At 44.4% G+C, this 144,179-nt stretch overlaps 1 protein-coding gene and 1 long non-coding RNA gene across 2 annotated transcripts; both read right to left on the bottom strand.

The window, feature by feature from the left end:
- Positions 1-19,677: 19,677 nt before the first annotated feature.
- LOC142818317 (uncharacterized) lies at positions 19,678-28,745 on the bottom strand. Its single transcript, XR_012895759.2, has 3 exons — positions 28,456-28,745; positions 20,506-20,589; positions 19,678-20,165 (listed from the first exon to the last, which is right to left on the bottom strand). It is a non-coding gene; the product is annotated as an uncharacterized LOC142818317 (long non-coding RNA).
- A 31,197-nt stretch (positions 28,746-59,942) lies between these two features.
- LOC102444523 (tropomodulin-2) lies at positions 59,943-126,328 on the bottom strand. Its single transcript, XM_006118509.5, has 10 exons — positions 126,175-126,328; positions 105,641-105,835; positions 101,641-101,797; positions 81,347-81,469; positions 79,428-79,514; positions 75,453-75,583; positions 73,506-73,613; positions 67,287-67,430; positions 66,929-67,073; positions 59,943-64,718 (listed from the first exon to the last, which is right to left on the bottom strand). Exons 2-10 carry the CDS (start codon positions 105,764-105,766, stop codon positions 64,684-64,686), a joined length of 1,056 nt encoding a protein of 351 aa, XP_006118571.3. The 5' UTR covers positions 105,767-105,835; positions 126,175-126,328; the 3' UTR covers positions 59,943-64,683.
- Between the last annotated feature and the right edge of the window lie 17,851 nt (positions 126,329-144,179).

The raw sequence follows: 144,179 nt of genomic DNA, 5'->3' as shown, positions 1-144,179 counted from the left end.
TCTTTAAATCTGTAGCAGGAAGTCTTCTGGAAGTGGGGCTTAGGCAGATGTTTTACCGTGAAAGCACAGAGTTATTACAATATGTCTGTGATTCTTCACCCTTGTAACATAACAAACACAATGTGGCATTTTTGCTACTAACTTCAAAAGGAGGAGTAAGATTGGCCCTCATTTGGGTTTTTATACACTTCTCTGACATGGGAGCAATGGATTCACAATTTGTTAAATATGTACAGTACTATAATCAGCATTACAACAAAAAATCTGCCCAATGCACAGCATGCTTCACTCCTAGAACGCTGAGAATGTAGTCTTGTATATTGCCTTTCAGGCATCTCTTGCCTGCTTAATTATCTCTCACACAGAACTTGAAGGCTAGATCCAGCCCCAAATTATCTTGGCTTTCACTGGTGTACAATCAGGTGCAGGGATCCTAAGGCAGAAACTTGTTCACAGCCGAGGTAGCAGTCAGAATGGTGTTGACCAGTATGGGAGTGTACTGATTCAAATAGGCTGATTTACTGATGGGGCTCCAAGTGTCTAGTTGAACATTATTGTCAAATATATCTGTGAATTCACATAAATATATTATCTGGAGAAATCAAATGCATCAGTAGACACCAAAAATATGTAGTGTTTTAAATAAATCACAATTATTGGTCCAGATCTCAGTATCTGATCCAGAAATATTCCACATAAGTCAAAACAGGCGTGTCAAAAGTGACTTGAAGTGACCTTGCACCACATGCTAATCCTCAAGCTGTATGTATGAGTCAAATCTTCAGGCACGAGTTAGAGGAATTTAAAAGCTGCTCTGCTAATGGGCACCAGTGATAATGAAAGGGAGGCCATAGGAGTCACTACAGCAACTAATTGTGAGGAAGTTTCCTGTAACTAAATAAGCTAGTATTAGGACAATTATTGAGCAATGGAGCAACACAAAGGGCCAAATGACACAGCCTGATTGAAGAGAACACTTGTTTCATTTATCTGCAGTCATACAATGTATTTTGTAGTTTGGGGAAACATGAGGCTTTCTCTGTGTTGTTCAACAGAGGCTACGTCTAGACTGCAAGCCTCTTTCGAAAAAGAGCGTCTAGACTACAACCAGTATTTTCAAAAAAGAAAGCCGCTTTTTCGAAAAAGAACACCCAGGCAGTCTGGATGCTCTCTTTCGAAAAAGCACAGTTTGCATTACATAGCGCCTTTTTTTGAAAGAGCACTTCCTTGTAAAACGAAGTTTTCCACGGATGAAAAAACTGCTGCGTTTTTTCGATTTACTTTTGAAAGAACGTGGCAGCAGTCTAGATGCAGGGGAAGTTTTTTCAAAAAAAGGCCACTTTTTTTCGAAAAAACCCTGTAGATTAGACACTCCCTGAATGTGTCAACCAAACAAAGAGATGGCAAGAAATTAGCTGTCATTTCCTGCACTGTCTTTACTATGCACTTACTTTCCCACTAAATTCAGCCTGACTAGAATTTCTGCAGATCAGCCACATCCCACTTTAAAAGGAGCATTTACTAAAAATACCTACTGTGTATGCAACCCCACATCTCTAATCTCAACTTTTTACTTCTCTTGGGCTGTTCAGTGGCTATTACTGTACACACTTATGGACACTTGCCTGGAGACAGAATTACTCTTACACTGACTGTTTCAGCTGAAGAAGCTTTCAGCAAGAGTCAGTCAAAATGGATACATTCTTTAATATTGCTCATACCATGAGCTGAATATTCAGTATGAATCAATGTTAAAAAGGGGTTTGACAGGTAAAAGCAAATATTCAGTTGTCTTAAGAAGCTTTATTTATAGGCTAGGTAAATGCAGTATTCTTTTAAAATCACCTGTCCCACATGGGAGTAACATCATCTGTTACATTAGTACAAAGATGTAGAAAATATTTTAGGGTTGAAAGATTTGTTTTAGTAATAAACCTTTTGAAGACTATGTATGACCTCCTCTTTGTGGATGTGTCACACACGATTTTGCATGCACAGTCTGCAAAGAAAGACTATTGTTTGTTACTCTAAAATGATTGCCCTGCCTGTTCTTCCATTAATTTTGCTATTGGCTTCAGGTACAAAGCAAAATAGATTATACTGTTTTTCACTTTTAGTGGGTATTTTCAGAAATGCACAAAGGAAAATTTCCATCCATGTTATCTCCTTAGGGACATTTGTATCTATGATGTGGCAATGATATTTGATCTGACTAGTTCTCACCTCCTCTGCAGTAGAAGGTGAATGCATAGGAAAACAGGTAATTACAGAAAACAATATTTGAATTAGAGATGTTCACTAAACAACTTTTGCTGTAATAAGTATATTTATAGAAGCTAAAAATACAGTTTAAAATATAATAGGTACTTTAATCATGAGGTTGTATTTAAATACAGACTAAAAGGAAAAAGGGTATGTGTTGTTAGCAACGATCATACTACAATTTACTGCAAACTATAGAAAATGCAGTATATAATGTTGCAATGGGCTGATTGCTGTGTGGAAATATCAGCTTGCCTGTGTTTTTTGGTTTAAGAATGCAAAAGAAGGAAGGCTCTGATGAACAGGAAGTGGTTGGGGGGTGAGGAGAGGCTCTGGGCAAAGGAGTGTGGTGTGTGTGTAGTCGGATGGGTGGAGGAGCTAAAGCCCACCTTCCCGCCTGAGATTCCTACTAGGGCTGCTTGTTCTTCCTCTTCCTGTCCCTTACTTTCACTGCAGTCAGAATGCATTAGAAATATGTGAGAGCTTAACTAAATTCAGATTTGAATTCAAAACATTACAGAATATCCTCGCATCTGTGAAAATGAAAAGAATGGCATTATGGGGCCGTGGGCTAATTGCATGAATAAGGTTTTACAAGCTAAACTTTCATGTAAGCACAAAGGTAACACAAATCCTACAAATTGTTCTAGATCAGTATTTTCCAAATAGTGCTCTGTGGAACCCCAGGGTTCCATGAAGTGAAAGTAAGGGTTCTGCAAGAACGCAATCACTCCCCGCCCCTCCCAAGCTGATCTTAGGGATGGGCAAGCCGAGCGGTTGCCCGGGGCCACCATTTCTAAGGGGACACTGGCCGCCGCAGTCTTAGGAGCTGGCGGGGGGTGGGAGGTGGGGTTGTTGGGTTTGTTTGGGGGTTTTTTGCTTGACAGTTTTTCCACTTTTTTTTTTTTTTGGTCAACACGTTTCCCTCAGCAGTTTTTTTTAAAGGGTTCCATGTCCAAATAAAGTTAGGAAACACTGCTCTAGCTAATACCTGGTAACTGCAACACAACAGCACTTTCTCTTTTATTACAATGTCCAGAATGTGCTAGGTGTTTCCCATAGCAAGAGGGCATACCTGTTCTAAAGAGTTTTCTCAAATAGTTCAGGGCAGAGTTAATTACATGTGCAATTCACCAGGGCACCCATGAATGTATAGGTGTGTAGAATATGAAGCATGGGAGGAAAGGAAGTAGCCTTCTGCAAAGTCTACTCTTTGTGGAAGCAGGCTCTTTGCTGGCCAGGCCTCTCACGCGTATAGCCATCCAAGCAAAAAGTCAACTTCCCCTTGATGAAAACCCTTACACTACGTAACTTAAAGATCAGCGACGAACAGGAACCAAAACCAGACCTGAAAAGTTCATGTAAAGTTCGTGCTGGTTGTGCTGACTGTGCCATGCCCGATAAGGCAGAAAAGGAAAAACAGGAAACCATCTCACCCCCTTACTCCTGTCACTTAACAGACAGGGTCGGCTAGCCTATCAAAAAAGTGCACAAAAGCTCTCTCTATAAAACAGCTACCCGTCCTATATCAAATTGAGGAATTCCGAAAAACATTGGATGGCGGAATATGAGCCAGGTCCGAGGACTGATCACCCGAGGGCCACCTCCCGCTCACCGAACCAAACGAGTTCCTGTAGAGCGTAACATATACCAAACATAACGTATACCAAACATAACAACCAAATATGTTGCTGTTGTTGTTGTAGTTTGTGTGTCTGTTAAATGTAAGTATTGTTATCTGAAATTGTTTAGAGGTATTGTTAAGTAGTAGTGTTAAAAGTTTTAGATAAATGATTAGTCTTATAAGTAAGACTGATGTAAATGTAATCGTTAATAATCCCTGGTCCCTTGTTAACAACTACTGGGATTTAGAGAAACCTCAAGGAATTTTCTTCACTGTATTGCATTTTGCTTATTGGTCATTCTAATAATTATTTGGTGCCTACGTATGTAAGAAATTGATAAAATCATAATTTATACGTAGAAGCCCTTTAATAAAAGTTTAAAAGATATTTGGTAATAGTTTGCCTGTTTCTGCGCCTCCCTGGGACTAGCCACATTTCCGAACCTTTTACTTTAAACCACATGGCGTCATGAACAGGATGTGGTTTATGTCCCTGGAGATGTAGAAAAGGCAACCAGTCTATGGAAGACTTGTTTCAGCATATTGTCTTCCACCAACTTAAATCAAACCAAAGCCCCCCAATTTAGTTCAAAAGCTTAACTTAACCATTGGGACTGGTTCAGAAGCAAAAGTCTGGCAGGTACAGGTAACCACAAAGGGTTTGGGATGCTTGTTGCTCAGAGCCCCGCATCTGTCCTTCTACCCCGTAAATGAAAGTGAAGGACCAGAGTTAATAAAAGCTGGGGGCAATGAAAATAACCCCAATCCACCTGAAAATATTTTAAGCTCTATTGAGAAAATACTAAAGAAAGTAGGACACCCCTCAAAACCTACTGACTTTAGACCAAAAACCCCCTTTGGCACTGCTGGACATGGTATTTTAGTCCATACGCTAGATGAATTGCTGGAGAATAGAAAACAAAAAAAGATAGTTCCTGATACTTACCAATTAGAGAAGGTAATTGGGACACTTTGGCATGCTTTAAAACAAACCTTGGATAGATTGGGAAATGGTGAGGCGGCGTTGCGGACGGCAGTTGTAGCATCAGCCTCAGACCTGCAAAAACACTCTGAGGTGGCACTGCGGGCTGCGGCTGCAGCATCAGCCTCAGACCCACAAAACCCTGCTGAGGTACCATTGCGTACAATGGCTGTAATGCTAGCCTTGAGTTCGTTAGAGAACCCAGAACACCGAGACTATCAGAGTGACCTAGCACTCCAAGGAAAACATTTTCCCGTGCCATATCAGTGGGAGGCGGTAATGGAGGCAGATAGTGCAGTACCTTCAACACCCCCAGCAGACCCTCCAATTTTAGAAAGCCTACCCATTTCTGTTGTTAAAACAACTCTTAATACCATGACTGGGCAGACTAATCAACAGACAGTACTCCGCTCCTTACTTGTAAAAGAATTGAAGAGACCCATACGCTTTTATTGGACACGGGGGCACAAATCTCTATTATTACTAAAGACGTCCCCTACACCAAGTTAAGGTCAAAAGTTTGGGTCCAAGGCTTACACCAAGCACAGCAATCTGAATTGGTGTTAATTACCATTCACCACCACAGGCATAATTACAAAATAAAAGCCCTGCTTGAAAAAAAAATCTAATTTAAATAGTTAGCTATTAACACTTTTGTTAAATTTGCTAAATAAGAAATAAGGAATTCTACTGAAACCTAATCAGTTAAATGAATAAAAGGAGAATAAAATCTATGCATTGTAAATTTATAAATGTGCTTTGTAAATTTCAAACACATTAATTTGGTTTTGTTTAAATAATGCCCTTTCTACTTTATACCAGATTCAAATATCTAGTGCAGGACTTCTAGCATTTAACCCTTAAAGTACCTCAATGTTTTATAAGATTCAAAATCTTGTTACAAGCCAAATTGTAGCTAATATTTGGAATGGATTCTAAATTTCTTATTTTTAGGTAACAAATCAGACTCAGACCCAATGTGTTTTTGCTGTGTGCTTTAAAAGCGGAACTTAAAAGTAGAAAGAATCAAATTTCACTATGTCCCTTTTCAAGGCTGAGTCTCTGAATTGTTTGTAACTTTGGATCTAAAAGCAAGCCAAAAAGTTATGTTTAAATGCATGCCTCGCTGTTATAGAAGAAGTCTACTATTCAAAGATTTAAAAAGGAGGAGAGGGTATGTCTACACTACCCCGCTAGTTCGAACTAGCGGGGTAATGTATGCATACCGAACTTGCTAATGAAGCCCGGGATTTGAATTTCCCGGGCTTCATTAGCATAAAGCCGGCGCCGCCATTTTTAAAAGCCGGCTAATGCGAACCCCGTGCCGCGCGGCTACACGCGGCACGGGCTAGATAGTTCGAACTAGCTAGCTATTCCGAACTATCTGTACGCCTCGTGGAATAGCTAGCTAGTTCGAACTATCTAGCCCGTGCCGCGTGTAGCTGCGCGGCACGGGATTCGCACTAGCCGGCTTTTAAAAATGGCGGCGCCGGCTTTATGCTAATGAAGCCCGGGAAATTCAAATCCCGGGCTTCATTAGCAAGTTCGGTATGCATACATTACCCCGCTAGTTCGAACTAGCGGGGTAGTGTAGACATACCCTAACCTTCTAAAGTAAATCGCTATCCAAATAAAAGGCATAGTATATAACCAGATATTCATAAGCACCTACTTGTAAGAGATTTAATGTCAATATTACTGTTTAATATAGGAATAAATTTAGTGTTAATAGATAACCCTATGATATATATATATGTTTCTCTTCCATTAAAAGGAAAACTTTTGGGGTTTACTGAAATGGTAATTGGCAAATACTTAGTAATAAGTAAAGGAAAATCACTATAACAGTAAAGTTTCTAAGTTGCCACCGATGAATAGTGTGAAGCTTTACACATTAAAGGCAACAGAATAAATTAAGACAAACTCTAAATTAGGGTTGTCCCTGTTTCAGGAGTGCAGGCCTCCTGGTCAATACTGTTTCTATCACCGGCAAGGATGTTACCCAGTACAGTGAATTAAAGAAGACAGACACCAAATTAGGTCAATAAGTGTATTAAAGGATAATTAACAATAAAAGGGAGAACGAGGAAATACATAATCAATTAATATTAGAAAATGGCATCCATAAAATTCAAAACCTTAGAAAACAGGAAACAGTATAATACAGTACAGGAACCAACCAAACCTAGACCCAAATTGTCCCAGGTAAGAAGAAAAAGAATGATAGAAAGACCCCAGACACATAGGAAGTTTACTTTACAATGTCGCTGCATTGATATGCAAAGGACAGCATGAAGCCTGGGACCTCAACCTTAGAGCTCATTGGAAGCTCACCAGGAGGAACAGCAGGGAGATCCCCACGGAGAAATCTGGTGATGATGTCAGATCATATCTGCTCTTCACTAAAGCGCTGTTGGGATTCCTCAGTGCTTATGACCAGAGTCACCTGAGAGTCTCATTGTCCTGGTCTCTTCTCTCCCTCTGTGATGGCATGGAGAGACTGATTGTCTGTCTCAGATGGAATGAAGACCAACTTGGAGAGAGACTTTACTTCTGATTGGCAGGTGCAGAGCTTTTATCAGTTCAGTGCTGTGAAAGTTCACAGGATTGACAGCTCTGTTGTGCACAAATTCTGAGGTAAAATGTACTTGTGGCGGGAAAATCCGGTTGCAACCGCATTGATTTAGCTGACCCCTGCTGCGATCCTCAAGCACCTTTCAAAATGGAATCTTATACATACAAATGGAATCTTACAAATATTATCACATAACAAAATTGAGTTTTAAATCACCCACAACACCTGTATGTTGAATTCTAGGAGCCAAATCCTCATCTCAGCTACACAACTGTGTTGATTTCAGTGGAGTCCCTCCTGATACATAGGGGAATAAGGAAGGTGAGAATCTGTTCCAATGAATGTATATTGGACTGTAAGTAGAGTGACCAGATGTCCCATTTTTAAAGGAACATAATTAAGTCCCCCTGCAGGTGTCCCTACTTTTAAAAAAATGGGCAAATTGTTCTGTATTTTCTGTCTCTCCTCCCATCAGTACTGGTGGGTCCTGCTGCTGGCCACATCCTTGCTCACCAGCTTCTCACCCAACAGCAGTAAGTGGGTATAGTGGCTTATGATGGGGTTGGGAGTGCACGGCTGGTGGCTGGGTGTTGTATCATGCAAGCAAAGTGTCATGTTATTAGATTTTAAAGATCATTGCTGCACCCATGGGGGGGATGTTTGCCCCAAAAGTCTGTACAAAGGGGGCCATGTGAGATGTCAAATGAAAGCTTATGTTTTACTGATTTTATGTATGTTACTCATGTACTTGTGTGATATCTATATGTGGAGTTATAAATATGTACTCTGTGTTGATGCTGGAAGAGTCTCTGTCTGAGATAGAGCAATGTGCCAGGAGCCAGGAATCTTTAGTCAGTACTATGCTAATTAGCAAGGCTCTCAGAGGCGCAATTACATACCTGAGGAATGTGTCTGGAACCTGCAAACCAGCCAGAATCATGATTGTTGACTTGGAACATTTGGATAGGTCACTGGGCCATGTGACCTGCTCCAGCTTGGAAGAGACCAAGCATGGATATAAAATGCCATGAGGCAGACTCCATCTTGTCTCCAATTCTGCTCCTGATCCCAGATGCAGCCTTGTGAGGGACAGAGAGCCGGGAAGAATCGTGGACCCATCCAGACATAGGACGTACACCAGGTACTTTTAAGATAGCAGTTTATAATCCCTCTGCTAAGAGCCTGTATCGAGAACTTGATGATTCAATGCATGTAATGTATTCTCCTTAAATAACCTTACTCTCATGCTTTTCTTTCTTTTATTAATAAACTTTTAGATTTCAGATTCTAAAGGATTGGCTGAGCGTGATCTTGTGGGTAAGATCCAGAGTGTAAATTGATTGGGAATTGTGGCTGGTTCTTTGGGACCAGAAAGACCCGTTTGGGGAAGGTGAGATTGGGTTCTATAACCCTCACCTGTGTTGTATACCCGGGGCTGATTGTGGCCAGGGAGAGCTGGTGTGTCTAGCGGTTTTGCTCGGTGTGACCAGTTTGTGACCTGTTTGGGAAGGTCGCTGATCAGGGGCTATAAGGAGTCCTGAGTTTGAGCAATTCGCCCTGAGCGGACACCCTCAGCGGTGCCCAGCCCCAGCCCGATCCGTCACACAAGGTACTAACAAACTTCAACAGGAGTTTATTTAACAAAAGTGAAACCTCTTTACAAAGCTGCTGCATCCCTCGGTAGCTCTTACTCAGCCCCAGCTAATCTTCTCTTCCCCTCCTTCCTGTTTCCTGTTCTTCCAGACTCCCAACAGCCAATGCTCCCAGTTCTAATAATTACAAGCAGCATCTAAAACACCACATTCCCTCCTCTCTTAAGCAACGCTCTCAATTATAAAATAAACATTGTTGTTCTAACCACCGCAACAAGCCACTGTACTGTTGGCAGAAATATTACACTGAAAACACTGTAAATACTACATAACATAGTCTCTAGTCCAGACAGGTGGTCGTCTGGGTCTGACAGATCATCTCTCAAACCTCGTTTCTAGTGCAATGCCTTGTTGTGTTGGTACTACGGTGAAGTAATTCAACACAGACTGGGTGTTGGCATCATCTCCTCTTGGTGCATTGGCAGGTGCAATATAAGAAGCATTCCATACACGCCCATCAGAAAGTCGATAGGTGTAAGGTCCCCTCTTCTCAATGATTTTAAGAGGAGATGTGAATTTATGGTCCGCCTTACATAGAATTCCAGGTTTTCTTACTCTAACAGAGGAACCACACTCAAACTTCGGTACCTTAGCACCCCACCATTTGTCTGTGAAAGCCTTATACTTTTCTTGGTTCTGTTCAACTGTTTTTCTCACATCATCCTCTTTTGGTGCGTCAGGTCTCGGTTTTAACAATACAGCAATGTTCAGTTTAGTATTTATCTGTTTTCCATGCAGTAACTGTGTGTCAGCCGACGGTCAGGGCTCCCTATATCTGTCCCTTAAGACCGGCTGAAGTTCTTTTAAATTGTGCTTGGTTCTGTTACAACAACTGAAGGAGTCAGGTTAAAGCTTAAACAGTTACAGGTTTATTGAGGAAGCTTATAAATCATATGGTTGCAATGGCTATTGTTCTATTTCTTAACTACTAGCAAAATATAGATCTTAAAAATGGTTACAAAGAAGATAAAGATAGAAAAATAGAAATAATGGTACCAAGTAACAGCTTACGCTTTCTATGTGTACACTTAAGACAGAGGACCACATCCAGGTACAATTTTTACCCCCTTCTGTGCCTCTCGACTCCAGCATGTCAGGCCAGGGCCGGTCCCTCAATTCCTAGGAAAGACGAAAATACGAGGTGGGCGTCCCCATAGAACCTCGGGAGGTCAAACACCTAACCCGACCAGCAGGTAGAGGGTAGAATGACACTCAAAGTGAGTGTGTGCTGGACCTATTTTTATACTCATGAGGTCACGTATTTCTCTTTCTTGTCTGTCATGCCAAATGGGGCTGGTCTGTCTTTTATGAGACCAGTTCTTACAAGGGAGTTGTGAACTTAATTTACACTTGTAAGAGCGATAACTAAATTGGAATTACTGGGGATTCTTTTCTCAGTGGGAAATTCCTCTCCCAGGGACTGTGTGTGTGTTCAAATCAACATGGGTGCCAGCCGAGGCGGTTCTCGCAGCCTCGAGGCCAGCTTATTGACTTAATCCAGGGGTGCCCAAACTTTTTTCCAAGAGGGCCAGATTTGATGAAGTGAACAAGCGTGAGGGCCGACCATTTTGCCTGACATTCTTTGAACCATTAAAATTAAATGCAAATTAACTATTTTATGCAAAGTTTATTGCAAACGGCATACTTTTCATTTCGTCACATGGATGACAAATCTAAACAGGTGTTAAATCACTCTGCCTTTCATATTTGAAGGCCTGATGAAAAAAAAATCCAGGAAGCTGAAATAAATGTCAGGAACATTGTAAAGTACATTACATATTATTGGTAATAAAGGTTGTCTGTCAACTTTTAAGTTAAAAAAATATGAACAGGAACATAACACCAAGTATACATGTTGTCCAAATATATTTATAACTGATTTAGACCAACTGACATTAACTGAGATTTTACAATGTATTCATCTCAATACATATGGATTCGTTGGGGGCCATAAAAGATAGATATTGCCAAATTACCTGTGGGGCCGTATTAAACCAGAACACGGGCCGCAATTGGCCCGCAGGCCGGACTTTGGACATGCCTGACTTAATCGCTCTCTCTCCACATATCTGTTTTCAGTTCCTCAGGATCAGATGAGCCAGCATAGACTATGCTGATATTATTGCTCCTTCTCTGTCCTGTATGCTTCAGGAAGGAAAATAAGATGGATGATATGGGGGGTTAGTCTGTCTGGCTACACTGTGTGGGTGATCTTTGTGTTGTGGCATGTTGTCTAGCCCTGTATGTTTGCAAGAAATCAGTAGTGAAAGTTTAGCCGCAATTGCCCTTCCAGTTTAGCCGTCTGCAAACATTCTTTCAAGCTTCTGTTAAACCTTTCGATTTCCCCATTGGCTTGAGGGTAATACAGGGATGATCTTTTATGTAAAATGTTCCTTTCTGCTAGAAAAGTTTCAAATTCCAGGGAAGTAAATTGACTACCATTATCCAAAATAAGTTATTTGGGGTTACCTTCCCTGCTAAAAACTATAGAGAGGAACTTAATTACCGTAGCAGAAGAGATTTGTGATGTAAATGCTACTTCAGGCCATTTACTGAAATAACCTATTAAAGTGATGGCATGACAGTCAATTGGAGAAGTATCAAAAAGTCCTACAATGTCAACTGCAACTTTTTCCAATGCAGAATCAGGAAGAGAAACAGGCTGTAATGGTGGGATACATGTCACTGCTGTCTTATCATGCATTTGGCAAGTGACACGGGATTTTATTATTGCTTTTATGATTTGCGCTCTCACTTTAAATTAGCGGAGTCACCACCCCTCGCACCACCCCTCTATAATCACCCCGAGTCCCCTCGCCTCTGGGCGGGGAGTAGGGGACCCGGGCCCGCCCTCACCTCCGAGTCCCAGCCCAGGGCCCTAAGGAAGGGGAGATAGCGTTCTCTCCGCTTCCTGTGGTCAGTGGGGACGCCACCCGAAACGCACTAACCTATGGGCTAGAAGCCCTGCCCTGAGCTCCTTCCTACTCAGTTCCTTAAATTCACCAACTAGCGTGTCACAGCCCGAACACGCCTTCTGCCGGACCCTTCTCCATGGTTACACCCAGTCCCTCTCCCTCCTTTCCCCTGACTGGGGTTTGGCCAGTTTTAAACTTGGCGACCCCGGGGTAGCTCCTTCCCCCAGGCATGCCCATATCCTCTCCCTGACCCCCGCCCCTTGCTCCAGGAGGCGGGGCCTCTCGTGGGGACTTACAGTATCTGTGGCACTCGCGCCGCCATCTGGCAGCGGTGCCATTTTCCCGGCGGCTTCTCCCTCCGGCGGGATGTCCCGGGCTGCGTCTACAACTCCCGTGGCCCTGGCACCGCTGCCCGTGGCACACACCTGCCCCTGGCATACCCCGGGTGCGTCGGCGCCCCCTGGCTCACCTCGCCATGCAGAGCTGCAGGGCTGGGAGTGCGGAGTCTGCTGACTCCGTCACAGAGTCCATCCCTGGCCACCAATACAGAATGTTTGGTTCTGAGGATTCCTTGATGAGTATCGTGTGCCAGGTGTATGAGTTTTGACTGTAATTCTTCTGGCACAAGTAGCCGGTGTGTCCCTCGTAGCACACAGCCATCAAGCAAAGAAAGTTCATCCCGAACTCTAAAGTAAGGCAGAAAAACTGGGTCAAGATTTTTAGGGTTACTGGGCCATCTCTTTGTCAGAAATTCCCGAAGCTTTTGTTGAATTGGACATGCTAAACAAGCAGCTTGGAATTGCTCTCTTGTAACTGCAGTAAGAGCGCTTGTAATAAGTGCAACTACTTCATCCTCTTCCTCCAGTGAACCATCTGGTTAAAAACAAAGGCAGGCGAGAAAGGCAAACAGCTATCACATTTTGGTTTCCAGGCTTATATTCCAGTTCATAATTGAAAGAGAGTAATCTTGCAGACCATCTAGCAATACAATGTCCTGCTCTTCCCAGTCCTTTCCTGGTTAGCAATGTTGTCAAAGGGCTGTGGTCTGCGTGCAACTTGAATGTGTAGCCCTAGCCCCCTCCATTTTTTAATAGCCCAGGGTATGTCTACACTACAAAGTTAATTCGAACTAACAGACGTTAGTTCGAATTAACTTTGATAGGCGCTACACATACAAACTGCTAGTTTGAACTTAATTTGAACTAGCGGTGCGCTTAATTCGAACTAGGTAAACCTCATTTTACGAGGACTAACTGCTAGTTCGAATTAGCTAGTTCGAATTAAGGGCTGTGTAGCCACTTAATTCGACCTAGTGGGAGGCTAGCCCTTCCCAGCTTTCCCTGGTGGCCACTCTGGGCACCACCAGGGAAACTCGTCTGCCCCCCCTCCCGGCCCCGGAGCCCTTAAAGGGGCACGGGCTGGCTACGGTGCCTGCGCCAGGTGCAAGCCTGCCAGCACCCAGTCAGCAGACCCTGCACCTGGCACGGCTCGAGCCAGCCACCCGCTGCCACCCAGCCCTCCCCCTCTTCCCAGGACCAGGCTGGTGGCTCCCGGGAGCCTGCCCGGGTCTGCAAGAGGCGGGCACCCGCCTGGTCTAGTGCAGAGATCGTGGACCTCATCCACGACCTCCGCACTAGGCACAGGAAAGTGGCCGTCTAGGGCAGGAGAGCTGCCAGCCTGGCCACTCAGGAGCAGGTTTGCATGAAAATCAAGGTGGTCCACTGAGACCCCCGACCCTGAGCCCTGAGCCCTGAGCTTACAATGGCCGTCCTGGGTCAGACCAAAGGTCCATCTAGCCCAGTAGCCTGTCTGCCGACAGCGGCCAACACTAGGGACCCTGGAGGGGATGGACTGAAGACAATGACCAAGCCATTTGTCTCATGCCATCCATCTCCAGCCTTCCACAAACAGAGGCCAGGGACACCATTTCTACCCCCTGGCTAATAGCACTCCATGGACCCAACCTCCATGACTTTATCTAACTTCTCTTTAAACTCTGTTCTAGTTCTAGCCTTCACAGCCTCCTGCAGCAAGGAGTTCCACAGGTTGACTCTTTGCTTTGTGAAGAAGAACTTTCTGTTATTAGTTTGAAGCCTGCTACCCATTCATTTCATTTGGTGTCCTCTAGTCCTTCTATTATGGGAACTAATGAATAACTTTACTTTATGCACCCTCTCCACACCACTCATGCTTTTATAGACCTCTATCATATCCCCCCTCAGTCTCCTCTTTTCTAAGCTGAAAAGTCCCAGTCTCTTTAGCCTCTCTTTATATGGGACCTGTTCCCAACCCCTGATCATTTTAGTTGCCTTCCCCTCTCCCACCTCCTTTTCCCAGTCTCCCCGAGTTTTTTTCAATAAAGAGAGTTTCTATTTTTGAACACACGTGTCCTTTATTTTGTACATCAGGAAGGGGGGCTAGGGAGGGGTAAGTGGAAGGAGGTGAAGGAGGAATGGGGTACGAGCCCCCGATGGGGAGGACTGGGGTGGCTCTGCGGGCTTCTCGGGGTGGAAGCTCTCCTGAAGCCCCTTGATTGACCCCCCCCCCCCCCGCAGATGGCAGCCTGTGGCAAGTGCAGCTGGGCTGATGGCCAAGTGCTATGATGTGCTGAGTGTGGGCACTCAGGGCACTCCAAGCCAGGACTGCTTTGCAAGCGGGGAACCCCTGAGAACTGTCTGTCCGGGGTGGGGGTCGGGTCCCTTTAAGCACAGCCCTCGGCTAGCCTGAGGCAGCAGCTCCACACTCTAAGTCCTAATCTGATGCCCTGCCGGCACTGCTTCTGGCCATCCTTAACCTCAGTTCAGGGTCCACTCAGTGTGGACATGCTAGTTCGAATTAGCAAAACGCTAATTCGAACTAATTTTTTAGTCTAGATGCACTAGTTCGAATTAGCTTAGTTCGAATTAACTAATTCGAATTAAGTTAGTTCGAATTAGCGCTATAGTGTAGACATACCCCCAGACACAATCAAGTGCTTCTTTTTCAACTGTAGAATATTTTCTCTCAGCATCACTAAGTGTCCTTGAAGAAAATGGAACAGTCCTCTCCGTGTTGTCCTCATGAAGCTGTGTGAGGACAGCCTCAAGTCCATAATCAGAAGCATCAGTAGTCACAATTGTGGGCAATGCAGGGTTGAATAGTGCAAGTACTGGACTATATACAATCAAGTCCTTCACAGTTTCCAAACAAGCTTGTGCATCTGGTGTCTACACCAAGGTTGAACTTCTCCATAGTAATTCTCATAATGGTTCAATGACAGAAGCATAATTGAGAATAAATTTTGCATACCAAGAGGTAAGACCCAAGAAGGAACTTAAGGTTTGCAAATCTGTTGGAGGAGGAGCCTTTGAAATGGCTATGATATGATCTGGATCAGGTTTTTAATCCAGCCGGTGAAATTGTATGCCCCAGAAAGGAAAGTTCTGTTTGTCTAAATTTGTATTAAGACAAGGAGCTTGAGGCCTGCTGTGCTGATGCAGTTTAGTATAGACTACAGGTTATTCTCATGGTCCTCAGAAGTATTTCCAAACACAATAATATCATCCAGATAGTACTGAACTCCATGTTGATTCTTCAGGATCAATGAGATTATTTTTGGAAGGCACTTGGGGCATTTGCAAGACAGTATGGAACACGTTTAAAAAGAAATAGTCCCTTGTGTAATAAATGCTGTGAGGTCTCTGCTGTCTTCATGCAACATAACCTGGTGGTATGTGCTCTGCAAATCAAGAGTAGAAACCATCTTTGCTCCACAGAGTTCTGCAAATACTTCTTGTATGTAAAGCAGTGGGTGGCTGTCAATCACAATAGCTTTATTTGGCTCCCTTAAGTCCACACAAAGGTGAATGCCTCCATCCTTCTTGTGTGTCACTACTATGGGTGAAACTCATTCCGAGGAGTCAATCTCTTCAATAATGTCCTTTGAACAAGTTTTTTAAGTTCCTCTGAAACAGCTTCCCTGACTGAAAATGGTAAGCACCGTAACTTCTGTCGTACAGGCATCACATTATGTCTCATTTTAACTTTGTGCACAAACCCATAAGCACAGCCAAGTTTCTCCTCAACCTGGTCTTGGGTCCCAGCTGAAACTGGTGTGTGTACTGCAAGGATGCTTTGCCAAGGATGATCAATTCGTCCATTAACTACCCTGAGGTTAAAAGCAGCATATAACTCTATGCCAAGGTGTGCCTTTATGGACAATGTAGAACTCTGCAGTTACACAGCAATCACCAAAAATCACCATTGCTGGCAAGCAGCCATGTACTGAAATTTGGTTTTTCAAATAGCACACCAAGTGAAGTTTGGGTTCAGTAAGAGGCACATCTTTAAAGTAATGCAAATAGATGGAATCAGGTAGTATAGATACTGCTGAGCCAGTGTCCAACATTAGCTGAACAAGATGTGATTTGCTTGAAGATGTGGCAGAAACATTTACAGTGCACCTTATCTGTTCTGAAATATGTGCAGTAGTGACTTTGTCCACACTCAGCACAGTAACATCTGGTATTGTAACTGCATGCACCTGTTGATTGGACTGGCTATTGTGGCATACCTTAGCAAAATGCCCAATCTTTTTGCAGTGATTGCACTGAGCTACTTTTGCAGGACATCGTGTGTAGCTTGCGAGGTGTTGTGGGGATCCACAGTGAAAGCACACTTTTGCTGTGCTTTGAATTTGCTGATTCTGTGGTTTTTCATTAGCTTTCTCCTTGTAATTGTTTGTCTGTGGAGATACTGGACTTTTCTGCAAAGAAGTCACAGTCTGGACTGGGTCTCCTGTATCCATGCTCATTATTTTGGCTTCTGCTATAGCTGACTCAATCTGGGTAGCAATGGTTATTGCTTTTTCCAATGTAAGTTGTGGTTCTAGAAGCAAGAGTTATCTTACACGAAGCATGGTTGTTTCGTCAATGAGCTAGTTTCTAATCATCTCATCTGCCATATTCCCAATCTCACAAGTTACAATCAGACTCCTCAGAGAAGCAATATACTGCATTTTAGTCTCCCCTGGTTTCTGCTCATGTTGGCAAAATCTGTAATGATTAGCTACTACATTCACTTTTGGCACAAAAAAGTTCTTTGATGCAGTGAGTGCAGTCTCATATTTATCGTCTGCAAGGGGCAAAGTGTAAAATATACACTGTCCTTCTGCTCCAAGGCAGTGGATTAACAGAGCATGTTTTCTTACTTCAGATATCTCTGTAGCACTGATTGCAAGCAGATAAGTCTCAAACATATGAATACAGGCAGTAAAAGCAATTGGAGGCTCACCTGGGCTTTGCAGACAGGGCCGGACCGAGCCATTCCGGCACCCCTGGCAGACAGGTTAATTGCGCCCTGGGTTGGGGGAGGTCACATGCGCGGCCCCGCCCCCACGGGAGAGGGCATGCATAGCTGGAGGTGGCAGGATGCACATACCTGGCATGGCCCAGCCCAGCTACCGCCCTGGCACACAGCCTGGGGCAGGCCGAGCCTGGCCATGCAAAGGCCCCGTGGCCACGGGGGGAAGGCGCTCCTGGCCGCCGCTGTGGGGGTGGCCGCTGGGAGCTGTTGCAGCCCACGATCTGGGAGCCAGGCGCACGGTGCCTGATGGCAGCTGTAAGGGGCGCTGCACGCTGCACGCCCCTTACAGCTGCCATCAGGTGCCCCCCATGGGTTGGCAGCTGCCCGGCTAACCCATGCCTTAATCCTGCCCTGTTTGCAGAAAGGTTGCAGGTGGGTTCAGAGGCAGAAGATCCATCCTCATTACCAAAATGTAGTATCATGCAAGCAAGGTACTAACAAACTTCAACAGGAGTTTATTTAACAAAATGAAACCTCTTTACAAAGCTGCTGCATCCCTCCGTAGCTCTCACTCAGCTCCGGCTAATCTTCTCCCCCCCTCCTTCCTGTTTCCTGTTCTTCTGACTCCCAACAGCCAATGCTCCCAGGTCTAATAATTACCAGAAGCATCTAAATCACCACACTGGGAACAGCTACAGCATACTGGGCCCACAGTTTCCACTGCTGGTCCATCAGTGCAGTCCCTGCTGCGGTGCCTCCTCTTTGCCAGCAGGCCCCCTTCATCCACTGTGCCATTTCCAGCCAGCACTGGCTACTTTCTACAGTGGCTGGTACGGGCCAAAAGTGCCCAGTCACACATCACCTCTACTGCCCACTGATTAGCCTCCTCACTAGCCTCCTCCCTGCTGTGCCCATTCACCCCACAGCCCTGCCGCTCCTCTATATCCCTTCTGGTGCCCTGCTCCTGGCATTGTGAAGAGAACTAACCCCCAGTTGGATCACTTAGCTCACCAACACATGGGCTCACAGGTTTCTTCCTTCCCCCACTGCCGCTGGCTGGGCTGGGACCCAGAGAAAGTTCAAGACCCTACGACCCAGGTCACTGGCCAGAAGGAACCAAGATGTGCATGTGCCAAAACCTCATACGGTGCTGGCATAGGGAAAATTCTCTGCCCCTCAGCTAAGCTCTGCAGTGGCAGGGAGGAAGCTATTTCCAGCCTGTTTGTACCCCAACCCTGCAGGCTCCACAGCAGCACCCCCAGGCAAAGGCATATTATCCTCTTCACACATTGCTCCTGCCTTAGGTCCTGCCCCTAGGGAGAGCAAGGCTGCTTTGTCTCCTGTGCACCATCCCCTGCTGAGCCATCTCTGTGGCCAAGTTCACTGAAGCCCCAGCAGATAGATTCTCTGAGAGCTGGAGAACAAGGCATCCTGGATTGAACTAGTGACCTCCAGGGCCAGCCAGATACACTCCCTATCTCCCCCCTGCTTCTCCCCACTGTTGTAGAAGGAGTTTCTGCCTTCATTCCCTCCATTTCTTAGCAGCTTCTTACTATCAGATTTCTCTCTCTGCTGTTGCTGGCTGTATTCTTCCATTCCCCTGTGGGGCTAGCTCTGACCCCACAGACTAGCAGGGCTTTCTATGGTGGGTGGAGTATCCTTAGTGCCTAGGGAAGGGGGTTGATTCTAAATGGAGTAGGGAGAGAAGGAGAGAGACAAACTCATCCTCCAGCTGGGGCCAATCTCAGAGGATTTGGCAAGTTTCAGCAGAGCTCCCATTACCCAATAGGGGACAGTCTCAGATGGGAGGGGAATCACTTCTTCAGATGTCCTGTTGCCTGGCTTCTTTCAGTGTCACTTTTCTATTGAGTTCCTTTCCCCAGCTGGGTTTCCTTACCTCTGGTGTAGCAGCTGGTAAATCCCCTCCCTGGCCAACCAGCTGTGTTCCTTGGCTGGGTCACTGATGGACAGTTGTAAGGAATCCACCAGCTCCCTGGCATGGAGAACTCTGCTGAATTCTAAGGGAGGGACAGGGGGCTCTATCAGCATTCTGCTGTCAGATTTCAATCTCCCTGGGCTAGGAATCTTTCTCCTCCAAGTCCCTCTGCTGGAGACACTGGGGAAAAGGAGTTACAACTAGACCCTCAGTTCCTGAGCGCCACGTCCCAACTGATCCTGGAGCAAAGGGATGTGGGCAGGGCCCACCATGAGGACTTGCACCCCCAACTGCTCCTGGCGGACAAGAAGACACCCAAGGCCAGGCATGAACCTGGCTGGAGAAGATGTTGGAAGATAGCCCCCTTAAAATCCCAGGATCCCCACTAAACCAGAAGAAGATGAATGTGACTCAAGTCTACCTCATTCCCTGCTCTGCCTCTGCCTCTGCCTCTGCCTCTGCCTTCCCAAGGGCAACACTCCCAACCAACAGTCCTGGCAGCTGTAGGTCCTGCGGCCTGTCAGAGCCAGTCTGCCTATGCCTGGCCTCAGGAAGTTTACGTCAAGTTCCAGGAGGGTGATGGTGAATCAGAACGGGACTTTGCCTTGCGTCTCTCCTGGGACACTCTGGACCTGATGCAGAAGTTGACACACTGTGTGGGAAGGCAGGTCAGGATCAATAGACCAGTGTTCGTGCTGTGCAAATGGTCCCACTCCCATTCCTGGGCCTGAGAAATAGTTTCCAGGGTGGAACATCCGATTCATTGATCATGGTGCTTGAGAATGGTGTCACAATCTGTCTCAGCCTATAGAGAAAGACAATGTACAGCATCTGGGTTGGTCCCATTCTTCCTGAACTCCTGATTTAAGCCCTTGGTCAGAGGATTGGAGTGACTGTGAGGTGAATTCTCCATCCCTTCCCTCCTGAATCTTGATGCTGTTAGGAAAGAAGTAGGAGTCTGTTACTCTTCCATGAGCATAATCTCCTGGGTCTCATAGCATGAGTAGGGAAGGTAGGGCAAGGATGGGGAATTTGAGGCTCTCACTGCCAAAGCCAGACAAGGCCCAGACTTGAAGATCCATGTCCTTTCCCTGCCCCTAAAAGAGGAGGGGTCCATAATAGCATTGCCCTGACTGCCCAGACTAAGGATGGCCCAATGAAGTGTAGGTTGGGAGGAAAGAATTTAAACTGGTTTTCCAGTTTCTCCTTTCCAGTCCCCCGTCCCCCCCCCAGTGCTAAGGGGAAACTGTCTCCTGCCCCTCCTGACTGTGCTCACCTCCAAGATGTCTGTGCCTGGGGCCTCTGTCAGCAGGTTCCCCAGCCTGGCATGCTTCAGGTCAGACAATATCTTGTGCAGTGCCTGCAAAGGAAGGGGCAGCCATGAGTCACAGTTGGGAAACTGTGAAAACTTCACCTCCCTATCAATAGCCCCCTGGTTGGCCAATCAGCATGGAGACTGGGAGGTGTCAGCGGAGGTCCGAAGGGGTGGCAGGTCACCACCAGAGGGAATCAGTCTCAGAGAAATTCCAGCTCCACCTCTTTGTGAAGGCCTCCCACAAAGTTATAAAAGGCAGGCAGTCTCTGAGGTTGCTCCTGCCTTACACCTCTGTTCTGCCTAGCTGACGTCAGGATCTCTTTGTGAGGACACCACCTCCCCACTACTATCCCCCCAATAGGCTGAGGTCCTGCAACTGGCTTTTGTGATGTCACTGACGCACACACCCCTCCTATGTAAGGCTGGTGTCCTGCCTCAAGCCCACTCTTGGGACACACTGACTGATCAGAAATACAGTCATTATTCAGGAAGTATTTAAGAAAAACAGGCACATTAGAGAGAATCAGGAACTGTGCAGAGATAATAATTGCAGAGAGGCAGCACAATCAAATACATGATTGCTTGTGATTTACTTTTTTGGTCTTAAAAGAGAACAAAAAGACCTGAGTCTCCCCTGTCAATAGCCACCTGCTCGGCCAATCAGCATTGAAAGCTCGGAGGTAAAAGGGAGTCAGCAGAAGTCCAGAATGATGTTCCTGGTCACCATCAGAGGGGATCAGTCTCTGGGCATTCTTCTAGTCCCATCTTTTTGTGAGGACCTCCCACAGGATATGTCCACATTGCAGGGGTTTTCCGAAAATACTACACTTATGTCCACACCGCAATTACATTATTTCGACAGAAAGTCAAAAGAACACGGGGGGGAGGGGTTTCCGACAGCGGTAAACCTCTTTCTACAAGGAAAGAGCTCTTTCGGAAAAAGGCATGTGTGGATGCGGAAGTGGGGTTTTTTTTTTTTCAAAAGAAGAGGCCTCCAGGAAATAACACAGGTGCCCTAGTGGCCACTCCATCCAGACTAATTGCAACTCTAGAGTTCCTGTCTCCTGCCAGCTCTTAAAGCTGCAGGCACCCTGGACAAGCCTTGTGCCTTGCCTCCATGAGGAGGGCTCTGATAGTGGACTTCCCCATGCCAAACTGGTTGCCCACCTACTGGTAGCTGTCAGGGGTGGTGAGATTCCAGACAGGAATGGCGACCTGCTTTTCCAGGAGGATGGCAGGCCACAGGTAGGTGTTGCGTCATCAGAGGGCAGGGGCGAGCCAGGCACACTGCTCCAAAAAGGTGGCCTTCTGCATGCAGAAGTTTTGGAGCCGCTGCTGGTCATCCCACCGCGCCATGGCCAGCTAGTCCCACCAGTCGGAACTGGTGTCCAGCCTCCAAAACCGTCTTGCCACTGTGGGGTGTGGTTGCAAGTTTTTTGCACCCACACACAGGGAGAGAGTCTCAAGGATGAGCTCAGTGTCAAGCTTGTGCAGGGCCATGAAGGCAGCCTGCACAAACTGCTGCAGAAACTGCAGCATGGCCATGTGGGACCATCACATGCTCAGAGGCAGCTCCAGGACCATAGCAAGAAGAATGCTGTGGTCTCCTGAAGTAGGGCAACCAGCGCACGCACTACTAAAGCTTTGCTGGCCCTCGGAGAGGTAGGCAAGCACGCAGCAGAAGCAGAGAAATGGCTGTCCAGGGGAGTCCCTTTAAGCATGTGTCTTAGTTAATCTTAGGCAACAGCACTTGGAAGCAATTGCTGACCTAATGCCCTATCTGAACTGGTTCTGGGTGGCCTTATATACGAGATAGTGTCCACATTGATTGGACGCTATCTTTCAAAAAAACATCAGTTTTTTAATGTGCTTTTGCTGTGTGGACGCTCTCTTTCGAAAGAAGTTTTTCTGGAAGATCTCTTCTGGAAAAGCTTATTCCGAAAGAAGCCTGCAGTCTGGACATAGCCACCATGACAGTAACCCTACCTTCTCCCGTTACTTACTTACTTATACACACACACGCACGCACGCACGCACACACACACACACACACTCCCTCTCCCCTACCCTCTTGGTGGAGGCAGGCAGAAACAGAAAAGGGAGGAAAGAAGCAAGAGAAGGAGAGAGGGAGGGAAGGAGGAAAAGGACAAACTCGCAATGTGCTCAGTGATTCTACAAGACAAAACCCTGGGTGGGAAACCAAATTACCTTAACCTAGTAATTTCTATGCCTGGAATACAGCTACCACCAGATGGATCAGACTGAACAGGTTCCAAACCTCTCTGAGACTTCAGTCACCCAGTTTGGAAGGCCAAGGGAAAAAACAAACTCTTTTTATTATTTCCAAAATCATTAGAGCATCCCATCTGACCCCCCGCATGGCCAGCCTTTCTGTATTTCCTAGTAGCTAAGTTCTGAACCAAGCACACATCAGAAAGGCATTTAGTCAATGCTCTAATGGTCCCTTGCACCTTCCTGGCCCTTATTGCAAGGCCTGCAACGTGGCAGGTATCAAGCTGGGAGCCTCTGTTTCTAACTTTCTCTTTGCTTGCCTAGCACTATAGTATCAATGGTGCCACTCTTCACTGGGACTTGATCCTGCACTCTCACTAATTAGGACCAAAAAGCCTCTCCCTGCAGGGCAGCTCTTCATATACAAGGCTGCCCCAGCAAGCTGCCCTCTGATAGGCTTCTTAAAAGCCTTTCCCTAATTGGCCAGGGCCTATGCAGGCTCCCCAGCCTGGTTTCACTCCTTCCCAGATGGTGTGGGGCTGACATGTTTCAAAGTCTTGTGTTGTAACATGCACAGATGGAGTCTCAGATAACCATTCCAGTGCAATGTCAGTATACTCAGTACATTTCCACACCAATGGTCTGGTTCCCAGAATCCTCCAGCAATTCAGATGTATCAAGCCATATCCATATCACACTCAGGTTCATTGCATTCATTCCTATCAGCCACAATAATTCACAATAATTTGGCACCTTCCTCCCAAGGTTGTGTTCCACAGAAAATGTAAACCTGCACAGAGGTTTATTTTCAGTGAAAGTAACCTCCTCTGACCTCATTGCAGTTTTCATTTAGAAAGAGTAATAAATGTAATAAATGTGGCTGCAATTGGATATTCAATAGGGCCTCCATTAAAATTTAAATGTGAAATAAACATAACAGAGGCAGCTGTGTCCTGGGGAACAGCCTATGTAACCGGGGTGGTGTGGGAGAGGCACGAAGGCTCACATGCCCCCCAAACTCCATGGGGTCAAGATACAAGAGGCCGGCAACCACCAGGCAGAGCCTGGTTTGTCCAACCGCCCTCAGCCCTGTGCTTTTGGGGGTCCAGTGGAACTTAGGGGACTAGCAGGGGGCTGACACCAGCAATAAGGGTTGCCCTCTCCCCACACTCACTAGTGGCAGCAGGAAGTGGAACAACCTGGCCCCAGTCCACTCTACTAGCTCTCAGCTGCATTGCTCCATTTCCTGCCGCTGGTGAGTGGGAGGGAGGGGCGATCAGTGTTCGGCTACGGGTGGCACAGGGAGGAGTCACATGAGGAGCAGTCACATGACCGATGCCCCCCTTGTGTCCCTCCCCAGCAATGACCACTGCCATGTAAAATAGCCAGAAGGAAAGAAATTTGGAATAGATTTCCCTCGTCATCCCATTTCTTCTGTACTGTATCTGAAGAGGGCTATTTTCAGCTTAACATTTTTGATGGCAAAATATCTCAACTGACAATGTGGCGAGCAGATGACTCGCTACCAGAACTGTTTTTATTTTTCCAAGGGAGAATATAATAGAATGACATTTCATGTATTAACTTTTTCTGGGTTGGTGTTTCTGAAGTGCCATGATGCACCTTATTTGCTAAAGATGCTCCAGTCAGTTCTGCCATGAGCCAGTGGGCTAAGTGGAAACCTGTCTAATTAAATGGAAAAATCCCACACAGGAATAGACAATGCTGGTCTTTCTTCCTGTTTTGTTTTGGTTTGTTTTTTTCCACTACATGGAGATAATATTTAAATACAAATTCTTAAAAGCAGAGTCCTGGGTATGATGCTTATGAGCAAGTTATATTAGTTTTAATTTGCTAAAAAAATTATATTTATGCTGCCAGACAGAGGTACTTACATGGTCCCTATTATGCCTCACAGTCTTTAACATATTAGCACCACCACTGTGAGGCGAGGCAGGGCTGCAAAGCCCATTTTACAAATGGAGAATTGAAGGACTAAGGGTATGTCTACACTACAAGGTTAGTTCGAACTAATGGACGTTAGTTCGAACTAACTTTCATAGGCACTACACTAGTGCTCCGTTAGTTCAAATTTAATTTGAACTAACGGAGCGCTTAGTTCGAACTAGGTAATCCTCATTCCACGAGGATTAAGCCTAGTTCGAATTTACTAGTTCGAATTAAGGGCTGTGTAGACCCTTAATTTGAACTAGTGGGAGGCTAGACCTTCCCAGCTTGCCCTGGTGGCCACTCTGGCCAACACCAGGCAAACTCTATGCCCCCCTCCCGGCCCCGGAGCCCTTAAAGGGCCACGGGCTGGCTACACAGTTCGTGCCAGTTGCAAGGCTGCCAGCACCCGTGCCAGCACACCCAGCAGCTGACACCCATGAGCCAGCCACCCGATGACACCCAGCCCTCCCCCTCTTCCCGGGACCAGCCTGGCGGCTCCCAGGAGCCTGCCCGGGGCCGCAAGAGGCGGGCGCCCGCGTGGTCTAGTGCGGAGATTGTGGACCTCATCAAGGTTTGGGGGGAAGCCTCCAATGTCCACGATCTCCGCACTAGCCACCGGAACGCGGCAGTCTACAGCTGCATGGCTGCGAGCCTGGCCACCAGGGGCCACCAGCGCAGCCGGGAGCAGGTGCACTGGAAAATCAAGGACCTGCGGCAGTCCTACTACCGGGCCTGCCTGCCAGGGGCTGACCCAGAGGCGTGCCCCCACTTCCAGGCTCTGGACCGCCTCCTGGGGGCTCATGCCATCCCTGCCCCCCAGGACGTGATAGACCCCGGGGCAGAGGGACCGCTCCAAGAGATGGAGGAAGAGGAGGAGGGCTCTGAGAGCCAGGAGCCTGCTGGCAGCCTGCCCAGGACCCGGGACCTCCGAGGCACCCCACAGAGCCGCTCGCCTGTGTCGTCCGAGGCCGGGGAGGCGTCCACTTGTGAGTACCATCATGCTCCCTGTGATGGGACAAGCCCGCACCCCGCGGGGACAGCCCCCCAGGAGGCGCTGTGGGGCGGGAGGCCAGGCAGCTACCGGCGTTGTCCCGGTTGCTCAGCAGCCGCGCAGGCTGCCCCCAGCCCCAGCGCGCTGGGAGACGTCAGTGGGAACGCGCCGTGGCGCCGGCCGCGTTGCCAGGGCAATGGCCCGACGTCTGGGCGGAGCGGCGGGGACGCCGAGATGCACTGGCGCCGGGACGTCAGCGCCAGATTTAAAAGGCCGGAGCTGGGAGCAGGACTGGGGCGAACGCACCAGGAAGGAGGCGGGCGGCCCGCCAAGGAGTCGGCGGACCCGCCCACGGCAGTTCCTCCGAGCAAGCCCCGAGCGGGGATGGTGAGTCACCCGGTTGCGGGAAGGGAAGGAAGTGGCCCAGGGCAGAGTCCGGCGAGACTGGTGGGCTGACGAGTTAAGGGGGTACACTCCGTCAGCCGGGGCGGGTCGAGCCAAACCCGCACCCTTAGGGCCCTGGGCTGGGGCCCGTGAGAGTGGGTGGGCCCGGGCCCCCCTTCCCCTCCCGTCGTGCCTGGGAGAGGGAAACCGAAGATAAAGTAGGATAAAAGAGGGTATGTCTACACTACCCCGCTAGTTCGAACTAGCGGGGTAATGTATGCATACCGAACTTGCTAATGAAGCCCGGGATTTGAATTTCCCGGGCTTCATTAGCATAAAGCCGGCGCCGCCATTTTTAAAAGCCGGCTAGTGCGAACCCCGTGCCATGCGGCTACACGCGGCACGGGCTAGATAGTTCGAACTACGTAGCCATTCCGAACTATCTGTACTATCTGTTCCAAGTTTTTCGGTGCTTTGCCCCCGCACCAGTGATCCTAGTCTTTCTGGGTATGTCTACACTACCCCGCTAGTTCCACGAGGCGTACAGCTAGTTCAGATTAGGAAGCCTAATCCGAACTAGCTTGTCCGTGCCGCGTGTAGCCGCGCGGCACGGGGTCCGAACTAGCCGGCATTTAAAAATGGCGCCGGCCGGCTTTATGCAAATGAAGCCCGGAAAATTCAAATCCCGGGCTTCATTTGCAACTCCGTATGACTACATTCCCCCCCTAGTTTGAACTAGGGGGGTAGTGTAGACATACCCTAACTGCCTATCTGGCTTTGTGACCCAAAGCAAAAAGGAGAGCATGAAGAAAAGTATCTGCCTATCTGGTCCTGAATAGCTGCTTCAGAAGTGATCAGATTTTAGGGGATACTTTGCCTTGCCTAGTGTGATTGTGTGCTTAAAAGGAAAATGGTAAACCTAATAAGCAATTTGATAGCATCAATGAATGAGGAAAGTCTCCTAATGAACAACTGCTGCAGGGTGCTGGTAGAAGAAGCAGGGCAAGGAAATTCCAACCTGATGCTCAGAAGAGTGGTGCAGGCATTCCCACAGAATAATTATTTGCCAGAGTTGAAGAGAAGGGTTACAATAGAATAAAAGGCTTCTGATTGGTGCAACTTCATTCATGTGCAGCAAGCCACAAATAGATGAACTTCATCCCCCATACTCTAGGCTGGAACTATAACTGGCTACCATGCTTTGGTCTCTCCAACTAATCAATTATCACTGTCTCATCCAGATTCTTTCTCATGCTCCAAACTCAGGAGTTTCTTGATATTTTAAGGAATTTCTGATCTATTGTTCAGCCAATTGGGAGCCAGATCCAGGTTCTTGAAGGTCATTCCAGCACCACAGGTCAGTTTAAGTAAACTTAATGCATGTAATTCTTTTAACTTCATTTTGTGCTAAGTTTTATTGACAGCTTTACATCACTTTGACCAATGCACAGGTTATCCTTTACCACTTCACATCTTGGCATATGAAATGCTTTTGAAAATGCTAACGACATTTAACCTCCATCCCTCAACTTCTAGGTTTTAAAACAGGACCTCCAACAACACATCACTTTCAAAGAGCAATGACTGCCCCTTAGTTGACTTTCAAAGTACCCCCTTTTTTTAAAACATCCAAAACTGGTCCTCCAAGGCCTACAGGTGAGAAGCCTGAAAATATACATGAAACCAGTCAACAGAAGAAATATAACCTAAGACTTCAGGCTCCTAATCCCATGTACTAACTACTGAGAGATACTTACCCTCCCCAACACCTCTGCCATGACACTGTTCTTCTCCCTACTTTCCCTTGCCATTTTCTGCCATGGTCTTCTAGTCTCGTCCTTTAATTTTTCATTCACTTCCTTTTTTCCCTTGTGTGAGGGGTGAGGGGTGCGATCACCCCCTCTCAGACCGAGAGGGGGGTTCTGCGGACCCTCTTGTCCTCCTCCTATCCCTTGTTGTACCCCGGGTCCCTGCTATGGGCCCGGGCCCTTGGGTGCGATCACCCGCTCCCGGCTGAAAGGGGGGGTCAGCGAACCCTGAAATAGTCACCCGTCCCTACGGGATGAGGCCGAAGCCCCCAGTCTAAGTCCTCCCCAGTACGGGGTCCCAATTCGCACTTTCCTTTTTGGTGTGGTTGTTAGGAGCTGGACGCTTCTCTTGGAGAGGGAGGGGGACCCGGTCCCACCCTCTCTTTGGGTCCTAAGCGTTGGGGCTTGCTAGCGCCCCGGCACGCTGGAAGGGGGGTCACTCCCTCCATAACCCGTCCACCCATGGTCGCCAAAAGCACCCTGCCCCGGGCTCCTTCCCCCATTCTCGCATCTCTGGGGGTCGCTGCCCCACCCTCCAGAACCTACCCTGGCTCAGTAGCTCGGATCCTGGGTCATCCAGGCGAAGTCTCCGGGAAGAGCTCCCTTGGCAGGGTCCGCTCCCGGCTCGGTCGCTCCCTCCTGGTCCAACGCGGCAGCGGTGATGGCTGCCCCGGTGGTCCCGGGGCCGAGGCCAGGCCGATTGCCGGCCTGGGTAGTGCTCGGGGTCTGTCCTGGGTTGGGGGCCGCTCCTCTGCTGCTGCGAGGAGGCTGCCCCTGACCTCGCTGGCGGCAAGTCCTTTTAAAACGGCCCGCCGTGCCGGCCGCTGCCCGGGGCCCCTCCCCTTCCGGCAGCGTGCCGACGTCTGCCCCCACCGTGCGTCCGCCTCGCTCCCCTCTGCCCCCGCCCTGCGGAGCCTCAATGGAGGGGCCAACGCTCCCCTGCTGGCGTAGGCGCGGCGGCAGCGTGCGGTCCCGCCAGGTCCTCTGGCTTGCGCTGGGGTAATGCCGGGGGGCTTGGGACTGGCCGCCGGCTCCCTGCGGGTGGTGGCTCCTGCCGTCCTCTCCCCGGACCAGTGACAGCCCGTCACACCTTGCCTTCATTTACCTGCGTAATAGGCACTAGCCATGGTTCTGAGCTCATGTACACTAGTTTAAGTCAGGTAGCTCCAGTGACATTATTGCGTGTGAAAGGGCATAAGAACAGAATCGGGGCCATTGGTTACAAGAATCTTAGAGTCACTTGGCCTCCAATTTGCTTCCCCAATGTATCCTTTAAAACAAACAATCAAAAGCAAACAATGTTCTTAATGTTCAAACTCTGAGTTTTTCTTTCACCTGTCTACTCATGTCCTGCAGGTCTGAGCCTGCTAATTTTCCATCAGCTGCTTGCCTCCCTGAAAAGGAGTTAATGGATCACAGGAGACTTTGCTTTCTTCAGTCACAGTGATGACATTTAATAGGCTATATAACTGCTCCTGTAGGTTAGCTTCCAGTAAGACATGAAAAAAGACTTAGCACCTGAAACCAGAAGAGGATTCTTTTTAGAGAGGGATGCTTTTGCCACCTGGCATGTATGCCTATTATAAGGGGCCATCATTTTGCATGGGAGACAGTGGGTATTTTAATGAAGCATTTGTGTATATATATGGGTTTATTTATTCCACATGCTCTTTTAGCCACATAAGCTAATTACAAGTGGGTGATGGTCTCCCTTTGGTTCTAATAGGTGGAATTATCCATTGCCTTGTAGCCACATACCTCTGTGCAAAGTAGGCATAAAATCTCTTTGATCTGGTATTGCTTTATCCCTAGTTTGCACAGGTGAAAATGTTGGTGCTAAATGAAAGGCGGTAGGGAATTAAGATCTATTGTATTTCGTGGTGTTATTGGAGATGGGAGAATGGGGAGGGGACATTGTATGTTGGGAGTTTTGGGGTGCTATTTCTTACCCTTCTAAGGTGCTTTGCCCTCTTTGTTTCTTCCTATTCTCCATTTAGAAATGCTCTTTCCATAAAGAAGCATCTCTTTAAACACCCTTCTAACTTGCAAACAAACTCTCAAAGGATGAGAGCAGAATCCCTTTAGCAATCCAATGTCTTCCTCCCTCCTTTTGTCCCTTTACAATTTCAGACTTACTGGAATACTGGCCCCACCGGGTGCCTCAGGAGCAGCTAATTCATCCCAGATGCTTCCTCGCTAGAATCTCTATTTACTTTTCCAAAGCATTTCTCAGCTACAATTTCTGTGCACGGCTGTTGCCCCAGGACTCAGCCAAAGGATCAATATTCTTATTGAGTGTTGTCTGGAAATCCTCTCTTAGTGTATTGAGGTTCTTATGTTACTGCTAAGCTGGAGCCATCTGTACCCGTCCAGGATATGCAGTAATTAATCAGAAGTTTCCACATAATGTTGCAAGTCGGTTTGTGCCTTTATAACACAGCAGCTTTAATTTCCTTTGCAGCAACAGTTTGGAATGGATGGGTCTTTCGTTTTTATTAAAGGTTATAGAATCAAGATTCCAGTTCTATTTTAACACCTACATCAATTGTAGATTTAATCTGCTGCTTTATTTATTTGGGGGCAGTTTTTAGTCTTGATTTTGAAAAAATTAGTTTGAAGAGTATTATTTATATGAGCTTTTCCCACAGAAACATGCAATGTGTATATGTGACGCTCTCTGTGAGCATTTGCGATGAAATATAAATGTCAAATGTTACTGATAAAATTAACTTCTCATTAAGATGGCTCTCTGAAGGCAACAAGTACAGTATCACTACTTCAGAAATGGTTATTGCTTGTTCCTAATTAGTGGAGGCGCCTTAAACCAAAGTCCTGAGACAAGATGGTGATGTACAGAAAATATGACCTGCATTGCTCATTTCAACATGGCATGATATTTACGCAAAAGTAACTAGATTCCTGAAATTCTGTCCAAACTTAGAATTAACAGGGGATAGATTCTCTTGGTTGCTGTCTCTATCTCAGCTATTCTAAATCAGGGACAGAAAAAGGAAATGCCCAGAAAGTTAGGGTTGCAAGTACACTGTTGAGATTTTGCAGTTTGATTCTGTTGACTTTGTTTGACTTAGTAATATTAAAGTATGCAATGGTGTAGCTGTGTTGGTCCCAGGCTATTAGGGTACGTCTACACTGCATCCCTAGTTCGGACTAGGGATGCAAATGGAGATGACCGAAGTAGTTAATGAAGCGGGGATTTAAATATCGCGCTCTTCATTAACATGATCTCGCCGGCGCGCTATTTCGAATCACAGCTGATTCGAACCCGGAAGTGCGCGCCGGGACGCGTTAGTTCGGACTAAAGTCCAACTAATGTTACTCCTCAAAAAAACCTCCTGTGTTTCTTCAGGAGGTGGGTGCTATAAAACTCAGCTTTACTCTCTGCTGTATGAGCTGCTGCTCAGCCAATCAGGCCATGGCAACAGTTTTCGCGCTATAGAGAAGTGTTTGATCTTGCTTATTTAAGAAGTGCTGCATGTAGGGAGTTGGCTGCCATTGCCACCCTTCCTGAAGAAGACAGTGAAGAGGCTCCTGGCAGCTTATTTTTCAGTCAGCAAATTCTACACTATGAAGCAGACCTGAACTTCTCAAACATTTAGGGATGCTTGTATCCTGAGCTCTGGTTGAGCCCAGCTCTTTAGGATATGTCTACACAGCACAGCTAATTTGAAATAAACTATTCCAAAATAGTTATTCCAAAATAGCTTATTCCTAAATAGCACGTCTACACTGCAGGGAAGCCTCAAAATTAGTCCAAGGCAGGCTTCCCTAATATAGACATGCTATCTCGATTTAGAGCCTCAGGAGACACTGGGGAGGAATAACTTAGAATGGCCTTGGTGAGGGGCTATTTTGAAATAGCAGCAGTGGAGCGTCTCTACACACACCTTGTTTCGAAATAGCTATTTCAGAATAGGCGTTATTCCTCACAGAATGAGGATTACAGATTTCGGAATAAGCCATCTGTTATATCAAAACTATTCAAAATTATTCCAAAATAATGGAATTGCTATGTAGATGTTTTCATTGTTATTTCAAAATAATTCTAGTTATCTCGAAATAACAGTGCTGTGTAGACGCACCCTCAGAGCTTAGTGAATTATTTGAGCAAAAATAAGCCAATAATAGTGATTTACACAGAAGGTGAATTGAGCTAAAGCTGTCAGACTAGGAACCCAATGATCAAATTAAAATATTTTGATAAACTTAATTACTGTTACCGTGATGAAATGGAGAAAAAGACTGCTTAACTGCATTAAAATTGAGTTTATTCATGTTAAATCACAAACTTCATGAGCTGCCTCTGCTAATGGTAAGCCTTAAATGTGGTAATACAGGAAATGTGCCCAGGCAGGCAAGAGTACAGCAAATGAAGCAACAAGCAGCCCCGAACTGTAGAATATACAGTTCCATAGGGTAGTAAACAACATTGTGACATGGGAGTAATAACAACCCCTGCAAGGCACAGTCAGTCATTAAAAATCTGAGTTTCCAGTCCCTGTGACGAAGGGATATAAAATTATCACCTGGGGCTTCTGAGAAAAGATTAAGGCCTCAAGGAAAGGAACAATAAACTAGATCAGTCTGTGGGTGGACTGAATAGTGAAAACAATAACTTCAAAGTACAGACAAGGGGAACGCTAGACTCTGAAGTAAAACAGAAAGGCTTTTGATTGTACAAAGGAAAAGGTTAATAATTCAATGAAAGGAATAGAGAGGCCAGCTCTAATACACATGACTGGTTAACATGGTATTGCTCAGGATTGCGGCTTCATTTTAAGGTTTTCTAGAGATCTTACTGCATTAAGCTGTTTCACAGCAGTAGGGTGAGGAGATGGTGATGCCAGAAGAGGTTGTTGACTGGTAAGGCTTGTGTCAAATTGCTGCTTACAGTTGTTGACAGGCAATTCCCTTGAATTTCAAACTCCACTATATATTCATAGTGTTGTTACTCCCTGGCATCTTGTGTCCCTAAAAGGATGTTTTAGAAGGGAGACAAATACAGCACATGAATATGAGCATGAATGCTGATTCTGGGATGTTTGCTAAAAGTCTGTCCTCTTTTCACCCCTTTCCTTGTTGAAATCCTCTGTACCCTCTTTTTTGCCTTTAATTTCCACAAAGTCCAGCATTCATCTGTTCTTGCATGGTGTATCTGCAAATGATATTAACAAGACATGGCAGCTTTAAAAAAAAAAAACAACAACACTGCCCCACTATGCCTGCTCTATTGTTTGGCACCAGGGCTACGTCTACACTGGCCCCTTTTCCGGAAGGGGCATGTAAATTTCACGAGTCGTCGTAGGGAAATCCGCGGGGGATTTAAATATCCCCCGCGGCATTTAAATAAAAATGTCCGCCGCTTTTTTCCGGCTTTTAAAAAAGCCGGAAAAGAGCGTCTAGACTGGCCCCGATCCTCCGGAAAAAGTGCCCTTTTCCGGAGGCTCTTATTCTTGAAGTAAGAATAAGAGCCTCCGGAAAAGGGCACTTTTTCCGGAGGATCGGGGCCAGTCTAGACGCTCTTTTCTGGCTTTTTTAAAAGCCGGAAAAAAGCGGCGGACATTTTTATTTAAATGCCGCGGGGGATATTTAAATCCCCCGCGGATTTCCCTACGACGACTCGTGAAATTTACATGCCCCTTCCGGAAAAGGGGCCAGTGTAGACGTAGCCCAGGAGTTTGTTTATTCTAGAGATAAACTCCATTGCTGGTGGGAATCTGCCAGAATAGAAGAATTACAGAACAAACTGCCACAATTGGGCAACTCACCTGAAGGGAGTTGTCCACAAGGACTAGTTCATTACTGTGGTGTCTGGCTAGCTAGCTCTCAGTGGCTGAAAAGTTATTTTCATTTGTTTCCAAAGTAATGAGGCCACGAGAAGAATTAATTGACAGAATCCAAACCCACCTTATGCAAACTGCAGTGCTGTCGATTGTCAAAACAGATACTCTGTAATCTGCTTCATGTCTTAACTCCCGTTTAGGCAATTCTTGCAGGTTGTTTTGAATTAAGTTTCTTAAGCCCATGCCACATGAATAGGTTTGTGCGATTGAAAAGGTGTTTCTCAGAATTTATTTTCTGCTGTTGCCTGATTCATTGACCTAGCAGGTTCATGTCATGTAGCAGGAAGCAATCATTAAACTCATTAGCATTTAGTGTCAAACATGAGTTTATTGTATTTATCTTGGCAACACTGCTAAAAAAGATAAAACACCTTCTTTAACTGGCAATTCCAGAGAACTTTTCTTCATCAAAAAGTGCAGTAACCCATTAATCCTGGCAGTTCCCCAAATTTACCTACTGGGAGAGATTCCTTCCCCCTGACCTGAGGGGAGAAGACTGGGGGGCAGTATCCAGAGCTCTAGCCTGAGGGGAGGGGGCTAAGGCAAGGGATATCTGGAGCCCTAGCCTGAGGGGAGATGCAGGCAGAAGAGTGCACAGGAAAGAGAGACATGAGATCACAAGTACACAAAGCTTCTGACCTGGGAAGAGAATACGTATTTGCTTATATATTATTTTTAGAATGCTCTTGCACATGCGTGCACGTGCACCCTCCTTTCATTGCTCAGTGGCTATAGGTGTGAAGTATAATGTATGTTTGGGTGGTGCTGGATATAGGTCAGGTGAAGGAGCTGAGCTTCTCTAGTGGGTCATCATTCTCTCCCCACCAACATTAGGTAAGAATCCCACCCTTGGATGATCCTAGCGCCAGCAGCCCACCCCCTCTGTGTCTCTCCCTTTTTGAAGAGGCCCTTGCGGCATTGCTTTTTGATATTAGTGATCAGGGTGTGATATTGTGCCCTGAGAACTTAACTTCCTTTGGCCAGACTTGTGGAGCACACGCATGCGCACACCCCCACATGCACTCTCTGCAGTAAAGGAGCATGCAGCGTGTAGCTCAGGAAGGGCATGCTGAGTTGGGCCTTACACTGAAGAGATACTACTGCCCAAGACAGTATAATCCTGTCTCCAGAGCTGTGGCCAGAGAAGGTTCCCGGCAATGGGATTCCAATGGAGCCAAGAAGCCAGGGAGCTGGGGGAAGAGAGAGCTCAGCTGTTGCAGAATCACAGGATCCCTGTATGATTGGTCCTGGCCTTCCACAGATCCTGGAGGATCTGCCACATTTAGGCATGTTCCCTGTGTGAACTTTGCACTGCAGTGTGAGGGGTTTGCTTCAAGGAGATCCTAGCAACATCTTCTTCCTCTTGACTTTGATATTTGGGCTACATTAGACAGGCAGGGTTGTTAGACATGATGATATGGAAGCCATAAATTGAAGGCTAAAATACAGAGAATGTAGTGGCCTCCTTAAATCTTAAAAGGGGCCCATTTCCCATGTGCTGTGATCAGTCAGTTACTGCTCTAACAGCACCTATTGCACATGTGTTCATTTCTTCCATTACAAGTAAAGGTCTACCCAATCAGTGGATTTCTGCAAAAGGCTCACATATCCAATCAATAGTAATTTAAGAGTTTAACACTGAATGCAAAGTAATCAAGAAGGAAGGATGTTTTAAAAGCAGGGGTTTATATATAAATGACCTTTCAAGCTTTAAAGTAAATTTTGTTCTTGTGAGCCAACCAAGCAAGATCAGAGGAGACATACATTCAATAATCGAATTTAAAATCACCAAGAACCTGTTTCCAAGATCATCATCATCATCATCATCATCACAGAAGGCTAAAAGTGCTGCAAGGACAAAATAATGTCCTCATCAGACCCATTTTATAAAGTTGTTTTTCCCTCATGGAAACCAACTGCACTTAATAATTTCTATAAATGTTTATAAAAATGATTCTGAGAGCTTGGGATTACACACTGCAGTGAAAGTGCAAAAGGCATAGGAGGCCAGGCAAACAGTTACCAGGAGTAGTTTTGATACTCAGGCTGTGAATTTAAAATAACTTAAATAAGAAATTGCATACTACACTTGTACTCTATACTTTGAGTGAGAAAAAGCATAGATTTTAAATTGAAGACTTATTTCTTACTCAATAAGTAAAGTAAAACTTTGTGTAGGAAACAGAATTGTGCACTGCAGACAAGCCACATAAATTGTACAAGAAGATAGCACTTTACAAGAAGAAGTAACATTTATTGAAATGTTTAATCATTCTTTAAATTATAATTGTTCTTTTAATACTGTTACAGAAAAAAAACAAATAACAGTAATTACTGGGACTGGTTTATGAAGGGACCTTTACAATCCATAGTGATCTCTGTTTTGCAAACTAACATAGCTACCCCTCGGAGTCTTTTCACAGCTATGAAGTTTAAGTATAAATGAAAAAATTGTCTTCAGTACTAGTTATTTTGCAAAAACTTTACATCCTTCTGTCTAGATATAACAGCATCAGATTAAAGAACATACTAATTTCCACTTCTGGGTTTTATTTTAGCATCTTTAGAAAAAATGCATGTCATTTAAAGACAGGATTTTTCCCAATCCACCTGCCAGGGCATTGAAAAACAGAAAATATTCATTTTTTTTATTTGGAAACTTACAACATTTTTATTGCCTCTCTCTTAAAAACACAAATAATGCATTCTGACATAACTAGAGTACATCAAGACTGGCATAAAATCAGATTTCTTTTTTAAGGAGACTATTTTCTCCAAACATTGTTGCAACCTCCTCCATGTATTTTTTACAATAGCAGTGGTTTGATCTAGAAGGCTGCGTCTAGACTGGCATGATTTTGCGCAAATACTTTTAACGGAAACGTTTTTCCGTTAAAAGTATTTGCGCAAGAGAGCATCTATACTGGCATGTGCCTTTGCGCAAAAGCATCCGTGCCAGTGTAGACGCTCTCTTGCACAAGAAAGCTCTGATGGCCTGTGATGGGGTGGACAGGGGGTAGCCCAGGCTCAGCTGGCGGAGAAAGCCCCACCCCTCCGGCCCTGCTGGGCATGCTCCCAGCAGAGGCTGGGTATAAAAGCAGAGGGAGCCCTGCAGCCAGGGGGACAGCAGGAGGAGGGACCAGGCCGGGCCGGGCTGGGCTGGGCCGGTGTTTCTGCAGCAGCTGAGACCAGAGTTGCCACTCGTACCTGACCCGGAGACAGAACAAGCAGCTGCCGACCCAGAGAGGCAGGAACGCGCCCGCAACCCCGGCAGGTACGGACGTGGAGGCGAATGGGCCCCAGGGGAACCGGGGCGCGGTAGGAAGCAGCCCAGGGCAAAGGACTCAAAGCCTGGCTCGGTGCGTATTGGCCGGATTCCCCGCCGAGCAGGCAAGAGCCATAGGCCCTGCCTAAAGGGCCCTGGGCTGGGACCTGGTGGAGAGGGGGGGGCCCGGGTCCCCCTACCACCCATTTTCCCTGCCCTGGATAATCAACCCTGGGCCAGGAGAGGCTTCTCGGAGTGGCTAGGCCTCTAATGCCGTATGTACCCTGATAGAGGGGCATGAACTTTATGTGGAACTGTTAATGCCATACTCTGGTAGAGGAGCATGAACTTTACAGTGACACTGGTATGGTCGTATTTACCCTGATAGAGGCACAGCCCACGCCAGGGGCGTACCCCATGACATGGCCATTTTAGCCATTGGGCTTTCTTGCGCAAAAAATTAACGTTGCTGTCTACACTGGCCCTCTAGCACAAGAATACTTGCTCAAGAGGGCTTATCCCTGAGCGGGAGCGTCAGAGTAATTGCACAAGGACCACTGATTTTGTACATTACAAAGTCAATGTTCTTGCGCAAATACTCGCGGCCAGTGTAGACAGGTGGCAACATTTTGTGCAAAAGCAGTTACTTTTGTACAAAATCATGCCAGTCTAGATGCAGCCGAAGGGTTCTTGCTGTAATGACAAAGGTATCAAACATAAAGCGAGGATGGTCATGTATGTAAGGCATTGGACTCAGACTCGGGAACCTGGCATGCATTTCCTGGCTCCACGAGGCGTACAGCTAGTTCGGATAGGAAGCCTAATCCGAACTAGCTAGTCCGTGCTGCGTGTAACCGTGCGGCACAGAGTCCGAACTAGCCGGCATTTAAAAATGGCGCCGGTCGGCTTCATGCAAATGAAGCCCGGGAAATTCAAATCCCGGGCTTCATTTGCAACTCCGTATGACTACATTACCCCCGCTAGTTTGAACTAGGGGGTAGTGTAGACATACCCTCTCTGCTTCAGTTACCCCATGTATAAAATGGAAATAATGATACTGCCTTTCTTTCACCCTTTGTCTTCCTTCTATATTACTATGTGTTTATATAATACCCAGTACTCTCCCACACCTATTTCAGCTGGGGCCTGAAGGCACTCCTTATGTACAAATACTGTTCACAAACATCTATCCTTGCCTTTGTAGCTATGGGCTTTGAATTGACCCAAGCAATTATCTGAGCTATTGAGCACCATCTGGCAGCTGTTGCAGTGCAGACTCATCTCCTTAAAAGCGTTGTTACAGATCATACCTACCTTTGCTGCTGAAACATTTTTCATTTAACAGCATTGCAGATCTTGAGATTTTTATAGTCCAAACCTCTTCAAGACCGTTTTTTGGATACCCATCCGAGGAAGAACGTATCATTACTCTCCCTTGTTTGGTCTGTCTCCCTGATTCCATTCTTGTAACAGTACATAATATCTCTGCATCAGTAACTCCTTCCCCATTGGTATAAAGAGGGAAACTTCCCATATTAAATGTTAATCTTTGCAAGCAAAAGCCAATGCAATGTGTTTACCTGTCATGACTTTGGGATTTTAAAGATAAAGTCTCCTGGGATTAAACACTAGAAAAGCAATTGAATATAGTCTCCCAAGAAGTGAGACTAAAATGTATTTTTATTTAATGGACATAATCAGCCACTTTTGTATCTTTGTCACCTATCTAATAGCATTCATTACACAAATACCATAGTGGTAAACACATTAGTCACATTAGTTTAAGAATGTGATTATCCTGTTTACAAACCTCCATGCTTAAAATTTCACAGTAACTTCTCCTATGTTAAAAAAACAAACCACCAACCTTTTAGATGCACTAAAGGTACATAAGGATTCATTTTAAGGTGATGCTTATTATGTTGAGGTACATAATGGCTAGTATATCTGTTATTTCTCTGATACCTTTGTGGTGTACTGCAGCAATTTCCTCCTACCTCGGCATTTCATGTTTTGTCATAAACCTAGCTTTTGACTCACCTATGCTACGAAATATGCTTTAATAAAATTCTTTTTGCTGGTGTGAACCAAATGAAGAACAAAAGTTTAGCTTCTGATCCTGTTTATTCTTGTGCAACTTCAGAGTAATTCAAGCCAACAGCATTACTTGTGATTTATACTGGTGTCACTGGGATCAGAATCGGTTTCGAATTTTTTTGACTTAAGCAAATAGGGTTTTTTTTCTTCAGCAAGTCCATTTCACTTGTCTAATGTGAATGCAGTGGAAGTGGCATGCTCAGCCCATAGGATGAAGAAAGATAGAGCATTTCTAGTCATCCCTTCTGGTAGCTTTAAGAAATGGCACTGCTCAGCTCTGGAAGGAGACTCATGCAGCTCTTCTTGGTGCAAGAGAAGGCCTAGGGGGAACCAAAAGAGTAAGAAAGGTGGGGGAAGGATCCTGGATGGTACGCTATGTTGTAGTCCAGGATTGGTAATTACCACAACTGAGAGAGAACCCTCTCCTGCAAAGCACTGAGTGCTCTTAATCAAATTGATTTCAATGGGAGTTGAAGGAGTGAAGAATGTTTCTTTCTTGCAACCTTTGAACTCTCAAACCTAAGAATAAAGTCTTGGAAGCCAAATAACTGTGCTGCTGTTCCTGTTGAATCATGTTGCTCCTCTGCTAGCTGACAATCACTTGTCTATTCACAACAAACTTTTCCTTTATGGCTGTGTCTACACTGGGCCACTTATTCCGGAAAATCAGCCGCTTTTCCGGAATAAGCTGCGAGCTGTCTACACTGGCCCTTAAATTTCTGGAAAAGCAACGATGCTCTACTGTACAAAATCAGCCGCTATTCCGGAAAAACTATTCTGCTCCCGCTCGGGCATAAGTCCTTATTCCGGAACACTGTTCCGGAAAAGGGCCATGTAGACAGCCCAGTAGTCTTTTCCGGAAAAAAGCCCCGATCGCAAAAATGGCGATCGGGGCTCTTTTCCGGAAAAGCGCGTCTACATTGGCCACAGACGCTTTTCCGGAAAAAGGGCTTTTCCGGAAAAGCAGCCTGCCAATGTAGATGCTCCTTTTCCGGAAAAACTGAAAATGGAATAGTATTCCATTTTAAGCGGTTCCGGAAATTCATACCAGTGTAGACACAGCCTATATGTGTATTTCAGGAGCATAAGGGGAAAATGGAAGACAGTGAGAGCATCTCTAGCCATCTTTTCTTGCATGTCTCAGGACATAGAAGAATGAGACCATGACACATTTAGCAGTCATGCCTTTTTTAATAGGGTATTATGCATGTTTCAAGGCATGGCAGACTTTATGCTTTAAGTAAAGGAAAATTTAAGATGAGAGGCTGTGACAGGGTGGACTAGGCCCTGAAGCCCCCTTCTGGAAGCTTGTGGTCTTGCCATGCCCAGCCCCAAGAATAAAGAGCAGAGAAGTCCTCCAGGTGGGCTAGAGTGGCTGCAGCAGAAGCAGCCAATCAGGGCCCAGCAAGCAAATATAAAGAAGCTGCTGGGCTAGAACCTATCAGTTCCTCTTTAGAGCTCAAAAGAGGCAGATGGATGGACTGACCAGACCTTGAACAGGCCAGTTTGGAGAGTGGATTTCAGACCCAGCTGAAGCCCAGGGCTGGCAGCTGAAAACTGGGCCTGGTGGGTAGGAAGAGTTGCAGAACCCTGGATGGGTTCCTGAGGCAAGGCCCTGAGGTGAGGGCAAGGACTGTGCAGATCCATGGGAAAGCAGCCCAGGGAGTGAGTAGCAGTGAAACCTTAAGGACTGGCACTCAACAAGCAACTGTTATTTACAAGGTCCCTGATTTGGGACCCAGAGGAGTGGGTGGGCTCGAGTCACCCATAATCTCTAGTAGTTCTTCAAAGGGGCAGGAAGAAGTCTGGTCCTAGGCAATATAGAAGAAAGGGCATCTGGGTTACCATCCACTCCCAGAGCCAGGAAAAGGAGGCAGAACTAGTTTATGTCCTCAGAGTGGGAGCTTGACAGTGAGTGAGCCCTGTACAGAGGCATATACCAAAGTGGATCACTTTTTTTTTTTAATCAAAGTGTTTCATTGTCCTGTCTCTCTTGGAGGTGGCTTGTGTACCCTAATTACTACCTGTTTAACCCATGTCTCCGGGAGCTCAGCACAAACTGATAATCTGTTTCCCTTGAGCTGCTAACTGCATATCCTCATTTTTGAAGAGGGACTCTTCTGTGGCTAAGTGCATATCTTCTCCCCTGGCTGCTGCTTCTCTCCTCCCTGGAATGCTCTGGCACCCTCTAATCTTGCTTTCATCTTGAGACCCAAGAGGTGTTTTCATAGCACCTATTATAACCAGCATTTCCTTTCTTATAGTTTTTTCCACTTAATTATTCCAAGCATGAAGGACCGAGTCCACAGTATTAGTTTTCCTACTTGCCTGTTTGATTCACATTTTGCATTTCCATTGAGGGAGATTTCAAACCCTATTCAGCCAAAGATCCCTTTCCCACTGCTCCTTCCACCTGAACACATTCCGGCTGTGTCTAGATTGGCCAGTTTTTCCGGAAAATCAGCTGCTTTTCCAGAAAAACTTGCCAGCTGTCTACACTGGCCGCTTGAATTTCCGCAAAAGCACTGACTTCCCACTGTCTGAAATCAGTGCTTCTTTCAGAAATACTATTCTGCTCCCGTTCAGGCAAAAGTCCCTTTTGCACAAAGCTTTTGCGCAAAAGGGTCAGTGTAGACAGTTCAGATTTGTTTTCTGCAAAAAAAGCCCCGATCTCGAAAATGGCGATTGGGGCTTTTTTGTGGAAAAGCGCGTCTAGATTGGCTCGGACACTTTTCCGCAAAAAGTGCTTTTGCGGAAAAGCGTCCGTGCCAATCTAGACGCTCTGTTCCGAAAATGCTTTTAACGGAAAACTTTTCCGTTAAAAGCATTTCCGGAAAATCATGCCAATCTAGATGCAGCCTCCTTGTTTACATAATCCCAAGGGTTAGTGCATTAGGTGATACAGAGTTGTCATTAAACTGATGGCCCAGAACACAAGAATGATGATCATCTCACAGTAATGGGACTCCCTGCAGTATATTCCACTCCCTCCCACAACCAAAAAAGTCTCCTTTTCATGCAATAATTAGCTAGGCTGTTGTGTGTTGCCAGACAAAACTAAGGGATGCATGGGAGACCACAGGGCTTATTATATGTGGCTGAACACAAAATAGCACAGTTAAAAGTAAAGTTCTCAGAAAACAACAGATGTCTTGTATACAATAATTGTGAAATGATGCTGGGTTTTAAACCTCTGGGAATGTAGCATGTGAAGCCGTGGTGCCCACGCTATAGCAAACCAGCCAAATAGCCACTTACAGCTAGTGGCTAGCGTGTTGGACACCATGGCTACGTCTAGACTGGCCTGATTTTCCGCAAATGCTTTTAACGTAAAAGATTTTCCATTAAAAGCATTTGTGGAAAAGAGCGTCTAGATTGGTACGGACACTTTTGCGCAAAAGCACTTTTTTGCGGAAAAGCATCCATGCCAATCTAGACGCGGTTTTGCACAAGAAAGCCTCGATCACCATTTTCGCCATCGGGGCTTTTTTGCATGAAACGGTTCTCAGCTGTCTACACTGGCCCTCTTGCGTAAAAGCATTTGTGCAAGAGGGCTTTTTCCCCGAATGGGAGAGTCATTGTATTTGCGGAAGAACGCTGACAATCTTACATTAGATCGTCAGTGTTCTTGCGCAAATTCAAAGCGGCCAGTGTAGACAGCTGGCAAGTTTTTCTGCAAAAGCAGCCACTTTTGCAGAAAAGCTTGCCAGTCTAGATGCAGCCCATGGATGTAAAGTAAACCATTGTGGAAAGGTCCTTACAGAGCTTAAATTTTTCTAGCATCAAACTCAACTATCTTCTCTTTCTGGCTACACCCACACCCCAGCCAGCTACTCTCTGGCTCCTCCCCCTCACTTTCCCTCTGGCTGCCTTATCTAGCCCTCTGGCTAAAGAGGCCCACAGCTGCTTCCATTAGCCCTTCAGGCCTGGGCTTGCTCAGCTGGCTGTAATTGGCCTTTTTAGCCAGGCTATAGTGGCAGAGTTCTGGCTTAACCAGGAGTCTGTCACATTCTGCTCTCAGCTGTGAGTGCCCAGCTCCCACTGATCAACCTGGATGTTACAGGTGCATGTCCGAGCTCCCTGAGTTTCTACAATAGTCTGTTTCTTGTCAGCAGTCAGTGTCTTCGGAAATGCTTTCTATTTCAAAAAGAACATAACGCCATTTTGTTTGTCATTAGTCACAAAACTCTCTACCAGTATGTGCCACCGCCAAAAGGAAAATGGTATAATGAGGGGACATCCAATTAAGGGTCTGATCGTACAAAATCTTGAGCACCTTTGTCTCTTGTAAGTGACAATGAGCCCTCAGCATCTCCCAGGATCATGCTGAATCTTTAACTGTGTGCAAATTGCACTTCATCTCTAGTTTCCCCAGATGTAAATTAAATCCCAGTTGAAGAAGCGCTGTCTTGGGCTGAATTGACTCTGAAGAACCCAAACTATTACAGCAATTGAAAGGACAGGGGGTTCTATATATTTCACCCAGGCTAGTGGGTAAATGCAAACTTTCCAAAGTTGCACAGAACTGGGATTTTTTCCCAGCTGTTGAGTGTGCTCTTGAATGAAGGACAGCTGAGTGACTGGCAGGAGTGCTGATTCAGAAGGGTTGACACAAATCATCTTGTGCCCTGAGATGTCCCTGCCCTCATTAGTGATAACGGAACCATGTGCTACCATCAGAGGGCAGAGTTTGGATCTTAAAAGTGGCTGGGGACAGATGAGGTGAAACTAGTCATGCAGATCTTGAGTGTTGATGGAAACATTCCTGGGGCAAGGGTGTTGGTTTTTTTAAGAGGAATAAAGGATCTTCCGGAAAAGGCTTTATTTTCCGAAAGATCTCCGTCTAGATTGGCGCTTTTTTCCGGCAAAGCTCCGAGCCGGAAAAAAGCGGCAGCCCTGTTTATGCAAATGAAGCGGGGGGGATTTAAATCCCCGCTTCATTAGCAATTGCGATATTTCTAATTTGCATCCCTTTTATGGAAAAGGGGCTGTCTAGACTGCATCCTGCTGAGTAGACATGCCCTAAGATGCCGTAGGACTCCTTGGGTTTTTTTGCAGATACAGACTAACACTGCTACTGCTCTGTGACTAGGTATCATAATGCAGTTTTCTCCAGGCCATAATGCCATCTGCATTCCATAATTTTTTGTGCCTCACTTCAAAAATCCCTATAAACTTGTGCATGCCTTCTGCTCTCTGTGTCAGAAGCCAGGATCCTGCACAGCTCTGCATAATTGTGATGAGTATTGTGGGCCCAAAGTGTCCGATCCTGCAATATTTACAGAGCTGTCAGAGGAACCGCAGGGAATATGACGATTCCTTAGAAGCTAGATCGCTATAGGCAGGGCTCGACAAATCGGTGAATCTACTCACCCATGGCGAGTAGATTTCAGCTGGTTGCCCTGTTCACCGGTGGCACGCACATGTGCAATGCGGGTCTGGTATATGCACAGTGCGGGGCTGGCAAGTAGATTTCACCGTGGTTTGTCAAGCCCTGGCTATAGGACATTAGAAACAATTCAGAGTTGTTGGCGGCATTCACAGAACAGCTGCAGATGATGTAGCACCAATTCTGGGCCTGAGAAACAAGCTTTGACTGGTGGGATTGTATCATAATGTAGGTTTGGGATGACAAGCAGTGACTGCAGAATTTTCAGATGTGCAAGGATCTGTGTGCTGAGCTTGCTCCAGCCTTCCAGCACAGTGACACCCACATGAGGAGTGAGTGGCAGTTACTCTGTGGAAACTTTCAACACCCAATAGCTGCCAATCTGTTTGGAATCTATTTGGAGTCAGGAAATCCGATGTAAAGGTTGTTGTGATGCAAATGCACAGGCCCAGTTGTTAGGTGTGCTCAAGAGTTGTGAGGTAAGCACTCCAAGCCAGGCAGCCAGGAAATGGAATTTCAGAAAAGTGCGAGTCTTTAAAGGGGAGGGGCGTGTACGTGGCTGTAGGACAGCAGAGTTCAGAACGCTGACCAGAGTGGCCAATGTGCAGCCTTCTGTGACATCTCCTGGAGGCCGCTAAAGATGATGTAAGTAACACAACATCTGCACTGGCCCTGCGTTGACCTAACTATGCAGCGCTAAGTCATGTAGTGGGTCAGTTACATTGTCAGGAGCAAAATTTTAGTGGAGGCATTTACAGAGTTAGGTCAATGCAAGGCAGCTTCACTCTGTAGTGTACCCCAGGCCCAATGTGTGCCCTTGCACAGAATTTGCACAGTGCTTCATTCCCAGCCATCCATACTCACAGCTCCCTCACTGGTGACTTGTCATGATGGGCCAACTGCAGCATGAAGGGCTGAGAAGATTGTCCCATCCGGATCCGTGTGTGGAGGGAAAACACCAACTCTAGATCTCTTCCTGTCTGTGTAGATGTCTCGTTGATGTCAGCCATTCCCTATTCTGCAGAGGGCTCTCCATGAGGTCTAGTGTCTGTGAGAAGAGAGGGGAGAGGACAAAGTGACTGCGGGAGGGACAGCATTGAACACTCATTCACCCCGTCCACTTGGCAGGGGCTCTGCTCTGGGCCGGCAGCTGTGCTTACAGCGGCATGGAGGATGCCTCCACGCTCAGCCCTGCATTTAAAGAGGGTTCTAGAAGCCGTGACTCACAGGGGAGCCCTTTAACTGGGGTGATGGTTAGACCTGGTCTCATCTGGAAAGGCTGTCCCCTGCTCAGTGCCTCTCCTCAAGCCCCAGGGCCTGCCCTCCATGGGCTATGAGGACTGGCTCGGTTGTACTGATTGTTGGCTGGCTTGTTTGACATCCGCACAAGGCTTTGCTTGTACTCTGAATGAGAGGAAAATATTAAGAAAATGGAGGGAGAGGAATCCATACGTTAATTAAAAGCTCCGAAATCTGAATAATACAAAGGTACCAAGTTAAAAGCTCTGTTGTCATGACAACGTCGCCCCCAGATGCTCTTGGATGAGTCACGCTCCCTTTCCTGTTCTGCTTATGTTGAAAAGCTGCTTGCATATGTATGTGAGGGGAGCTAATCTCCCAGCTCAACCATCTACTGTGAGCCCAGGCTTTACTGAACCGGAGGGAAGGGAAGAGGAAATATGTCTGAGACCAGCAATATTTATACTGGCAACAAATGGAAGGCTGGTAACTGAATTTAGTCTGACAAGGTAGGGCACCAGGAAACACAACCTACTGGTGAGAACAGGGAATGGGGTTTCAGAGTGCTGGCTTGTAATCACAGATTTCTCTCAATGACTAATTGTGCAAATATAAGCAAATTATTAATCTGCTCTGTGCCTCAGTTTCCCCAACTGTACTGTGGGAAAGGTATGACACTTTGTGTAGCAGTTTTCAACAAGGTGCGAAGCATTTGCATTTCCTAATGATTTCTGAATGCCCAGTGGAATCAAATTTGTGACCCATTTTGTGCATGTAATCGGATTGACTGTCAGTCGCACACACAAGAGGGAGTACAATGGAGAGTCGCGTCCTTTTCTAGGGCATTTTAAAAATTGTGTTGATCTTACAAGGATATGGGCCTCATTAGAGGCCATATGCAAGGATCAATGACCAACTGGATTTGGTGACTTCCATCCATTCCTCCAAACTAGTTCTTAATCCCCAGAAAATGCACTCAGTTGTTATGGCTTTATTCAATACCTGGACTTGATACAGGACAGGTGAGAGGGAATATATCCAGCCTACGATGTTCACTTTATTTGTTGCACCTGCTAGAAAATGGCAGGCTGAGTTTAACCCATTTTCAGTCCAATCACTCCTCCCTCCCCTTTGTTAATTCATAATGACACCTTCTGTAATCTGCCCTGACTGCTGCTTTGTCCTGCAAATGTACAACCAGCCCCTCACTGACCAAATACCACTCCTAGGTGCCCTGAGGAATAATTTCTTGAGAGCCCCGAGAGCTGTAGATTGCTTGGTGGCAGGCTGGCCGCTAACACCAGCACATGTTTCAAGGCTGGTTCTTCTTCTCTCAGGCTTTCTGTTCACTAATGGGTACATCTACACTGTGGCGCTATCTCGGGATACTGCTGGTATCCCAAGATAGCTATTCTGCATCTTGACAGCATGACCCCTTATTTCAAAATATCTTTTGAAAGAATACAAAAGTGACGAGGAGTCCTGTGGCACCTTATAGACTAACTGAAGTGTAGGAGCATAAGCTTTCGTGGGCAAAGACCCACTTCGTCAGATGCATGTAGTGGAAATTTCCAGAGGCAGGAATAAATATGCAGGCCAGGATCAGGCTGGAGATGACGAGGTGGATCCAATCAAGGAGGATGAGGCCCACTTCTAGCAGCTGATCTGGAGGTGTGAATTCCAAGAGAGCAGAAGCTGCTTTTGTAGTTAGCAAGCCATTCACAGTCTTTGTTTAATCCAGAGTTGATTGTGTCAAACTTAAAGATGAACTGTAGCTCAGCAGTTTCTCTTTGAAGTCTGGTCCTGAAGTTTTTTTGCTGCAGGATGGCTACTTTTAGATCTGCAATTGTGTGTCCAGGAAGATTGAAGTGTTCCCCTACAGGTTTTTGTATGTTGCCATTCCTAATATCAGATTTGTGTCCATTGATTCTTTTACGTAGGGACTGTCCTGTTTGGCCGATGTATATAGCAGTGGGGCATTGTTGGCACATGATGGCATATATTACGTTGGTGGATGTGCAGGAGAATGTACCAGTGACAGTATGGCTGATCTGGTTAGGTCCTGTGATGGTGTTGCTGGTGTATATATGTGGGCAGAGTTGGCACCGAGGTTTGTTGCAAGGATTGGTTCCTGAGTTCGAGTTATTATGGTGCGGTGTGTAGTTGCTGGTGAGAATATGCTTCAGGTTGGCGGGTTGACTGTGGGCAAGGACTGGCCTACCTCCCAAGGCCTGTGAAAGCGAGGGATCATTGTCCAGGATGGGTTGTAGATCACTAATGATGCGTTGGAGAGGTTTTAGCTGGGGACTGTAGGTGATGGCCAGTGGTGTTCTGTTGGTTTCTTTCTTGGGCTTGTCCCGTAGCAGGAGGCTTCTGGGTACACGTCTGGCTCTGTCGATCTGTCTCCTCACTTCCTCGTGTGGGTATCGCAGTTTACAGAATGCTTGTTGAAGATCTTGTAGGTGTAGGTCTCTGTCTGAGGGGTTGGAGCATATGCGGTTGTACCTCAGTGCTTGGCTGTAAACAATGGATCGTGTAGTGTGTCCGGGATGAAAACTGGAGGCATGCAGGTAAGTATAGCGGTCGGTAGGTTTTCGGTATAGGGTGGTATTGATATGACCGTCACTTATTTTGAAAGAATGGGCACGCTATTCTGATGTCCCTGTAAACCTCTTTCCACAAGGATTAAGGGACATTTTGGAATAGCGGTTTATTTTGAAATGTGGCACTGTGTAGATAGCTTATTTCGTAATTTGGCGCTATTTCAAAAAACACTTGAAATGAGCTATGCAATTTGCATAGCTCAAATTGTGTAGCTTATTTCGAGCTAAGGGTGCAGTGTAGATGCACCCTAAATGTGCTGAGCTGGTTCCTTCCCGGTTTCCCTTTCTAGTCAGGCAACAGTAATTAATGCGAGGTGATAGTGAAACACCTAGGGGATTCCATGTACATGCTCCCCACCTATGATAACGCAAGGAGGTTGCCACCACTTATCCAGAGACAATGAATAACAGAGAACAAGCAGCAAATTGGTGCTCAGTAAGATTTCCTATGGCAGTTAATGAATTGGTAAGAGACTGATAGTCACATGCATCCCGGTAACAGGAAATCCATGTAGGCTGCTCTGCTCTAGCAGCAGGATGGGTTTATTTTAAATCCTTAAGAAGAGTTGCAATAGGCCAAGGCATTATTAGCTCCCACAGTGCTGGGCCCTGATCCAATGCCCTTTGTAATCAAAGGAAAGGCTCTCACGGACTTCAGTGAGCATTAGATCATCATCCACCAGCACTGCAGGTTTGGAGGGGAAATTCCATCTCCCCCAAACTCTGCTGAGTGCTTAGGGTGAGACTTTTACCCTCAGGGTCCCATCTAGCAGTTAAACCTGATTTGGACAGAAAATTCCCTTTGGCTTCAGTGGGAGATTTGCTCAGTTTAGGATGGCAGGATCAGCCTGTCCAGAGTCCAACTTTTCTTGCAAATTCATTAGCAGGTTGAGCTCTCCCTTACCAACGTCCAGTGAGGGAATTTTTAAACATGCTGAAAACAGGAACAGTTAGTCAACAAAACCTAAGTGAGAAGGATACAGTCAGCATGGCTATGGCCCAAATGGTCAGAACTGCAGACACTTACAAATCCAGATCCATGCATACGCAGTTACAGCAAGGGGTTGGATAATGGTTGTAATTATGTATGCAAAGCATTTCTTAGATGGATCCGCTGTTGATTTTGAATGGCAGCTAACTGGATGTTTGCATATGCAGCTGCAGTGATTGTGTGCACCAAATCAGGGACTGAGTGGTTTTGTAAATTGTCATCCTATGATTGCAAATTTTGGGCCTAATCCCATCTTCCTTGGACGCTTTAAACTCTGAGGCCTCAATACGGGCAAAGCACTATGCACTGAAGTGGGAGTTTAACGTTAAGCTCATGTATGCTCCTCCTGAACTCAATGAGACTGTCTGATGTTCATACCGGGCATGTGCAAGATTCTCTCCCATTCACTTTAAGGGGGTGCAGGATTATGCACTCTAATTCTTGACAAAGGGCAATGTTTGCATTACACAGCAATTAAAACAACTTTCACTGACTTACTCATTTAATGGAGTGAGAGATGCAAAAGAATGAGACTCCCATGTTGTTAGAGAAAACCTATGATTTTTCATGTGAACACCCACCCAAATTGCAGTACACTGTGCAAACATCTGCTTAGAGACTAAGCACAATTATGCAGTTTCCATAATAACTGTCAAACTGTGTTTAAGACTATGGCTAGAACATATGGATGCCAATATATGATGACATTTGAATGAAAACATATCACCATTTTGGTTTTCATTAACCTGCACAGAAATAATCTTTCAAAAGATGTACCCTCCCTGTCTTTGATATGAACATAGGAAGAGTCACATGCAGCCTGGTAACAGGAAATCCATGCACGCTGTTCTAGCAGCAGGAAGGGTTTATCATAAACCATTAAGAAAAGGTACAGGAAGCCAGGGCACTGTAATGGGGAGGGACAGGTAGCATAACCTTTCATCACTTCTCTTTCTAGATGTGTGCCAGACGTTGGGTACTTTTATCTGACTTGCTGATGCACATCAGACTTTCTTTCGCCTGTATGAGTCACTGCATCAATTCTTCCCCATTAGTGCAGATTTGTGGTGCAAACATTACTTGGGGGAGGGTGGAGGGAGTTCACGGCTGCGTAACTGGCTACAGTTCCCTTGACTTCATTTGGAGTGCTGCTTACGTACACCAGAATGCAATCTGGCCCAGAGTCTCCTCTAGCGGAGGTGCTGTGTCACTCGAAATGCAGCATGATAGACCAAAGGATCAGAAGGAGAGCTTATGACAGTTACCTCAGTTTCACTTCCCAATACATCCTGCAGCTTCATCCAACAGGGGCAGACAACAGTAACTGCTGAGTAGATTGTTTAGAAGGTGATTATTTTTGAGAGGATCCCCCTTGTTTTCTAAAGTTTGGGCCATTCTTAGTCCAATGCACTATACTCTGGATAGTATGAATCTAAAGAAATGTGGGGTTTTTTGTTGGTTTTGTTTTGTTTTCCCTCTGCAGCAAATTAGAACACATTCAGTACAGTAATGTATTAAAGTGCTAGTATGCCCCCTAGCGGACAAAGGTAGACACCAACAGTCTGTCACATGACAGGAGGAAATACATACAGGGCAGGTTCCTGCAGATGTCTGTCATCTCTCTGTCCAGCAGTGGGGCGGTTTAGCAATGTGATTGAAATGCCCATTAGTGTTTATTGGAAATCTAATAAATATGTGAAATGAGCCCCTCTGTGTGCAAACATTGGGTGTGTGGACTAGCAGGAAACACTAACATAGGCCCACTGAATATGAACCACTCAGCCATTTCCTGGCTCTGTAGCCTTATCTGGCAGCTCTGAATGCTGGCTCAAGTACTCTGCACAGAAGGGACCATGATGGAGTTAAAGGCAGATCCCTTCACAGCTTTGTTCATTTACACAGCACACACTGGTACAGCTTGATGCTCACTCTATAGTGCATATGAGAGGGGTCCAAAGCCCGAAGTGACATACATGAAAGATTTAATTTGCACTATTTGAATTGTAGCTTTCAGATTCTACATCATTCAATCTCGCTTTCAATGCCAACTGAAATCAGCAAAGACCAGGCAGGCAAACAATCTGTGAAATTGCTCAAGCCTACTGGCCTTTACTTGCTCACCAAAGTGAGTCTCTTTAACGTCAGACTCGATAAAATCAGGCAGCTGGCTCTAGGAAGCAGCCAGACCCTCATTAAGGGAGTCCCCCATCATGCTGCTTTTGTTCATGCTCATCTGATTTACAAGAATGGACAAGCATAGCATGAATATTTAAAGCATTTCATCGTGGTTTGCAGCCTTCCGAGCAAAACTCTGTTTTAAAAACACTCAGGCAGGAATGAGACAGAGGTGGGGGGTTGGTTGTGTTTTCCCCTGCAGCGGCAAACCCCAGTCTTCTGTTTCATTTGTACCTAGAGGATGTTCATCAGTTCCTAAATGGATGTCTGGAAGAAGAAAGCCTGTTACAAGGGAGATTTACTGGTTCTATGCGGAGATACTGGCACCTAGTGGAATTTTGTTAATTAAAAATACAAATATCAGAATATTTATGGAAATGTTACATTCCTTTCCCTCCCTCCCCCAGAATCAGTAAGAGATGACTGAGCTACTTTTTGGACACCGGCCTTCAGAAGAGTTGGCAGCAACTCATCCCTGGGCACAGACCATGGTGCCTTGCATGCATACATACAGAGTAATTGAGACATGGAGAGACAAAGAAATTGACCAGCGCTACTTTAAATATCAGAGAAGACTTGGCAGAGTCACATCCCTGCCTCTGGTACGTTGGATACAAGCCACACTGAATGTTCTCATGTCAATACAGATTGATACAATTTTTGGCTTTTTTGCTCATTAGACAAAAATACAAAGCAGGGAGCTCTTCCTGCTATGCATGGCAGCAAAGGCAGGTGAAGGTTCATAGGTTGCTGCATTCTTACTGCCCTGAATTTCACTCACATGAGAAGGATCCTGTACCCTTTGCAGAGCCAAAACTCCCACTTGATTTTACTTTGATCTGTGGTTGGACCCCATATGGGACAGAGCATAGAGTCTACAGGAATGAAGGCAAAGCAATCAAGACACATGCTCAGAAAGATTATGTGGAAATGGCTTCACGTCCCCCCTCCCCCCACTTTAAGGTGAAGAATTGTCAGCTGTTTTTACATTACTCTTTTTGATGTTTGAAAAGCCAGCAGAGCAGAATGCAAAGCCAACTCTTAAAATAGGAACTCAAATTGAGAGCATGAGCTGGAATAACCTGTGGCTTTAGTCTTGTAGCCCATTCACAGCCAAAACTCCCACTGACTTCAACAAGCTGGCAGGACTGGACCGAGCCATTCCAGCGCCCTGGGCAGACAGGTTAATTGTGCCCCGGGTTGTGGGAGAGTGCCTGGCGCGTGGGGGACGGCGCACGGAGTTGGTGGCAGCAGGACCAACTGGCGCGCAGCGTGGGACCGAGCCTGGCTGTCCAGGGCCCCACGGCCGCGGGGCAAAGGGTGCTGCTGCCCGGCGCTGCAGGGGTTAATGCAGCCCCTGCCCCGGGCGGCCACTGCAGGGTGGCCGCTAGGAGCTGCTGCAACCCACAATCCAGCCGGGCTCGCGGCGCCCCTTACAGCTGCCATACAGCACCCATAGGTTGGCACCCGGGCAGCTGCCTGGCTAGCCCATGCCTCAATCCGGCCCTGCAAGTGAGGCTGTGGGGTGAAAAAGATGCAGGACAAAGCACCACCCTCCCCAGAGCCCTTTGCTTTGTGTGAAAGAGCCAAAGGCAGAGAGCAATAATCTTCTGACTTTTATAACTTCTTACCCCAAAATCTCAAAGCATATCTCACCAATTTCTTCTCACAACTCATTCTCCATGGCATGGGCTGCTGCAGTATGGAACCAGCTGTTGCATTAGCTCTGTTTTTTTCTGTGATTAACAAGTGCCCCTCTTGGAATCATCAATTCTTCCGTCTGGTTCTCTGCAGAGAAGCGACGGAGGAACGCCCGAATGACACAGCAGCTGTGCTGAGATGACCGAGAACCGGGGAGATGGCAGTGAAAGTAGGGCAGGGAGTAAAGGCGGAAATTAGGTCAATGAATATTTTTTTCAGGCTCATCTCCTCACAGCCTGTATCTGGGCACTTGTTAATGGTCAAGGTTAATGCTGGTCAAGGTTAATGGGTCAAGCCCCAGTAAAAGGGTGATGCTAATGGCGCAGAAGCTTGGGGATGGAGTGTGCCCTTGCGCTCCTACAGGCCGTCAGTGTTTTCCATGCTTCTGTCAGAGCACAGCCCCGCATATCTCATGCCCTGGGAGCTGGGAATCCTGAGCTGGGGCATGCACTACATCGGAGAGCAGGGCTGGCCCCGGGACATCTGCAAGGACTCCTAAGCCCAACTGGCCCAGTCTGAAAGGAGGGTTACTCAGAACAGAGAGAGGAGATCACATGACAAAGAAATAAATGGTTAGTGACCCCTCTAGGAGGACTGCCAAAACTCAAGCCAGGTGGGTCCATTTGAGTCTAGTTAAAGTGACTGGGAAAAAGCTTGTGTTTCTAGAGCACCTTGCCACTTCCTTCTCACCCATTCAGCCAGCATGGGGACAACTGCAATTTCCCACTTTCCCCCTCCCTCCTAGGAGGTTCCTAACACCCCATTCAACCCTTTCATCTTCTCCACAAAGTTTGTGGTTGCTGCCACTCCAAGCCCCTGAACTGTGACCACTGAGGCAGCACCAAGGAGTCTGAGAACTGGGCTCGCATGCTCCAACAGCCGTAGTGAGCTGAACAAGTTGAACCTCTCTAGTCCAGCACTCTCTGGTCCAGCAACATCCGTGGTCCAACATGATGTTAGTTAGCCAGATGTCCACTCCGCCTGGGTGTGGCCAAGTTTCCTGTGGTCCCACCAAGTTGGTTTACAGCCACCAGTCCTGGCTCCCAGCGCTCTGTGCTGTTATTTAGCTCTAATATACCCCTAAATGTCTAAGAGCCCAGTAAGCAGTGGAAGTGTAAGTAATGCTGCTAGACACTGTTGACTTCCCAGGGTTCAGCACTGGTCAGGTCCCGAGGGTGCTGGACAAGAGAGGTTCAACCCGCATAACCCCAGCCTGGGGTTCATGTGGGGCTGAGAATGCTCTCTGGGCTGGCTCCTTGGTGGCCTGTCCTCCTTTCTCTTCCCTCACACACCAGACACTCTTATACCAGTGTCTACTCACCCTAGCTCCAGACAGAGCTCGTAACTGGGATACAGCCCAGGCTGTTCGCAGGAATTTCTGTGGTGGGTGCTTTTTTTTTTGTCAACATGGACCACCATTTTTTTTAAATGTAAAGGAGTTCAAAATAGTCATGTGATGAGTGTGTATGAGAGAGGTTAATGAGAAATTTGAGTGGAAACAGTGATTAGTAAAATGATTTTGTGATGACATACCGAAAACGTAGACAATAATAATGGTTTTATAGAAATTACCTTCTAGCAGAATCAGCCTGTTTGGCTGGGCTGCAGCTGCGGCAGCCCAGCCTGAGCCATGGGAGGGGCTGGTGACTGTCCTGCTCCTGCCACAGCAGCAGCGCCCCAGCCCTGGCCTTGTTCCTGGGGGGGAGTGGAAATCAGCCTCAACCTTCCCCCAGCTGGCTGGAGCATGGGGGAGGGAGGCTTGGGCAGTGCACAGATCCTGCCTTCCCACAGCCAGCTGGAGCACATTTACTTGGGGGACTATGGCAGGTACTTTCACACCCTTTGCAACCCCCCCCCCCCCCCCCCCGTGTATGGGCCTGCAGCCTGAGTGCGATGTGATGAATGGGAAAGCTAGGAGCAGCGCAGCCTTGTCATTAAAGTAAGCCATGGATCATTAGATAAGACATTGTCAGGATGTGATGGGGCAGCCAGTCACAGCCCAGGGAAGCTGGTGAAGGCTGCCCAGGGCTGTCAGGAGTGGGGCAGGCTGTGCTTCGGCACTAGGGCAGCCACTCCCAGCTTCCCCAGGGCTGCAGCTGGCACCAGCTGAAGATGGGGCAGTGGAGTGGATCCGCCAGTGACCTAATAGATAAGGCATCAGTCTCCAGAGCCTGTGGTTATGGGGGCGAGGATTCCTGTGGTTATGGGTTAGAGTCCGGTTCCCTTCTGCTCCCCTTGGGAGCTGCTGGCCATCCACCCCCAGCTTCCCCAGAGCTGGAGCTGATGCCAGAGGGAGGAGTGTCACCAGCTTTCCCAGGGCTGGAGGGGGCAGGGCAAGTAGCTTTCTGTGGAGCTGTTCTCAGTCACTAGGTGGCCTGCCTGTGCTGGAGCTGGGCTGCAGTGAAGACCAGCCCCCTGAGCAGGCAGCCGCCTAGTGACTGAGGTTTCCCCAGGGCTGCAGCTGAAGGTAGGCTGGATAAGGGGGGGAGGGTCCTCCAGTGGCCTAATGGATAAGGCTGGGGTTGGCAATCTCTTCAAACCAAAGAGCCAAACTACATCAAAATTCAGAACAAGTGGTCAACAAAGAGCTGTATCAGAATGCCCATTTGCATTACTGAAAATAGACAACTTAATATCATTAATAATTGACACAGCAATACCATTGTACTCACTCACTTTATTTAATGGGACTTCTGCTGCTGGTAGGGGTGCAGTTTGTGGGTATGGGGGTGCAGGAGGTACAGGGTTGGGATATATGAGGAGCTCAGAGCAGGGGGTTGGGGTGCATGGGAGGTGCAGGAGGCAGGGCAGGGAGCTGGGGGTAGGAAGTAGAGTATGTGGGGGGGGGGGGCATGGGACTGTAATACCTTACCTGGCCGAGGCTGAGCTACTGCACCTGGGCAGCAGTGGCTGGACAAAGGGCTGGGTAAGGATTGCCACAGCCGGATCATGGCCTCCCCTCCTAACCATGCCACAGCAGGAGGGGGACCACTCCTAGTCCTTCCTGTGGCCAGACAGGGGCCAGACTGTGGAGGCCTGCCCCGGAGTAGGGCCAGGGACAAGATGCTGCGGCTAGATGGGGGCTGGTCCCTGACTGGGGCCTTGTTGGTCAGGCTGCTGTGGGCAGGCTGTTACAGCAGTTGCTGGGCCACAGGGTCTGCCTCAGGAGCATGGTGGCTAGAGACAGACCGTGGCTGTCAGATGGGGGCTGGAGTCAGGCCACTGCAGCCAGATGTAGGGGGCTGGAGTCAGGCCACTGCAGCCAGATGTAGGCATCTGCCATCGCCAGCACGTCTCACTATCCCAGCTTGGTGCATGCATGCTTCCCCTACAGCGTGCTCTCAGCTGGCCCTTTAAATGAGCAGAGTCCCCCAGCTGGCTCTTGCCAGAGTGCAGCTGGTTCTTACCGGGGTGCACTGCCTGACTTCCACCTCTGGTTAACAGCGAAATAGAAAAAAAAGACCATCCTGGCATGAGTAATTCCGTATCTTTGCAATTTGTAATTCATTTTTCATTTTAATTTAAAAAGTTGTGTGTATTTTGGGAATGACCAAAGGGCCATATTTGGTTCCATGCTGAGCCATATTTGGCTGGAGAGCCATAGGTTGCTGACCCCTGTGTTAGAACATTGTCTCCAGGAGGAGAAGCCCTGGAGGCACTGCTCTCATAGTGAGAGGGGAAACAGATTGAGAGAACGGACTGGACTCACAGACTCTACAGCAGGCACCGGGATGAGCCTCTCTTAGAAGTGTTCCCCAGAAGGGATTGTGATTGCACAAGGAGTGTGACTTGGCTGGAGGGCTGAGTAGCAGCAAGGCTTTTAAAACTGAGGCTGTGCAGGAACCTGCACTTGGCCAAACAGAGCCACTTGCCTAAGTGCCTCCGATACACTGGTACTCCGGTTAAGAGATGGGGAATAAAGGGTGGGGGGTAACTGGTGAGAATAGAGGGAAGTAAATAGTGGTGTTCCCCAGAGGTCTGTACTGGGACCAGTGCTGTTCAGCACAGCCATAAACAATCTGGGGGAAAAGGATCAACAGTGAATTGGCAAAATTTGTGTAGGTGATACATTTGGATACATTTTGTAAGTCCAAAGCAGACTGCAAGAGTTACAAAGAGATTTCACAGAACAGGGTGACTGGGCAACAATATGGCAGAAGGAATTCAATGTTGATAAATGCAAAATAATGTATATAGCAAAATATAATCCCAAATATACATACAAAATTATAGGGTCTAAATTAGTTGAACCCATCAAAAAAGAGCTTTTGGAATCATTGTTGATAGTTGTCTGAAAATATCTGCTCCATATCTAGCAACAATAAAAAAACCCTATAGAACTCATTAGGGAAAGGACAGATAATAAGACAGAAAATACATTACCGCTATATAAATCCATGCTAACCTATATATCAAATACTGTGAACAGACTTGGTCACTTCAACTCAAAATATATATTGGCTTTGGGAAAGATGCAGAGAAGGGAAACAGAAATTATTAAGAGTACTGAACACACTGCATGTGAGAAGATCGTAAAAAGACGAGGACGTTCAGGGCATGTCTACACTAGGAAATTATTTTGAAATAACTCCCAAAATAACTAGTTTGAAATAGCATGCCCGCACTACAGGGAAGCCTAGAAATTAGAATGAGGCAGGTTCCCTTAATGTGGACACCCTACCTTTATTTAGAACCCCAGGAAGCACTGGGGAGTAATAACTTTGAATTACTCTGGGGAGTATTTATTTCGAAATAGCAGCAGTGAAGCGTCCACACTATTGCTATTTCCAAATAACTATTTTGAAATAAGTGTTTTTCCTCATGAAAAGCAGGAGTTATTATTTCAAAATAACCAGCCCATTGTTTTGAAATAATGGGCTTGGTAGTGTGGATGCTCTGCTTGTTATTTCAAAATAAAGGGAGTTATTTTGAATTAACTCCCTAGTTTGGTAAAGAGATAATTAAGGGGAGAGGTCTATGAAATCATGAATGAGATGAAAAAACTGAATAGGGAAGTGTTATTTACTCCTTCAAATAACACAATAGTTGGATTTGCCTCTTCATTTTATACCCTAGCTGTACTGGCTGCCTGCCTGCAAGGGCTGCACTCCATTTGCAATAAGAGGGCAGACCACAGCTGCCCTCGTTGTATACCAGTAACTCTAGCCCATCATCCTACTACTACTGGTGGTTGAACTGAGGGAGGATCAGTGAATGTTTTGTTACTAACATCATGTGGGGAAAGTTGCTGACCCTGCTATGATAGGAACACGAAAAGGCTTGCTTCAGCTAGTTTTAGTTTTAAAAAATGACTTATTTAGTCCAGAAATTGAGTAAAATCTGTGGCTGGAAGTTTGAGCCCAAACAGTTGGAAAGTGTATTTAAGATTTTTTTTTTCCTATTGAAAATATCTGTAGCACGTTCTGCTCTGATTCCATCAGAGCTATTTCACTGCTCTAGGTCATTCCTGGAACAGGTTCCTTGAATGTGGAACTTGCTTCCACTTCACTCTGCCTGATGTGATAGTCTTCCAGGCATGCTGCATGCCTCACTGGGCTTGGAGGAAGACATTGGCAGGGAGGCTGGCAGGTTTTTTGGGTTAGTTCTTGTAGGAGCATGCAGTCCTTGGATCTCTCTTGTCCAGCACTCTCAGGACCTGACTGGTGCTGAACCACGGGAGATCAATATTGTCTAGCAGCATTACCAACACTTCCACTGCTTACTGGGCTCTTAGAAGACACTTAGGGGTAAATTAGAGCTAAATAACGGCACAGTCCTTTATATGGTATTGTGTATTTTAAGTTACAGGGTAGATGCCTAAGGCTAGATTTACATAGTCACATTTTTGCCAAAAGATGCAGACTAATGTCTGGTGAGATTTAGAGAAGCTCCTGACCAGATAAAGTACCTAACTTCCATTGCCCAAAGAGCACTGAATGAAGATCTGCAGAGGTCTGTACACACTGGAAAACACCAATATCAATTAATAGGGACAAATGCTACCACTGAAAGATCACAGTGAGGAGTCATAGGCAAATGTATTCCAACCCAGAGCCTGTTTTGCAGGCTCTCCATAAGAGGAGCTGGAAAGGAATATTCCAAGGTGAAGTGTGGCATATGTTTTTGATGCAAGCTGCCTGATTTGGCAATAGCAATCGTGAGCTTACAACCACACATGCACATGAGCAATAGGCTGCTACTGACAGGACTGAACCCCATATAATTGCTGTGAATACAAAGGGCTATCTGATGTATTAAAAATATTCTGCTGTCGTCACAGTCCAGTGACCAGTGAGAGGCTCTATTGCTAACCTAATAATTAGATTGATCTTGCAGGGGGTAACAGAGCTGCTGCTTCATTTTTAGAAAGTTCTCTTTGATCATTCTGTTCGATGAGCTTTCATTCCTGCTGAAACGTGTTAGGAACCTTCTATCACTGACAAATCTGCAGAGTCCAACAAAATCTGCAATGAAAGCAACTGAGATTTGCTTTAAAATCCCAAAGCCACGAATGTGAATTGGATTTGAGATCTTGCACAATATTACAATGTGGAAAATATATCCAGGGCCAAACTGAGTTCACAAAGCCTTCTAAAAATCTAGCCACATTTTAACGGAGATGAAATCTCATCCCAGCAGCTTATTATAAATTGCACTTCTTTCTTTGAACCGATATTTACCACTGACCTACATAAACCTACTATTATAATTTACTAGTTAGTTACAAATTATTGGGATCATAAAAGCAGAATATTGACGCTGAGGCCATAGAAACCATTAGGTGTGTTTATACAAAAGGCTAAGAGTTACTGGTATACAAGAGCCCCAGTTTTTTCCTGCTTCCTCTGTTTTTTGTCATATTCTTAATCTGGGAGCCATGTCACCTTAAACTCAGTATCTCATATTTTGACCTTGAAGTAGCTCTGGGGTAACATTTTCAAAAGCGCTAGCTGGCTAAGCAGCCTTTGGCCCATTTTTTAAAGTGCCCGAGGCACTTTTAATAGGTATTTAGGTGCTTAAAAATGCAGATATGCCCCAGTAGGATTTTCAAGAGATCTATGTGCCTAATTCTCATTGAAGTTCTGTTACTTGAGAGACAGAATCTCAAGAGCAAGTGAGAGCCATGAGTGCAAGGGGGAGGAAAGTTGCTTAATTCAGTGTCTAACTGTGACAATTCATTGACAGCTTCTTAGCACAGCTGCAAGTAAACACAGAAAGTCAATTTCCTTAGGAAGGTTTATTTATAAAAGCCAAGAGGTTTGGGAGTCACTGCTACATATTCCGGTTGATTCCCATTCCCCTGTGCGCTGTGCACATGCAATTATTTATATTCCAGATCAAACATTTTCTTCTAGCGTGTAACACATACATTTTACATTCCGTAGCGCACTCTACAACGCACACATGTTAGACTACGCATATGTTCATCTTTTCCATGGACAATGGTATAAAAAACACAAACAAACCCAAACTACAGCATGAGCAGCAATGTGCAAATGAGCCCTGCTACTCCCGGTCATTAGTTTTTGTTTAGAAAGGGGGCCTCTATGCCCAGGTGACAGAGCTACCTGATTGGGACTAGGACATCTGCTTAGAATTGTACTTTAAAAATGACTTAGTCAAATATTAACCTCACTCAGATTAGTAGAGGGGATGTTAAGTGGTCAACTGCTTCTAGATTAAGGTTAATATTTAGACCTGTTTCCTTCGGGGACCACCTCTAACTGCACTAGATTCGATATAACTATGGGAACTAGAGATGGTTTGTCACTATGCTTACTTTAAAATGCTTAAGGCTAGATCATGGCCAGCCCTCCTGTGGATGTGCAGGAAGGGGAGGTCCCCTCATGACTCCTGGGCAGTCACTTGTCACCACTTGTGCTTTCCTGAGGCCAACAATTGCAGGCCCTGTGCTTTCCTGAGGCCAACAGTTGTTCCCTGCAAGCATCTCCTGGAGTGCAAACAAGAGACAAGAAGGGGAAGAAGGGAGGTTCAGCTCTGACTGTGAACTGGCAGGTCAGAGAAGGGATGTCACACACTGGAAAGCTCCAGTGTACACAGTACCTCCCTGATACCTTTCCTCCTCTCCCCACCCAGTGTTATGTGTCTCCAGGCCACCCCCAGCATGGGCCTGGGCCTAACTATGCCATCTGGCTCTTAAAAGGAGAAACTCTCAAATGCCTAAGAGTTCTACCCTTCAAAAACAGATATCTGTGCATGGTGCCCACAGCCATGGGGGATAAAGGGAAGGCAAGACAACCAGCACTTCCATTCCCAGAGCCCAGCCTGGGAGTGGAATGTTACAAATGGTGGCTGACATGAATGTAGACACATCCCACAGGCTCTGCTCAAATAGATACAGGTTGCCATGCTACCATTACACCCCAAAGCAGCCGTACCAATCCACACGTTATAGAGCTGTTGCATGCAAATACAGTTTCATTTAGACTTTGAATGGAGGCTTAGACCCTTGTTTGTTCTGAACCAGACCCCATCAAAAACAACTGATTAAAACAACCCACAAACAGCCAGATGCCCTTGGGAACCCTCTGCTCTCCTCCCCCATTTCTCTCCCACCCCAAAGAAAATGGGAATAGAGATGAGATTGGAGTCAGAAGTCCAAAAGGATTTTTTTGGGCTGAAGACTGTCCATATCAGAAATCTTTGACTATGGGAATAAAGATACTTGAATCAAATTTCTTCCCACATACAGGCAGGGCCAGCCTTACCCATATGCAGAATGTGCAGCTGCATAATGCACCAGAAAATCTGGGGGAGCACTATGTCTTAATGTCCACCTACCTGCCTCTTTCTATCCCTGTTCTGTGACTCTACTTCCTCCCAAGAAGATCTAGTTAACTTACAAGTGAAAAAGCCTGCCAGATCTATCGGCAGCACATTGAACCGGTGAAAGAGCCAATGAAGTGGTAATGAAGCCATTTAACGGGCATGTGACAACTCCAAGTATACGCTGTCAGTTTCTGACTTTACAGTGTTAGTTGACAGGACCTTAGGTTACAATTTGCTTTAAAACTATTCCATTAGTGTGTTTCTGAAGATTATAAAATCACAGCTCTATAAAAATCGTCATTTGCCCCCCCTTTGGCTGTCGTTGGGGAGAGAAGCACCAGTTTAATAGTACTGCGTAGGGCCCCATACATCCTAAGGACATTCCTGCATACAGGACCTCATGGTGCAAACCCAAAATCATGAGCGAGTAGTTGTGACATAGGAAAGTAGCCCCATTGCCCCAGTGGGTGATCACATAAGAGTTTGCATGATCAGAACCAGGTGACAGAATTCGGTCTCCCTTTCTATTGGACTAGGTGGGTCGATGTCCATTCTCATGGCAAATCCTGCCTGGTAATGCTACAAAGTCCTTTCATAGCCTTGCACTGGAGAAGGGAGAGGGTCTTGAAAGCCCCTCAGAACCGTAGACTCTTCGGGGAAGTTGGTTTCACAATGCTTGGATACCATTCTTAGACTCGGATTCAGCAAAGCATTCATGCTTATTTGGAAGTCCATAGGACTGAAGCATGTACTTAAGTGCCTTATATAACCAGGGCTGGAATGCAGAGATCCAGTCCTCCCCCACTGCACCCCTGAGGAGTACAGCCCACTTTACAAAAGGCATAGATGGCATAGAGGATGAATTTATACTGCCTGAAGCAGCACTGACTCACAGGAAGATTTCTGTTAAGGAATCTGCCAGGTTCAGAGGTGAATATTTCCCAAACCTCCTGCTGGCTCCCCTGGCTCCAGCCCCTCCTGATTTACAGACCCCAGCCAAAGTCTTCTGTGGGCTCAGAGATGCCAGAGTGCCGTTTATTCCATTTCCATACTCCCCAATCCAGAACTTGTTTGCCAGCACAAATGATGGGGAGTGCATAGGCCAGAAAGAGGGTAGAGAAGCTGATGCCACATGGAAACCACAGGTTGTTGGCGCCAGTTAAAGACTGTTCGCTTTCAGAAAGAGTTAGTACAGCTCCGCTAGTGAACAGCATTCCTCCTTAATTCTTGCATTTCGTTTCAAGATGATCAAAGTGACCCCCTGCGTATTTAACAGACTCAGATGTTGGCAGAGACAATATGGCTAGAAGTTAACCTCTAATACTACAGAACTATATACAATACAATGAAATTATAGCACAAATATAAATGCTTCACACAATCTTTTGACAATACCCCACTGACTTGTTTGGATGCTGTTGCATGTTGGGCTTAACTGTTGTCGCCCAAGTTATCTTCCATGTGTTCAGCACAATATACAAAATTCCAGGTTAATGCCCACTGCTGCAAAGCATTGGAACATGTGCTTAAGTCCACTCTTATTCAGCAATGTGCTCTAACACAGTTGCTAAAGTCCCATTGGACTCAGGCTCACGCTCACGCCCTTTGTTTAACAGGGAAGAGTATCGAATCAGATGCTAAAAATGTAAACGAGGTGATAAGTTCATGTTACTCTTCTGATTATCAGACTATGGGTAGAACTGCTGCTGCCTTAGATTAAATACTTTATTCACTCTTTATCTAAAAGGTCCTGAGAACAATTCTGTAATGTATACTAATTAATGCACACAAATACCAGAAATTAAAAAAAAATCAACAGTGTGGTTTGAAGCAAAATGAGCAAGGCTCAGTGTACTGGCTTCCATTAATGAGATTTATAGCTGCAAACCTTGCATTATGGTGTGTGGGGTTTTTTTTTTTTTTTAAATCCTCAATGGATCAGAGAAACAACAAAGTGACATTAAGGTATTCTAGGTTTGGCAACACTCATATTTTTACTTTACATCATGGAATAAGAATACACATGTCAGTGTAATATCGATGACGTGATCAGCCTAATTTAAACACATGTAAACAATAGGCTTTGACAATACTTACAAAGACCTGTATCTGGACACACACAGGCATCAGCGAGGAATCTGTACAAGTGTAGAGTTCCAAATGCACAGATCTGAATTCAGGACTGGGGCCGAAGGGTGTGATCCCGCAAACCAGTATTGGCATAAGTCATCCCTACTCATCTGAGCAGCCAATTGACTTCAGTGGAACTACTCATGCAAGTGAGGGTTATTCACATGCTTAAGGCATTGCAGGACAGGGTGGTGAAGCCCCATTACATCAATGTAAAACAGTCGTTTCAACAGAGTTAAAAAAAAAGTACTTGAAAAGATTCAATGTATTCCAGCTGATGCTTACTAAGACATATTTTATCCCTAGGTTGTGGATATCAACTTCATATATTCCAATAACACAATCCTATTATCATAAACATCAAACTAAATATGAACGTTAAAAACAATTTTAATGGTTAAAGGAAACAGTAACGGAAATGAGCAATCTTCTTTACAATGATTTTCCAGTGTCGTTCCTTCTAACCAGTGGATGTTGGGAGAGTGCTGTTGTGTTGGCTGCCTTCAATACCTCTTCGCATCCTCCTAAGCATGCTACTGTCGGTCTCCTTCCACTCGCTTTTTACGAACTATGCCAGTAAAATCAAAAACCATCTCTCAACATTAACTTATTAAGAACTCAAGCACACTTCTCAATGTGAGACCATTTGGGACTAGCAAACTGGTTATTTGTACTTTCCTTCTGAAGAACCTAGTCAAGGGAAATGCATAGTACACTCAACTCTCACCAAAACCAGTGGGAAGGATGGCCCATCAGTATCTTCTAGGTGGTACAGGATTATGTCTAGAGATTTCACAGATTCATAGAGTTTAACATTAAAAGAGACTTATATCATCTAGTCTAAGTGAATATAAAATCACAGGCCACAGAATTTGACCCATTTATCCCTGTATTGAGCTCAGAAACTTGAGTTTGAATAGCATATATCTTCCAAAAAAGCATCCAGTCTTGATATGAAAATTTTAAGCAATGGAGACTCTATCATTCCCCTGGTATTTTGTTCCAATGGTTAAATTTAGATTATCATCGTGGCTTGTATAATGTGTTTTTGAAGACTGTATTGCTCCAACTAAATTAATAGATACTGGTACTGTGGGCTGAGTGTGAGTGCTAGATAATTCTCGTTGGATTCATTTAAGTGTGAGATAGCTGGCTACTGATTTTTGGCTGCAATAGTTTCTTTTAGGGGCTAATGAAATAAGTAAAAATTCTGTTGTATGAGAACACTGCATGAAAATATGCATGAGTAAGTCTTTTGATGTCTTTGAGGGATGCATATCTACATGAAAGAATCAGACTTTTTATAATACACTTTTACATGTTACTATTACTAACCACAAGAAAAATATTCCAAAAAGGAAACCTAAAAGGAAACATGTTAGTCTCAGCATAGCTCTGTGGATAGCACAGGCCATTGGATAACACAGTAAACCTTAATAAACCCACAGATCTGCACTAAAAATGGATTATTTGGGAGGGATGAAATTTAATGAATCACAGATCAATGACATTCTACTATTGTGCCCAGTGCAGGGTTACTCTGAGTGATGTCTTCGTCTCTGTAACTCAATGGAGAAGTCCCCTAGCAGCACCATGGCACTCAGCAATGCACTGTAAGAGGACTTGCAAAGTTCTAACTGGACGATGGTGCTTGTCCTCCTTGCCATCCACAGCATTAGCTATTCCATAACCCTGTCCAGTTTGCACTGAACCATTAGCCCAGATTAAAGCTGTTCATGCTAGGTAAGGTTTGGTGTTACCAAACTGCACTGGGATGCCATGTCTGTGATACTGAGTTTCTGAAATACAGAACAAAACAGGCAGAGCTGAACAAAATACTGCTCGCTGCAGTGTGCCAGTAATGACAGTGTCTGTCTACAAGCTTCCTTGCATGGAAACAGTAAAGCTCTTGGCAAACAGACTGTATTGTCCCACAGCTGGCAATACAAGTGCCTGCCATTTTGTCTCTGCTTCCAATATTTTGCTTATCCAGATATGGTTTTATGAAGTATTCTAGTGTGCTACAGAGTGGCTACGTCTAGACTGGCATGATTTTCCGCAAATGCTTTTTACGGAAAAGTTTTCCATTAAAAGCATTTGCGGAAAAGAGCATCTAGATTGGCACGGACACTTTTCCGCAAAAGCACTTTTTGCAGAAAAGCGTCCATGCCAATCTAGACGCGCTTTTGCGCAAAAAAGCCCCGATCGCCATTTTCGCGGTCAGGGCTTTTTTGCACAAAACAAATCTGAGCTTTTGCCCGAATGGGAGCAGCATAGTATTTCCGCAAGAAGCACTGATTTCTTACATGAGATCATCAGTGTTCTTGCAGAAATTCAAGCGGCCAGTGTAGACAGCTGGCAAGTTTTTCCGCAAAAGTAGCTGCTTTTGCGGAAAAACTTGCCAGTCTAGACACAGCCAGTATGTTACAATTTGCCAATGCAAATCAGAAAAACTGACTAGATGCAAACAAGAGAAGGCAAAATTCTAGAGCAATTGTCTAAGTGATAAGGATGAGAGATTTAACCAGCTTTTATCCTTCTGGGACAACAGAATTTCAGAAATTAAAGTCTATCATGGGAGTGCAACAGCATGTTTAAGTTTTGCTAAAAATAAAGCATCTGCCCTAAAGCATGGTGTTTGCCTGAGACAGGATGCAGTAAAAACTGATTAGGGACCTCAGGATCTGGCACTATTTGATTATGTTTTGCCTACAAAATGTATAAGAAGAGCAGGGCTTGACCTGCACGAAACATTGATGAATGTCTATAGCATCTTACCTAAATCATTATTTTTAGTGATAGCTGCTGCTACCCTGGTTCTTGGCCCTTGCTTTGTGAACTGGTATCCAAATTTGAGAATCTTGGAGTTCTCCTCCAGCATCTGTGCAATCTCCATCTCTACAGCGGTCCCCAGCTGCTGCCTCTGTTGGATGACACACAGTAAGAGGAAAAGGAAACATCCACTCAGAAACAGAGAGACAAGTGGTTACATTCAGCAATGTGCTACATTGCTTCAATCCACAGGTTTCAGCCCTGCTTCTCTGACAGATCCCAAACCTACAATATTATAGAAGAACATATGGAACCTACCTAGAAACCAAACAAAGCAGACACCAGCTTACTGCCCGCTCCTTACCTGGTTGTCAATTTTGATCTCCGTCAGGGTTTCATTCTCTTTCAGTGCATCAATCAGTGCCAGAATGCCAGCCCCAGTGATGAAATTGGATTCTATATTTAGACTCTTCAGGGTCTTGTTCACTTTTAACATATCTGCAAAAGCCTGAAGAGACAGGGAAGAAGTTACAAATTTGAAACTCTGAAAGCTTCAGATAACACCAAGAACCTAAACTGTAGTTAATACCTAGAGAAGCACTCCAAACAGTCATGGAGGAAGAGCATAGTCCTAGAAGAGAACAGGTTAGAACGCCAATGGGCATGGTAACAGGAGACATCCTTTTCTCTACTGGGCATGCTCTAGGTGCTCTGGTATAAAAGCTAGCAGCTCAGCTCAGTTGGGATCAACCACTGGGGAGGGAGGATTTGCCCTAATGGCTCCAGCTGAGGATCAGCTGAAACCCGAGCCTGTGGAGGCCAGAGATATTGTAGCCCAAACAGATGCTGAGGTAACTAGTAAGTCTCCACTGCGCCAGGAGTCATGGGGGACAGTGCAGGCACAGAGGCCCTGACCGCAGCAACCAGGACTATGGGTACATCTACACTAGCCCCCTACATCGGTCTAGGGAGGCTAATGAGGGCGACCGGAATTGCAAATCAAGCCTGGGATTTAAATATCCCGTGCTTGATTTGCATGTTCCCAGCCGGTCGCCATTTTAGAAATTGACTAGCCCGAAGTAACTGCCCACGTCTACACACAGCAGTGAAATGGGATTCCGGAATAAAGCCCCTACATCAAATTAGGTGGTATTCCTCGTGGAATGAGGTTTACCACCTAATTCGATTTAGGGGCTTTATTCCGGAATCCCGTTTCATTGCCGCGTGTAGACGCGGGCAGTTACTTCGGGCTAGTCAATTTCTAAAATGGCGACCGGCCGGGAACATGCAAATCAAGCACGGGATATTTAAATCTCGGGCTTGATTTTTCAATTCCAGTCGCTTTCATTAGCCTCCCTAGATCGATCTAGGGGGTTAGTGTAGACGTACCCAAAGGTAGGAAGCAGCCCAGAGGAATGAGAGAGAGCTTTGGTTCACTAACCAGGCCACTGAGTCAGTGTGTTTTGTTTGGCATCCCCCTTGCCTCCCACTGACTCAGTGGCCTATGCCCATGCCTCTTCCAAGGCCCTGAGCTGGGGTCATGTGTAGTAGAAGGGGCTGGACGGCCAGGGCTGCCATGTCCTCCTTCCTGTGTGTGGCAGCCCCCTTCCCAACTGACTTTGACCACTAGACTTCACTGCTTTGCTGAGAAGAGAAAAACTACAGACTTTGGACGTTAGGCGTAACTGACCTGTTTTCTTGGAACAAATGTACTGATTGTGGTTACTGGGCATCGCAAGATCAAATCAATATCTTAGATACCTATATACAAATGCAAGAAGTATGGGTAATAAGCAGGAAGAACTGGAATTGCTAACCAATAAATACAACTATGATATCATTGGTATTACAGAAACCTGGTGGGATGGGACGCACGATTGGAATGTTGGTATGGAAGGGTACGGCTTGCTCAGGAAGGACAGACAGGGAAAAAAGGGAGGAGGGGTTGCCTTGTATATTAAAAATGTACACACTTGGACTGAAGTGGAGATGAACGTAGGAGATAGCTGTGTAGAGAGTCTCTGGGTTAAGCTAAAATGGGTAAAAAACGAGGGTGATATCATGCTAGGAGTCTACTACAAGCCACCTAGCCAGGTGGAAGAAGTGGATGAGGCCTTTTTTAAACAATTAACAAAACTATCCAAAGCCCAAGATTTGGTGGTAATGGGGGACTTCAACTATCCAGACATATGTTGGGAAACTAACACAGCGGGGCACAGGCTATCCAATAAGTTTCTGGACTGCATTGGAGACAACTTTCTGTTTCAGAAGGTTGAAAAAGCTACCAGAGGAGAAGCTGTTCTGGATTTGGTTTTAACAAATAGGGAGGAACTAGTTGAGAACTTGAAAGTGGAAGTCAGTATAAGGGACAGTGATCATGAAATAATAGAGTTCATGATCTTAAGGAAAGGTAGAAGGGAGACCAGCACAATTGAGGTAATGGATTTCAGGAAGGCAGATTTTGATAAGCTCAGAGAACTTGTAGGTAAGGTCCCATGGGAAGCAAGACTGAAGAAAAAAACAACTGAGGAGAGTTGGAAGTATTTCAAAGGGACGTTTTTAAGGGCCCAAAAGCAAACAATTCCGCTGTGTAGGAAAGATAGAAAATATGGCAAAAGACCAACTTGGCTTAACAAGGAGATCTTGCATGATCTCAAAATAAAAAAGGAGTCATATAAGAAATGGAAACTAGGACAAATAACAAAGGATGAATATAGGCAAGCAACACGGGAATGCAGGGGCAAGATTAGAAAGGCAAAGGCACAAAATGAGATCAAACTAGCTACAGGCATAAAGGGAAACAAGAAGACCTTTTATAAATACATTAAAAGCAAGAGGAAGACCAAGGACAGGGTAGGCCCACTGCTTAGTGAGGAGGGAGAAGCAGTAACAGGAAACTTGGAAATGGCAGAGATGTTTAGAAGATAGGATACACAAAGAACAAGTTAAAAATCACTTAGGAAAGTTAGATGTCAGCAAGTCACCAGGTCCTGATGAAATGCATCCCAGGATACTCAAGGAGCTGATAGAGGAGGTATCTGAGCCTTTAGCTATGATCTTTGAAAAATCATGGCAGACAGGGGAGATTCCAGAAGACTGGAAAAGGGCAAATATTGTGCCCATCTATAAAAAGGGGAATAAGAACAACCCAGGAAACTACAGACCAGTCAGTTTAACGTCTGTCCCAGGGAAGATAATGGAGCAGGTAATTAAGGAAATCATATGCAAACACTTGGAAGGTAATAAAATGATAGGGAATAGCCAGCATGGGTTTGTGAAGAACAAGTCATGCCAAACTAATCTGATAGCTTTCTTTGATAGGATAACGAGCCTTGTGGATAAGGGAGAAGCGGTGGATGTCATATACCTAGACTTTAGTAAGGCATTTGATACGGTCTCGCATGATATTCTTATTGATAAACTAGGCAAATATAACTTAGATAGGGCCACGATAAGGTGGGTGCATAATTGGCTGGATAACCGTAGTCAGAGAGTTGTTGTTAACGGTGCTAAATCCTGCTGGAAAGGGATAACAAGTGGAGTTCCACAAGGGTCTGTTTTGGGACCCGTACTGTTAAATATCTTCATCAATGATGTAGATATTGGGATAGAGAGTACACTTATTAAGTTTGCAGATGATACCAAACTGGGTGGGGTTGCAACTTCTTTGGAGGATAGGGACATAATTCAAAATGACCTTAGCAAGTTAGAGAAATGGTCAGAGGTAAACAGGATGAGGTTTAATAAAGAGAAATGCAGAGTGCTCCACTTAGGAAGGAACAATCAGTTCCATACATACAAGATGGGAAGCGACTGTCTAGGAAGGAGCATGGCGGAAAGGGATCTAGGGATCATAGTGGACCACAAGTTGAATATGAGTCAACAGTGTGATGCTGTTGCAAAAAAAGCAAATATGATTCTAGGTTGTATCAACAGGTGTGAGTAAGCAAAACTCATGAAGTCATTCTGCCTCTCTATTCTGCAGTAGTTAGGCCTCAGCTGGAGTACTGTGTCCAGTTCTGGGCGCCACATTTCAAGAAAGATGTGGAGAAATTGGAAAGGGTACAGAGAAGAGCGACAAGAATGATTAAAGGTTTAGAGAACATGACCTATGAAGCCAGGCTTCATGAACTGGGCTTGTTTAGTTTGGAAAAAAGAAGATTAAGGGGGGACATGATAGCGGTTTTCAAATATCTAAAAGGGTGTCACAAGGAGGAAGGAGAAAATTTGTTCCTCTTGGTTACTGAGGACAGGACAAGGAGTAATGGGCTTAAAGTGCAGCAGGGGAGGTTTAGATTGGACATTAGGAAAAAATTCCTGTCAGGGTGGTCAAATATTGGAATAAATTGCCAAGGGAGGTGGTGGAATCTCCCTCTCTGGAGATATTTAAGAACAGGTTAGATAGACATCTGTCAGGGATGGTGTAGACGGAGCTTGGTCCTGCCTTGAGGGCGGGGGGCTGGACTCGATGACATCTTGAGGTCCCTTCCAGTCCTATTATTCTATGATTCTATGATAGAAGAAGAGAACCTACTGACTCTTGCCACTGGGCCGCACTGCCCAGCTATTAGGGGTGAATACGTGGACTCTAGCCATCAGGTCTACCTGCCCTGCAGAGAAGAATAAAATCTATGGACTTTAGCTACCGTAAAGCCCTGCTAATGGGGGCGAATCTATTAACTTTGGCCACTAGGCCTGTCAAGGCTGTATCCCCATACTGGCATGATGAATGCAGAAGTGGGGGCCCACAAAAGCAACCCCAAAACCTTATATTTCCAGGCTTTGGTATAAAGCTTCTCCCCAAAATCTTAAAAACCTAGATTTTAGGGATAAAAATCCGCTGCCACCATTAAGTGCTTTTGAACCCACAATCAGGGGTAGACATTTGAAACCAACCCCAGGGCACCCCAAGCTCTTTTCTCCAAAGAGCTTGAAAAAGAAAGAGAAAATATAAACTGCAGTCTGTGGCTGCTGTCCCCTAGTCAGAGGCATGCAGATCCCACAGAGGGTATGTCTAGACTACATGCCTCATGTACAGCATGTACCCAACATAGTCAATGAAGCGGGGATTTAAATATCCCCGGCTTCATTAAAATAAAAATGGCTACCGCACTGTGTCAGCTCAGCTGATTGTTGGCACAGCATGGCAGTCAAGATGCAGATGGGTCACCTGGGGAATCCTTTGTCGACTGCTCCTGTAAACCTCGTTTCACGAGGCATAAGACCGGTCAACAAAATCTTCCCCTGTCGTCCAATCTGCATCTTGACTGCCGCGCTGTGCCGACAATCAGCTAAGCTGGCACACCGCGGTGGCCATTTTTATTTTAATGAAGCCAGGGATATTTAAATCCCCGCTTCATTGACTATGTCGGGTAGCCTATTTTACATGCCTCTGTCGACAGAGGCATATAGTCTAGACATACCCTCTGTGGGATCTGCATGCCTCTGACTAGGGGACAGCAGCCATAGACTGCAGTTTATATTTTCTCTTTATTTTTCAAGCTCTTTGGAGAAAAGAGCTTGGGGTGCCCTGGGGTTGTTTTCAAATGTCCACCCCTGATTGTGGGTTCAGAAGCACTTAATGGTGGCAGCAGATTTTTATCCCTAAAATCTAGGTTTTTAAGATTTTTGGGGGAGAAGCTTTATACCAAAGCCTGGAAAGATAAAGTTTTGGGGTTGCTTTTGTGGCATGTAGTCTAGACATACCCAGACAGATTTTCCAGGACACAGAACTGAACCAATACCAGCTTAATAAAAAAGAAAGAACTTTAATTATCAAAACAATACACCTGTTTCAAGCATAATAACAAGATGGAAAAAGTCACCAATTAATATACTCATGGGGACTCCCATGGGCTCAGGACTTAGTTACAAAAGGGAGGGAAACCCATTTCTAACAGCACAGACATCAGATCCAACGTCCCACAATAGAAAACAATAAAACCTAACTGATTTATCTAAACTTTACCCTACTTACACGTTATGAAGAGTCTTTTTCTTGGCGAGAGACATGTCTTCTGTCTCCCTCAGTATCTAGAGTAAACTGGCCCAGAGACAAAGGAGGGAAAAACTCCAAAATTCCTTTATCTCAGTTTGAAAATCCTTATCTGCATTTCTATTGGCTGACTGTTATCCTGGCTACGTACAGTTAATCCCTTTAGGCCCCAGACTGCTGGCCATCCCTCATGGTTATGACAAGACCAAAGGATTTATGGACTCAGGCCACTGACTGCCCTGTCTTTCTGAGGCAAATGTCCTGATGAGGGTTACTAAACACTGCTAAGTGGGACAACTCTCTTGTTACTGGCACATTGGGCTGTACTGTCCTGTTGCATTATGGCAAGCTTATTAACTGTACCTACTGGGCCTTACTGCTCGGTTGACTGGGGACAATTAATTGACTCTGGCCATTAAGCTGCACTTGCCTGCTAAAAAGGGCAAGTATATAGACTAGGATTAGGAGTGTGACAGGACACACTCACCCCGCAACGGACAGGGTTTTCTGCAACCCTCTCATACCCTTCTAGGGACAAACTCAGCCTTAATAAATGAGGACATCTTTCCAAGCCATGTTCCAACTTACTATAGCAACAGGGTCATTGCTTCGAGTGGCTGCAAGGCTGAACTTCTTCACGTGGGTGTTGGTTTCCAAAGCCTTGGCAAATTCTTTCAGCGTTGGAATTGGAATATTCTGCATTAAGACAATACCCAGAAAACATTGCAGCCAATTACCCCTCCAGACATTTACTTTGATGATTGATATATTAACACTTTCTCACTGCAAAGCCTCTACAAAGCTTGCTAGGCCTGAGTAACTTGCTCAGCCTGTGGCTGTCCTTGAAGACCACTCAATGCCTTGAGCTGGAGCAGAATGTAGCTGCCTCCTTGTATGCAAGACAGGTCAAAATGAAAAAAAACTGATCTGCATTGTAATTCATATTCAATTCCAGATGCAATGTAAGGTGCTGATTTATTTGTAAAGTCTCTACCAATCTCAGAACTGATGATCCTTCTTCATTTCTTCTACCATGCACCATCGTGGATGTTAAGACTCATGGCAAGCTCTTGCTCTCTGTCTCCAGGCTTGAAATCCTGGATCATGGCCATAATATTCTCATTGGAGGGCCCCCATCTTCAGCATAGGCTTTGGCAGACTGCAAGAGGGAGCCAGTCTAAGTTTGGCCCCATAGGGGTGGAGCTTAAAATGTATCTGTTCAATCTAACTTTTTAGCTGGGACGCATTTGCTGCTAGCTGCAAGGAGCCCTCTTAATTAGCTGGGGATTTGTTTTGGGCAGTTGAGAGTGAGTGGTGAGCTGGGGTATAGTTTGGTGGTTGCATTATTGGATCATTGATATTGTTTTTTCAAATGTACATTTGTGTCCAGAAACAATGTGATGGGGATGAATAACCAATCCATAAATCTTAGAACAATGTGCAGTGTCAGCTTTGGGCATGAGCCCAAGCCTTGAAATGGAATTAGACCCTGGAGGTGAGATTGCTACCAACACTGGTGGAAAGGATACAATGAACCAATTCAGTATGCTGGTCCTTTTTTCTATTTTTCACCACCTTGAGCTCAAAGCAAACACTAACAAAGCTTTATCTGATTCCCAGAGCCAATCTGCCACTCCAAGCTGTGCAGCCAAAGCTTACTTCTCCAGCCCAGTGTTAGGATGGGGTCTGAGATTCTCAACTTTTCCCAGGAGCTGGAATAAGGATGCTGGGGATGCTGTGGCACCCTCTGGCGTGAAATGGGCTTCTATCATAGGGTATGTCTACACTGCCACCCTAGTTCCAACTAGGGTGGCTAATGTAGGCATTCGAACTTGCAAATGAAGCCTTGGATTTAAATATCCCGGCCTTCATTTGCACGTTCCCAGGCGGGCGCCATTTTTAAATGCCCATAGTTCGAACTACCTGCCCGCAGCTACACGCGGCACGGACTTGTAGGAGGAATAACGGTAGTTCGAATTGGGAGCTTTAATTCGAACTACCTAGTCCATGCCGCATGTAGCCGCGGGCAGGTAGTTCGAATTACGGGCATTTAAAAATGGCGCCCGCCCGGGAACATGCAAATGAAGCCCGGGATATTTAAATCCCGGGCTTCATTTGCAAGTCTGAATGCCTACATTAGCCACCCTAGTTCAAACTATGGTGGCAGTGTAGACATACCCATATACAGGGTTTGCGGTTTGGTTCAGTGGCTCTCGGCAATCCCATTGTGCAAATTATCCAACACCTTTGGGTGCCCTATGAGGTATCTTGCTTTACAAGCTGTTAAAGAAATGAAGGCAGACTAGAGAACCCTTGTTTGGAGTTGTAACTGGCGGATAATTTGATGTCAGGTACCTTGGAACATTTCCTATCTGCCTCTCTTTCTCTCCTGAGTGTCCTGCTCCTCCCAATTGTAAATGCAACAATACATTTGAAAGCAAAACCCCATACATCTAAAAAACATTGTAAACCTTGTCATCTCAGATGTACCTTCCTGCAACAAAGAGAATGAAGCCACAGCCCCTGTCCAAATACCTTTATATTGTTCAGATTGACTTCTAGGAGGTTAGGATCATTTGCTTTCATCCTTTGCAAACTGGCTTCCACGTTGGTTGGATTAGGTGGCTCCTCGAAAACTGGCTTGACCTTTTCACCTTTGACCACATCTGAAACACAAGATTTAATTAAACATTGAAAGGATGCTCACACATCATCAAGGACAAACTGGATTTTCAAATCTCTCCCTTATGTTTGTGTTGTGGCAAACTGGATGTTAAAATCCTTGCCATTGCAAATCTCATAGGCAGGGTGCTGGATGTCTGACTAGCGTTTCTCTGAGCTGCTAATGTTTTGGGGGCTGGTAAAGAATGTCAACAAAACTGGATTCCCCTTTCTTTGTTGTTGCTTATGGTGCTACACACAAGAAAGAAAGTGCAGCTAATGTGAAAAGATGAATAACTATTGCGATACACTTTTAAACACTACATTTCCCAATTTGTGGGAAAATATTAGAAAATATTTTCCCTGGGGGCAACTTTCTAGCAGACTCATTAACATGGACAGATAAAGGTGACATGTAGTGTATAGTATGAAATTCACTGTGCTATATACACTAATATATACATGAAATTATGACCAGCGCTGTCCTCTCCCCCATCTCTGTACAAGGACAGCTACAAGGCTCTTCTCTTTCTTAGAGCCCTTTCAGTGCTTTTACAAGGGGTAGGGGCCAGGTGAGCATGTGGCCACACCTCACTCCCCTCTCCACACTGTCTTGGAATGGAGGAAGGAGTCTATTGAACATCCTCCAGGTATGCTGTAGAATAGATGCTGAGCTGCTGAGCTCAGTGAAGGTGCCCGCAAGGGGAGATTCTAGTTGCAATGTATCCCCTTTGCATTCCCTTCCGGCAAACCTAAGGAACCCTCATTTTCCTTAAAATTAAAACCCAAACTGTGCCATTTGGGGAGGACAGACACCCTTTCATCCTCTCTCTAGGCTACGTCTACACTGCAGGCTTCTTGCGCAAGAAGCTTTTTGCAAAAGAGAGCGTCCAAACTGTATGGATGCTCTCTCGAAAGAAAGATCTGATTGCCATTCACAGAATAGCCACCAGAGCATCTGGGCTTTTTTCAATTGGCTCTTTTTGCGCAAAAAAACCCTATTGCCCATCCACACACACCTTTTTGTGCAATAACTCTTGGGCAAAAAGCAGTTATTCCTCATAGAAAGAATTATTCCTACATCACAAAAAACCCGCTGTTCTTTTGATTTACTGTAAATTTACTTGTGGAAAAATGCACTTGAGGTGTGAACGCTCTGCGGGTTTTTGCACAAAACCCCTCTAGTGTAGACGTAGCCTCACTGTACTGCAGTGGGTGCCATGAGCTATTCTGAATTGCACCCTGCATTTCCTAAAGATCTTCATGATCTATTGCAAGTTCTACCCTGATGTGGCCCTATCACCAAAAAGGAGAGAGAATGGTAGGAAGGTTGTACTGAAGAATTTGCAGGAACAATCAGGTTAGTTCCCTCTATGCATCTGTTTTTAGGAAGGGAAGCATGTTAGCCTACGGTACGTGACCAGTCACTATAGGGACAAATTACATCATCAGCTATTTGTGCAAAGCTCCCAGTTCAGTGACTCTGAGCCAACCATGTGCATCTGACTCAAGCATTTAGTTTATTGCACAGGATATTAAAAAAAAAACAGAAAAGAATCCTGGGGTTCTTTATGGTCCTGCCATAAAGCCTACAAGGGGAAATAAGGTTGGTATATTCTGAGAGAGTGCCCCTTTTCCTCTAAACAGACACTGGTAACATCAAAGATTATGATGATGAGGCCCCTTAGCACACACCTCCAATTGCGACATTATCAGCCCATCTATAAATTCAATTAGCTCTTGTAAAATTGCAACATCCACACATTCTAAATAATAAAACTATCGAAGCATGAAAAGCAGCTCTCTGCCTACACCTAGATTTATGAAGTCTTTGTGTATCCCTGCTCCAAAGAGAGAACAATTTTTAATGTTGGCAGCCAGGTCCTGTAAAAGAGAATTGTTCATTCCAGGAGATGCATAAACATCATAGCATACAACATAATTAATACCTATAATTCCTCAGCTTATAATGGTGGAGATGAATCATAAGCCTTGCCCACCCAAGCTGTGACAACCAAGAAAAGGAATGACCACAGCGGTGTTTAAATGTGTAGAGCAGAAAGCAATTCCTAGTCATGTTCTGCAACTTGAAAGTTGACAGGCATTTCCAGGAAGTGACATTGACACTCACCCTAGGCCAAACCAATGCACCGAGGAAATCACACCTAAGCTCATAGTAGAACTTAAGAGTTACATATGCCTCCAGCTGGATTTCACTGAGCAGATGCTATATGGTGATTCCTCCATAACGGTGCAGGCAAACAACAGCCCACAGGCCAGGTTCAGCCTGCCAAACCTTCACATCTGGCCTGCCACTGCTCCCTGCCCATCATGTTCCACATGCTGTCCACATGCAGGGGCCACTCCATCTCTGCACATCGCACGCCCCAGTGGAGAGGGCTGCATGCGCTGCCCCCATCCCAGCACAGTCTCGCAGCTCGCATTGCGTCATACTTCCAATGCAGGCAGTGTGCAGAGGGCCCCCCCATGGGGCATGCAGCATAGAGATACACATGGCCCCCACAGCTCACTGCTATGAGCAACATGCGGGGGTGTGGCAGGCAGGGAGTCTGCCCAAGAGAGCCTCCCACAGTTGACCACCTAAGGTAAGAGCCTCCCAACCACAGCCTGCACCTGACACCCTAACTTCTCCTTCCCTCCAACTCTCTCTGCCCCAGGTGACAACCCAAGCCCTCCGCACCCCCACCCCAGGTCACAACTCCCTTCCAGATGCTGTGCCGCCTCTTACATTCCTCCTCCAGCTCAGAATCCTCTCCTGTATCTCAATTCCCTGCCTCCAGTCACAATCCCCTCCTACCCTAGGTCACAACTCAAATCCTCTGCACCTTGGCTCCTGTTTACAACCTTCTCCCAGACTCTGCACTCCCTCCTGGATCCTGAACCCCAGTCCTCTCACCCAAGCTCCCTTCTGCACCCAATATCCATCTCAGATGCTGCACCTCCTCCATTAAAATCATAGAAGAGTGCAGCCTTTGATCACTTACCAAATTCTCACTGTGGCCCCCGATCAAGAATTTTTGTCCACCTCTGCTTTAGTTTCACATCTATATGCCCAGGGATGAATGGAAACATAGATGCCTCACCTTCCCATTCCACTCCCACACTTGTTACTGTGTGCACTACCACTCCTCTCTGTCACCTCTATTTAGCATGCATTGCTACTGAGGAAAACCGAGTTCCCTGCTGGACTGATTTATTTGTGTAGAACACTGTCGATTGTATGATTTTTTAAATTTAAATTACAGTTAATTAAATTAAATTTAATGATTATTGATGGTGGATTAATGAAGGATCAGTCCAGTGATACTGTAATGATTAGACGAACAACTTCGAACATGTATATAACTACCTAAGGGTACGTCCAGACTACATGCCTCCGTCGACGGAGGCATGTAGATTAGCCAGATAGGCAGAGGGAAATGAAGCCGCGATTAAAATAATCGCGGCTTCATTTAAATTTAAATGGCTGCCCCGCTCTGCCGATCAGCTGTTTGTCGGCAGATCGGGGCAGTCTGGACGTTCCCCTGTCGCCAGAAAACCCTTTTGTCGACCGCCCCGTTATGCCTCGTGGGATGAGGCATAACGGGGCGGTCGACAAAAGGGTTTTCTGGCGACAGGGGAACGTCCAGACTGCCCCGATCTGCCGACAAACAGCTGATCGGCAGAGCGGGGCAGCCATTTAAATTTAAATGAAGCCGCGATTATTTTAATCGCGGCTTCATTTCCCTCTGCCTATCTGGCTAATCTACATGCCTCCGTCGACGGAGGCATGTAGTCTGGACGTACCCTTAGAATACAAGCAGACTGCAAGGAGATCTGTTTACTTACTTCTCACACTTCCTTTTCCATCTTTACTGCTGGTGCCTTCTTCATCAAACTGTGGGTTGTTGACCATGTTGTGCACCCCAAGAACAGCTGTAAATACGAAAAAGCCAGTAGTAGAGCCCAATGTTAATAAAGTTTGCAAAAGAAACATGCCCTTTACAAATTCCAATTTAGTTCCCTGATTAGATAATCAGAGAGCTGTTACTGTCTTGGGTCATATGTGTTCATAGGTAGGCTGGTTACCCTCTAATACTGTAAGCTGAAAGTTTGGAGAACCTGACTATAATTTCTTTCTTACAAAGGCACCAATGGAACATGCATATATGTATGTCTATAACCTGAAATGCTTTCATTCATATATGCACATCATAGTCATCCTGGGATTTATGTGGGTGCTGACGTATGGTGGGGAAAGAAAACATTAAAACATAATGGAAGACACTGCACTAAGGATTTATACAAGAACTGGAAATAGACTGATGAAAGAAACTTAGACTTCAATAAAAGAGACAGCAAATAAAAATTATCTTGTACAAAGGCAATTTCCACAGTATTCTGTCAGAAACAATGTAACTGTTGGGTAGCTGATCCTTCTCCTCGGATTAGTTGCCTACAAGGACCTGGGAGATCCTTTCTATTGTGTACAAGTATCTATGAATCAGGAATTAATGACTCACTGTGGATTTTTATCTCTCCAGTCAGATTTTGAAGAATGTGACTGTTTACAGTTAATATCACTTGTGATATTACACCACCATTATGGACTATTTGCAGCCCTCTGGTTAATAGGACCTTTATACAATTGTATTCGTCTTTATTTATGCTATACATTCTAGAACAGAGGGTTGGGTCCTGACTAGAGCTGAGCAAAATCTGGAATTTCCATCCCAGCTAAAATTCTGATATTTCTACATTTGTTTTGGTTGAATGATGTACCACAGTCATACAGCTCCCATGAGTCACCAAAGGGTTTGGTGAGGTGTGAGACTGCAATACATCATGGGAAACTGTCTGGCAAAAGAGCTCCGCACACAGGAGAGAATGGGGGCATGCCACATCTGAACAACAACTCTTCTGTTGCAATGCAGCCCCTTAGCAAGTGCAGTTTAATGTTTCTGACTCAAAACAAAATATTTCAACTCAGCTCAACAAACTGAAATCTTTTTAGATTTTCCCAATAACATTTAAAAAAAATCTACAAAATTGAATTTTCTAATGGAAAATTTTAATTATCTGAAAACTGAGCTTTCTGTTTAAAAAGAAAATCATTTCAAAGGAAAATTCCCAACCAGCTCTAGTATTGACCATTGTTAAAAACACAAACAAAAAACCTAATGTAGAGCCGCATTTTATCCTTAGTCTTTTCATTCACACTGTTGGTAACAGTGTGTAAAATGAGGATAGAATATGAACCAAAAGCTTTGTAGCTAGTATGTTCTTTGCAAGATGTACATTGGATGTAGCTGGGTAGTGTTCTGGTTGTTTGAGATATGTTTGTGGGCACAGAACATCGCGTCTTACAAAATAGCGAGGACAGTTGCAAATGATACTGACAGCCCAATACTAGAAGGCGCTGAGCACCTCCAGTGATGGGATGGGATTTAAATGCAATGGAAGTGAAAAGACACCCGGCCCTATCTACTGTTTGTGCTGGTGACATGAGTCTCTGCTCAAGCAAACATACTGGTGCTAGCTCACATCCCACTAGTGTGCTAAAAATAGAATGCTGTAGCAGCTACCTCACCCTGAGAATGTCCCTAGAGTCTTGGGTTTCACAATGGAAGTGAATGTAGAGAGGCTGAAGATAACACGGCCTCAGCTGTGTAAGAACAGAGCTTGTTGTGACAACTCAGACTCCTGGTGGAAAGAACAGGCAGTGCTGGGCTGAAGAAAATTACATACTTCCAAACATACAAACTAACCTGCAAGGTCGTAGAGCTCAGTATCAGAGGCGCTGGCCAGGGCTTCTTCTAATTCTGGCTCCAAAGTCACCTTCTCCTCAGTGTGGGTTTCTATAGGCTTTTCTTTAGGGATAAATATTTTTCCTATGGGGGGGGGAATCAAAAGTGAATATTGAATTCCTGAAACAACTTATCCATATCCTATCAGTACAGGAAGGAGGCCTGTATAAACAGTAGTGTATGCCAAGTACATGTTTCCCCACTAATGTCTTTACCTTCCGCACATTTCTACTGTATTTCTGGGTAGTTTATTTTTGTGGAAGCAAAGGTCCTAAAGTATATATTTTAGCTTTAGAATCTCCTGTGCTGAGTGGTACATGCGGCAACTCATTTTCCCCACTATTGTTTGTCTAGAGCAAGATATTTGACAACATGGTAAGATGTCTCTATGATGGTCTTATTCTTTTTTTTATGCCTTCTCTTCCCTCCAGATGGGATCCAATCTATAGCTTTGCTTCTGCCATGGGTAACCTGATGGCATGGCCAAACCACTGTAGCTATCTCTGTTTGATTATTGAGTCTGCAATCTGTTGGCCTGTGTGACACAACACTTCCACACTAGTTAGACAGTCTTGCCAATGAATTCCCAAGAGTATTCTTAAACAACATGGGTGGAATACGGTCAGTTCCTATTGTGTATTTCTGCCATCTGCTACATTTCTGAGGCATTTGGTAGTGCTGGAAGGACAGTACCATTATACAATCTTTTGTTAGTGTATAGATGTATTTTCTTATTCTTCCAAATGTTTGACAAACTGGAAAAATATCCACTGGCTTTGGTTCTTGCCCTCATTTTTTTTTTAAGTGAGCAAACCATTAGCAGATATTGTACCTCCAAAGTAGATGAAGTCATCAACTCTTAAACTCTTCTCTGTCAGATATTAATTTGACAATGCTGACAGCATTCTCTCCTGCCTTTTATGATCTTGGGATTCTCTGTCCTGATACAAAGTCCCACTTTGACTGTTTATCCTTCTATGCTCAAAGAGTTCTTTCATTCCATCCAAGTTAGATTTTGGATACTAAGTCTCAGATATTTTCTCTTATCCAAACAATGCCATTGTTCTTGGCAGCAGCCCTGTCATTGTTCTCATCAGAAAGCAGCAAAGTTTATAACAATGCACAAGAAATGTAGGGATAATATGCAACCCGGCCTAATGCGAGTAATGACTTTAAACTAATAGATGTGAGGAATTAAAGCTATAGCTGGATGACACTGAGGCTACATCTATACTGCAGAGTTATTGTGCAAAAACAACTGGTTTTGTGCAAAAACTTGCGGAGCATCTATACTACAAGCGCATTTTTGCACAAGAAAAAGTACAGTTTATCGTCAAAAGACAGGGCTTTTTGGGTAAGAATTATTCCTCTTTCTACGAGGAATAAGCCTTTTTGTGCAAGAGCTCTTGTGCAAAAAGGCGCGTGTGGACAGACAACAGGGATTTCTTGTACAAGAAACCCCTATTGGAAAAAGCACAGGTGCTCTTTCTTGCTCAAGAGCGTCCATGGCAATGTAGATGCAAGATCTCTTCCACAAAAAGTTCTTGCACAAGAAGCCTGAAGTGTAGACGTAGCCTGAAGGACAGAGGCAGTTTTTTAAAACAGCAAGTGTTGATACAGCCAGGACTACAGTGGGAGTGAGAAATGTAAGGAAGATGACTCCAGCCAATTCATGGGGGTTTTCTGAAGAAAGAAAATATTTAAAGAAGAAAATTCAGCAAACATGGGACTAAGTGAAGCTTTCCACGTTAATACAGAGAGGCTACCTCTTCATTTAGAAATGGTGAGTAATATATTTGCAGATCAAGAAAATGCCAGCTGAGCGAAGTGAAGCAATTTCTGAAACAAAACAAAGGCTTGAGTGACATGTTGCCAGAAGTTACAGTTCTCCTGAAATTATTCTACATAATTCCTACTGCAGCCTGCCCTGTTGAGTGAGTTGCCTGTGCAGACCAAAAAATTATTTGCAAATGGCTATGAGCAAAGAATGTCTAAATCTCTTGGCATTTGTGCACATTCATAAGAACTCGGCCTCTGAAACAGACATTGCAAGCCTCCTGAATGACTTCATTTCAAGAACTGAAGAATGATGAAAAGTATGTGCTGCTCCCTGAAGGATACAGCAAAAGAAGGGGCTACAGCTGTTCTAATTTTAGGAAAAATTGCTTTTGAGGGTTCTTGATCCAAGAGTGCTTGGTTGTTCTGTATTCGAAAGAGCATTAATAAAGTTGATATTTTTAGATCGTTTTCTTAAATAGTGATATTGTGCAATACTGGGAAACTGTTACACATTTACTGTTTCCAGTCCATTTTTACACTATTTTAAAATCTCTAGGTTTACGAGGCTGGTGTGGGAGATGGCTGGACTTAGACCCATTCTGGGCACCACCAAATATTTTACAAACCTGCTGCGCCGTCTCAATGTGTATCGTGCCTGCAGCTGTCCTCAGTCCAGTCCCTGATCTAGCTTTCTTTCAGGACTAGTTCCATCCTGTTTCCAGCTTCTGACTTCTGGCTTTGATCTCTGGCTCCATCTCTGGTTTATGGCTCTGGTTTTCCATCTGGCTCTGGCACTTGGCTTTTATCTCTCTAGTTCTGACCTTTTGCTTGTTTACTGGACTCTACCCATCCTAAATTCAGCTTTAACTGAACTCTTGCTTCCATCATTGGACATATTCACCCATGGACCAGTCAGCTACAGGAAGGGATACTCCTATCTGTACCTGGAAAAGTGTTTTGCATTATCCTTTTGAACAGAATAAAAAATAGCTATTGATAAAATGGATACCCGGCTGTGTCAGTGGTTGGGATTTTCAAGCACACACCATGGGCACTGATATATCTACGTGCAGGGCCGGCCCGAGCTATTCGTGCGCCCCGAGCTCCGGGAGCGCAGCGCCACTCCCGGGAATGTGACACATGTGTGGCCTGCCCCCGGGCGCGCGGAGCATGCACGGTGCCGCCTCCACCCAGCCTGGCAGCCCCAAGCGGCACCCCCTACAATTGGGCGCCCCGGGCAGTAGCCCGGTTAGCTCGTAGCTTGGGCCGGCTCTGTCTACATGTAGAGCCAGATCAGAACTGAGTGCTAATCCCATGCACAAGTGTGTCTGTGTAAGGACAGTGCTTTCTGAGGAACTGAAGGCAATTCAAAAAAATCCCTCTGCACAGGAAACTTCCACTCAACAGAAGCCTGTTCAGGGGCACATACGCTGTGAAACCTCCCTTAGGAACTGCACTGCCTCCTTCAGGAGGAGCCCTGTGGCTTTCTTTTATCCAGTACTCTGTGATATTCACTGTATAGGACACTTCCCAAGACCCATATGCTGATCCCAGGGTCACAGGGCACACAACCAGGAGTGAAGTAGGTGTATTTGCTGCTTCTCCCCATAAGCTATGGTCATTATTTGAACTTATCTCATAGATACCTGAGGGGAGGAGGAGGATTCAAGTCCCCAACTGCCTCTGTGTGATTTCCAGCTTTCCCAAAGGCATCCTGTCCCCACTGGCTCATCAGCCCATCAACCTGGGCAAGGCTGAGGAAGAACAATTTTCTTCCTCCTCCTTCTAACAACCTTCTAGATACTTGAAAACTGCTATCATGTACCCCTCAGTCTTCTCTTTTCTAAACTAAACAAGCCCAATTCTTTCAGTCTTCCCTCATAGCTCATGTTTTCTAGACATTTAATCATTTTTATTGCTCTGTTAATGCATCCCAGAATCATGTTTGGTTTTTTTGTAACCGTGTCACACTATTGACTCATGTTTAGATTGTTCTGTGGTCCACTATGACCCCTATATCTCTTTCTGCAGTACAGGCAGTCCCCGAGTTACGCGGATCCGACTTATGTCGGATCCGTACTTACGAACGGGGCTTTTCTCGCCCCGGAGGATGCAGGCGGCAGGACCGCCCAGACGCGCCGCGGTCCCGCCGCCCGGGTCCTCCGCGGCTTTGCTCCACATCTCCCTGGTCTGCTGGGGCCTCTCCCCCCATCAGACCAGGGAGATGTGGAGCAAAGCCACGGAGGACCTGGGCGCCGGGCCCCCCAGCAGACCAGGGAGACGCGGAGCAAAGCCGCGGAGGACCTGGGCGGCGGCACCGCGGCGCATCTCAGCCCCGCCGCCCGTGTCTCCATGGTCTGCTGGGGGGGGGCGGGCGCAGCTAGTGCGCCTCCCCTCCTCCTCCCCTCCAGCAGAGACCAGGCTTTTCTCACGGATGCCGAGGTGCGGCGCTGCGGGGACCTACCCGGCAGTGCCCCAGCTGCTCTGTCCCAGGCGTCCAGATTCAGCTGCTGTTGAAACTGATCAGCGGCTGATTCCAGGAAGCCCGGGGCAGAGAAACTCTGCCTCGGGCTTCCTGGAGTCAGCCGCTGGTCAGTTTCAGCAGTGGCTGAATCTGGACGCCAGTTCCGACTTAAGTACAAATTCAACTTAAGTATAAACCTACCGTTCCTATCTTGTACGTAACCCGGGACTGCCTGTACTCCTTCCTAGATAGTCGCTTCCCATTCTGTATGTGTGAAACGGATTGTTCCTTCCTAAGTGGAGCACTTTGCATTTGTCCTTATTATTAAACTTCATCCTGTTTACTTCAGACCATTTCTCCAGTTTGTCCAGATCTATATTTCTAACCAGCTTTAGATAATCCCTTTGGACTGAGACTGCAGTGACCTTTAGACACAGGTGGATTTGATCCACTGTCAGTTCTAAATTGTCTTATTTTCTGCAACTTTTGACACTGTAAATCAAATGCTTGGAGTATGCCCTGAGCCTTTCTGACACTTCTCTGTAACATCTCTGTTTTCATTTGTCATCAATGATGCCATTTTGTCATCATAAATTACTGTTCCTCTGATATTGCTTCTTTCAATTTCATGTTCCCCTGCCTTTTGCATGTCAATGGCTGCATGCTTCTATGACTTAAATTGTTTCCATTATGGTCCCAATTAGTATTTTTAGACAGATAACATACCCAGATTCATTTATCTCTTCCAGCAAGTCGGTCTGCACTAATTTCTGTACTGTCAGCCTCCTTGAATGAATTTAAAAACTGAATGAGCTCAAACTCTTCAAATGAACATTGGAGACCTATTGCCAAGGGTGAGACTGGCCCAAAAGTTTACTTCCTTTCTTGCCCACAAACATTTCCATTCTTTAAAGGCATCTTCTTATTACTGAAAATCTGTTTTGAAAGATGAACTGGTTAAAATGCCAGCTGACTAGTGACTAATTAAAAAAGTACTTTCTATGCAAGGATCTCAGACCACTTTTCAGGCATAAATTTCACCGTCAGTACATCTCTGTGAGGTAGGTAGGCATTTTATCTACATTTTACAGATGGCGTGACCCAGAGCCATCCCAGCAATATCAAAGAAAACAGTCAAGTACAAGTTTTGTGTATGTAGTGTGACAGAGCTCTGCCACTATAGCCTGGCTGAAAAGGCTGATGGCAAACAGCTGAGCAAGCCCAGACCTGAAGGGCTATTAGAAGCAGTTGTGGGCCTCATTAGCAAGAGGGCTAAATAAGGAAGCCAGGAGGGAAGAGGGAACAGTTACGGGTGTGGCTGAGTGTGCTCCCCAGGTAGAAGGAGAGGCTGGCTGAGTTTACTATAATCCAAGGCTACGTCTAGACTGCCTCCTCTTGTGCAAGAAAATATGCAAATGAGGAGAAGCAGTGAATATAACCATGTCAACTTTGCATACTTAACGAGCTGCCATTTTGCGCAAGGGGCTTTTGCGCAAAAAGGAGCAGTCTACATGGCTCCTTTTTGCACAAAACCCCCCTCTTGCGCAAAAGCCGTTCTTCCTGGGAAAAAAGCGGCAGAACGGTTCTTGCACAAGAGGGAGCCTTTGTGCAAAAAGGGCCCCTAATTAATTATGCAAATGAAGCATGGCGATATTCTACTCTGTGCTTCATTTGCATAAGCTTTTGCAGAAGAAGGGTACAGTATAGACATAGCCTTAGTGTCTGGTTGTCATCATGCACCCACTGTCTTGAATCAACTTTGTACCAGGATAGCCTAAAAGAAGCAAATTTACATGTAACCCACACACCTAGGCTATGTCTACACTGGCGGCTTCTTACGCAAGAACATCTTGCGCAAGGGTTTTTGTGCAAGAAGTCTTGCGCAAAAACACGTCCACACTGCCATGTGCGAGCTGTGCTTTTGCGCAAGAGCACCCATGGCCGTGTGGGCGCTCTCTTGTGCAAGAAAGCTCCGATGGCCATTTTAGCCACAGGGATTTTTTCCGCAAGAAATCCCTGCCGAGCATCCACACTGCCCTCTTCTACAAGAACTACTGTGCAAGAGGGCTTACACCTGATAAAAAAGAGCATAGCGCTTGTGCAAGAAGCCCTCTCTTACCACGCCGTACTGTAAGTTTCCTTGCGCAAGAGCAGGCGGGCAGTGTGGACGCTCTGCGGATTCTTGCGCAAGAACAGCTGTACTTGCGCAAGAAGCCGCAAGTGTAGACATAGCCCCTGTGTGGTTCAGGGTCCCATGCAATGGCACCTAGACCACAGCCACAGATCAGAACAAGAGACCTTTACAGCACAGGCTGCGAGCCAGCAGGTTTTATAGCCCAAGCTGTAGCAGCGCCTATACTAAGCTTCAGAGGGCCCATGTTCAAATCTGCCTGGTGGCGGATAAACACATTTTCAGTGGTGGAGGACCACAAGTATTCAGAATATCTAAGGGTATGTCTACACTACAGCGCTAATTCGAACTAATTTAGTTCGAATTCGTTAATTCGAACTAAGCTAATTCGAACTAACGCATCCAGACTAAAAAACTAGTTCGAATTAGCGTTTTGCTAATTCGAACTAGCATGTCCACATTGAGTGGACCCTGAACCGGAGTTAAGGATGGCCGGAAGCAGTGCTGGCAGGGCATCAGATGAGGACTTAGAATGTGGAGCTGCTGTCTCAGGCTAGCCGAGGGCTGTGCTTAAAGGGACCCGACCCCCACCCCGGACAGACAGTTCTCAGGGGTGCCCCACTTGCAAAGCAGTCCTGTCTTGGAGTGCCCTGAGTGCCCACACTGGGCACATCACAGCACTTGGCCATCAGACCAGCTGCACTTGCCGCAGGCTGCCATCTGGGGAGAGTGGGCAATTGGGGGGCTGCAGGAGAGCTTCCACCCCCAGAAGCCCGCAGAGCCAGCCCAGTCCTCCCCATCAGGGTCTCGTACCCCATTCCTCCCTCACCTCCTTCCACTTACCCTTCCCTAGCCCCCCTTCCTGATGTACAAAATAAAGGACACATGTGGTCAAAAATAGAATCTCTCTTTATTGAACAAAACTTAGGGAGACTGGGAAAAGGAGGTGAGAGAGGGGAATAGAGAGGGTGGGAGAGGGGAGGGCAACTACAATGATCAGGGGTTTGGAAGAGGTCCCATATGAAGAGAGGCTAAAGAGACTGGGACTTTTCAGTTTAGAAAAGAGGAGACTGAGGGGGGATAGGATAGAGGTCTATAAAAGCATGAGTGGGGTGGAGAGGGTGCATCAAGAAAAGTTCTTCATTAGTTCCCATAATAGAAGGACTAGAGGACACCAAAGGAAAGGAACGGGTAGCAGGCTTCAAACTAGTAACAGAAAGTTGTTCTTCACAAAGCAAAGAGTCAACCTGTGGAACTCCTTGCTGCAGGAGGCTGTGAAGGCTACAACTAGAACAGAGTTTAAAGAGAAGTGAGATCAAGTCATGGAGGTTGGGTCCATGGAGTGGTATTAGCCATGGGGTAGGAGTGGTGTCCCTGCCCAAAGTTTGTGGAAGGCTGGAGAGGGATGGCACGAGACAAATGGCTTGGTCACTGTCTTCAGTCCATCCCCTCCAGGGTCCCTAGGGTTGGCCGCTGTCGGCAGACAGGCTACTGGGCTAGATGGACCTTTGGTCTGACCCAGTACGGCCATTGTAAGCTCAGAGCTCAGGGTCGGGGGTCTTAGTGGACCACCTTGATTTTCATGCACACCTGCTCCTGGGTGGCAAGGCTGGCAGCTCTCCTGCCCTAGACGGCCACTTTCCTGTGCCTAGTGCGGAGGTCGTGGACGAGGTCCACGATGTCCGCACTAGACCAGGCGGGTGCCCGCCTCTTGCAGACCCGGGCAAGCTCCCGGGAGCCGCCAGCCTGGTCCTGGGAAGAGGGGGAGGGCTGGGTGGCATCGGGTGGGTGGCTTGATCCGTGCCAGGTGCAGGGTCTGCTGGCTGGGTGCTGGCAGGCTTGCACCTGGCATGGGCATCGTAGCCAGCCCGTGCCCCTTTAAAGGGTCCGGGGCCCGGAGGGGGGCAATAGAGTTTCCCTGGTGTTGGCCAGAGTGGCCACCAGGGAAAGCTGGGGAGGGCTAGCCTCCCACTAGTTCGAATTAAGGGGCTACACACCCCTTAATTCGAACTAGTAAGTTCGAACTAGGCTTAGTCCTCGTAGAATGAGGTTTACCTAGTTCGAACTAAGCGCTCCGCTAGTTTGAATTAAGTTTGAACTAGCGGAGCGCTAGTGTAGCGCTTATCAAAGTTAATTCGAACTAACGTCCGTTAGTTCAAATTAACTTTGTAGTGTAGACATACCCTAAGTAAATTATCAGTAGAGTGAGCTACTGGGTGTAGAATATTCTTCAAAGAAACACGACAGCCACTTAAGCCCATTGATATTAGGTAAACTAAAGATCTTGAGGGGACCTGACCCATCTTCATCCATGATTGGTGATATCAGTAGGCTATTCACCTTGCACCAAGTGGCATGAACTAGTCAGGCAATGCCCTGACTTCCAGAGATGGAATCCCAAGCAAGAAATGCAGGGCTGACAAATGGTGATAGTATGGTCTATACCTTCTTGCCTCAACATATTCCTTATCAGAGGAACTAAAGAGCCCAAAACCCCAGAAACTGGCTCTCCCAGTTGTCAAGCTGCATAGCTCCTAGTCACGCTGCTTAGTCTCTCAGCTACCTTCCAACCATATAAAGAGGCATCGTTGCTATAGCTAGGCTCAACAAAAAGAATACAGAGTACGTCAAAGAGCTGCCATTTCAGAGTCCTATATTGATCAAATGCTAATGAACATATTTTGAACAGCTTATTGCACACTCAGCTTTTGTATAACGTACACAAAGTGAATTTGATTGTTGTGATTCTCTTCACTTTTCTGGATCTGTATTTAGCCTGGGCCACTAAGTTTACACCAAATAACTTGTCGCACAGTGGGAAATCCCTACTGATAAAAAAAATACTAAATAAAATATAATGGGAGTTTTGGTTCATATTTTTCCATGGTGTGTGGGTGTGTGTGGCCTAAGTCTATTTGTGCGTTCTTTTCTTCCCTTTCTATTTTTTTATCTCTTTCTGGTTTACTTCTTACATTTGATGAATAATTGAAAAAAAATCCTATTTAGTCTCAATTACAGAATGCTTCAGTGACCTTTGATGTGAAATTTAATAATCTTGGAACTCTGCCTTGTGGAAATGATATACAAGATTAATATTTTCCATCTAAAGTAAAATATTCTTTCCTTATGTTTACTTAAATTCCTCCCTGAAAATGCGCTATTTAAAATGTAATTAAATGAATTCTTACCAGCAATACACTGAATTATAAACAAAAAAACTGGCCAGGTTCAATTCTGTAGAAAGCTGCAAACTAGCAATATAAAAACAAACCTAGTATAACTTCTGTCATACTAATACACCTTTCCAACAGAGACCACTTACCCTATCTCAGATTTTATCTGGAAATAAGTTTGTTGTGGGGTTTTTTTGGTATCATTATTTATGTTTAAGGATCCGTAAGGTTGCAAAGTTAAGCACTCAAAAGTTGTCAGACTCAAAAGTAGCTGGCTGGCCCCTGTACCTAAAGTAGGTCCATCTCCACGGTGCCAGAATAAGTGCTTTTAGTTGGACCACTTACGGAGGAGGAATTTTATCTGAGCCTATAAAGGGTCAGAGAGCGACCCACTGAGTCAACACTGAATGAGGAAGCACCATGAGCATCCCCGACCACTACCACTATTTCTACCAGACTTCTGTGGCGGGGAAGTGGTTTTGTTTAACTTTGGACAGGAAACTAGCCTAAAAGACTGTGTCTTTGAGACCTTGGAGAAGCCCTGCCCTGTTAAATGTGTTGAGGAATGCAGGCACTGGCAATGTGGGAATGCAGGGAAGAGTGATCAGGAGGGCGGTGCCAATAAAAAAGAAAGGGGAAAGTGAAGTCTTGAGGATTGACTGACCCCACCTATGTTAGGCAAGTAAGAAGATAGAGTAGAAGATCAGCTTATTGGTGCTGGTGCAGCAGCAGACAGCTGTGTTATAGCAGCACACCTCCGCTTCAGTCCTGCAATTGATGGACTGTCTGCAAAAGCAACTGAAGGTACAATTTGCCACTGAACAGTAGTAATAATAGGCCCACTTCCCAGCAACAGAAGAGGCAGCGGAAGCAGTTGGGACAAGGGACTTAAGGAAATGTTGTTGGTGATGGAGAGGGAACCTTGGACTGACTAGCCCCTGGTTTTGTAAAGCTGAAGCTAGGTGGTGACCTGGAGGCTTTCCTCTGTATCTCTGACAAAATGGCAAGTTCATCAGAGGAAAAATGAACTTGGATGGCCCACATAGCACTTTCCTGAAGGACAAGACAGGAAGCCTACCAAGCAGTAAGCCTACATCTCCACTGCAGTGCTATTTTAGAATACCAGAAGTATCCTGAAATAGCTATTCCACATCTTTTGAGTGCACCCGTTAATTTGATATAGATTTTAATTTAACGGGCTGCTAATCCAGCACCCCTATAATCTTTGTTCCACAAGAGCTAAGGGACATTTCAGAATAGCACTTTATTTTGAAATTTAAAAAAATTAATTTCTTAATTTGAAATTACCTCAAAATAAGCTACACAATTTGCATATAGCAAATTGCATAGTTTATTTTGATGTAAGGGTGCAGTGCAGACACACCCTAAGATACATGTACATGGCACAATTATTTCAGAATAAGCTATTCCGGACAGAATACTCCGAAATAGCTTATTTGAAATAGTGCATCTACACTACAGGGAAGCCTGGAAATTAGTCTGAGGCAGGCTCCCCTAATGTGGACATGCTACCTTGATTTAGAGCCCCAGAAAGCACTGGGGAGTAATTACTTTGAATGGTCTGGCGGAGGAACTATTTCAAAATAGCAGCAGTGGAGCATCTGCTACACTACTGCTGTTCTGAAATAGCCATTTCAGAAGAGGCATTATTCCTCGTGGAATGAGGGATACAAATGCTGAAATAAGCTGCCTGTTATTTTGAAACAAATTCAAAATAACAGTCTAGATGTGTTGATGCTCATGTAGTTATTTTGGAAACATGGACGTTATTCCAAAATAACGGTGCAGTGTAGACGAAATCTAAGCAATGAGCAGGTGGGCATCTACTCCATGGTGAAGGTTGCCATCTTAAAGATGGCTTTAGAGGCAATCTCAGCATGACAGAATAAGAGTGGCTGAACAGGAAAAGTCATATGGAGAATTTGGCAGCCAAACTATCAGTCTCCCCTTAGCATGTGCCAATTAAGATTTTTCAGAGGCTTATAGCTCAAGCAAATATTCATAGGAATCATCAGCATGACTCACTATAAAATTTTAAATACCTGCTCAGAACATGGAGACTCAGCTAAATGGCTGGGAAAATGTATTTTTGAATTCACAAAACAATGTGTCTCTTTCCCCAGTCTTGTCCTTGAAAACAGCTAGCCCCTTTAGCTGAAACTTTAAAAAAAAAAAACTCAGCCTGGGGAAGACACCCTGCTTGAGATCTTTGGCAAAGTTATAAGCAACTGAAAACAGGATTTTGTTATGGAAAGTGTTGGGCAAGCCTAACCATTGGCTTTACCACTTACAGTATTGTAAGGGAATTTATGCTACGGGTTACAATCAACATTGAACATGGGTCTTAAAGCTCCAAAAAGCCTGACCACGCTGCCAAAATTTCAGGCAAACCAGTCAACAGTATTTTAACTTTAGAGAGTAAAAACTGACTTTATCAACCCAAAACAAAATAAAAGACACTTTCCTTCAAACAAAACCTTTCCTCGTCCAGAATCACCTATCAAAATACTTAAACTTTCCTCTCTTCCCAGCTGTTAGATATTTTAGTTATATAGCCTTCAGGAGGAGAAATCTAAGCCTTAATCTAGACTCTTTAACAGGGAAGCACCTACTATAGTACAGGGTTGGGGAAAATGCCTATAGCTGTTCTGAAAACTACAGTCATTAATTTTTGTTGCTGAATGCTGACAGTATTCTTGGCACAGCAAAATTGGTGATCTCAGCTGCTGACAGCAACTGGGTGAAAAAGCTCTTGTTAGTCATTATTTTCCTCCCCTTTTCTTTTCTTTTAGCTTGAAAAATGTTCACAGATACAAAGTGTGGATTTCCCCTTCCTTTCCCAGCACTATTCCTAAAGGGCCTGATCCATTGGATTCTTTCCATTGACTTGATGGGAGCTGGATAAGACCCAACATAAAATTGTTTGGCAAGGAGCAGGAGATATTATAGAAAACAAGGATAATGATGAAGGAATGAACGGAAACAGCAGTACTGGATTCAAGTACTGGATTAAAGTAAGCATATGCACAACTTTAACAAACTTTGAATGATCATATATAAAAATGTTTTAAACTTTTTCTCCAATTGCTATTTCTTGATGTTACATAGGGGCAACTACTGCAGGAGAAGCTGAAGGGGAAATGTTGTTAATGATAAACAAATCTGTATTCTGGTAGCACTGAGACTTAAATCTCAAGTGAGGTAGGGGCTCCAACAGGCTAGGTGTTGTACATACACATACTTAGAGACAGCCCCTGCTGCAGGGAGCTTGCAGTCTAAATGGAGACAGAAAGAAAGGCAGGATTACTGTACTACTTTTAGATCCAGGAAGTGAGGGACAAGAAGATGATGTGACACAGGGCCGGATTAAGGGGGGGGGGCAGCTGGGCAGCTGGCCGGGGCGCCAACCTATGAGGGGTGCCTGATGGCAGCTGTAAGAGGCACCGTGCGCCGGGGGCCATGCGGCATCCCTTAGAGCTGCCATCAGGCGCTGTGCGCCCGGGGGCCGCATGGGGGCCCTTAGAGCTGCAATCAGGCGCCGTGTGCCTGATTGCAGCTGTAAGGTGCACAGTGTGCTGGGGAGCAGGGCCACGTATGCATTGCACTCCTGCTGCCCGGGGCGCAGAAATGGCTCGAGCTGGCCCTCATGTGACATGTGCACGCTGTGGCCAAGCCAAGAACTGAACCTATGTCATCTGATTGCCTGGCAAGTGCCTGAGCCACAGGGTCATTTGTTCCATTCCCCAAACCTGTTTTGATTTTAGCCAGAATAGGGCCCCACAGGGGTACATAGTCTCATTCCTGTGTCCTCTCAATGGATTTCTTTTTAATATGAATGCACCGATGTAGTATCATCATCTTCACTGTCGTTTAACATTTTGGAACTTAACCCTGCCTTTCCTGAGCCCCACACTCTCATTAACTGGCAAGTGATACAGAGACAGGCCCAATAATTGTACAAACATGGCTGACAATGGAGCCGGCTATATTTGTGTAATGCAGTGGATCACTATGCATACCTCCTGAATTAAGAGTTTATTGCCTCTTACATAAGAGCACCTGTTCCAGATAGGAGCCAGTCCAAAAACCTACAAAGGAAACATTACAGATTGCTATTTACTGTGGCTAAAAAATGAAACTTACCTAGCTCACTGCTACTTATCAATAATGGATCCCCTGCTGGTGAGACTGCCAGATTAAACAGATGTTTCATCTCAGCTCTTGAAAATCACCAAATCTCTGCTTTGGCAGCTTGCAAGTGGGACAAATTACAAAGATGAGGAACCTCCAAAAGCAAAGCCCACTCTCTACATCCCCCAGGCCCAAATCTGGGGATGCTCAACTCATATCCTTTGGATAGTGATAATTACTTTTATGGGGCATATCTATGAAGAGATGTGGTCTCAGTGGCAACTGCATTCTTGGACATCTAGGGTGCAATCCTCAAATGTGCTGAACATTCAGGCGGTTATCCAGCAAAGCACTTAAGCATTCACCTAACTTTATGCACACGAGCAATCCCATTTAAATTAATGAAATTGCTTACATGCTTAAAGGCAAGCAGGTGCTTAACTGCTTTGCTGAATTGGGGGTAGAGCATTCAGAACTTTACAAGGTCGAATTTAGTTCTCTGAAGCAATTAATATAGCAAGTTAACAAGCTAACGTACGGCAGAGGCCCAAAACTATAATGCAAGCCATACGTTCAGTTGTTTTTGCCAAATACTGCAAGTCTCACAGAACATGCTTACAGTTAAGCTACAAGGCAACTCTCAACATTCTTAAGCCCCCCGAGCCAGTGTTTAATACTTCCTGTGTTCTGACTCTTCTGAATGTCTCCCCATTAGTTTTGGAATTTGTTTTGGCTTGTTGTGTAGTATGATCAAAACCTTATGGCAATGTTAAACATAAGCATCAATGCAAGCAACTAAATTTCATCTTTCAGCCATCTAGTTGATGTTAGACCCCTTTTTGTCAAGAATTCCCTTTTTGTCAAGAATTTGACAGTTAACAAAAGAAGGCAGACAGGGGATGAGCAGGATTTTAAAATACATCTCCTTTTTCCTTTCAGCTTGCCTAAGAGCTTCCATGTCAGGGTAAGCTTTGCAAAACACCTGTAGGAATGTGTAGAAATGTCACTTAGTAAGTGGCGTGCTTCCTCCAAAGGTTAATCTTGAAAGAATATATTTCCTAGTGGAAGACAAATAGCAAAGTGCAAAACGGTGGCACAACCTTAAACAAAGCTTGAGGAACTTGAATCCCACTGACATACAAACATCCCTCTCTGGGGAACTGTGCTCGATCTCATATTGGCTTCTGTGCCTTCTGTTTCTAATTTTCAACAGCCAGAGGTCCAAGATCTTAAGTTTTAATTAACAGAGTTACCTTAAAATTAAGATAAAATTGTAGGGCTTGATTCTCATTTTCACTAAGGCCTCTTTATACTGCTCCAGCAGTGAAAAGGAGCTGGACCGTGGATCTAATTTTATGCACACCCAATTTCTGGCACCTTTGCAACAGAAGTAGGATTTATAGGGGCGTGACTTGTGACTTTTATTCCACAATAGACTGTCCCCTTGGGAAGCTATCAGTGAATGGTCATTGCAAAATAGTTTACAGCAATAGCTATTGCAGTCAACTTCCCAATTTAGACAAGCCCCTAATGTAATTGAGAATCAAGACATTAATCTTTCAAAACAGTCATGCCATAGTTACTCAGTCCATGAGTTTTGTGGAGCTAAACCAGTCGGAGATTAGGAATGCTGGTGTTAAGATCTAAAACAGAGCTACTCAACTATGGAAGCCCCAGAGGCCACAATGATACTCATGGCATATACCAACTGCAACTTAAGTGTGGTTGCACATATGTGCAAATATATATGCAAATAGCTTCTTTCATACCGACGGACAAGAATACAATGATTAAGGCAAGATTACACAACACACAGGCCCCATTTAAGTCTGTTCTGCTGATATTAATAAGATGCAATATTTACCCGATTTTCACCCATAAGAGAGCACTTTTAATAATCAATGACAGTCCAGGAATTTAACTACTACAACGCATATCAACAGAAGACCATTATATTGACTACATTTTTGTTTTGGCTTCCACCCACGGGCCAGATGTTGAGCCCTGTGTAAACTCACACTGCACCGCAGACCGCAAACAAACAGGCTGTGATCCGCATGCGGCCCACATATTGAGTAGACAGGATCTGCAACCAGGCCTACTTGATCCTGGCCCTTAATCAAGATTCATCTAATTTGATCAGCATTAGAAAGACTCAGCTGCAGGGGTGGGGAACCTGAGGCCCAGGGGCCGGCTGTGACCCCTAGCTTGCCTGGATACAGCCCCAAGGCTCAGGGCTTTCCCTCCCCCAGCATTGGGGAACCAGCACTGACACTTCAGTTCCCCTGCCACCCCACCATGAGGCTGGAGCACCAAAATCTACTAGCCTGGGAACCTCTCGACTCTGATGTGATAGGGGGATGTGAGGAGTGTCTTTCTGCTACTCATTCGGGGGTCATGTCATCTCCAGCAGTCCCAGCATGGGGGGGATGCCAGGCTTAAGGTAGGCAGATTCTTTCCTACTGAAGACATGCACCCTTAAACCAGCACACAAATTGGTAGATACAACACAAAGTTTTCAGACACTATGGTGCTGAATTGCACATAATTGTCTATGTTGATCTAGTTTGACAGATAAAACTTAATACAGATCAGATATTTTCAGGGGATCTGGCCACCAACTTCAATGAGAGTAGAGCAGAGTTCACTATTTAAATAATTACCAGTTACATTAAGCAGTAGTCGTGAGGTTTTTTTTTTCTTCCCCCCTCCCCCCCCCATGTTTCAATCTGCTAAAATTCACATTTAGGACTCAATCTGGGACAGAGTCCAAATGAAGGACACAAGAGAAATCAAGAGAGTAAGTTCCGTAGCACAAATACACTGGCAATAACTTCACAATTCCAATAACCCCCTGAATCACCATTTGTGATTTACTTAGTTTACACTAATAAGAGCAGATCTGTGTGCAAGGGAGGCTGAGCAAAGCCAGTTCAATGTGGAGGGATAGGTGAAAAGTTTAGTTATTCGTGTTTTGTGGAACAGTGATGTTCCTAAATCACAGAAATCTGGGTTAATACAGCCAGGACTATAGTGGACAAGTTAAAGAATCATGTATTTTTAAAAGTATCAAAAGAAAATCTCAGGATGGAAAACTACCCCCATCACAGGGTAGAGTGATAGAGTGGTGGACAATACAATGGTTAGCCTTACACAGAGCAAGTGCAATCCCCAGGGTGGCACTGAAACCCTGCACATCATGGGCAGGGGTTGGGGGCCAACAGACTTGCCAGGCCCTGGGTAAGGTGAGAGAGGGCCCTGCTTTGCACTGCCAATAGGGATGGGTGGGGCTGAGATCAGCCAGCTCTGAGTATCGCAGCTAGCATGCCATGCTGTTTCTCCCTCCCCCAACCCTCAGAGATACCCAGAGTGCACCGTGTGCCACTCCGGCAGTAATTTGATGGGCCCAGGGCTCCAGCTGCTGCCATTCCTGTGGCAATGGCTGCAGCAGCTGAAAACTCTGGTCCCTTTTGAATTGCCAGGTTCCTGTGCAACTACTCTCTTTGGTGCTTTCTCCCCTGTAGGCCGGCCTGATCGTGGGTAGCAATTTTATGTGCATCCCGAGTCAGCTCTGCTCGGGGCGCCACGCAGTGGTTGCTCAAATTCTCTAGTGGAAACAAAAAATGTCTCACTTTTCTAAATCTACATGAACTCAGATAAGACAATGATAGCGCCTGTGTGACTATGCACCTGCCCAGGGTGGATAGATTTAAATCAGCCACTTGAACAGATTTAAGTCATCAAGCAGGAAACCTTGATGTAAAGTATCGATTTGAATTTCATTTTGTATTTGTACTTTTTAGTTATTTTCCTAAAGACAGGTTGGTTTTCACTGATTATAACATATAACTAAGTATGGCTTTTACACTGAATTTAGTACTTCTTTTTGCTAACAGAATGATAAATATCAACATACATTTATTTAAGCAATTATAGAGCTTAGCACATTTATTCAGATTCTTAATTTTTTATACTTTTTATGTTAGAAAATGTTGTGTGATGCATTTCTTGTTTAATTATTTTTACCTGTGATTTATATCAAATTTTGGATGGATGGAAATTAGAATTCAGATTTAAAAAAAAACTTAAACCACATTTAAAATTGTTTTTATTAGTTAATAATAGTACCTTAAATGTGTTGGATACATAAAGAAAAAGTTTATCAAAATACATTTTGTATTTAAAACTGATTTATTAAACAAGGGAAATATCATCTGTAGTTAGTGAGTCAAACTGATTGTTTCTAGTCACCATATCCTTCAAGATTTTAGAACTAGTAGATCTTATCTTTTCACACCTAATTTTTATTTATAGATTGGATGAGGAAATTAGCTTTCCTGTTTTTTCAGCTCCCAATCTGTTTCTTAACTTTGAAGTAGTTATTGCACTGAATTTGCTGAATAACATGGAATGAAGTAAATATTCTCTTTGCATCTTTACAGGAGAGATTACTGGGTATCAAAAGCTCTGGTTTTAGCATGTCAGCAAAATCTGGTTCCAAGTGCTTAGACAGTTGCTTTCTCCAGTTCAATTCTTTGACCTGATTTAAAACTTTAGCAGCTAGCATTTACTGCTTAATATTTTTATTTGATTTAAATAATGTTAATATGTTATGGGAAATTTATGTCTTACCATAAGTTACCATAATTTCAAAATAAATTTTAAATGGGGTTATTTTTAAAAAGAAATATATTTAAATTAAAAACATCTGATTTTTTTAAACAACTATACAATCATCACATTTTTGTATTGTGTTGTGTTTTCTTTTTAAATCCATGCATTGTTCTGATAAGAAGAATCATTATTCAATAGCAGAAAGGAAATCTGTAACAGTTTAACATCATATTAACAGTTTCTGCATAAGAGGACAGACAAGAGGAGGGGTTGGTAATAAATCACTTCTCACATAGGCTGGGTTTTCCCTTCTAAACAGTACGTACCCAGTTCTGATCCATTGAAGTCAATGTGACTCTTACCATTGACTTAGGATCAAGCCTTAAGTCACTAAAATAAAAAAATGGATAAAGTGCTGGGGGAGAAAATAAAGACAATGTGCAATGATCGAAACTAATGCTTCTGTTTTTTTAATGAGAGATCTAGCTGCTATCGCTCCTTGAAAAGATTATTTAATATACCGTGTTTTTTTTTAAAAGGATGAAAATGAAATGTAATAATAACACTTAGCATATAAATAGCACTTAACATCTTCCAAGCACATTTGTAAATAGTAATTAGGGCCCCAATCTTATTTCCATTATAAGTTCAATAATTTTGCCATTTACTTCCCTGTGGGTCAGATTAGATTGTTAATCATTCTGTCTTGGAGTTGTCCAGGAATTTAAGTATATGCTTAACTTTAAACATGCCCCTTTGTGGAATTACTTACATGATCAGAGTTAGGCATATGCTTAAGTAGATAGCTGATAGAAAGCCTTAGGAAAATGTTAATATTTTCAGTTTACAAATAAGGTAATTGAGACAGTGTTGTTAAAGGGACACGGTATACTTCAAATGTAATCAGTCGCTTAAGGTTTGAATTAAAAGTAGTTCAAAATGCCATTCCTGCCTAAATCATCCTGCCAGTGTGGGGGTTTTTTGTAATCACGCTTTCCTGTTTTTTAAAATGTTCTTCTCTCCTCTGTGGCTGTATGACAAACCTCTCTACAAATAGGAATGGTGAAACTGAGTATGTGAAGAGTGCTGTCAAATGTACAAAAAAAGCAAGTGGGAAAAATAAATCTTTGCTCTAATTCAGTTGTAAGCAGCCTGAAGCCCAGGGACCACATGTGGCCCATTGGGGTTCTATATGTGGTCCATGAGACATTTTGTTTTCTGTTACCCACACGCAGGGTTGCCAGCTTCTGCTGGTTTCCGTCCATAGATGTTTTTTTCCTCCCTTCCGGTATTACTAAAGTGACATGCACGTAAAGCGAGGGCTTGTGAAGGGAGGTGCATGCTGATTGCACACAGTATAGACTGCGAGAGCTGTACGCTCCCTTTGCTTTAAATCAAAGCACTGCTATGGTTCAGATGGCACAGCCTGCAAATTTTAGGTACACAAGGACATTTAGCAAAACTACCCTGTCCTGGGAGACCATCTTGGTTACAAAACTTTTGCGGCCCCCTGAGATGAAGGAGGGCCACTCATGCAGCCCATTCACTAGCCTAGGTTGCCCATCACTGCTCTTATCTCTTTCCTTTACAGTGATTTTAAGTGTTACTTATAGCAATAGCAGGTAACAATTGTTCAGAAGGAGTGTGATACTTGAGTTGATGTGTCTATATAAGAGTCTGATCCAGAATGCACATGCCTAATTGTGAACACATGACTCATCCCAATGAAGTCAATGTGAGTGTTCCTGTGCTTAAGTGCTTTGCTGAATTAGGGGCATAGTGCCTGGCACCTGGCTGGAGTGGCACCAGTATCTTCCCTAAGCCCACAAAGGGAGCTGGAAATAGAACTCCAGAGTTGTTGGCTCCTGGTCTGATGGCAAGATAGTAGACCACAGATAAAACTAGTGCATTATTGCAGGCATACGCAAGGGTGAACCATTACCTTTCTTCTCCCCTGTAAAGGGCACAAAGTCTTCCCTGTCTTTGTGTTCCAGTGCTTGTTTCTCCAAGTACGAAAGGAGTCGATCTCTGTCAAAAGGGCCCGTGGCAGCTTTACTGGTCTGGTCTTTTTGTCGGAAGCCCGCTGGCAAAAGTGAATTCTACCAAAATGAGATGCAAATACAGAATCATAAAAATGTTGGTCTGGGAGTGACCTCCAGAAGTCATTAAGTATCACGACAGCATGTTACTATTAAAACATAGAAATCTGGGGGCAGGTTTTGGCATAGCTCCACTGACATAATTTGAGCTATGCTGATTTACACTAGCTAGAGAATCTGGCCTCTGATGAAGAAGCTTTGGGTACATGGCATTTTGTAGAATCAGGGAATCACAGAAATGTAGGGCCTGAAGTGCTTCTTGAGAATTGATCAAATTCAGACCACTTCACTCAAGCTGGGTCTGTTAACCCTAAACCATCCCTGACAATCCAACCAGCTCTTAAAAACCACTAATTTCTGGGATTCCATAATTACTCTTGGATGCCTACTCTAGAGCTGAACTATCCTTATAGTTAGAAAGCTTTTCCTAATTTCTTACTTAAATCTCCTTTGCTGCAGATCAAACGTATTACTACTTGTCCTACCTTCAGTGGACATCAAGAACAATTGATCACTATCCTCCTATAACAACCCTTTACATATTTATCAAGACCCTCTGGCTTTGTCTACACTTCAGGGTTTTTGCACAAAAAGCTTTTTTTGCAGAAGAGATCTTCTGCAAAAACTTCTTGTGCAAAAGCGTGTCCACACTTCAAAAGCACATTGCACAAGAGAACGTTCACACTGAATGGATGCTCTTGCACAAGAAAGTTCTGATGGCCATTCACAGAATGGCCATCAGAGCACCTGTTCTTTTTCTGATAGGCTCTTTTTGCGCATTAAACCCCTGTGGAGTGTCCACACTTGCCTTTTTGTTCAAGAGCTGTAGCACAAAACGGAGTTATTCCTCATGGGGAAAGGAATAACTCTACTGGCAAAAGCCCTCTGTCCTGTGAATTTACTGTTGTTTTTTGCGCAAAAATGTGCTTGAGGTGTGAATGCTCCACCAGTTTTTGCACAAGAACCTTGCTGTATAGACATAGCCTCTCTGTCTCCTTTTCTCCTAAACATGCCTCAATTTCTTACCCTTTCCTCATAGGTCAAGTTTGTTTCACCAACCTATCCATATCTTTTCTGAAGCGTGGTACCCAGAACTGGACACATTATTCCAGTTGAGGCCTCCTCAGTGCCAAGTACAGCCGGACAGTTACCTCCCATGTCCTACACCCAACACACTTCTTAATACAACTTAAAACATTAGCCTTTTTCAAAATTGCATCACGCTGTTGACTCATATTCAATTCGTGATCCACTATAACCCCTGGACACTTTTTATCAGTCCAGTCTAGTTGTGTCTTTGATTTCTTCCCCTCCTAATTGTATTTATCGAATTTCATCTTGTTGATTTCAGATCAGTTCTTGAAGGGCTTGTCTGCACTGCCACTACATTGTGCTGTAACTTTCCCCCTAAGCAAACACCCCCTAAGCAAAGCAAGTTAAAGCACTATAAAGCACCAGTGTAAATAGGCTCCCAGTGCTGGGAGCTATGCACCTCATGGAGGGGGTTTACCTGGAATTCTGGAAGAGCTATCTCCCAGTGCTAGTGCTGCATTAAAGTGCTGCTGCAAATCTTAATTTGTCAGAGTTGTTCTGAATTCTTTTCCTGTACCCCAATGTGTGTGCAATTCCTCTCAGATGGGCATCATCCGCAAATTTCTTTTAGATGCATTCTCTCCACTCCATTATACAAGTATGAATGAAAATCCAGATCCAGCACTGACTACTGAAGGACTCCTCTAGATATGTCCTCCCAGTTTGACAGTGAACCTCTGGTAAGTATTTCTTGAGTGCAGTCTTTCAACCATTTGTGCACTCACCTTGTAGTAATTTCATATAAACTGCATTCCCCTTGTTTGCCTATAAGAGTGTCATGTGCGAGGACTGCATCAAAGGCCTTACTGAACTCAAGATCTATCACATCTACTGTTACCCTCTGACCATTAGGCTAGTAATCCTGTCAAAGAAGGAAATTAGGCTGGTTTGGATTTGGCATGATTTGCAAATATATGCTGAATATTCCTCATCACCCCATTATCTTGTAAGTGCTCACAAACTGATTATACAAATATGTCATCATTCTCTCTACAATGTTCTAAATTTAATCTCCACTAGAGGGTACTTTCTTTTTTAAGTGGAGCTAATATTTATTAGCATAATATTCTTCAGGGGCAAATAATGTGCAGCCGTGTATTGACTAGTTGTGACTATTAAAATGACATTTTCAAGTACTCTTAGGGTATGTCTACACTACCCCCCTAATTCGAACTAGGGGGGGTAATGTAGTCATACGGAGTTGCAAATGAAGCCCGGGATTTGAATTTCCCGGGCTTCATTTGCATAAAGCCGGCCGGCGCCATTTTTAAATGCCGGCTAGGTCAGACCCCGTGCCGCGCGGCTACACGCGGCACGGACTAGCTAGTTCGGATAGGAAGCCTAATCCGAACTAGCTAGTCCGTGTCGTGTGTAGCAGCGTGGCACGGGGTCCGACCTAGCCGGCATTTAAAAATGGCGCCGGCCGGCTTTATGTAAATGAAGCCCGGGAAATTCAAATCCCGGGCTTCATTTGCAACTCCGTATGACTACATTACCCCCCCTAGTTCGAACTAGGGGGGTAGTGTAGACATACCCCCAGTCAAATGTCTCCTACCCTTATTATCTGTGTTTTTACAGTAGTACTAAAGGACCAAGCTGGCAGTCAAATTAAATAGGACAGGTTAACCTCCCTCTCTTTATCTTCTCTTCTTGGTGACTCTCTTTCCAATTCTCCCCTCTTTTTGTTGTTGTTGTTGCTGTTCTTTTCTATTGCTACTCCTGTTTCTCCATTCCCTCCCTACCTTTTATCCCAGTATAGATGACTAAAAGTCTAAAATTGAGTATACAGAAAGTACTTTCTGGAAAATATACTTGGTCACTTCATTACACATCTCTAATCTTCAGATAGAATGCTATGAAACTGGAAATTAATAACCTCTTTTTCATCGTTATTTTCCCTCCAGTTTAGGAAATAAAATAATTTCTACTGGCCAGGAAGCTGTGTTGACTGGTGGTTTGCTAGCAGTATGGAATGTCCTTGAATAATTATAATGTCCTTGAAAGTACTTTCAATTTCCATTCCATTCTATGTTGTATCGTTTAGTCTCTTGGAACAAGTATTTCTTTTGGTGAAAACTAGAAACGGAGTGCTATAAACTTAAACTGCTAGGTCAATTTGAAATATAGTGCAAGCTTCCCAACAACAGACATATCTGTAACTTTGACCCCATCTTTTTTTAAGTGAAAGGTAAATCTTTTTTTTTTTGCCAGGGCACAGGTTTTTAAGCATACTGTGAATGCCATTTCCAAGTCTGCAACACTAACATGTTTTCTTTATGTAGGATAGGGTGGATGTATAGTTGACTGGAGATGATTAAAGTTTGGCTCAGTCAAGTCTTGGCAAAGCAAATTTTCCTCACTTAAAACTATGTATGTTGAAAATACAGAGTCAATATATTTCAATAGTTCAAAAGAATGGGATCTTCACAAACAGATGATGATGATTTGATACAGTGGAACCTACCAGCCCCAACAAAAAAAGCCTCATTAGGCTAGGCACGGTATAAATATATATTAACAGAATCTCTGTCCTCAAGGATTTACTGTCTAAAAAGAGAAAGTCTGTCACAAAAATTTGCCCTATGTCAGACTGACTTGCCCTATATCAGTGGCAGAGCAGGAAATAGATCCAAGGTCTCAGAGTTCCTTGTTTGGTGCCTTATCCTTTAGAACACATCGCCTGTCATGTACCGGGAATATAATCATCAGCCTCTTTTGAAACATCAGTTCTGTTCATGTCCCTCTACCTACCTCAGGGTCAAGATCATCAAGAACATGTTCCAACTGTTTCAGCTCTTCCTCTGACAGTTTGCTGAGAATTTCATCTTCATTGATATTCTTATATTTTTCTAACTCCTTCCGGAATGGCAGCGACATGGCTCCTGCAGCACGGCTCACTTAATGCTTTCAACCATCCAGGAGGCAATTTTGCTTGTGTTCCACTCACTGTTAAGAATAAGCAATTGTCAGTGTCTCCATTTACATTAGCCACCTACAGCAATGACTTTACATTTTAAAATTCAAAAAAGGGAACAGGATAAGGCTACATCTACACTTGAAGCTAAAAGTGTGTTTCCAGCTCAAGCAAACATTCGTGGCAGCTCTCACCAAACTAGCGTGCTGAACACAATATTGTAGCTCTGTGGTACCCAGGAGTAACTACGGGATCTGGGTGGGCTTGTACTCTGGATGGGCTAGCCCACACAGTCATTCACCACTGCCTGGACTACCACAGCTACATTACTATTTTTAGCACACTAGCTTGATGAGCAAGTGCAAACATGTCTACTTGAGCTGGGAATCACACTTCTAACTGCAGGTGTGGCCGAAGAGAGAGAACATCACCATGCCAGCCTATGCAGCAAGTATCCTAAGAACACGAATAAATTTAGGACATTCTCTCCTGCAGCTCAGGGGCTATGCATGTGCATTATCTAAGGGAAGCTTTGGGCCTCACAAATTAGAGAACAGAGATTATCTTTCACCTGGAAGATTAGACTTCTACAGAAAAAGAAGCATCTGCTTTGTTCTCCTGGCTGAAAGAACAATATAGTGAGTGTCATGTGACAATGGTAAAGAGTCACTTTCTTCTTACACTAAACAAGGAACTTTGTTAGAATAAGGGAAGCAATATTGTCCAAAAAGCTAGTCTGTCTCATTGACACTTCATTGTAGAGTTTCTGTCTACGAACTTTCCCACCTTATTCTGCCTTGGTTCCTGACAGGTTTTAAGAAACAGTTCACATCTCCTTGCTGTAATGTAAGCAGCTTTCTGGCCCCCTAGTTTATAGTCTTATTTTAGACTTCTCTGCTGTCTTCATGACAAATGGCAACACTTTCAGCAAAACAAGAAATCCTGCTAAGGGAAATTGCCAATTTTAACTTAAAACATCATTTCTGAATAAGTTCACTTCATGTGCGTCTCTAAACATTTAGACTATGGTGACGAAAACAGTAAGTCCTAACCATTTCGTGAACCTTGTGTTTTTAAAGCTCAACTGGTGTTAATTTTCAGATGATACACAGCTGTTCAATAATGAAAACAAGTCATTTTATTACCATGTTACCACAACTAATAAGAAAATTCTCCTATGATTTGTTTGTGGTGGCTCCCTGCCTCTGTTCATTCCCTTCTTTCTAGCCCTAGTAACATGGCTCACCATACTGCATAAAAGCTGAAGAAGAAGCAATCCTGCTCCTTAGAGAAGCAGGACTTCTGATGTATGAAACAGTTAGTGGCAGAGTCCAATATATAATCCAAGACTCCCAGATCCCTGCAGTACCTATTAGAATTCATTGCCTCCCAAATTGAAATACAGGCAGTCCCCGGGTTACGTACAAGATAGGGACTGTAGGTTTGTTCTTAAGTTGAATCTGTATGTAAGTCGGAACTGGCGTCCAGATTCAGCCGCTGCTGAAACTGATCAGTTTCAACAGCGGCTGAATCTGGACGCCAGCTCTGACTTACATACAGATTCAACTTAAGAACCCCAGGCATCCCCAAGTCAGCTGCTGCTGAAACTGATCAGCGGCTGATTCCAGGAAGCCCGGGGCAGGGGCTTCCTGTAGTCAGCCACTGGTCAGTTTCAGAAGCGGCTGACTTGGGGACGCCTGGGGCAGAGCAGCTGGGGTGCTGCTGGGTTGGTCCAATAGCGCCACCGCTCCTCGGCACTACTGGACCAACCCAGCAGCACCCAAGCTGCTCTGCCCCAGGCGTCCTGATTCAGCCGCTGCTGAAACTGACCAGCAGTGGCTGAATCAGGACGCCTGGGGCAGAGCAGCTGGGGTGCTGCCGGGTTGGTCCAGTAGCGCCCAGAGCGGCGCTACGGGGCCAACCGGCAGCGCCCCAGCTGCTGTACCACAGGCGTCCGGAGCAAAGCCGCGGAGCACGGGGGCAGCGGGACAGCCCAGACGTGCCGTGGCTGTCCTGCTGCCCTTGGGCTCCGTGGCTTTGCTCTGCTTTGCTCCCCGTCTCCCTGGTCTGCAGACCAGGGGAACTGGGAGCAAAGCGGCGGAACACGCGGACAGCGGACAGCCCAGACGCATCTGGGCTGTCCGCTGCCCGCGTGCTCCGCTGCTTTGCTTCCTCTCCCTGGTCTGCTGGAGTCCAGGGAGACGGCCCCATTCGTAACTGCGGATCCGACATAAGTCGGATCCGCGTAACTCGGGGACTGCCTGTATATACTAGCTGTGTAGATTACAGATCAGATTCTGAATGTACAAAATTCAGAGTTATGGTCAGTCAACTGGCATTTACTCATGAGATTTATAAAGATGAATCTTGTAGCCTTTGTGCAATTTTACATGAAAATTTGCACAGTGATTTTTGTGCAGTTCCTGCGAATGCATGTACAAAGTTGACATTTGTGTGAGTAAATGCATATGTAGGCAGGGCCCAATTAGTGTGCACAGACTTCGGGAGTTTCAGTCTTTACAGTTTTGTGCCCTGAAGACATAAGAAAATAATGATCCGTACAGAAACATTTATGCACAAAGTTGATAGGATAACTATAATATTGAATTTTCTGGACAAGATCCTCAGGTATTCTAAACTGGCAAAACTCCATTGACTTGAAACAAGTTTACACCAGCTGTGGGTCTGGTCCTTTCTTTTTTTTTTTCATTCAAAATCCTAACCAAATAATTCATTTAATTCTAATCACACTCTTGTAAACTAAAAACTGAATGAGAGAATTTATAACCAAAATAGAAAAGTACATGACAGAAAAATAAACAAGTTCAGTATGTATTTTAAATACTTCTCTTTTGGCTATGGATCCAGTTTCTGAATTGAAATCAATTGTCCTCATGCCAGAGGAGACTAATTTATAGGACAGGTTACAGATTTGAAAACATCAGAATTATATAAATGTCACATCTGGAGGATGGAACTTTTAAAAATAAAATCAGGCAAATCATTAAAATATGAATATAATTAGGTTATCATTCTGTCATATGAAAGATAACTTTTTAATTATACTCCAGCCTCCACTGCAATGTAAAAATATCATAAAGTGAGTCCTGGTTTACACAGTATAACCAGACACATTTTTAGTGCTCCTTTAGGAGATTTAGCAATCTTCTGACATGTCACAACATTTTGATAGTTGTAAAAGTGTCTTTGTTATCAAAACACAATACAGATAATGAGTATTAGATAAGTTTGTGCAAAAATAGCTCCCCAATGGGTTTACTGAAATCATTTGCTTTTCTTCCTTTGTTTTTGCTGTGAAATTCAGCACTACCGTTACAAAATCCTAAGTGATTCATATTGTAATCCAAATCACCTTTTAGATAATTAAAGTATTTTAAATAAATGTGCCAAATATACTATATTTGTAGATTTACCCGGTATTGCTCGGGTCTGTAATTCAGGAATTCCATCAAATATATCTTTTTCTTCATCCCTATAAACTCCCCTCCTTTGCTATGTTTTAACAAAAAAGGACTGTATCAATCTCGTTTTCAATAACATTTTCTCCTAGTTTTCAAATCTTAAGCATTGATTTAGCTATGCCAAAACAGAGAACTACTCCAAATTTCTCCATTTTATCTCTTTTTTTCTAAGGTTTATTGAGAAGCAAGCCTATTCCAGGTTCTGTCTCATCTTGGTTCAGTCTCTTTCAACATTCGCTGGTTTATGTCAATTTTGAGGACCGAACCTGTTTTGGTGTCTCTGTCTCATTTCTGTTTGTTTTTCTGAGAAGCAATCTCAATCCAGGCACATCTCATTTTCCTGGCACAACCAAACCCTTACTTTGCTTTAAGTTATGATAAGAAGAATCTGTATGCTGAATTTGGTGGTCCTAGTTCTTACCATTTAGGAGGAGTTCTTGATCAAACAGACAAACTCTCTAAAATATACAGTAAATTTAAACTGTTGAGTCAAGCTCAGATGCATCACTGCTCCTCTGTTACATTCTCCTGTGTATGCATAGACTTCAAGAAGCCTTCTAAAAGTTTCTTTGATTAAACTCATTAAACTCCTAGTGCTATATCTAGCAGTCATTAATTGGGATGAAAAATGTCTTTAAGAAGATTACAGCTTTTAAAAAATGTATTTAGTGGTTTAAAGGCTGATTTCATTAGAGTTTAATCATGTCCCTGGGAAAGAGAGTTGTAATCCAGAGGTTAGCATGTTTTATCAAATAGGATTGGGCAACTGATCGCTTTGAGGATCACAACCACTTACAACTGTTAAAGGCTTCTGTCATTCTGGGTAGCAACATCTGAACCTCAGAATGGGCTGGATTTGGTGACCCTTATTCATGGTGGTAAAGATTTAGCATCTTTGTTGATAGACTCAGCCAAGAATATAATTAAACCTCATCACCACCTACAACTCATCAACACAACTATCTGCAGTCTACCACAACACATCTACATAGCCACCTCTCACCAAAGGAGGCTGTCCATCCACCTCAGGATTGAGGTGCATTGGCAAGACAAGGAGAAGCAGTCAATGTCAGAATCTACATTCTAAGCATAAATACAACATGTTAGTCTACAAGATTATCGGCCTAGCACTTTTCACCAGCCTCAATTCAGCACTTTCTTAAATCCATCTCTGTTAGACAGAACTTAAACACGTACTTAACTTCAGGTGGGACTTAAGCATATGCTTTAATGTGCAGTTCTCAATAAAGATGCTTTCCTGAATCAGGACCTGAACTAGCACATTATTTCACAGGTTTATTTTTTTAGATACTAAATCACCTGGACATGCCTAACCTGTTGAACAATTCCTACTAGTATTTTAGTTTTTGTGGATGTGATTACATTTTCTTCCATTTTAACAATTCAATTAGCTGTGGAGTCATATTATTTGTTTTACAAATAGAAAAACATATTCTCAGCTCTTATAATAGATTAGAGAAGTTAATAAATATAGTAAATATCTTGTAATAACTTTTTTGATTTTAAAAGGGTATGTAAAATTACTTTGGGATCTAACCTCCAAAATGTTTGTTTCTAATGAAAACCTTTAATTCTGTGTTCTAGTGAGTAATGACCATGTAACTGTATTTATTTTTTAATATGTCATTGACCCTCCTAGTCAAGGCAGTCATAGGTTAATTATGCAAGGGAGAAAGGGAAGAATTCAAGGAGCTAGATTTGGGTTTTATTTTGAATATATTGGTGAAAATCATCATTCATGTTAAGTAGTGGTTTGGTCTAAATCTTCCTGACAGGGTCAAGTCAAAGGGCTACAGTAGAGTGGCCCTGTTGGAATCCAGGAAGTGGGTGGGCCCAGAGCTAAAGGACCCTCCCCCAGTCTACAGGAAGGATCCACTGAATCTAGGAAACTAATTGATTACTTGGGACAAATAAAAAGAAAACAGGAGCAGGCATGATGTTCAAAAGAAGGGAACTGGAAGGGGACACCAAGCAGAGAGCCTCAGACAGTGACCACTGTTGCTCAAAAGCATCAGGGAAGCCCGTGGGCACCACCCAGAGGAACTCCACTCTGATGCGTGAACAGATAAAGGAACGGAAACATACATAAGAGCAGTAGAAGGGAAGTATACAAGCCCTAGATTAAAAAGATCCCTGTTCCAAGACAAACTAACAGGGGCTAATCCAAAACCAGCAGGAACTTGTCAGAATCAATCAAGGCAATTAGCTCAATTAAAACATCTGGAGCCAATTAGGAGGTTTCCCATCAGTGAGGCAGGCTAATCAGGACACTTAGGGCACGTCTACACATCAGAGCTAAAGCTGAACTACGCTACACAACCTGAGCTACATCAATTGCGTAGTTTAAATCGAAATAGCTTATTTCGGCTTTTGGTGCAGTCTACACAGCAGGAAGTCAGAGAAAGAGCACTCTTCCTTTGACTTCCCTTACACCTCGTAAAATGAGGGTTACAGGAGCCAGAGTAAGAAGTCTTCCAGTTCACCATTATGTTGACATTATGTCAAAATAACCACTTGTAGTGTAGACATGGATTGTTATTTCAGATTTACATTCGTTATTCCAAAAATAACACTGTTGTGTAGATGTACCCTTAGAGCCAATGAAGAACCAATTGAAACTAGTTAAAAAGGACTCTTCTTCTGTAAGCTCATGGCATGCAAATAGCTGGGGAGAGAAGGCGCTGTGGAAGGTCTGGGAGGAGCAAGTGCAAGTAAGTACCAGGAAGAAGAGCCTGTGGTAAGAAAGGTGCTGGGAAGGGCCATGGGGAAGTGGCCCAGGGAACTGTAGCTGTCACACAGCTGATATTGAAGACAGGCAGGCAGCTGCCATCAGAGGGTCCATGGCCTGGAACCTGGAGTAGAGGGCAGGCTTGGATTTGTCTTCTTCCCCACTCTCTATTCAGCATAGGAGAAGAACTAATTTTGGTAAAGCTGTCTGTTCTGCCCCGAATCATTTGGAGGGGATGCAGTGACTATGCAGTTTGGTCTCCTCTCTTTTCTCCTTGATGGCCAATGAGGTGGGTGGCTCAACAAACGACAAGCTGACACCCTAGAGAAAGTGTCTAAACTGAGGGCTGCCATGAGCCTTTGAGGAGAGCAATCTGCCTGAATGCACAACTCACCACAGCAGAAGAGGAGCTTTGTCACAATAGGTTCTTAAATTGAGCACATCACAGTAGTGTTTGGGCATCTTCCATTACTGCATTAAGGGACATGATTCCCTTCAGTCACATGTGATTTCTTCTTTCATCTTCCCTATGGGGGAGAACTGTGTGGAGTGTATTGTTTTAGTAAGATGGGTTGTTTGATTTTGATAGTCCTTACTTCCTGTGAGAGTTCATTCCGCAATCTCAGACAGTGCCCAAGAAAATTCTGTTTCCTGCATAGATGAGTTTTTTCCCTTCTTATAGAAAATAATGTTGTGTCAGAAGAGTGTGTTGTTGACCGTGATCCTCATCCAAGAGCTTTAGCCATAGCAGAGGACAGGTATGACGTGTTTGCAATAGCCAGTGTTGCTGAAGAAATATGCTGTAATGTTCAATAAGTTGAATAGTCACTTTGCACCCAACTTTCTCTGCAAACAATTTTAGGTGGCAGAGAAGGTCCCCCACATCTAGAGGGTTTTAACCCATAGTTCTTCAAGGGCTTGACCTTGAAAGGTGCTCAGACGCTTCTGAAGCCAGTGGGAGTTGATGGTGCTCATAACCTTAAGGGGTTGATCAGTCCCTTGCAGGGTTAAAGCCTAAATGACTCTCAAATGAAGCAGTTAAATCATGGTTCAAACATTAATTAATTAATTTCCATTCATTCCTGTTTTAGAAATGGGGAAACTAAGACACAGAGAAGTTAAGCGATCTTCTCTACATCAGTCAGCAAAATTGGAAATTGAATTCAGGAAAGCTGACCTTCATTCTCATGGAGTAACTACTAAGAAGCCACACTGTATCTTTATTCTGTTAATGCCCTACATTTTCTGCACTCCTCCATTCTCACTTTAAATTGGAGAGGGCTCAGACAAGAGTCGCACAAATGATAAAAGAATTGGAAAATCCATTCTATAGTGATAGACTGAAGGAGCTTAATCTATGTAGCTTAATCTTCTGTTTGTTAAAGGGTGACTTAATCACATTTTATAAATATTTCCATGAGAAACAACTAATTGATAATGGACTCTTAGGGCTCCGTGCACAGAGCTGCTTGGCTGGAGATGGGGCACATTTTCCTCAGTGACATCAGCAGCTTCCTGCTGAGGACAGAGCAGCAAGTCTCTCCCAGCTGGTAGGGAGGGGACATGTCCTCATGGGCTGGGCAAGACTCACTGCTCTTTCCCAAGCAGGGAGCTGCTGCTGCTGCCACCGAGGAAGAAGTGTCCCTCCCCCAGCCAGGCAGCTCTGTGCACGGAGCCCTAAGCCCCTGCCTAGGCGGGGTTCATTAAGCAGCTGTGGAGCTGTGCTGCCACGCAGTTTAGAGAGAATCTTGCTCTTCAGTCAGTCAAACAAAGGCAAAACAAGATCCAGTGGATGGAAGCTGAAATTAGGTAAATTAGGACTAGAAATAAGGTACACACGTTTAACCATTATGTTAATTAACCACTGGAACAATTTATCAAGCATTGTGGTAGATTCTCCATCACTAGTAATTTTTAAATCAAGATTGGATGTTTTTCAAAAGGATATGTTCAAGTTCAAACAAATTATAACACAAGCCATAGAAGTTCCATTAATTAAACATGACAGACTAGATGATCACAGTGGTCCAGTCAGGCTTTATAATTATGAAAAATATTTTTAAAAGATGATGTAGTGAACCTGCTCTTGCCATTTAAACTGAAAAGGAAAAATTACAATTTCAAAGAAGTCCACATAATGTCAAGATGTAATTGTTAAGCATAATTAGTAACAAGCAAACAATTGCAGTCAGTATAATTGAATTTATCACCACAACCTATAGCAGACTATAAATTGATCAGACATAATAAAGAGAACCACTTTGTTTCCAGTAGATACTTTCATGTCTCAAAATAGTTATGAATAAAGTTAACATTACTTTAAAAAAATTAAATCTAAATTATTCTATGACTTTGTGGGAAACCTCTTGTACATCAAAGGGAGGGGATCCATTGATGTTTCATCTTCTTTCTTTCATTCCCCAGTGACTGTCTTTCATCTTATATGGATCAAAGAAAGCATGCATTTGATTTCTATAGATAGCTAGACTCACATGGATACCTTTGCAATTTACGAGGGGTAGGTTTTTTTTATCAAGGCCCTGATCCAACTCTCATTAAAGTAAATGGGATGACTTTCATTTGACTTTAATGGGAGCTGTGAAGCCCTACATAAAGAAACTAATTGTCATGTAAATTGCAAAGTAACAGATGCATTACCAGGATGCAAATTGGCTTCATGGTTATGGAATGGAGTGTCTGACCTCTAAATGTTTAGCCTAAAACTCCAGTCGTAGTCTAACATTACCACAAATAACTCTCCAAGTTCTACTGGCAGTAGGCAGAACTAAAATAATTGCTAGGAAGATAATGAGGAGTCAGATTTATTAGGGCATACGCTTTCGTGGGTAAAACCCACAGGATTCCTCATTGTTTCTGCAGATACAGACTAACATGGCTACCCCTTTGAGACTTTTCACCGTGCTAGGAAGATAATGTAAGCTAACATTACACTTACTCTAAGAGGGAAAAAAACCCTCTATTTTAAAGAGACACAGTTTTCGTCAAACACATTTTAAACATAGCAATGGAAATTTTCATGCCATGATTCAGAGACAAAACCAGGAACCCTTTGTTATTTTTTACATGAAATTTTAACATGTTTTCAATGCTAGGATTTCAGTTCTTACTAATATTGAATACCTAACAAGTTAGCATGTTCATATTGTAATAAATTAGTCAAATAAAAAACAATGCTTCATAGACCTGATTTGCAAGACCAGAGATTGTCTATATTCATGCATATTAGTTCTAATTTGTCAGGATGGGGAGACGATCCATGTATATTATGAGGTCAGTATTACACATTTGGATAACTTTCAACACCTGCTCTGAAATTAGAGCTTGATGCAGGGATATATGTAAACTCAGCTTGAACTCTAAAACATCCACCTGAATTTTCAGATAGGGAAGGAATTAGCCCAATGTGATTATTTTTTCTATAAATGTAGCAGTTGAGCAAAGCGACACTTATTCATTTACTAAAAGCTCTCCAAAACAGAAGCCAGTTATTTTATGGCAGCGCAAAGAAGCCCTCTTCAATGAACATACATTGAGGGAATACCCATTTTAAAGCAATACCTGATAAATCAGTTTTGAGACTGGAAAAACCAATCTGGGGAAAAATAGGTTATATAACATTATTTATCATTTGATCAGTGTCAGTACTGTGCTCATGCCGTACAAGACAACTAAAAAGGCACCTGTGTCCTGAGGAACTTGCATTCTAAGGGCCTGATCCTCCTGCAAATCCTTACATACTTGCTTAGTTTTTGACAAGTAGTCCTGTTCATGTCAGTGGAATTACTTGAGTCTGAAAGGAGGTCCAGAATAAGACAAATCACACTGGAAGAGACAGAGGAAAGTATCAATATAGATTCCTTAATTTGCAGATTACTAGGAAGCTTTTTGCAGAACTGGAAGAAAACAGGAGACAAGCAGAGGATCCTGGAGGATCAATCCCCACTGCTCTCAGAAAAGATGGTGAAGCTAACAAAGTTAGTATAATATTATGTATAATGCTGAATTATTCATTCACTTATTGTAATATATTCTGGTCATGGAGGCCTTGATTAAAAAGATATCTCATACAATAAACCTTCTCTTTTTTCCTTTTGGTGCTTTTTTAAGGTTTTCTTTCATTTTCTTTCTCTGTGCTTTTTTATTGTTGCGGCAGGATCTATTGCTAAAGGCATTTTTGATAATACAGAGGAAAAAAGTGTAGGTCTTTTTAACACTTCGCCGTAAACCAGTCACATACGTCTCTCACAGGCTGGGCCAAATGGTTCCATTTTGACCCCTCTGAGGTTTCAGAAATCTTCCTGGTTCAAAACCAAGGCACAACTTTGTATTGCTGAAAGAGATCTCTGTTGTTTCTCTCCCTTTTACTCAAGGTTTTTAAAACTAATCTCAGTCCAGCTTTCAATGTTTACATTTAACATTTATCAAAATAAGGACATTTATTTGGAAAAAGCAATTAGAATTCAATTTAGAATTCTCAATACATCGCGTTTTCAACAACCTGATTTTCAGAGCTGTTTTTGGAGACCAAAGAGACACTCTGTCCAGGACTGGGCTAACTACTGTATATACTTAGGAGAGCTCCATTTGCTGGATGACTGTGGAACAATTATCCCAGTTTCACTGCACATGTTTGTGTTGCAAGAATACTCTTAATCATAATGGATCCAATCACATTTATTAGGTCCAGTCCAGTATGTATGTAACTGTAATTTGTTCCACCTGTTTTTTCATACTCTTGTTCATCAGCCTGAAAGTATTCAAAGAAAGTAAGGAATGTTTCTAATCTTTCAAGCATGGCAGCATTCATAAAAGGAACATCAACGAGTATTACTGAAGTAGTTTAAAATATATTAGTTTTCTGGTCCTTGGGACAGAGTACTTGGTGTTTCTGTGAATCAATATTTTCATTTTTAAGCATGTAGCTTTCATTCATTTTACAAATTCCTGAAAATTTCTCAGGTCTGACCATAAAAATCAACCTTTTTTTACCTTTCAAAATTTGAAAAATCCTGTTGAATTATTTCCTTTCAAAGTGCATGTGTCCTTCTCCCAAAGCAATGTCTTACACTGTACATAGTTTTATTCTTTCTTTAAAGAATGGTAGCAAAAGTGTTTGTGGGGGGGTTAACATGCTGGAAAAACAATTTCTAGAGAATAGTTATGAGTTGTTCATAGTCAAGCTGGAAGAGCATATAAAATGGTGTCCCTCAGGGGTCTAATTCTATTCACTATCTTCATTGATTATATGACTAATAGCATGTAGAATACAATTATAAAATTTGCAGACAATACCAAGCTGGGAGGGGTTGCAAGTGATTTAGAGTATAGGATTAAAATTGAAAATAATCTGGACAAACTGGAGAAATGCTCTGAAATAAACGGGATAAAATTCAATAAGGGCAAGGGCCAAGTCCTCCACTTAGGAAGGAACAATCAGGTGCACACATACAAAATGGGAAATGACTGCTTAGAAAGGAGTACTGCAGAAAGGGATCTAGGTGTCAAGCTAAATATGAGTTTACCCTGTGATGCTGTTGCTAAAAAAGCAAACATCATTCTGAGATGGATTAGCAGGATTGTTGTAAGTAAGAAACAAAAAGTATTGCTTCCACTCAGGCCCAGCCTTAGGGCAAGGCAAGCAAAGTGCCCTGTGCCTGCCTGCACCCAGCTGCCCACCTGCTCTCACTGACCTGACTGGGAGCCGTCCAGCCACGTGGTGAAGCCAACCACAACATGCCGCCTTGGGCCCCGCAAACTCTTTGGCTGGGCCTGCTTCCACTCTACTCCACACTAACTAGGCCGCTTCTAGAGTATTGTGTCCAATTCTGGGCGCTACATTTCAGGAAAGATGTGGACAAATTGGAGCAAATCCAGAAAAAAAAGGCAACAAAAATGATTGAAGGGCTAGAAAACATGACCTCAGAGGAAAGATTGAAAACCCTGGATTTGTTTAATCTGGAAAAAAGAGAATCTGAGAAGGGACATAACAGTCTTCAAGAATACAGTAGTTTGTTACTAGGAGGGGGGGAAATTGTTTTTTAGCCTCTGAGAACAGAATAAGATGCAATGGGCTTAAATTGCACCAAAAGAAATGTAGGTTGGACATTAGGAAATATCTTTCCAACTGTCTAGGTAGCTGGGTATTGGAATAAATTGCCTAGGGAGATTATGGAATCTCCATCATTGGAGATTTATAAGAGCAGGTTAGATGAACACCTGCCAGGGATGATCTAGAAATAACTACGTCCTACCTTGAGTCTAGGGGACTGGATTGGACTAGATGATCTCTTGAGATCCTTTCCAGTCCTTCAACTCTATGATTCACACCATGTGCATTATAGGAACCTTGTTGTTATAGGACTTTGGAGACCTCATGTTTTCTGAGGTTAATAGCTTCTGTTTTAACAGTCTGGACAATGCTGTAGCACCATCAAAAACTAAAAACTGCTTATATCATAGCACGTGGTCTGCAGACATAGCATAGTATGAAAGGATTATAATATGACAGGAAAAATGTGATTAACAGTAATATTCTTACGCAGTCTAGTTAAAGACAGTCTTGGAAGAACAAGTCTTGAATGACTGTAAATTCTTGTATTACAGCTGGTCCCCGACTTACGACCATTTGCAGTTACAACCGAAGCTATTGTAAATGGTAGACCCCGAGCTACGAACGCGATCTGCACTTACGAACAATGCGGTCGCATGTATCTCTATGGAGTCCGACTTACGACAAACCGAGTTACGACCAATTGCTTGGTCCGTAACCAGTTCATAAGTCGGGAAGAGACTGTAGTTTCTAAACTCTTCCATTCAGAGGCCCTGCCTCCTCAGTATTGTAAAACATATGATATGCTATGAGATGCTGTAAAATAAAACAATTCAGTTATAATAAAGAATTTTAAAGGGCTTATTTTATTCAATAATTAGATCTAAGGAAACCAACTGGATGGGATCTCCAAAAACAAATGACATATGCACACTCAAAAAAAAAATCAACAGGTTGATCAGAATCACAAAAGTGATATAGCACTGTCTATTTGCCTAAAGCTAATAGTGTGGAATCCAATTAACAAGGTGGGGATAGTAATCATATAATCATATGTTCATTTCAAAACAATGAATTCAAGGCTTCACCATTTCCTTCTTCAACTGAGCTGTACTAAATTGCTCAGTTTATCTTGTTCCCTTGATCTGAAACAAATGTCAATACTGAGTTTTGCATTTGAAAGTGCCTTCAACTGCCCTGTGTTCCAAGGTGAAGCTCCCAAACACGCCTATGCTATTTAAAATGGTTGTGAACAGAGAAACTCTGTATGCAGTATATTATAGACTTCAGGAAATGAAAAATGGGAGAGGGGGGTGGACACCAAAATATTAGGAGATTTTCTGTCACCAATTTTTATATACTCCGAAATCAGAAAAAAACATTATTTTAATTTCTGCTGTACATTGCTAACTCTGAACCTATGTCTACACTACAGAGTTTTTTCAGAAAAATGGCTGTTTTTCCAAAAAAACTTCACTTATGTCCACACTGCAATTGTATTCTTTCAAAAAAAATTGAAAGGACAGAGGAATTTTTCTGACATTGGTAAACCTCTTTCTACAAGAAAGAAGTCTTTCTCCAAAAGAGCTCGTTCAGAAAAAGGCGTGTGTGGACGGGGAAGAGGGAGTTCTTTCGAAAGAAGAGGAAAGAGGAAAAAGCAAAGGTGCCCTAGTGGACATGCCATCCATAGTAATCACAGCTTAAATGCGAGATAGCGTCCACACTGAATGGACGCTATCTTTCGAAAAAGCAGATCACTTTTTTGATGTGCTTTGGCAGTGTGGATGCTCTCTTTCAAAATAAGTTTTTGCAGAAGATCTCTTCTGGAATAGCTTCTTCCGAAAGAAGCCTGCAGTCTAGACGTAGTCTGAGACTGTGTTTATTAAACCAAGCACTTGGTGCAACTGTAGGATTTAAATGGGTAGATCTTTACTTGTTTGAGTTTATTTCTCTCTCAATGATTAAAGGGAAACCACCCAGACTTCATCCCTTTGGGATTTACCATGATGAGATGATGATCAAAGTACCAAGAATGGTTATTTTGATGGCAAAAATCCTTTAGATTCCACATGTGTTTGTTTATCCCTGACAAACCTTGGCTGTCAGAAATACCACAGAGAAATCAGAACTACCTAAAACATGAGTCCTACAGTAACTGTCACAAATCCCAACAGGTTTGATTGTGCACAGTCCTGAGGAGTGACTCACAGTGTCATGTGATGGTGGCTTTTTATAATGTGAATGCCTGTTCCATAGCAACTGGACTAAAGTCACTCCCTATTTCACATGGGCCACCAAACATAGCAATACCTGCTATAACAAGCTAAGACCTTTCAGTCCCTGCTAGTCTGTACTTTGATTTGAACTATTCTAGTCAATTTATACCATTTCTTACACTTCATTCATCACTGAAATACTTGTAATCCGTAGAAGAAAAACTCATGTCCAGTTACCAATCTTCCAAATTCCAACTGTGTTGTAAAAAGAATTATAATATGCAATCAGACTTACCCCAATTCTAAGCTAGCATGTGCATCAGATATTAGCAGCTTTTAAAACAAGAACTGTCAAAAATTATAAGCCAGATTCTTCTCCTCTTATCTATCACAATTATATGAACCTGATTATCACAGCACTCATACAGCATCTTACGTTCTTCAATGTATTTATTCTCACAATGTGACTGTCACATGGAGAAATGCTTTTGTCTCTGTTTTGCAGATGAAGCACAGAGAGAGATGAAGGCCAGGTGTACGCTACACCCGGAAGGTACGCAACTCAAGCTATGTAAATAACGTAGCTGGAGTTGGTTTAACTTAAGCCAAGCTTGGTGTCATCTTCACGGTGGGAGGTCGACAGGAGCAAATACTCCCATTGGCTTCCTTTATTCCTTGCAACTGCAAGGAGCACCAGTGTTGACCGGAGGCACCCTCAGCATTCGATTTAGTGTTTCTAAACTACACCCACTAAATCAAATGCTAGAATATCTATTTCCAGCGTATAACTACAAACGCGGCCAAAGAGTCTTGCTGTCACACAGGCAGTTTGTGGCAGAGCAGGAAACATCTTCCGAGTCGTTGGCAAATGTCCTACCCATTGGATCATTCATTCTTCCTTTCATTGAGAAGCACCTTGTTCCATGAGTAGCCTTAGTAATTACATAATAATTATTTAGTAATAAACCATCTTGTTAGTCTTTAAAGTGCTACATAGTCCTGTATTTTGTTTCAGCTACACCAGACTAACACAGCTACATTTCTATCACTTAGTAATTACAGTGGGCCTACTCATTCACCAAGATGTTTCTCAATCTGAGAGGTGAACAGACCCTGAACTAAAAACTGGGCTGTAAATAATACTTGGTCAGTGTCATGGTCATAGGATTTTTAAAATAGCAAATTTCATTATTTCAGCTGTTCAAAGCTGAAATGTCATGGTGTTATAACTTTAGGAGTCCTGAGTTGGAGGGGTGGAGGGGTTGTGGTGCTGCTACCCTTACTTCTGTGCTTCTCCAGGCAGCTGCATAGCCATCAGTAATAGACTGCTGAAAAGCAACAACATCTGGCTTGGATTTCAGCTTTGAAATCAAAGCCACCACCAGCAACACTGAAATAAGGATGGCATGGTATGGTGTTGCCTCCCTTATCTTCCACACTGCTTCCTGCAGAGCTGGGGTCTGTCAGCAGCTGTCCCTCTCTGGCTGCCCAGCTCTGAAGGTAGCAACACAGAAGTATGGCATGGTACGGTATTGCCACCCATATTTCTGCACTGCAGCTGATGAGATACTGCCTTCAGAGCTGGGAAAGCAGCACTCAGCTCTTAAGGCAGCACAGAAGAAAGGGTGACAAGACCACAACCAGTATTCCCTATAAACTGTGTGCTTGGGTGGCTGCCCAAGAAAGATTCAAATGCTGCCCAGATGATTGGCAGAGCACCTACAGCTGCCAGCATGCATTTCTACTGATGGTGAACATCCACCCATGGCTCGGTGCACATAACAAAATTCATTCTGTACATCGATGGAAAAAATTAGAGAGAACATTGACCAAGACGCCCCTAAAATAACCTTACAATCCCCTGCAACTAACTCCCCAACTTGAGAAACGCTGGTCTCCCTCATGAAATCTGTATACTGTACGGTAAAAACACACAAAAGACCAGATGTCATGGGGTAAGGGTTACCAAATTTCATGGTCTGTGACATGGTTTTCATGGCTATTAATTTGGTAGGGCGCTATCTCTAAATATACATTGCTGTTAGCAGAAAAGTGATCACTGTGATAATTATCTGAGCATTTCCCCCCAAAATCGTGTTTCCTCTATGCTATCCTTTCTCATTATGTGATTTTGTTCATTTTAGGTGCTAACCAGCTAATAGATACCATCTGTGATGTGTACAGCTTGATAACTGTAGCAATAAATAGCATGAGAAACTCTATATTGAAATACACATAATACTTTTAAATTTTATAACAGATGACTCAGACAGGAGAAGTGTTGGAACAGATAGGACTGTGGATTTTTTTCCCATGTCGGTAACATTAATGTGAAAATATATCTTAATAATATTATAATTATTGTTCTACTCTCACTGACCATAAAGAGCAATGCCTGTTTGCTCAGGACTATGCCTTGATTCCCCTGCCTTATAATTACAGTTGTCACACTTCTGGGTCCAGCTGCTTCTGGAGATAATTATGCTAAAACAAATGAACAAATATTCTTGTATAATTTGTCTTTTATAAGCCAGGGTAACACAATAAAATGTAGATCAAACTCTACCATTAAACAGAAACGATGGCAGCATTGCTTCACATACAGAGGCATGATCTGTGTACTGGATAAAGAGTACCAGTTAACCTCCATCAGAGACCCCCCCATATGCAATTGTATCTGATGAGGATAGTTACCTGATTCTTTTCAGCCTAAAACCCAGGCAAGCCACCTGAACCTCAAGTCAGAAGGATCGCCTGACACAGGGAAGCATGGAATCAAGTGACAATAAATCTGACTGCATATTTGCTTACAGTTTCTGCAAACAGCTTGCAAAAGGTAAGTATCAGTGGAACTTCTCGGTTGTGTCTACACTGGGCCACTTCTTCCGGAAAATCAGCCGCTTTTCCGGAATAAGCTGCGAGCTGTCTACACTGGCCCTTGAATTTCCGGAAAAGCAACGATGCTCTACTGTACAAAATCAGCCACTATTCCGGAAAAACTATTCTGCTCCCGCTCGGGCATAAGTCCTTATTCCGGAACACTGTTCCGGAAAAGGCCAGTGTAGACAGCCCAGTAGTCTTTTCCGGAAAAAAGCCCCGATGGTGAAAATGGCGATCGGGGCTCTTTCCCGGAAAAGTGCGTCTACATTGGCCACCGACGCTTTTCCGGAAAAAGGGCTTTTCCGGAAAAGCAGCCTGCCAGTGTAGACGCTCCTTTTCTGGAAAAACTGAAAACGGAATAGTATTCCGTTTTAAGCATTTCTGGAAATTCATGCCAGTGTAGACACAGCCCTCTAGTTCAGCACTCTCACTCTGGCAACATCCGTGGTCCAGCATGTTAGCTGGATGTCCATCTATTATGAGTGTTGCTAAGTATCCTGCAGTCCCCTAAAGTTTACAACTACCAGTCTTGACTCCCAGCATTCTGTGCTGTTGTTAAGCTCTAATTTACCCCTAAGCATCTTCTAAGAGCTCAGTAACCAGCAGAAGTGCTGGTAATGCTGCTAGACAATATTGATCTCCTGTGACTCAGCAAATTCTCTGGTTTAGCATCAGTCAGGTCCCAAAGGTGCCAGACTAGAGAAGTTCAACCTATAAACAAAGATCCATAGAGTTTGGTGAGAACTGTAAAATAGTGAAAATGAAAAATGATTATTTGGAAGAGGAGTTGAGCACATATGTGGCACCATTTACGGAGAACTCTGAGGAAGTTCAGAGGAATCTAACCAAGCTAGGCAAATGGACAACGTAATAGTAGATACAAATTTGTGTTGGAAAAAACAAGTAATTCACAGTACAAGGAATTATTTTAACTACTCAAATACCTGACTGGCTTCCTAATTAACTGTAAATCATGATGAACAGGTCAATGGAGACCTCTTGTCAATGTGCACTTGTGCAGCAGCAATCAAAAAAGCAAACATCATGTTAGGATGCAAATAGTTGGAGAATAACACTGAAACTATTATAATGTCATTATCTGAATTAGTGATACGTTCCCAGTTGAATCATGTGTTCATTTTCCTGGTCACTATATCTCAAAAAGCAGAAATAAAGGACAGTCACAGACGACTGATGGAAACAGCCTCAGGCAAGGGAAAACTTTCATATGATGAGACAATGAAAAGACTACAACTGTCTGCCTTAGATACAGTAAACAATGTCATTGTAGAGAGGTCTTTTATCATTTTTTTAAAATAAAATGACCATCCCTGCACAAAGTATGCTGAAGATAGTGTTACCACTTGCAATATATGATATTTAACATACAATAATTTTGTCCAGTTGTATCTGATACCCATAAATTTAACAATTTTGATAATGCATAGTTACTTGAATGTATTAAGTGATTCAAGGTACCAGGTTCAAGATCACCACATGAATCTCAACAGTTTTAGACTACAGTCCATACTTAGCGATATTTCTTAGATCCTTCTACATGTATTTATTGTTCCATAGTACATATTATCTCTGACAACAAGAGCTTTTGCTTTTTAAGATTCCATGGATGGCAAACAAAATTTTGACTCAGCAAAGCATATACTAAAGGCTTATCTCCACAGCAGAGCTAAACTCAAAATAAGTTACACAATTTGAGCTATGCTAATTGTGTAGCTTAAAACAAAATAGCTTACTTTGACTTTTGGCGATGTCTACACAGCAGTTATTTCAAAATAGCGCACTCTTCTCCTAACTTCCCTTATTCCTCATGAAATTAGGTTTACAGAAGTCAGAGTAAGAAGCCTGTTATTTCAAATCTTGCTGTATAGACATGCACTACGTTATTCTGAAATAATGCTGCTGTGTAGACACAGCCTAAGGGAATTTTGTTATCATACAATGACACTCAGTCTAGAACACATGTTGTGCTCTCTAATGTCAGTATGGAGATTGTGAGGACGCGCATTCCTTCATCAAACACTTAGAAATGTCATTGAAACAATAACACATCACTGAGTCCTCTCTTTAAATACATATGTTCTTGATTGTTCCAAGTCAGGTTACCAGATTTAAAGACAGTCTATTAGTCTGCTATTTACTACATGTGAAAGGAATTGAGCATCAAGGAGAAGCAGAAATATTCTCACTTACAGGAAAACTTCACCGTGTTTTCATATTTTAACATTGTTTACTCTGTTTTCTAAAGTACTGAGTACCTGCAATAGAAGCAGGGAGGAAATTTAAATATGTTTTTATTTTTAAAACAACCCTTTAATAATAATACATTTCTACTTATTCTACCTGCATTTTTAAAGGAAGGACATTCCGCAGCCTGATTTGAACTTTCACTTTTTAAAATTAACCGCTTAAATCAGACATTCTAATTTTAAAGCATCACATTGTATTGTGAAAATGTATTTGCAGGTGATCGGGGGTGGACTTCAAAAAACAAGGCATTGCAATGTTCATTGTACCAAATCCGCTGCTCCACCATTACACCAAGGTAGGAGTCCCTGTAAGGTCCTTTAATTGTGCAAGCTGACCGGCGCTCCCCCGCGTTATTTTATAACACACACACACCCCACACACACCCGCACGACACAGTTCCGCAGTGCAATCTGCCGAGCCGGTCGGTGGCGATCACACCCATGCAGTCTCCTCCAGGCGCTGGAGCTCAGCTAGAGCATCCCGAGAGACAGCACCGCCCAGCTGGCTCGTGCACCCCAGGGCGCTGCACGACACCCCCTTGCCGCCCCCGCGCGGCAGCCGGAGCAGGGCTTCCCCCGGGATGCGGGGAGGCAGATGCTCAGCCAGGCAGCGCGCGGGGAGGGACCGCACCAGGGAGCGCATCCATCCCTGCCCGGGAGGGGGAGGCAGCGCGCCCGCGGCACTGGGCGGAGGATGGCCGGCTTACCCCACGGCGGTCTGTCTGCCTGTCACCTGCCCGGGCTGTGCAGCCCGCCGCCCGGCCGTCAGTCCGTCCGCCCGCGCCAGCCCTCCCCAAAACAGCGCTGTCAACAGGCGGGTCGCTCCCAGCCAGGCGGCTGCGCAACCTCAATCCCAGCGCCGAGTGCTGAGCACGCTGGGACTCGTAGTTCAGGGATGCAAAGGATGCTCCGAGATGCCCCGGAGGTCCTAGTACCGGGGGTCTGGGTAGCCTCCGGCCTCCCTGCCCCTTCAGTTCCCAAGCAGCAGCATCCTCCCTCCACCACCTCAGGGCGGGGGGCGGGGGGCGGGGACCCTCCCCACCCGCACCTCACGCTGTATCCACTCCCCCTCCAACACTCAGTGTAGGCATCCTCCCCATCTCCATAGACTCACAGAATACTAGAACTGGAAGGGATATTGAGAAGTCATCAAGTCCCCTGCCCTAACAGCAGGACCAAGCACCCTTCCATGGTGCCCAACCACTGTAGTGAACTAGCCACACTCAACCAGCCAAATAACCACATTGTTCAAGCCAATTAGTCACACTCAACCAGCCAAATAACCACATTGTTCAAGCCAATTAGTCACACTCAACCAGCCAAATACCATATGTGGCTATTGGCTAGAGTGTTGGACACCATGGATAGCTTGTCCCTGATAGATGTCTGTCTAACCTACTCTTATATATCACCAGTGATGGAGATTCCACAACCTCTCCAGGCAATTTATTCCAGTCTTTCACAACCCTGACAGTTAGGACATTTTTCCTAATTTCCAGCCTAACCCTCTCTTGCTGCAATTTGAGCCCATTGCTTCTTGTCCGTTCATCAGAGGCAAAGAACAATTTCTCACCCTCCTCCTTGTAATACTCTTTTAGATACTTGAAAACTGCCATTCTGTCCCCCCTCAGTCTTCCCTTTTCTAAACTAACCAAACCAAATTCTTTCAGTCTTCTCTCATAGTTCATGTTTTCTAGACCTTTAATTATTTGTGTTGCTCTTCTCTGGACCCTCTCCAATTTCTCCACATCTTTCTTGAAACGTGGTACCCAGAATTGGACACAATACTCCATTTGAGGGTAATCAGTGCAGAATAGAGTGGAAGAATGACTTCTCGTGTCTTTCCCTTAATATTCCTGTTAATGCATCATGTTTGCTTTTTATTACAACAGTGTCACACTGTTGACTCATATTTAGCTTGTGGTCCACTATGACCCCTAGATCCCTTTTTACTGTACTCCTTCCTAGACAGTCACTTCTCATTCTGTATGTGTGATACTGATTGTTCCTTTTTAAGTGGAGTACTTTGCATTTGTCCTTATTAAACTTCATCCTATTTACCTTAGACCATTTCTTCAGTTTGTCCAGCTCATTTTAAATTATGACTCTATCCTCCAAAGCACTTGCAACATGTCCATGGCTCTCTATGCCATTATCTAAATCATTGATGAAGATATTGAACAGAACCAGTCCCAAAACTGACCCCTGCGGAATTCCACTTGTTATACCCTTCCAGCATGACTCTTGGCCATTAATAACTACTCTCTGAAAATGGTTATCTGGTCAATTATGCACCCACCCATCTAGGCTGTATTTCCCTAGTTTATTGATAAGAAAGTCATGTTAGACCGTATCAGATGCTTTACTAGAATATATCACGTTCACAGCTTCTCCCTTATCCACCAGACTTGATATCCTATCAAAGAAAGTTACCAGATTGGTTTACATGATTTGTTCCTTATAAATCCATGCTAGATGTTAACTATCACCTTATTATTTTCTGGGTGTTTGCAGATGAATTCCTTAATTATTTGCACCATAATCTTCCCAGGCACAGAAGTAAAGCTGACTGGTCTGTAGTTTCCTGGGTTGTTCTTATTTCCCTTTTTATAGATGGGCACTATATTTGCTCTTTTTCAATCTTCCAGAATCTCTCTGACTTCCATGACTTTTCAAAGATGATAGCTAAAGGCTCAGATACCACCTCTACCAGCTCCTTGAGTATTCTAGGATGCATTTCATCAGGCCCTGGTGACTTGAAGACATCTACCTTTTCTAAAGTTTCAGGGGGTGGCTGAGTTAGTCTGCAACAGGAAAAACTTAAAAAACAACAAATAGCTTAGTAGCACTTTAAAGACTAACAAAACATATAGATGGTATCATGAGCTTTCATGATCACAGCCCACTTCTTCTGATGACCGGAGTGTTGGAAGTCTCTGGAAAGCTCATGATACCATCTACATGTTTTGTTAGTCTTTAAAGTGCTACTAAACTATTTGTTGTTTTTTAACTTTTCTAAGTAATTTTTAACTTGTCTTCTTCCTATTTTAATTTCTAAACCTACCCCATTTCCACTAGCATTCATTATGTTAGGTATGCAGTCATCATCAACTTTCTAGGTAAAAACTGAAACAAAGAAGTTGTTAAACACCTCTGCCATTTCCAAGTTTTCTGTTATTGTTTCTCCCTCCTCATTGAGCAATGGGCCTATCCTGTCCATGGTCTTCATCTTGCATCTAATATATTTATAGAATGTTTTCTTGTTACCCTTTATGTCTCTAGCTAGAGTGAGCTCATTTTGTGCCTTCACCTTCCTAATTTTGCCCACTACATACTTGTATTATATGCTTAAATTCATCCTTTTTACTTTGACCTAGGTTTTATACAACCCCCTTTTGATTTTTAGAACATTTAAGATTTCCTGGTTAAGATGGCCTCTTACCATACTTCATATCTTTCCTGTGCTGTGGAATAGTTTGCTCTGGGGTCCTTAACAATGTCCCTTCGAAAAACTGTCCACTGTCTTCAGCTGTTTTTCCTTAGTTTTGCTTCCCATGGGACCTTACCTACCAGCTCTCTGAGTTTACTAAAATCTGCCTTCCTGAAATCAATTGTCTTTATTTTGCTGTTCTCCCTTCTACCATTCCTTAGAATCATTAACTCTTTGATTTCATGATCACTTTCACCCAAGCTGCCTTCCACTTTCAATTTCTCAACCAAAATCAAATCTAGAACAGCCTCCCACCCTCTGCCTCCCCCCCAGAGCTTTCTCCATCTTCTGAAATTTTTTTAAAAAGGCACCATTTTCAATGCATTCCAAGACTTCTTGGATAATCTGTGCCCTCCTATGTTAGTTTCCCAACAGATGTCTGGATAGTTGAAGTCCCCCGATACCAGACAGCATCCTCCTCCCTCCACCAGCACAGGGCAGGGACCTTCCCCATCCCAGGCAGCCATCACAAGGCAGGGGCCTGCCTCCTCCCACACCCCATGCTGTATCCCCACTCTCTGTCACCACAGGTCCAATGACCCTCCCCTCATGCTCTATCCCCTCTCCCTCTCCACCACCACAAGGCCAAGAGGAACCTTCCCCATTTGATGTGGTCAGGAGACCAGGAATCTGGTTCTAGGCACAAGAGTTGTTTGTTTTGTTTTCTGTTAGTGAGTACTGTCAATTCATGGTTCAAAATATGGGTCACCTATTTAGCCAGCCATGGAAGATGGTTTTTGCATGTCCTGGGTCAAGGATAATGCACCACATGGCACCCCTTGAAGGGAGTTGCAGAGAGTTGCAAGGTTATTTTAGGGGGGATCATTCATGGTATCAGCACCCTTTTTTCTGCACTGCCTTCTGAGCTTGGCAGACCATTCCAAGCTGTATCCTCTCCCTCAGCCATCAGAGGACCAGGGACCAGCCACCCCCATGCTCTATCCCTTCTCCCTCCAACACCCAAGGCCAAGATGAACCCGCCCCCCATGTGTATCCCCTCTCTCTCCTGCTCTGGATCCATTTCTCTTTTCCTTTATCCTCTCTCCATCATCTCCCACAGAATCTCCCTCTTTTTTCAGCACCCAGGCTAATCTCCTGGGTCCAATCTTCTATTACCCTCTTTGCAGAATCCCCTTCTCTGACAAGATTTCAGACTAAGTTCACTCCTCCTGTATTTCACTTCACATTGCACCACCCTTTCCCCTCCCTAGCAAGTCTTCTCTATGCTAAAACAACAACTATTGGGTATAGTATGGGTCAGCCAGTCACACATGCATATGCATATTGTCCCTGCATGGAAACTGTAATTGCAAATGGCCAGTTATACATCTCACTGGCCATCTGAGTGTGAAGTCAGTGCATCTGCACACACACAATCCTGCCACAAGGTACTCAGATCCTGGGTGCATATTTTCCCACATGCAGTTAATAGCTGAATCAACAAGCACATTTTATCAGAGTTAAAATAGCCTCCTACCCAGCTTCAAGGACAGTCTACTTGGCTCACTAAACACCTGACTAAACAAAAAAGTCTTGCCTGTTTCTGGGAGTTGCCAAAGCCTGGGGGGATGGACTGCCAGAGAGGGTGAATTCCAGAGTGGTGGGTGCTCCAGAGAGAAAGCTCAAGCTTTGCTCCTTCAAAGGGGGAACTCACAATCTGACTGCAGAATTGGTTTAGTATAGTGTTTCCCAATTTTATTTGGCCACAGAACCCTTTTCAGCTTAAAAGAATTTCAAGGAACCCCTAGGGTTGCCAGGGTAAAATTTGTCAAGCAAAAAAAAAACCCCGCAAAATAGACTCTGTCTATTTAAGAGGGGGTGGGGGAGTGCCGCATTCTTGTGGAACCCTTACTTTCGCTTCGCGGAACCCCTGGGTTCCGCAGAGCACCAATTAGGAAACACTGGTTTAGTAGATTGCAGCCAGAAATGTAGGACACAGACAGGAAGCAAAGCAATCCCTGAATGACTTCTTCTCATCCACTTAAGGCTGGAGCATAAGGAACACTTTGAATTGCACCTGGAAATCAAAAGGTAAATGGTGCAGTGCACGAATATTATCTGCTCATAGTGGATCCCACCACTCAAGATACACAAATCACTGTATTCTGTACTAGCTGGAGCTGCAAGGTGTTATTCAAGGATAGCTTCTGCTAGACAACATTGCTATGTAGGCAACTGTGGCAAGGTTGCACGGCACAAGTCACAGCCAGCTGTAGGTGAAACAAGGCATTAAATGTCACTGCTCTCACCTGGAAATCAAAGAGCAGCAGTGGATCCAACATGGCCTTGAATTTTGAACCATCAGGACGGACAACACTCGGACATAGAGACAGAAGAACTTGGGCCTCTGTTCTTCTTGCTAGATGTTTCCCTAGCCTGCTAGCATCACTTCCATCTTATCTTATTTGATCTTCAGCTAAACTCTGTCAACTGCATTCCTACCTTTGTCTGCTACTAAGTAAGAACTAGAACTAGTAAACATGTTTTCTCCTGGGGAACAATTTTCTATATGAAATGCAGTTTAGTCTAAATTTAACATATTGATTTTGACTAAAGTTTGTTGGGAAAATCTCAAATGAATCATTTTGACTCTCTTAATTTTTGATAATGTCAATATATTTTCTTTTTATAATGTAAAAACACTTTGTTTCAACATTGTCATTTCAGTTTGGTTAAACTTGTATATTATAATAGTCATTTTAATATTACATTATTTATATACTACACAGAAGTCTTGTGTAATATGTAAAAATGTAATGAGTGTAAGTCATAAAGTGCAAAAATGCTGAAAATGACTGAGAACATAAAAATTGGACAGTAACTTTTCTGTGAATCCCAGTGATGACTGAAACTGGTTCTGTCCTAAAAAAATAGAACTTTGAGCCACACTTGTCGGTGTTTCCATTGTTCCACGATTACTCTAGGTTTCAGAGTGACATACAGAATAACAATTTTAATCCTGGAGTCTTATGGTACATCTAGACTACATGCCTCTGTTGCAAGTAGGAATAAGAGATCCTCCGGAAAAGGGCTTTATTCCGGAGGATCGCGCCAGTCTAGACGCTCTTTTCCAGCTTTTCCCCAAGCCGGAAAAAAAGCGGCGGCCATGTTTATTTAAATCCCGCGGGGGATACTTAAATCCCCCGCGGATTTCCCTATTCTGACTTGCCTGCTTTGCATGCCTCTTCCGGAGAAGGGGCCAGTCTAGACGTAGCCCTGTAGTGGGCACACCGACCCCTCCTTTTAGCTGGCTGATAGCAAGCAGCAGTTCAGCCCCTACTTACATTTGCAAACAACTCAATATTACTGATACAAAACACTTAGATATATCCAAATTCATTATTTTCAGAATTTCTATTCTATTTTGACTTTTTGTTTTGGTTAAACAGAAAAACACATTTCAAAATCTTCTAATTTCCCATGGGAACAAAATTCTGTTCTCTGAGTGGCTTTTCAAAGCGCCAACACTAGCACTTGCATTCATGAAAAAGTAAAATACTCCTGATGAGTCTTCATATTGATAACATTGCAGACCACCACTCTGGATTTTAGTGAAGCAGAGCTGTTGGGTACTGAGCACTGTGTGTGAGGGGCAGTTCAGTATTGGACAGTGGGTGTTGAGCTGACTAAACCATCTGAGTGCTAAGCAGTAGGTGGGGAGCCAATTGTGACAGAGCAGTTTGAGCCACTGGATCAATCATTAAGGTGTCCAGGTGCTTCATGACATTCTGGCTGGAAAGCTGGACTTGATTTCATCTCAATGAAAAGCAAATACTGGATCTGAGCTAAATCTTCCTGCGTGGGGAAAAATGCAACTCTGAAATGTAACAGCTTTAGCGTCACTCCCTACACTGTCAAAGACCTCAGGCACAAAAGGCAGGACCTTTGGTAGGAAGAAAAGAGAAAACTCACTCATAACAGTGCATTACCTTGGGCACATCAGTTATTCTGCTTGGGAAAATGTCCAATAACGCAATGTACAGATACAGCCACTTCTTTGAAACTCCACATCTCCAAACTTGAGATGAAAACAGACTCCGATCCAAACCAAACCATTCCACCATTTCCCATAAGAAATAGGCCAAAACCAGAGCCATTTATCCATCATCTCTCCTTTCTCCCTGTCTTAAGCAATTTGGATAAAATGGCAAGAAGATATGAGGACCCTGAGAGTATGTCCTGTGGCACTTTATAGACTAACAGATTTATTGGAGCTTAAGCTTTTATGGGCCCACGAAAGCTTATGCTCCAATAAATCTGTTAGTCTATAAGGTGCCACAGGACTTCTCGTTGTTCTTGCAAATTCAGAGTAACATGGCTACCCCTCTGATACTTGAGGTTATGTCTATGCTACACTGATGTATCAGGAAAAGGTACACAAATTGTGCCCATCTACACTGGGCCAAATTTTGGAAAATCCTCCTCTTTTGGAAGAGCCCTTCTTCCTCATGAGAGGAGAAAGACAGGGCTTCTGAAAGAGTGCATCTGCTCTTCTGCAAAAAAAAGTGGAAGAGCAGACGTGTTCCCTGGATGCAGCAGTGTTTAACCCAGTAGTGTAGACATAGCCTTAGTTTTGATTATCTGTTTACAGTACTAGAGTCAATGGGGAAAAGCAAATTCAAATTCCTTTAAAATGAGCCACTCTATAAAGAGCCTTAGATCTAAGATGATGTTTGTCAGTGAATTTTGGATTAGGTTTTGATCTGATGTTGGATTACAAGCATGTTAGAGGAGTCATAGTTGGAGTCAGTTTAGGTGTATGGTTGGGGCCAGTTTGCATACTTTTATTAGCCATGGTTGTGCCTGGATTTTTCACTAAGGATAAGGCTTTAACCAGGATTAATCTATGAACTGGAAGGACTGGGGGGAGAAAACTGAATTTGAAGAGGTTCAGGACCTGGCTATAGGTTGGCAAGAAACAGGATACAGAACTCCAAAGCCAAAGAAAAACTAACCTTGCTAAATCCAGGATGACATCATACTTATTCAAACACTGATAAGTGAAAATATGAAGTATCAACAATGAAGCAAAGTTAAGTTTGTGTTTGTTTAAACTGCTTGAAGTTTTCAATTCTGCCTACACTCTTTAGTCCCACCTTAAATTATTTTTGACAAGTTGAAACTGTATCTGTTCATTTGTACATATGGATACCCTCCCATAGTGATTTTCCCATTCCGTTTTGCTTTATTTTTGCCAATAAATTACTTTTGTATCCTTCCAGCCTGGAATCTGACAGTCCAGGCTCATTATATCTACATAATTTGGCTGAAGGCAGCATTATTTTCTGCCTTTGGCAATGATTTTTTTAATTTTATTTTTTTCCTTTTACATCACAAATAGAATTTTCAATCAAACAATGAGAAACATGAAAACTAATCCTAATCTCAAAAATAAAATGATACACAAAATGGCAGACTGAATCCATTACATACACACAATAATATGCATAATAAATGCAAATTTATATATGCAGATATAGGAACAAAACTACTACCCCAAACCACAGTATAAAAAGGCAAGTAATAATGCATGTCTGTATTTTCCTTTTATATATATATTGTATGTTCTGTACGGCAAAATAATTCTTAGTCTTCCCAATATCATTAGGCTGCAGTTCAAAGGTAACCAACAAACCTGGTGTCTGTTGTGCTCCAGGTTGCCAAGATCTCTTTGCATTAAAGTATTGAGACTGATTATCTTTATTGGTTGTATTTAGATTGCATGAAAATCCACACAACACTTAACTCTCAAAAAGATGTCTAGAATGTACTAGGCCCTGTCTAACTCTCCAGATGGATTGTTTGGGGTCACTTTGTTCTTCTATTGTACCAGAGTGAGGCTACGTCTACACTATGGGGTTTTTTCCGGGATACCAATTCTGCCGTGTCCAGAGAACACGTCTGCTTTTCCGCTTTTTTTTGTGGAAGAGCAGATGTGTTCTTTCGGAAGCCCTGTCTTCCTCCTCCCACAAGGAAGAAGGGCTCTTCCGAAAGAGGAGGCTTTTCTGAAATTTGGCCCAGAGTAGACGGGCCAAATTTTGGAAAAGCCTCTTCTGAAAAAACTATCGGAAAAAGGTACACAAATTGTGGAATGCAATTTGCATACCTTTATCTGATAAATCATTGTAGTGTAGACATAGCCTGAGTATTTCCAAGGCATTTCAACAGTAGAATGATGAAAGTCTTGTCTAGTCTGCACTTTTGTTATTAAAACTTCTGATGCCCCAGGATATGAAAAAACACCCTCCTGAAAGACAGAAGTTTTGATGACAAAAAGCATGTGTGCAGACAATGAAATTAGCACCCATTGCTGGGGGTAGTTTTATTTTGTCGTCAGGAAAATCTCTCCTGGTGACAAAGAGCAGCTACACTGCATGCCTTACCACGGTGCAGTTGTAGCGACACAGCTGTGCTGTTGTAAGGTGCACAGTGTATACATAACCTGGTCATTTCTTTCTTTAAGGACAACCGTGGGCCAGATTCACATCCCCATAACTCATATGCAAAAAGGGGATTCACCCCTGAGAGGGACAACTTTATACAAACATGGGTTTCCACAGCAGACCCACTAACTCTGAATCAAGGCATTTCCTGCCCTCTTCTGGACCAATACTAATTACTTTTGGGGATCCACAGACTGGCTCCAAGTCTCGGAGTGGAGCATGAATTTTGAATAGCTGGTGTTATTCCACCCTGACTTAAGGAGGACTGGCCCAGGATGAGAGTGGTACAAGAAGCGCAATCTGACTTGCAGCAGCTTAAGCCCCTGGGTCTTAAATATGGATGTCCAAAAATAAAATATGGCTGTCAGAACTATTTCTAGCCATAATATATTTTTATCCATGTTAAATTCAATTATTCCCCACTTCCCCACAATTACATAGATTTTAAAATCAAAATGGATCACTGTGATCATCCAGTCTGACCTCATGCATAACACATGCCATAGAACTTGAACTAGAGCAAAGCTTTTTAAAAAATATCCAGTCTTGCTCATCATGACATGTACTGTGATCTGCTCCTTCAAGAACATACTATTGATTAAGAGTCACTTGAATTTAAAAGTCCCCAGTTCTATAGTTGACCAGCAAGCTCAAAATGAAATCTGATTTCCAGACTCTTTTTCCATGTAAATAGCATAGAGCATCCATAGAGCCCCATATAATGCTAGGTGGATAGTAACAGTGTGTAATGCAATCTCAGGTCATCTGAAGCTAGGCCCACATATGGGAGCAGAGGGGCAAAAGGGGCAATTTTTGGCTCATGGCCACCTCTGCTATAGCATGGAGTTGTCCTTCCCACCATCTTACAGCAGGGCCTGCAGTGGCTGTTGATAATTGTTCCAGATCTGTAAATACTGGGCAGCAGCATATCCAGCAGGCAGCCAGAGAGTAAGTACAAATCCCTGTTAGAAAGAGTAAGTCTAAGCCTGAGAGTAAGTACATTGCACTTTGTCTGGACTGGTTGTACTTAGTTGCCAGAGTCTGCCAGACAATAGGATTTTTTCTGGACTGTCTTGTACGACAAATAATTAAAGTTCTAGTATGATTTTAAAATCAGTTTCTCAGTGCCTAAAATCACACTGAAATCTGGCTTCTGAGAACAGAGTGAGACCTTCCATGTCTGCACATTTGTATTTGGGCACTCGGAGGTAGGTTGTGGTTTTTGTACTAGCATGTAGCTCTTATTGTAAGGGGACTGTTACCCCTTACTAAAACTCTGTGGGAGTTTTTTGGTTTACCAGCTTCAGAAGGGGAAGGGTTCATGAGACTGACAGACCCCAGAGACAATGGAAAGCAGTCAACACTCCAGCTCAGCCTGACTGACAGGTTGTAAGTGGGGATTGTTCTGGCTCTGTCTCTGAACAAACAAGCTGTGTGCAGAAGAGGTCCTGCAAAGACAGAGAGCTGAAAGAGGAGTACAAGAAGAAGTCCTGCAGCGACAGAACCAGACACAGACAGGCCAAGCAGTGCAGACCCTGTGTTGAGCAGCAGACTGGCAGTGCTCAGAAAGCCAAAAGGAACAGAGAAACAACACAAGGAGCTGGAACTGGCCAAGCAGCACAGCCTGCAGCTGGATGTGGTGAGCTACTGGGACATGCAAAGTGTGGGGAAAGGCTCTGGACTGGGAGAGGGGTCTGGCCACTTAGAGACTGAGGCTGTGTGGTCACTGCCAGTGCAAGCGTGTCCAGCCTGCAGCCCCTTGCAGCACATCCAGGGCTTCTAAGGAAGAGACTGTGAACTGTCCTTACACTCTGCAGACTGCTGTGTTGATGTCCCTGTGCTACAGAGCAGGGCTGTGTGTTCTCATTTAACCATTCTCATTGTTTCTTATTCTATTCTCTTTAATCAGTTGATGTTTAATAAATTGTATTTGCTTTGAACCTTATGAAGTGATCACTGGGCCAAGAAGGCCTGCAGTGTAAAGAGAGCACCTCGGAGTGGGGACACCCTAACTCCTGCCCCTAGTGACTACAAGGTCAGGGATTAAGCCCCAGGAAACCTGGGCCCAGCCTTGTTGGGGTTTCAAGGGCTCTGCTACTCAGGAGAGTGGAGGGGGAGCCCTCAGGATCAGGGAGCCGTGGGGTAAAGGAAGTGGGAGCGAGGACTCAGATCCTTTCGCTGGTTCATTTCACCAGGGTGTATAGAAGCCAGGAAAGTTCCCCACAAGAGCGGGACCATTCCCCCGCTTACATTATACAGCATTTTTCTTCAGCAGATCTTGAAGCACTTTATAAAGGAGGTAAGTATCATATCCGCATTTTACAGATGGGGAAACTGAGGCACGGGGTGGGGACATGTCACCTAGGCCAGGGGTACAGCTGGGAATGGAATACAGGTCTCTTGAGTCACAGTACAGACCTTGCCATCTGGTTCTATTGTCCTGCATAGGGAGCTGTGCTGAATCACTCCATCCAAGAAGCAACAGAGAAATTCTCCCCAGCTTCTTGGGAGTATGATCCATCCATTAAGATGTCCCAAGCTGCTTCCCTCTTGCCCCACACTATGAGCTGGTGTAAGAGGAGGCAAGGCCATGCCTCTACCTCTCTCTGCTCCTTTTATAGAGACCTGTTCAACAGCAGTGGTTCCTGTGCTTAGCATCTTTCAGAAAAAGTTATAAGGCACTTCTACTTGTCCGACTTCCTTCTTCAGATACCTACCGGTACACTACTGACCATATCTTTCCTGTCTCTCTCCTTTTAAACCAGGGGTGGGGAACCTAAGACCCAGTGGCCAGATGCGATCCCCAGCTTGCCTGAATCCAGCCCCTGGGGCTCAGGGCTCCCCCCCAACTCCAGCAATGGGGAGCCTGCACTGACAATCCAGCCCCTGCTGCCTCCCCAAACTGATTTTTCTGTGGGTCAGCATCCCCTGACCCAAAAAGGTTCCCCACCCCTGTTTTAAATCCATGATGCTTATCAGAGTCATTGTGTATTAGTTCCCTATACATGGATATTTGTTTTTGCCTTAGTCTCAGCTATATACATTGAATGCTGATACTACACATCACTTCCATGCAAATGCTTGTAATATACTCAGCTCAGGCTTCGCTTGTTCCTTTTATTGCTATAGACTGTATAGTGCTCTGAATGAAAGAGCGACTGTATTGTACAATGTCTGCTGTTTTGTCTTTGTGTGAATGCTAATCATTTCAGGGAGGATGCAAGTGTTAGTACTGTGCAGATCTTCTCTGTGCTATGCTTCCCTCGCAAACATATAATAGTCTTTAAAATATTGTTTATTTCTATAATTGAAAAAGAAATTACACTAATCCTTTGAGGGCATTATATTTTACTTTTGACACATGATTTAGGTTGTCAGCTTGGAAGAGGCCTGCATTCTAAAGACTGAAGGATTATAATCTATTGCTAAACATTTGTGAGAGTACTCTTGTGCTTATAAAAGTCTCTTCAGTCACCCTTAGGCTGGGTGCCAGAACTACTGAGATTTGCTTTGTAGGTCTCTCAGCCTCTGCATTCACAAGTGAATCTCAGCTATTATAAAACCCAGTCAGATCACTAGCTCAACACTCTTAACTACATAGTTGTGTACACAAAGGGTGTTTCATACTGTGAAACAAAGCACCCTTAGATTGTTCCATTTTTACATATTCAATTATTCCGTTTTAAGTTCACACCAAGGGAAAAAACAATCTTGATTTTAATAAAATACAGTGAGTAAAATCTAGCTCTTACTAAAATCCATGTGAGCTTTAATACTGACTTCAACACAGCCAGGATTCCATCTACTATCTCCCACTAATGTAATAGTTATTTGAAGTCAAGTAATTTTAATAGGATTTACATATGCCCTTTTATATAGGATTGGTCTTATGAGACTGGAAGATCCGGGATTGATCCTGGCCCCAATAGCAAAACTCTCATTCACTTCAGTGGGGCCAGGATTTGAACCCTTATTTCTATTCTTGGAATTATCACAAATTTCCTATGCCAACTCTGCCCCTTCCCCACCCTGAGGGAGAGGAATACACACACACTGTGTGCTTTGCTCTCCCTCCTTGAGGCGAAGGGGAACAGCAAGCAGCATCCCAGTGCAAATGTTGGAAGGTGAGAGGGATTCAGCTCCCCTTGACCTCCCTAAATGGCACCCTGGAGCTTGGGGCTGAGGCATTCCTAAACCAGTGGGGGAGTGCACCTTCAGCCAACCCCTTTAAATTGACTGCCTGCTGATTAGCCTGGAAAGCCACACTGGGAGTGTGCCAGGCTGCCTCCTATAGCTGAGTGCCTCAGGTGGCTGGTTCTTTCTTGCCAGAGCAGCGCACCGGAGTGCACTTGCTTACTTTCACCTCTGCTCCCAACCAACATAACCATGCCAGCAAAATCCTTGGGGTAGATGCAGTTTTATTGGCAACACGGCCATTTTGCCATGAGGGGGTAGCGGTGTTAGTCTGTATCTGCAAAACAACAGAGAATCCTGTGGCATCTTAGGGTATGTCTATACTACAGCGTTATTTCAAAATAGCTTATTTCGAAATAAAACGTTATTTCGAAATAGCTTATTTTGAAATAACGTGTCTACACACAAAATGCATTTCAAAATAGCTTTTTGTTATTTCGAAATAGCACGTCCACACTGAGTGGACGCTGAATCGCATTTAAGGCTGGCCAGAACCAGGTCCGGCAGGGCATCAGGTCAGGAGTTATTTTGTGTGGCTGCTGCCTGAGGTTATCTGAGTCCTGTGCTTAAAGGGACTCCCCCTGGACAGCCAGATCTCAGGTTTTCCTGCTTGCTTGCCTACCTCAATGAGGGAGAGCAAAGCATTTTGTCTCTGCGTGCTCTGGTTGCTCTCACTCAGGATACCACTGCACTCTGCAACATGGAGCCAGAGCTGCCCCTGGGCACTCTGGTGCTTCTCGTGGACGTGTTGCTGTGAGCCTGGCTGCACTTTCTGCAGGCTTCCATCTGGGAGGTCCATCGGGGGGCTGTCAGTATCTAGGAGGCCCTGTGAGGGAGCTTCCACCCTGAGGAGCACTAAGAGCCCCACTAGGGGCTTGTGCCTCATTCCTCCCTCACGTCCTTCCACTTACCCCTCCCTAGCCACCTTCCTGATGTCAAATACAATACATGTATTTTCATGAACACAAACTCTCTTTATTTAACAAAACTGGTGGCAGGGAGGAATTAAACTCTGGTGAGACTGGGGAAAGGAGGTGGGAGAGGGGAAGGGAGAGGGTGGGAGAGGGGAGGGGAAAACCTGGGAGAAGGGAGCTTGAAGGGGGAAGCAAGAGGAAGAAGGGAGAGGGGAAGCTCAGGGTTGAGGGTCTCGCCGGATCAACTTGATTGTCATGCAAATCTGCTCCTGGGTTCACATGTGGCCTTTGGTGGCCAGGCTGGCAGCTATCCTGCCATAGATGGCCACGTTCCTTCATCTAGTGCAGACAACATGGACATTGGGGGCATCCCCCCCCCCAAGCCTGAATAAGGTCCATGATCTCGACCCTGGACCAGGGAGGCGCCCAACTTTTCTGGGCCCTGGCATGCTCCTGGGAGCTGGCAGACTGCTCCTGGGGAATGGTGAAGGGTTGGCTGCCAGTGGCTTGCTGGCTCATGTTTTGGGGCCACTGGGTCAGGGGCAGTGACTGCTGGCTCTGGGATGGCAGGCCTGGAGCTGGCACAGGTACTGTGGCCAGAGTCAACCCCTTTAAGGGCTCCAGGAAGGGGGGAGGGAGAGAAGTGTTCAAATTAATTTCAAAATAGCGGGTTGGCTATATAGACGCTAGTAAAGTTATTTCAAAATAATGGCGGTTATTTTGAAATAACTTTGCTGTGTAGACATACCTTTGGAGACTAACAGACATGACAGCTTGTGCCCTAATAAATCTGTTAGACGCTAAGGTGCCACAAGACTCCTCGTTGTTTTTTGCCAATATAACTTACTTTATTCAGGGAACTAGTCAGTGGTGACTGCTGGAGAGACACACAAGGGAGGCATTGGCCACATGACCACCCTCCATGTGACTCCTCCTCAGACCACCCCTAGCCTGAGGCAGGGCCCCACTCAACTCCACCCAAGCCCTGCCCCTACCTGCCCTTGACCATTCCCTATTCCACCGCTTTCTCCCCGCCCTTGCCCCGGTCAGCCCCTCCCCACCACTGCTCCTCCCTTCTCCTGCCCCTGGTCCGCCCCCACTCTATCTCTTCCCCCAGACCTTCTACCCTGTGTGATGCAGTCCTGGAGATTAGTGGAGGCCTGGGGCTGGCAGCAGCGCTTAGTCCCCCACACCACACTCAGTGGCAGTGGTGGGAAACAGCAAACTGGCTCCAGACCACTCTGCTCCCCCTGCTCCCAGCCATGTCGCTCTGATTCCCACTGCTGCTGAGTGTGTGGGACGGTTCCACTCCTTTCCCCCAAACCTCCTCCCATGAGCAATGTGGCTGAGAGCCAGTGGAGTAGAGAGGGCTGGGGCTGAGTCACTTCGCTTCCTGCTTTCACTGGTGAGTGCAGGATGGGGACAATCCCTGCTGATGACACCAGCCCCTCCCCCCACTAGTACCTACACCCCATAGAGCCCCCAAAGTGTAGGCTGGGGCAGCTCTGCCCTCCTGCTGCAGACTCCTTCCCCCATGATGTTTGCGGGATACGTGACCCTTTGTGATTCCATATTGCTCCTGGAACTGGTATACGCTATGCTGGCCAGAAGAGCTTCTTGCACTAGAGCTGCAGATTTTGGTTGGACATATTCCTGGAGGTTTCATCACATGACATAATCTTTAATTCCTGGAGATTCTAGGGAAATGCTGGAAGGTTGGCAACTAAGGGAATGTCTATACTTCAAGGCTATTTCAGGATACTGGAGGTTTGCTGAAATAGCTACCCTGTGTCTACACAAGCCACCCGTTATTTCAAAATATTTTTCAAAATAATGGGCATGCTATTTTGCCATCCTGGTAAACCTCGTTGCACAAGGGATAAGAGATGGCTCGAAATAGCACGTTATTTCGAAATTTGGTGCTGTGTAGACGTGCCAAATCTAATATATAAAGGAGAATGTTTGAATGTTTGAGCTCTAATAACTTGGGGTATGTCTACACTACCCCGCTAGTTCGAACTAGCGGGGTAATGTAGGCATACCGCACTTGCAAATGAAGCCCGGGATTTGAATTTCCCGGGCTTCATTTGCATAAGCAGGGAGCCGCCATTTTTAAATCCCCGCTGCTTCGAACCCCGTGCAGCGCGGCTACACGGGGCTCGAACTAGGTAGTTCGGACTAGGGTGCCTATTCCGAACTACCTAGTTCGAGCCCCGTGTAGCCGCGCTGCACGGGGTTCGAAGCAGCGGGGATTTAAAAATGGCGGCTCCCTGCTTATGCAAATGAAGCCCGGGAAATTCAAATCCCGGGCTTCATTTGCAAGTGCGGTATGCCTACATTACCCTCCTAGTTCGAACTAGGAGGGTAGTGTAGACATACCCTTGGACATTATAAGAGCTACTGCAACCAAACTTTGCATGGGATAACCTTTCCTTCAGGAGAAGGTGTTTTAAGGTACTTTTGGACCCGATCAGGCCCAAACTCAAGCTGTAAAAATCAAAAAGTAACCCGCCACGCTGCACTGCAGGGGCTGCCCCACCCACCCTAGGTCCCATGCCCGCCAACTGCGACCCCCAGCGCCATCTGGAACTCGCCCCCTCCCCGCCCTCAAGGTTACATAAACGACCCTCTTTCCCCCCCTGCGCTGGCATGCAGTGCCCCGACCCTAATGCGCACAATGTCTCGGGCACCCGCCCTGCTCCCCGCAGCACCTGCAGCCCCAGGTGCAAGCTGGGGCGCTTCTTCTGTGTGCAACAACCCCTGCCCCCTCGGGGATGACGCGGACCTATATTTTATATACCTTGACTTTAGCAAGGCTTTTGATACGGTCTCCCACAATATTCTTGCCAGCAAGTTAAGGGAATGTGGATTGGATAAATGGACTGTAAGATGGATAGAAAGATGGCTAGAAGGCCGGGCCCAGCAGGTAGTGATCAATGGCTCGATGTCAGGATGGCGGTCGGTTTCTAGCGGAGTGCCCCATGGTTCGGTTCTAGGACTAGTTTTGTTTAATATCTTTATTAATGACCTGGATGAGGGGATGGATTGCACCCTCAGCAAGTTTGCGGATGACACTAAGCTAGGGGGAGAGATAGATACGCTTAAGGGCAGAGATAGGGTCCAGAGTGACTTAGGCAAATTGGAGGATTGGGCCACAAGAAATCTGATGAGGTTCAACAAGGACAAGTGCAAAGTCCTGCACTTGGGACGGAAGAATCCCAAGCATAGTTACAAGCTGGGGACCAACCAGTTAAGTAGCAGTTCTGCAGAAAAGGACCTGGGGGTTACAGTGGATGAGAAGCTGGATATGAGTCAACAGTGTGCCCTTGTAGCCAAGAAGGCTAATGGCATATTAGGTTGCATTAAGAGGAGCATTGCCAGCAGATCCAGAGATGTCATTATTCCCCTTTATTTGACTTTGGTGAGGCCACATCTGGAGTATTGTGTCCAGTTCTGGGCCCCCCACTACAAAAAGGATGTGGACACATTGGAGAGGGTCCAGCGGAAGGCAACCAAAATGATTAGGGGGTGGGAGCATATGACTTAAAAGGAGAGGCTGAGGGAGTTGGGTCTGTATAGTCTGCAGAAGTGAAGAGTGAGGGGGGATTTGATAGCAGCCTTCAACTTCCTGAAGGGAGGTTCCAAAGAGGATGGAGAAAGGCTGTTCTCAG

Source organism: Pelodiscus sinensis, chromosome 14 (genome assembly GCF_052426305.1).
Source record: "Pelodiscus sinensis isolate ZL-2025 chromosome 14, ASM5242630v1, whole genome shotgun sequence".
NCBI lineage: Eukaryota > Metazoa > Chordata > Testudines > Trionychidae > Pelodiscus > Pelodiscus sinensis.
This window is presented reverse-complemented; position numbering and strand designations above follow the sequence as displayed.

Coding starts and splice junctions, on each gene's coding strand:
- LOC102444523 (XM_006118509.5), bottom strand. CDS start 105,766: ATGTCGCTGCCATTCCGGAAGGAGTTAGAAAAATATAAGAATATCAAT. Junction 73,614..75,452: donor TCAATCTGAACAATATAAAG/GTATTTGGACAG, acceptor GTCTTAATGCAG/AATATTCCAATTCCAACGCT. Junction 67,074..67,286: donor AGATCAAAATTGACAACCAG/GTAAGGAGCGGG, acceptor GTCATCCAACAG/AGGCAGCAGCTGGGGACCGC.